This window comes from Saccostrea echinata, unplaced genomic scaffold, assembly GCF_033153115.1.
Source record: "Saccostrea echinata isolate AGI-Se365-2 ecotype Australia unplaced genomic scaffold, CSIRO_AGI_Sech_v1 ptg000002l, whole genome shotgun sequence".
NCBI lineage: Eukaryota > Metazoa > Mollusca > Bivalvia > Ostreida > Ostreidae > Saccostrea > Saccostrea echinata.
Genome location: NW_026889751.1, coordinates 31,104,154 through 31,248,332, shown reverse-complemented (window position 1 = coordinate 31,248,332; position 144,179 = coordinate 31,104,154). Strand labels below are relative to the sequence as shown.

The 144,179-nt window shown below is 33.4% G+C and overlaps 6 protein-coding genes and 2 long non-coding RNA genes across 9 annotated transcripts; 5 read left to right on the top strand and 3 right to left on the bottom strand.

The window, feature by feature from the left end:
* The first annotated feature begins 19,507 nt into the window (after positions 1-19,507).
* LOC133202698 (uncharacterized) lies at positions 19,508-27,127 on the top strand. Its single transcript, XR_009723281.1, has 3 exons — positions 19,508-20,164; positions 26,257-26,356; positions 26,829-27,127. It is a non-coding gene; the product is annotated as an uncharacterized LOC133202698 (long non-coding RNA).
* LOC133202693 (uncharacterized) lies at positions 21,016-22,260 on the top strand. Its single transcript, XR_009723278.1, has 3 exons — positions 21,016-21,195; positions 21,852-21,948; positions 22,050-22,260. It is a non-coding gene; the product is annotated as an uncharacterized LOC133202693 (long non-coding RNA).
* Positions 27,128-42,482: 15,355 nt separating the features above from the next.
* Positions 42,483-44,082, top strand: LOC133202685 (transcription factor JunB-like). The gene is made up of 4 exons (XM_061338543.1): positions 42,483-42,546; positions 43,091-43,323; positions 43,557-43,664; positions 43,906-44,082. The coding sequence occupies exons 1-4, from the start codon at positions 42,543-42,545 to the stop codon at positions 44,047-44,049; spliced, it is 489 nt and encodes a 162-aa protein (XP_061194527.1). The 5' UTR covers positions 42,483-42,542; the 3' UTR covers positions 44,050-44,082.
* Positions 44,083-49,171: 5,089 nt separating this feature from the next.
* On the top strand, positions 49,172-81,738 carry LOC133177537 (calpain-9-like). 2 transcript variants are annotated; one of them, XM_061312509.1, is made up of 17 exons: positions 49,172-49,648; positions 60,649-60,730; positions 60,899-61,160; positions 61,525-61,705; positions 62,640-62,723; positions 63,536-63,636; positions 64,315-64,392; positions 64,837-64,994; positions 65,577-65,737; positions 66,077-66,288; positions 66,547-66,649; positions 67,389-67,446; positions 67,895-67,953; positions 69,695-69,763; positions 69,876-70,071; positions 71,769-71,821; positions 72,502-73,249. In XM_061312509.1, the coding sequence occupies exons 1-17, from the start codon at positions 49,265-49,267 to the stop codon at positions 72,523-72,525; spliced, it is 2,265 nt and encodes a 754-aa protein (XP_061168493.1). In that variant the 5' UTR covers positions 49,172-49,264; the 3' UTR covers positions 72,526-73,249. The 2 variants fall into 2 exon arrangements, with proteins under 2 accessions (XP_061168493.1, XP_061168501.1); XM_061312517.1 differs by lacking the exons at positions 71,769-71,821; positions 72,502-73,249 and adding an exon at positions 81,691-81,738.
* LOC133202673 (tripartite motif-containing protein 55-like) lies at positions 74,498-76,377 on the bottom strand. The gene has a single exon (XM_061338533.1). It carries the CDS (start codon positions 76,351-76,353, stop codon positions 74,662-74,664), a length of 1,692 nt encoding a protein of 563 aa, XP_061194517.1. The 5' UTR covers positions 76,354-76,377; the 3' UTR covers positions 74,498-74,661.
* A 10,299-nt stretch (positions 81,739-92,037) lies between the features above and the next one.
* On the bottom strand, positions 92,038-92,964 carry LOC133178262 (uncharacterized). The gene has a single exon (XM_061313004.1). The coding sequence runs from the start codon at positions 92,962-92,964 to the stop codon at positions 92,038-92,040; it is 927 nt and encodes a 308-aa protein (XP_061168988.1).
* A 22,181-nt stretch (positions 92,965-115,145) lies between these two features.
* On the top strand, positions 115,146-119,030 carry LOC133202662 (uncharacterized). The gene is made up of 2 exons (XM_061338522.1): positions 115,146-115,644; positions 118,350-119,030. The coding sequence occupies exons 1-2, from the start codon at positions 115,196-115,198 to the stop codon at positions 118,396-118,398; spliced, it is 498 nt and encodes a 165-aa protein (XP_061194506.1). The 5' UTR covers positions 115,146-115,195; the 3' UTR covers positions 118,399-119,030.
* Positions 119,031-120,525: 1,495 nt separating this feature from the next.
* On the bottom strand, positions 120,526-121,363 carry LOC133202654 (transmembrane emp24 domain-containing protein 3-like). Its single transcript, XM_061338511.1, has one exon. It carries the CDS (start codon positions 121,280-121,282, stop codon positions 120,617-120,619), a length of 666 nt encoding a protein of 221 aa, XP_061194495.1. The 5' UTR covers positions 121,283-121,363; the 3' UTR covers positions 120,526-120,616.
* Between the last annotated feature and the right edge of the window lie 22,816 nt (positions 121,364-144,179).

Sequence of the window (144,179 nt, the reverse complement as noted above, 5' to 3'; positions counted from 1 at the left end):
CATTTTCAATAGTAAAAAGTTCTGATGGAAAAAAGTGGGCAGCCCCCCCCCCCCCCATGCTACGTGCCTGCAAATGCCTTTTGTACCCAAAAGAAAGCTTGGCGGAAACGGATTACTATCCGAGTTCTTCCCAGGGTAGTTTAATGGACGCCGCTCTCGTTGCCTTGGATACAGTTGAGATGACACCACTGGTCAAGGAAGAGCTTACACTGACCATACAGTCGCGCCGTCTAGCGGCCGGTATGGGGGAATCAACAGTCAATTTGGAATCTCCAACACAATCAGAGCAAAAAAAAAAAAAACTAAATTATTTATTAAGAAGAATAACCGGTTTTTCTTCCTTCTTGTAATACTTATATTGTTTTTATGTGATATGCTCTGAATTAAGCAATTAAATGCCGGAATTTAATTTGCATGTAATTTTTCATTATCAAAGATAGCATAATTAAAGTATACATCATTTGAAATCTTGTTAAATTTACTATTTAATTGTCCTAATTTAAACTTCAATTGAATACTTATTAAAATGTTATTTTAAATTTGATCTAAATTTTAGTGCATAAATATTTTATAAAGCAACTTCTTTGTATTTCACCCCTCAAAGTTTGTCATTGTGCATGAAGGTTGCCTTGAGAAGCAACCTAGCAAGTTTTCAGAGAAATTTAGCCGCAATAATGTAGCCCTCTCCGATATTTTTGGGAGAGGGCTACAACACCTTAGGATCTCCGTAATGGTGTAAGTGCGGGAGTGATTCACTCTGGCACATATTTCGACTCAAATTATCAGTAAGTTGCAATTTTATTAACATTTTTTACCTGAATTCATAAAATGTAGTCATGCAAGACCTGAGGCCTGTTCAACAGCGCGAACGTTCGCGAGCGCTCGCGAACATTTCTGTTAGAGGGATAAGGGACGCGAACGTTCGCTATATTGAACAGGCTTCTGAATTGATTAAAAAATATACAGAACTATTATACATCGGCTATTTTTCGTGGTTGTCAACATCCCCATATTTTAAATATAAATATCGCTGTTTATTAAAAAATATCATATGAAATGCTTCAAATTATCGCTGTTTAGTGATTCCATGCAACAAAATCATTTACCAACAACCGACTTCTAGTTTATCAAGTTATTCTATTTTCTAGCGCAAGTCTCAGTGCGTCACCCGAGAACTGCAATGGCTGCTGAAGAGAACGACTGGTAAACACGCAGATTTATTTTTCATGTGTTTCGCGTATAAAGGGCTATTTTGTTGATAGTGAATAAAAATCCCATCTTATTGGAAGTAAGTTGAATGCATAAGCAATTCGTTTTGCCGACCGTATGTAAAAATATTTTTGCACCATTTAATAGGAAGATGCTGTGGAATTGTAGCCCTCTTCAGAAAAAAAATCAGATCAAAAATATATAGGAGAGGGCTACATTATTGCAGGTAGAGAAAATGGTCTATTAATAAGGGAGCTGAATCCATGAAATAAAACCATCAACTGTCAGATTTAATCTTACAGTTGAGGGCAAAAACTCTTTTCACAACAAAATCTGCCAAAACTCGAAATGTATGGCACCTTGGAGATTCAGCTTTGTATACCTGTCACTAAGCCATATTTCCTATGCATATTCAAACGAATGGGAGGTTCTTTCTGTATTATGAAGCTTTAGAAGCTTTTAATTAAGTAAAACTGATTCAATTTTGAATCAGAAATATTTCCCCGCAAAATAGCAAGACCTAAACCCCACCTCCAAACTCAGACAGAAGCTGGAGCTCATTTTCGTAGTTAAAACAATCGCGTTAAACATGTAAAACGAGAAAGAAAGGACAAGGTATGGTAACAACCGAATCTGGCCACTTATTTGATGTAAAAATCAAAACACAGTTAAAGGCCCTTTCATAATTTGCGCACGAGCACTTTACAACACTTTGCAATCGGAATGTTTTAGCTTCGCACGAGCTCTCGCATACGTTGCACGATGTCTCGCATTCATTGCGTGCGTTTTAGTGGTCGCGTAAAGTCTCCTCAAAATAGTGGACATTCACACTATTCAGATGCGACCGAATGCCATCCAAATTGTCGCAATGCAGCGCACGAACATTAGTACGAACGTCTTACAACGTTTTGTGTACTCGCAAGAGTGATGCACGATTTTTAAAGGTCGTAAGATGAATCACAGCTGTCTATGCGTGTGTTGTGCGAATATGAGACTGTTGCTCAACGTGTCTCATGTAATCTTGCAACGTTTTACTATGATGGCATAATTTATCAGCCTCATTTTGCCATGCTTTGCCACTAGTATATATACCCTGTGTAAGCATCTTCTCTCACATTCAACTATATCAGCTGAAGAGCGCCGGAAACGGGCGGTATATATACCCCCTATGACTCGCACGAGCATTCGTACCATAGAACGCATGAGCGCACGAGCGCTGCAGGTACAATCGCATTGGCGTTCGTTCAACCGTCCGATAACCTGATCACTCGCACGATCCTATCGCATTATCTTACAACATTCGCTTTTATTGTACACCAGTTGCATATAGACGCAAGATATATCGCAAGATTTAATGCACAACGGTCGCTTTAGTTTGTGCGAATTTCGTACGAATACTTTTTCATATGCGATTATTTCGGAAACAGTTTACGATCCAAATTAAAATTTTTCAGTCGCACGAATATTTTGTCGCTTCTGCTCGTGCGCCAAATGTGAAAGGGCCTTAAAATTGTGATAGTTTGTAGCTAAGAACTTAAAATGATGCTTGTTTTAAAACCAACACTAATTTTGATTCAAAGCTTACACAGAGGCCACAGGAGGGTGGAGAAGTATGACATTTTCCCGAATTTCCTCAATTCTGGTGGAATTTCGTCCAATTTTAGATACTGAAACATAGAGCACAAGCTTGCCTATCTGAGATTTTTATACATAAGATGCATCTGATACTAGTGTATGAAATATGTAAATTTGGCAGATAGGCAAGTTTGTGCTCTAGGTTTTCTGAAACCAAATGTGCTGTAAAATCGATGAAATGAATCAGGAAATTGACATATTTTCTGACCTTCCTGTGACCTCTGTGTATCCCATAACTTAGAATTAATGCTCATTTTATGGCAGGGGTAACAAAAAGTTTTTATTGATAAACTGTTGCATCATTCTAAAAGACACCCAAACCAGGGGCCAAAAGGGGTCTTAGCCTATCTTGTCTTTTTTTTAACCTATGAAAATTAGCTCAATGGGCTTTCGTATTTTCATACCCAACAAGCAATCAAAAGAGAGTAAAGAAATATATGTTGTACTCTGATTGGAGTTTGTGAATTGTGTAGGTCGGGGGAAAGTCGACATTTTCTGTTCATTTGGTGTTGTGAGCTAGGTCGACTTATTCATAGTGATCCATATATGAGGAATTATAACAATTGTAACAACGTCCTAAATATAACAAAGAAGTAGAGTTAAGCTCGTGTAGACGTCCTATCTATAGGTACTTTTCATTGAAATATGTTCTTACCGCATCCGGATATACGTCCAGTTATGGTCATCGCTGTGTCGTTGTGAGGAATTTTTACGGGATTGATACTCTCGCTAGATTGTAGATATGGTGATTTCATAAATACGTGCATCAGACTGTGTTCCACTGATGGCTATGGCTGTAGTATGTATAAAATAAAGTTACATACATTTAAGCTAAAATCCCAGTATAATATTTTTAATGTTGCAGAAAAAGATGACAAATTGCTTGAAACATGAGAAAAGTGTGTATTTGAGATAACAAACGCTCTTGTTCATCATTTGAGTTTTTATATTTAAAGATAGCTTGTTGACCATATTGGTTTATATTGTGATAATCCTAGAGATATCTGACGCCATGTTGTTGCTATTTATACTTATTATACTGCGTGTACTTTGTAATTACATAAGGCCAAAATAAAAAATACCTTTGTATCCCCTAACGCGACCGACCCAATTAAATCCCGCCGACTGAATTTTTCTTTAAAGAAGACTATTCAAATACTTTTTTTCATGTTTATCAACTTTTATAAAATACATTTTCATCACAACCCGTTTTATCAGAAAATCATAATGTATTTTCAAAGCTGCTGTCAGAAAAAAATAAATATATACCTACCTGCCTACCCAACTTCAGATTTTAGGGTCGGGTTAGGGGAAACAAAGATATTTTTAATGATGGCCTAATAAAGAATCGGAAACTCTTATTACAATATTCATAGTCATTCTACACCTACTATGAATAAATATCACGAATTCTTTTTGACAATTTCTTAGTTTTGGGAAAAATGTTTATGATGCAGTTTTTTTCTGATTTACTATTTACAGAAAGAAATTTCCAAAATAGTCTTTTACTAAATATAGATCTTGGTGTAACAATTTCCTGAAGGTCTTTAATCGGAATTTGTATGTAAACAATATAAATTACTACATAAAAGTCTCATAATAATTTACACACATTTTCCATCGGTTTACCCTCTGTCAAATTGATAAACGCTTAGACCTCTCTCAAAACGCACATGAAACGCTTTGATACCCTCATAAACAAAATGCTTTTTGAAATATGTTTGTAAAGGGTTCATGAATTTTTAGCAGTTGAAAGACAGTTATGAAAATATCAAATATAGATAAGAAGAAAAATGGATCGGGACTGTGTAAAATAGGAGCAAAATAACATCAGAAAAGCTAAGAAAGATTGGAACATGTGGAAATTATGTGTGAAAAATGTGCATTTTTAGTTCAAGATATGTATGCATGCTTTAATACATATGGCAACTATGAGGTGCATGTCTCTGTCTTGTTACTATTTTTAGCCATGACGTTGAGCTTTAGTTACTCCACATAAAAAGAATCGAAAATATTGATTACAGCTTTCACATTCATTCCGCTTTCACTATGATTTAATATATTATTTTCGTACATTCTAATGAGTTTTATTTTTGGAATGTTTGATATCACGTGTCAAAGTATAGAAACTTTTTCTTTATATTTTAACAATCTTTCTTTTAAAACATATTGAAAGGAATGAAGCTTTGTAGAAAATAATATAAGAAATGTAGGCCTGTCATTAGGTCAATCCATATATATATGATCTACATTTAGTAACATCAATAATCTGGGAGATTTCTGTCTATAAATAGTAAATTTGAAAATATTAGGTCATAAATATCTTTGGAAATTAAGAATTAATAGTGATTATCAAGTAAATTGTGATATTATATAAATATAGCCCTTTCATGAGGTCGATTCATAAATATATCGACTTGATAGAAAAGCATATCGACCGAGCATGAAGTGTGAGGTTAATATGCTTTTCTGTCAAGTCGATATATATAAGGAAAAAGTTAGTCAGCATTTGACTCAATGATAAATTGTATTTGCTGATAAGGTCATTGTATCGACCATAGAACTTACGAAATGATGAGTTTGAACGAGACAGCTGATATTCTTGTTTCATCAACTTGTTTGTCAATAATTTACCTCGTTTTAGAAATTGTACATACGTAGAGCATGCTCTTGCGTATCAAATCAACTGAGAGATATATCCCGTATGCAGGTGATGAAGGTATATTGCTGCATAAGTAAGGGAAGCTGACGATTGAAAAGTTAAAGTCATCACAAACAGTATTAAATCTCAAATATAGTGCAAAAATGTCATTTGAAAGGGGTGTTGCTAAAACGCGGAACGGAAAACGGAACAGAACGGAAAACGTAATATATTATTTTAGATTAAATCACTTAAAATACACAAATTTTATCATAAATGATATATCTTATACATTTTCAATACCCCATTACTAAATAAAAGTTGATTTAGTCATGTTCAGTCTCTTATTCACGAAAATCGCTGACATAGCAGTGACGTAGAATCGAATTTGAAAGTGGGGGGGGGGATTAAATTTACCTGAAAAGAATTTGAAAAGCGAAAAAAGAAGACAATTGTTTGATTCGGGAGGGGGGAGGGGGGATAAGTACCAACTCCAGCTCCAACATTTTTCAGTGCTACTTTTTTACACTAACTTACTACATTAAATACATTAACAAAAAGTGTGGGGGTTTCAATAATCATTTCTATAGTAAAAAGGTTATATCTGGAAAAAAAAGGGGGGGGGGGCAAATATTTGATATCTAGATGAACCATGGTAAGAGAAATAAAATGTAAAAAATTCTTAAGATTACGATTAGAGCAAACCTTTCCGGCATGAACACCTCTAATGTAACACTGGTTGTTAAAATTTTATACAAAATAGAGTCGCTTCCTACTTTTTTTTTTTTTATTGAACTTTCACACATTTTACACAAATACACACAAACGTATAAAAATAAATGTACAAGACCATATGAAATAAAGAGAAAAGGGAGACTACTATGTATAAAACTAGTTTGAAAGTTTAAAGAGAGAGAGAGAGAGGGGGGGATTGAAAGGAGAGAGAGAGAAAGATGAAAGAGGGGGCACATACTTCATGTAATAATTTGTGGTGAGGAAATTTTAGAGTTTTTCAACTATTTCCTCCCAGTGTCTTTCAAATTCATCATATTTGAGTCGCTTCCTATTTATTAAAATTCTGGATAGATAAAGTTGGAAAACTTTTCTGTGGTAAATTTAATGTAGCATCTTTACATTCAATGAAGTTAAAGTTTGTTTGTATGTGGTACATGTGTGTGGGTGGGAGGGGGGTATATGAATGACCCCGTACAACAATTGAGTTTGTTTTCCGCTCATCGGAAAGGTCTGAGAAGTTGCAAAAGGTCCGCCCCCTCCCCTTTTGTGTCCAAAATATACATAAAATTTAATAAATCAAATTTTTGGTGTGGCGGTGGGCCCCTACCCCGACCCCAAACTGCCTCCCCCCTTTCAAGATTCCTGGATTCGCCACTGCTTGCATAATCTGAATGTCACAACTAGTTATTTTTGTCTTTACAGATATATGTATGTACATACTAGTAATCTTTTTTTCCTTCTGCCTATTTCAAGACAATATAATTTTTTATGAATGAGCTTTCTTTTTAAAAAAAAAAATGTACGAAACGTTCAGATGGATACTCAGGACTTGAGTATATTTATAGTATGTATTTTATAGACCATCGCATTTACACGCGCCTGTTCTGAGGGTGTGCATGATTCATGAATATATCATAGTTTACGATAAATTTCTATTAGATATGACTTTTATATCAAGAATATTGCTTTTATATCTGATTTATATCGAATCTAGGTTATTTGTTTGACCTTAATTTTGTGTTTTCCGTTCCGTTCCGCTTTCCATTTGAAAGTAACTACGTCAGTCTACCGTCTCTTGAATTAGAACTCTTTCACACGCATGTTTCATGAAACGCATTCCCTCATTAACAAATAAAGTACCTCTAAGTCATGAAATATTACATGCCTATTTATACCCCCATGAACTGGTCAAAAGTTGCAGGACTTATACTGAAAAAAGTTAAAAGATATTACTTAAAATGATTAACTTTTACGTTCAAATACCTGGAAGAACACGTGACAACCTGGAAGAACACGTGACAACCTGTTCAGTGATATGTCGTGTGCTCAACGGGTAACGCATAAAAAAAATAAATCCTCATATTCGCCTGGAAGGTTACATATAGTTGAATATAACGAGTATTTTTTCTAACATTGTTCAGCCGCGAATCCAGGATTTTTTTCTAGGGAGGGGGGTGTCCACCGAGTCAAATAATTTCCTACCCCTAAAATCCCCTAACGTGAAAAAACCTATTTTGTGGTGGTGATGGTGGGGTCTACGTTTTATGGGGGGGGGATCCAAAGTCATTTTTTCATTGCTTCAGTATATCCTTTTAATAACTCTGCAAATTCCAGGGAGGGTCCATACCCCCCGACCCCCGACCCCTCTACATCCACGCATGTTGTTTGATCTCAGCTAATCAAATTCAATCATGTAATAATAAGTTTCCGCTTGTAGGAAGGGCCCAAGAAGTTGCGATTGGTCTCAACCATCAGATAGTGATAAAATACTAGTAATCGAAAATAAACTTACATCGTGGAACTCGTAAATTTACTTACCTTGTCATTGGACATTTGCAAAATTATTTTGTTAAAAACATTCTGATTGTACACACAAGTACTCTGAAGTTGACATTAAAAAGATGCTTGAGTTTCTGATTGCCAATATCTATGTGGTTTTTGGAGACCAGGTCTTCCAACAATCTATTGGAATTCCCATCGGTACCAATTGCGCCCCTTTATTAGCAGACCTTTTTTGTATTCATATGAAGCAGAAATTGTCCAAAATCTTATACGTGAAAAGAAGAAAACACTTGTTGTGGCCTTCAACTCGACATTTAGATATATCGACGACGTTTTGTCAATTAAAGTACTTATTGCATGATTTTTCAAAAATCTTAATTTTATGAAAAATATTATCTACAACCTTGTTTATTAAAATTCTGAATACAATAAACGTTGTTGAAGGCGTATTTTAAGAGATATTGAGAGTTGAAATTCAAATACGGCAATATGCATATTTCAGTCGGATTTCTGTGAAATACTGCTTTGACGTCATAGGCGACAATTCAGTGATAGAGAAATGATAAGTTGCACACTATTTATGGAGTTATCAACGACAAATGCAATTTAATTATGAAAAATCCTGAAAAAAGTAATTCCTAACGTGATTTTCAATTACTATAGAAACATTAACTAGTTCTAACGTATAAGAATTTTGAGATATTTTCGTTTTTTGTTCCAAACATTTAGAATCTGTAGCTTTGATTACGGCAATGTTTCGTGATCTGAAAATTATTTTTCAAGACCGTCATAATTACATAACATATGAAGACATACTTGCAAAAATTAATATTGTGTTTAGAACGAAGAATAACAAAGTTATCTAATATTAAATTTGTGAATCAAATAAGTTAATACATGTGATAAAATGACAAATCAAATTGTATTGTGATGGCGAGTTTCTTCGTCTTCGCCGTGTCTCCCTCGCTATCGTCACTGCTATTTATACAATGTTAACGGATTTTTCAGATTATTTCTTACTGACAATTCTAAAATCGATGAAATTAGTGAATTGGCGGTTCAGAACGCAGAAAATTCAGGTTGTATTGCGTAACTATATTTTAGTAAGATTTACGTGAAGAGCTGATCAGCCATTGTCGCCTTTGACGTCACAGGGTCACGTGATCGCTATCTAATTAACTTCGATTTTTAATTCAGGGGTTTCCATTTGAGTCAATAATTGATTAATTACCGCAGTTTATCCGCAGTAAAAACACAAAATTTATAAACTGTGGTCATAAGGAACGTTTTACGCTTTTAATTTCAAATAATTTAGAAACATGCGATAAGTCCTTTAACAATGGTTATTTCCATTCTTATGTCGATACGATATATCCCGGTGAGCTTGAGATAAAAGATACCACAGAGTCTGACACATCTGTTTCATATTTGGATATTTTACTTGAAAAAGACGTTAATGGTAATCTAACAACCAGGCTTTATGATAAACGTGATGACTTTAACTTTTCAATCGTCAACTTCCCTTACTTATGCAGCAATATACCTTCATCACCTGCATACGGAGTTTATATCTCTCAGTTGATTCGATACGCAAGAGCATACTCTACGTATGTACAATTTCTAAAACGAGGTAAATTATTGACAAACAAGTTGGTGAAGCAGGGGATGCTCATTCCTCCATGGCACCTGAGCCCACCTCTGATGTTTTGGAGGTCCGTGTTTGCTCTGCTCCTATTTTTTATTGTTAAATGGACTTTTGAGCATGAATACTGTTCGTTATCTCCATATATTTCATCGTGTAAAACACATTGATATAAATCAATGGCTCGTTATTCACTCTTTTGAAATACTAGTGTTTGTTGCCACTACACTAATCGAGACTTAGTGACCAAACTGCGGAGTCACACACCAAAGACCTATATGCTTCTAATATGAAAAGTCAATACAATTTCATTTCGTTTATTAATATTAATATAGCTAAGAGAAAATGCTATGTACCACACATCTAGAAATAATATTAAATGCATCATTAGGAAAAATTATATAAATACAGAAACTATGTGAATATATATCTAGAAATATAATATTAAATGCTTCATCAGGAAAACGTAATTAAATACAAAAACCGTCATTTCAAATGTTTTACAAAATCTAGCATATTATTTGCTGAGAGCTGCGTGCATTTCGCTCATTTTGTTGAGGTTTTCACATTTCTTCGCCAGTTTGTCAGCACTGTGGACTGTGATAGCAAGCATTGCAATCAAGACATGGGCATCTTCGGCAAATACAGAAGCAGTCTTGGAAACTATGGCTGCGATAGTTTTCATTCTTTTAAACCATGGCATGTCCTTTACAGCTAATTTAACAATTTTCATGAACATTCCTGTTGAATAAGTTGCTTTTACGAGATCGTAAATGGCCTTTGCTTTATTCTGAGCTCCTCCAGTCTTCCAAGTTGTTAGAAATTCTTCCACAATTCGTTGAAATGCGGGCTGACGCACTTCCGGCATCACATCTTCAATGAGCCTGTACAACAGACTATCGGTAATGGCGACTTTAAGTAACAGGACATCTAGGACGAAAAATACGGCTTCAATTACAAGACTGGCTATTTGGAAAATATTTGCATCTTTGAGGCCCTCTACCGTGTTCAGTTGGAATGCGGTACGAAATTGTTGGCCTCCACGGTGGACAGTTGCTTCGTCATTCGTAATCTCCATTGTATATGTCTCTTGATCAACATACCCAGATATTCTCTTATAATCTTCTTCCGAGAGAAGTTTTTTCATCTTCGCTACCAGTGCTGTATCGGACAGTTTGGGGGCATCATCCAGAGAATTCGCTAACTGGAGTGCATCTGAGATGTGTTTTCTCATAATCGAATCAATTTCATTGATCTGTTCCTTTGACATTTCTTTCCAAGAAGGGTCGAACTTTTCAAACATATCTTTGGCAGCTTTCATCACATCGCCAGCGTTTGCTACAAAGAGGCAACACAGTTTTTTTTATCTCTTTATTCAAGTATTAATTTGATTCTCCTCTCACTTAAAATAGTTAAGAAGTAAAAGCTTATAGTTGACCTAGAGGCGCCTTTCAATATGGTCCAAAAACATACCTTTATGTTTGTGAAATCTTTTTTATTTATTAAAATTCCTAAAGCGTATCCATTGCATAAAAAGAGTAGACATAGTTTCATTATTTGAACTTAAGAATGAATAACAAAAACAAACCTTTTTAAATAAGCATTAATATATCTAATAGAATTATGTTCATAAAGATAATCTGAAAACTGTTAGACAGAGTAAATGTGAAGATTTTGTAAGTTTTGCTAATAATGTCATAATCTTTGAGCAAAATTTTGTATATGTATTTGTATAGAAAACGGCACATATAGTCCCGTGCTTGAAGACTAAAGAAAATATATGAATTCTTTATATTTTACAAATTTGTTATTTATGTCAATTTCTATACTCAAAAAAGGATATAAATACTGAATTTTTTGGTTTTGTATTATTTATTCTTGAGTTCAATTTATACTCATATTCAGTTGGACTGTTTGTCAGAGAGAGAGAGAGAGAGAGAGAGAATGAGAGAGAGATGGAAATGTACATGTACATTGGAAACATACCTTTTAATTGTTCAGCCATTTTCTTATTTCGATACTTGGATCCTAAATTAAAAAAAAATAATAATGAAATAAAATGATTTTTTTTCACAAACAACCCAACAAAACGTATCAGGTTTATCAGGCCTATTTGATAGAAGAATATATGAAATATTTTTCAAAAACAAACACTTGATTTCTTTAGTAGAAAAGCTTTTATAATTTCTCTTATGATGTGATGTTCAAAATAAAGCCGCACGATTTCAGTTTTAAATTGTAAAACCTATCAAATATCAATATGAGTAATAAATATTGAATTCAGTGCAAATAAAATACCTTTTCAATGGAAGCGTGAAGGTTCCTCTCAGTAGCTCTGGAGTGACCGGGTGTTTCACGGTAACGGGTTTTTATACAGTGTTCGTGTGAGGTAACAAATAACAGCCGGATCAAGGATCTACACAGGCACGTATAATCAGGGGGGCCAGGGGAGACTTTTTTACAGACATAACTATTAACTATATAAAATGTTCATTGAAAATCCTGTTGCAACCCACCCCCAACTTTTTGTTGCAATATAGTGAAATAAATAAGGGTAATGTAATATGTTTGAGTAAAAAAAAATGGTACTGAAAAACGTTGGATTTTCGAGTTTGGACAGAATTTTATTTAATTTTTTTCTGGTCTATTTTTTTTTTCAGGTAAGTTAAAAATTTTAATCTCTGGCTGCCCCCCTCCCTCCCTCCCCCCCCCCCCGTTGCTTTACACACTTTTTTCGGGCACTTGTTTATGTAAGAACAGTTTACCCCATAGTCCAATGTTTGACGGTGGTATTTATCTACTATGTTGGAAATCAAAAACGATGCTTCGTCACTGCTACAGTTATGTACAGTAAGGATCCCGGTTATGACCGCATCCCTCTGCATTACACCGTCGCGGGTTTTGATTGCGATACTAACCACAGATGGGGATTAAACGGTTATGCTAATATCCTTGCAGTGAGAGAAAATTAACTGAGACGTCGCGCACGATACTGGTGTTTCTTGGAAAATTCATCTATATGATTGTGCAGAGATGATTTTGCAAAAAAAAAACAAAAACAAAAAAAAAAAAAAACAAGCACTCTGAGAGTATTGCATTAGCAATACTATTCCCCTACCGGCAAGTGTAATCTGGTTCCCGTTAAAAATTGAAAATGCCATAATTCCGTCAAAAATCAATGAAGCGGGACGAAATGCAAACTTGATCTATAAATAATCAAGGTAAAGTCACATACCAAAAATCAGCTGAATATCTGAAAGCGTTTAGAAGAAAATTGCGGAAAACCCTTAGAAATTGAAAAGGCCTTAATTCCGTCAAAAATCAATGAAGCGGAACGAAATGCAAACTTGATCTGCAACTCATCAAGATACACTTACATACCAAAAATCAGCTCAATATCTGCAAGCGTTTAGAAGAAAAGTGCGGAAAACCAAGTGGGACAGACTGACAGACAGACAGAGGGACAGACGGACAGACAGACAGACAGACGGACAGACTCAGAGGAAACCTATAGTCCCCTCCGGTTTTACCGGTAGGGGACTAATAATAAGTGACATATATCAATGGCAAGAAAAATATATAAATAATTACAATATCATACATATAATATATTTTTAAACATTTTTATCAGTAACAAGCATTCTGAGAGTATTGCATTAGCAATACTAGTCCCCTACCGGCAAGTGTAATCTGGTTCCCGTTAAGAATTGAAAATGCCATAAATCCGTCAAAAACCAATGAAGCGGGACGTAATGCAAACTTGATCTATAACTTATCAAGGTAAAGTCAATTACCAAAAATCAGCTCAATATCTGAAAGCGTTTAGAAGAAAATTGCGGAAAACCCTTAAAAATTGAAAAGGCCGTAATTCCGTCAAAAATCAATGAAGCGGAACGAAATGTAAACTTGATCTGTAACTCATCAAGATGCACTTACATACCAAAAATCAGCTCAATATCTACAAGCGTTTAGAAGAAAAGTGCGGAAAACCAAGTGGGACAGACTGACAGACAGACAGACAGACAGACGGACGGACAGACTCAGAGGAAACCTATAGTCCCCTCCGGTTTCACAGGTAGGGGACTAAAAATTTACCTAGGTACAATCATGTATTTGGCGATGACGTCATTTTCTGATGTCCCAGCGTTTAATTTCCATGTGTTTTATAACAAGATTGTGAAAATTGGTATTGTATTGTGTCATGTGTATCCAAAAAGGATGCCATAATAATTCAATTCAATTCAATTTATTCTCACATCGTGTAAAACAACATAGAGAAATTACAACAACGATATCAAACAAAATACATGATGCAAGAGTGTACAGTTTACATTAACCTGGAAGGGTAACTCTCTTATTAACGGATACCTTTTTACACGAAAACGAATTTGAAAATTTAAAAGCATTTGGTTAACATATGTGTTGATGGTATATACAATTTTCTACAGTCATTTAGAGCTGGACATGACATAATATAACGGAATTCGTCTCCATTATCATTATTTCATATAGTACAGAGTCTTTGATTTGAAAGTATATATTGCTCCATCGGCCTATTTCTGTTGGTAATTTATGATAACTAATTCTAAATCTTGCTAATGTAATTATAGTATTCATTGACACATTGGTGTAAAATATTATCTAAATGTAAAAGTACTATTTATATTATAAATTTTGTCTTTACTCGATGTATCACAACCTGAATTCCATTTTTGATGAAATTGACCAATCAGTGTTTGCTTAATTAATTCAACAACCAATTTTTTTTTCATTTTCAATATTTTGCGTCATCCAGACATAATTTGAAGCACATTCTTTCAAAATACTTCACGTACATTCAATCCATTTAAAACTACAATTAACAATGTTGTACTTTGATGCGCTGTATAAAAAAAAGTATATAAAATATGACACAGAATTTTACCCATAATTTTATCATTCTCATTTTAATATTTACACTCAATGCGTATCTACCAAGCTCACCATAAAGCATATAACTTGACGTAGATGTCAAAAGATGAAGTATACGTTTACAAAATTTAAATTGTTTTAAAAAGTTTCTCAATAATATTCACATTTTCAAATCCCCATATATCTCGCAACCATTAAGAAGGATATGGATAACCATTTTATCAAACATATCAATTTGACAATCGATAGACAAAATCAATTCTCTTGATTTCTAGCTCACCCGAACGAGGTTGGGGGAACTTATGTGATACCCTCGGCGTCGGTTTCAGCATCCCTGGTTAAGGTTTTTGGTGCAGTTTTCTTTTTGAGTACGTTTATGTCTTACATTAATCAGAGATGAATGGAATATGCTTCTATTGTCTTTCATTGTACCATTTAAGGTTTCAGATGCTGCAATTTCAGCTAAGGAATGACCAGGTAAATGTATTTGAAGTAGGTTAAAATTGTGGTGCAGGTCTCATTTCCAAGTAACCATGAGCCCTATGTTGACCAAATTTGCATGAAAGATACATATAAGGATGCACACTACCAGGATTACTTCTGATGCTGGAACTGACCTACATTTTCCGGAGGCGTGAACAGGTTAAAGTCTTTGATGCAGGTCTCATTTCCTAGTGAAAATGACCCTATGTTGACCGAACTTGCAAGAAAGATACATTTAGGGATGCACACTTCCAGGCGTATTTCGGATGCTGGATCTGACCTACATTTTCCGAATGAGTGAACAGGTTAAAGTTCTTGTGTAGGTCTCACTTCCAAGTAACTTTAAGCACTATGTTGACAAAACTTGCATGGATGATACATCTAAGGCTTGCTTCGGATGCTGGATCTGACCTACATTTTCTTGATGAATGAACAGGTTAAAGTTTGGTGAGCAGTTTATCTAAAGTAATGATAAGTCTTATGTTGACCAAACTTGCATGGATAATGCAAACTTATTGACTTGGTTCGGATGCTGGATCCGATAATATACATTTTACAGATAATGGACCAGGTTAAAGTTTTGGATGCAGGTCTATTACCAATAAACTATAACGCCTATCTGATCCAAATTTGCATTATATCACTGAATCAATATAATAACAAATATAGCACCAACTCGTATTGATCCCATCCGGAACACCTTGGGCCTTCCATGGAAAAAATACATCCGGAACATCTCGGGCCTTCACAGTGTTTTTCTGTGTTCCGGATGATATCGATCCTATACTTATAACAGATACCCTCGATTACCTTGAATCGGGAACGATCAATTAAAAAAACTAAAAGTGATCACAAAGCAGCTCATACTACATCAGGCCTGTAGCAATGTTTTTAAAAGGAGGGGGTCCAAAAAAGACGAGTCAAAATAAAACTAATAATAAAAAAGTAAACTGATTAAACTCGAAATTCCTATTTTGGGGTGGATGATCTTTATCTACTCGGTACATTGTCTTCTTTCTATATACTGGAATTTGCCGGTGTTCGATCATACACCAACCAAAAAGGAGTGGGGGCAACCGACATTTATCTATTAAAACCGTGTTTTACGGGCCTGTACGTATGCTGAAACTATGAACTAGATACAGCGATCCAAAATATGTATACATGTATTCATGTTCGAAAGATGTACCTACATGTATACATAAGAGAGAAAATTTCAAAATATGGGAAATTTAGAAAAATTATTTAAATAAAGAATTAAAGTTGATAATTAAAAAAGATTGAAAAGGAATATCTGATTAATTTTAATGAATCACTAACATTTAAAATACACAGACATAAAAACCTCCTATCAAATAAATCGCGGTTTATTGAAGGGTTCTACCCCCCCCCCCCCCACACACACACACGATCTGCTCCTCCGTTAAAGCAATTTAAGATATGTTTAAATACGCATTTACAGATGAAGAAAGTGAATTATAAATACTTTTTTCTGTAAAGTTTTTTCTCGACGATAACGGAGATAAAGACCTTTTCGAATTTGAAACCAAAAACAGACGGCAAAAAATTAAAAATGTTACTATAGACGAAAATGAAACTATTGAAATTATGGATCCCAAACCCCCAAACCCCCAGCTGGTCTTGGCATATTTAGCCATATTTTGATTTTTAAAAATGGCAATGAAATTGCAGTTCTGCTAAAAATTCTATTTAATAAAATTTTGGCGTATTGGCAAATTCCCGGTGTTTGGAAACATACACATGTGATATCTGTCTTTAAAACAAATCCATTAAGTTAATTATATACCAATATCCTTATTAAGCTGCATAGGAAAAATCTTTGAAAGAATATTGTTCAAGTGCATTTATTTAGTAAATTGTTATGGTCGAGGGTCCTATTGTCGTGCGTGCCAGTAGTCGTGCATCATTTTATTTGTTGTCATACGTGTATCACGTGCAAGATATTACGTCATAAACGACTGATTTTCAAAGATTAGAGAAGGAAGCGCCTACAGTATAACAAAGAGTTAAATATACGGAGGAAACATTTATGAATAAATGAAATGAACATAAGCATCGATAAAAGTCGCCATTTTGTTAATACTCATTTTATAGTTTCTAAATACTTTACTCGCGCAGAAGCGCCACCTATTGACATGACGAGCACATGGCTAATTAGCATAGTCATACGTGATGATCACTGGGTATTTCGTCAATAATTTTAAAAGATGACTTGATATACATTGCAAAGTCCTTATACTGAAATACGTAATTATTACTTAGGAATACTTGTAAGAAGAGTGCTGAAAAACTTGTGACTTATTTTAGAAAAAAAACATTCGTAATCCTAATTAAATCAAATAAATTCTAAAAAAAATGACTGGATTGATCCTTGAAGAATAAAGTCGTGATTTTGTTTTCATTTTTCTTGGCCCCATATTTGCTGCTACATCCGAGCGCATGACTACTGGTCTAAAACGAAAACTCGTTTAAACCCGACTTTTTTGTGCCTCGGTATTAACTTTAATAAAGCACTTCGAAATATTTTTAATAAGAAGAAAATTAGACAATTACACGGTAAGTTAAAATATCAGACAGATAACCAAAGTTTTCATTTAAATTGTACTTAGCACAGATACTCTCTTTTTTTAAGTGCACGACTACTGGGCACTCGAGGGTATAAAAACATTATGGATTTATGAGAAATTATTAAACAGTACCCAGTTAATATAAATTTATCATAATAAATGTTTTGAGTTAAACAATAAAGAATTCGAAGTAACTTGTTTTGCACTTAGTGATAACAGCAAGACATTCGATACGGTTTGTTTAAAAGATTTAAAATAACAAGAGACAACATATGGATTTGTGGCTAAAGTTCTTACCTAGTTAACTAATTATCTTTTCAATTCTGCTTCAATTCAGCATATGTAAAATGTCATTACTTTCAAATGATTTTATTGCTTGTGATGACTTTAACTTTTCAATCGTCAACTTCCCTTACGAATGCAGCAATATACCTTCATCACCTGCATACGGGGTTATATTTCTCAGTTGATTCGATACGCAAGATCATGCTCTACGTATGAACAATTTCTAAAACGAAGTTATTGACGAACAAGTTGATGATACAAGAATATCAGTAGTCTCGTTTAAAGTTTCTATGGTCGATGTAATGACATTGTCAGCAAATACAATTTATCAAGTCAAACGCTGACTGACGTTCTTCGTACTAATTGTTAGACCATTATTTACCCACTGAATTGTCTATGGAATTTTCCGTTATTTCCCGATCATGACAAGGAGCACACGGCAAGTGCGACCGGTCGCCAGGGGATGCTCAATCCTCCATGGCACCTGAACCCACCTCTGATGTTTTAGAGGTCCATGTTTGCGCTGCTCCAATTTGTATTGTTTAATGGCCTTCTGAGCTTGAATATTGTTCGTTATCTCGATATATTTCTTGTTAATTTTAAATGCCAGAAAAATTACATTTCTTAAGTGCAGAAAGGTCAAATAACTGACTATGCCAAATAATTTGAATTTTTCGTTGTCTTGAATTTTAATGTGACTATTCAAGATTAAAAAAACATGTTTGTTCCCATAGTTTATTTGGATAAAAAATATTAAAGGATTTATGTGTTAGACGTAATTACAGTGCAAAGAGGTCCTATAAAGGTTAGACACAGATTTGAAGTAAATATTTTCTAAAATTTTCATTATAATATCATGACTTATATGTTCCTATAGCATTTCACACAAAAAAATATTTTTGTAATCTCTGCACACATCACTGAACACGGACTGACAATACTAGTGAGTTGGTTTTGCTTTCTCACATTTCTTCTCTGAATTTTCTGGATTATAGTTTTAATATTTTTCATTAAAAGACAACAAATTTCTACTTTTATATTAAGGATAAAGTTTACTTGGGAAAGTGCAAGGATGTGTAAATCAAACGCGTCCCGAAATTCGTAGTTTCAATAATTTCCAGATAAAATATTGTTTTAATTATATTTTCGTGTGAATGCTATAGGAACATATAAGTCATGATATTATACAGAAAATTTGAGAAAATATTAACTTCAAATCTGTGTCTAAGTCCCTTTAAATGCTCCGTAGCGCCTAAAGAAGCGCATTGACATCCATTTTTTTTTTTTTTTTCAATTAAGGACGACGGACCTAATTCGAAATTTCGCGCCACTGCGCAGAAAACCGCGCATATGCCTTGAATCAGATTGACGTAACTATGTATCGCAAAAGATAAAAAAAAAATATACATTTCTAATTCTTTTGAAGAGTTTTAAACGTTTCCTCTCAATTCCAGAATATTGTAAACATTTCGATTTATATTCATTTGTTGATTCTATAAATAAATTATTTTTTACGTCATTTACCGAAAGCGCATATCAACAATAGCCTGGACTGGAGGTTATAAAACTTTCTGAGTATGTACTCAGTGCTCAAACTCAATCTCCTTACTCCAAAACCATACTCATGCTAAAAATTCCTCTCTAATTTGTATACAAGTTTTGAGTATGAGTAAGGTTTTAGAGAACGGAGTATGAGTTTGAGCACAGAGTAACCTCCAGGCCTGGTCCCCTGGCTCATCCTTGCAGCGACGCGGAGTACACGAAGCAAAACGGGGACAGGGAACCAGGCTAGGTGTACAAAAACACATATGTATGATGTTAATAAAAAAAGAAAGAAACGACGAGAGAACGGTTTGTGTATACTACGGCCTAAATGTACGATCCTCTCCCATTCTTGGTTCTATGCCTATGAGCGGACTCTGAATGGTAACCGTGGCTTGAGACGATGATCATGATGTTCAAGTTGATGTTTCTGACGAAGACGATTAACTGTGGTACCCGTATTATTTTTGAAGACGTTTTAAGACTCAGGGGTATGTCATCGATTTGAAAGAACGATCTTTTCTGAAGAATGTCTAAGATATATTGGCATCTCATTCTGGAGTTTAACTTAATTAACATAAAAAGTTTTTAAGTGCATGTTTGTAAACATGTAAATGAAGTAGAAAACACACCAAGAACCAGGAATGCCAGGACCTAAGCTAAAACTTTCTGATTGACCATGTTGACATCAACACTGAACATTTGGAACAGGTAACCGTATTTAAATATAGGCCTATATATTTTTTCAATGTTACATTTGGTATTATTTATTCATAAATATTAATACAGTTTTTCAATGCAGACAAATCTTATCAATAACTTTGTAAAAAGGATTTTGGATGCAACATAAATTGCATTAAGGACAATTCCTAATTAGGGTAGCCTAGTTTATAAGCATAGTTGCTTCTGATAGAATTTGACCGAGCTGAACTAAGCCAGATAAACCTGGCTACATGCTAATAGAATCAAATAACCCAGCTTATGTTGTGAGCAGTATAAATAGAAATATTGTAGTTCTATGGTAAAACATAACTAAGATAGAAAGGACTGCAAATATATAATAGTTCACTGTCTTCACCAGAGTATCTCCATCAAAAGCTTCTTGTCATAGAATAAACCACTTTCAATACAAATATCTCCAAGGACACAATGTCGAAGCCGCCTGACATGCCTGAGCCTTTCAATTTTTTTTTGCTCAGTCAGTCCTCCAGTCTTGATGCGAGTGCAATACCATCTCACAATATACATATATATTATTGACTGGGTTCAAAGGAAACGTGTTAATTAAGGATGGATTCTTGTCAGCATTTTACGTCGTCAATGGGTCTCCATAAATTATGCAAGTCGTAAAATGCAAAATTCATATTTAATTATACTGAAGGAAAAACTATTAGTTAATTTGTCAGTTTAAGTAATGTGGAATCTATTTCTTTTGAAATTAATAAATTTTTCGTAATATTTTCTTTGATTTGCGACAATCTCCATAATATTCGCAGTTCGGTAGCGAATGTCAACATGTCCAGATCATTTCCCGTAGAAAACCCCGAGAGGGTTGTTTTGTAAAAACATTATCGAAGCATTGCAGAAGCCCAGGGACAGTTATGACAAATTAAATCATAGTTATTTATGCCCGGGAAATTCCGATCAGCCAAAAGGGAAGCTTGAACTTGAAGGTCACAAACATGTGCAAGATTGCAGATCCACGTTGCCTCGTCTGAAGTCATGTCGTGTGCAGTGAGCATGTAAGTTAGTTATATATGTCTGAAGATTTTCATAATTTTGAAATTGAATTCAATTACATGCTGATTTGTATTGATTTATGGGAATTCGCACGGAAATTATAGTCCTGTTATCAATATTTCGTCTGCTTATTCCCGCGACTTGTCAAAATTTGAAGAGGATATATTTCGTGTGTTCGTCAGGTTTATGAATAATAATTCACAAAAATAGCATTTTTTGTATATGACTACAACAAATTTTATATTTTTAACTAGCCTACTTTGTTCAAGACACAACAATCATCAAGTTATTAGAAAAGTAAGGTGTCCCGCTTGGGTACAAATCAAACGGAAAAAAAACTTGATATTGTATGTGGAAATATCAATAACATTGAAACACACAATTATCGAATAAATAGAGCAAAATGAAACATTATTGTTAAAAAACTATTTATATTATTGTTTTTTTTTTTACTTTTCTGTACTTTTAGGATAAAAAATGTCTATTTATTTATATCCAATACATTATAAGACATTATGCATATGGTAGAATCTATTAAAATATCTTCATTCATTTAAATCAATAAATGAAATACAGATGAGATAAGTTGTTTAAACTTATAATCAATTTCCATTAATTTAAAAAAATAGTCTAAGGGATGTTCATGTTTAATTCTTAGGAGAAAATCAACCCTACTTTACCCTAGACTAGAAAAAAGACTGGAGGTCAGAATGCAGGATGATTGAGCAAGGAGTGCTGGCAGATGGACTATTGAGGTACATGTATAAGAAATATGGACACAACTTTATCTAACTATCATGTAATGCAGCATCTGTGTTGCTATGTAAAATATATTACTTTTTTTTTTAAATTATAGGTCAACAAAAAATTTGGACTTTCATCAGGTGGACACATGTTCAGCAAGAAATTCTCAAATCAAATGAATGATGGCTGTCTGTGGAAAAGAGATTTTCTCAGAATATATCACAGATTAGAAGCAGGAGTTACATATTTATCTGATCAAAGAAATGTTTTTGTGTGTAGAAATGTGGAAGTCAATGCATGTTATCATAGTTACTGCTGCTTGTTGCATGATTCCATTCTTGATTTTTTTCAGAAACTTTCAGTCAAAAATATTTTTATTTATAATTATATAATGTTAAATTATTTGATTCCCAAGTACCCGATACAGTGCACACTTTGTAGAATGTGATTACTTTACAAAATCTTTGATTCAGATTTGAAATCTTACTCCAAGAGTGAATTTTTCAAGCATTATCTTTCATTAGATTACAATGTGAAGATTTACATGTACTGGCATTACAACAACTTGTAAATGATATATACCTAGCTCTATGTATTCAGTTGCTTTACATTTTCAAATACAGTTAAAATCTTAAAATACAGTTCTGGAATACATAAAAATGTGCCTGCTTTAGATCATTTAGTTAAAGGGTGATTTTAAGCAAGAGCATGCTGAACAAAATTGCTGGTAGTGGCCGGGTTAAAATTTAGATTTTTACAAATGAACTACATACATGTACTTGCAGTAGAAACCCTCAAGAGGTAATTTTTAATTCATTTCAATATAAGTTATAGACACTGATCAATAAATGTTTGTGCTACAAATTCTTAAAAAGAAATTTCATCCTTGAATAAGTATTTTGCATCTAAATGTGAAATTAAGTTTGATAGCTGCATGCATATTATTGTTACAAAGTTCAAGGATGTCATTTTCAGGCAAAGATGTCAAAGGGCATTTGATTGTCATAGATGGCTTTTTTGTTATCTTAAAACTCCAGCAAATTTTACGCAATTTGTGATCACAATGAGGAGTTATATTTATTGGTGCTGAAAAAACTATATACTTATAAATGTGTGTAGGTATTTATTGTCCCTCGCTTTCGCGAAAGAGAGGGGACATTAAATCTCATTCATCTGTCGGGCTGTCTGTCACAAAAACTTTAACCTTGGCCATAACTTTTGAGTGAGAAGAGATTGGGCTTTTGTATTTCACATGTACATTACCTGTAACAAGACCTTTCCAAATATACTGTGAATTTTGACCCCGTGGCCTTGGCCTTGAAGTTTGATCTACTTTTCAAAAAAATTAACATTACCTTAAATTGGTCATAACTTTTGAATGAGAAAAGATAGGACTTTCATTTTATGCCTGTTTATTACCTGTGACAAGACCTTTCGAATTTATACTATGACTTTTGACCCCGTGACCTTGACCTTGAAGTTTGACCTACTTTTCAGAAAATTGACATTTCTTTAAATTGGTCATTAAATTTAAATGAGAAAAGATAGGGCTTTCATATTAAATATGAACATTACCTGTAGGAATACCTTTCCAAGTGTACTATGATTTTTGACCCCATGACCATTACCTTGAAGTTTGACCTACTTTTCAAAATTTTTATCTTTGCTTATAACTTTTGATTTAGAATAGTTAGGGCTTTCATATTTAATATGCGCATTAGTAGTGACAAAGTGTTTCAAAGCATGCTATAATTTTTGACCCCTTTACTTTGACCTTCATGTTTGACCTAAATTTCAAAAATTTTATATTTGGTGATTACTTTTGAATGACATATGATAGGGCGTTCATATTTGACAAGTGCATTACATGTGTCAAACTGTTTCTGAATATGCTATGATATTTGACCCCGTGACCTTGACCTTCCAGTTTGACCTAATTTTCAAACATTTCATCATTTTGCTAACTTTTGAATGAGCAAAGATAGAGCATTCATATTTGACAAGTGCATTACCTGTGACAAGCATTTCCAAATGTACTATGATTTTTAATCCCATGACCTTAACCTTGAAGTTTGACCTAATTTTTAAAAAGTTTATCATTGCTAATAGCATTTGATTGAGAGAAGAGATGGTATTTACATTTGACATGTGCATTACCTGTTTCAAGACCTTTCTGATTGTATACTCTGGTATCTGATATTTTTTTTTACATGTGCATCACTTGTGAGAAGATCTTTTGGATTTTATGATATTTGACCTCATGACCTTGATCTTGAAGTTTGATGTAGTTTTGAGAAGCTATAGTCTTTGCCATAACTGTTATTAATTCAATAATTTATGTTTTTTTGTATGAAGCACAGATAAGACAGGACAAACAAACAAGACTGTTAAAATATGCCATAAATAATGGCATTGGCATCCCATCCACTAAGACATCGAAAGCGGGGGACCACAATTCTTTGAATTTGCTTGTTGTTTTCAAAACTCAGTTTACAAATGTAAAATATCCAATAATAACATAATACCAGGGACCTATATGTATATAACTACATATACATGTATAGGCATATATATTAGTCCCTCTGATATTCATATATTAAGCTTTGAATGGCATGTTCACTATACATGTATATTGATTTCATGTTTATGTCATAAATAATGTATTGAAATCTTTTCTAGTCTATGGAAATTTTATGTATGATTTTTCTCATAACTTTTTGGAAGGTTTATTATTTATTCCTGGTTATATTAAAGGTTAAGTTGCTTTGAATTAGTCCTGTGCATGTGAAGAATGTATGTGATAATTTTTCTGTAATTGCCACTAGAAAATTGATGTATTTTATAAAATTGTCAAACATGCATAACATCCATAAGAATAAAATGACAGAGGAAATTCGAAATGAATATTTTGAATAGCACTAGTGTAAAATACCATAAAAATAGAATGTATAACTGGGAGAAATGAATGTATTTATGTCACAATTACACCAAATTAATATGTTTTTGGGGATTAAAAATCTTTTTTATAGACATTTAAAACACTCTGTAAAATGAAGATTTCAGAAAGTATAGAACAAATTCGGGCTAATTTTTTTCGATAATTTGCCTGATTACTATATCTTTTTTACCTTGTAAATTAATCTTGAACCTTTGAATATTCATCAGACAAAAATCTATATATTTGACATTATATGGTCAATTGTAAAAATTGAGATGAAATTTCATGTGAATTCATAAAAACTGAGAATTTTGAAAAAATATCGAGGAAATTCGGATTAAATATATTTATTGAATATAGAGGATTTCATGTTATCTTTTCACCAGCTCATTTCATATGAATTAGTCATCAAAAATAAGTAACAACTTTAATTTTATAGTGAAAGATATTTATTCAGTCAGCAAAATTTATTCATATGCATAAATTTCAAAACTTCTCTGTGTAAAAGTACTATTTTTAGGACTGACTTTCAAATGACCTTGACTGAAAATCAAGGCCGATGACACCAAAGTTTTTGGATGTTAAAAGAGTGTAAACAGTCTGAATATTGAGTATTCAGAAAGTAAAGATTCTGCCATTATAAGAAATATGAGAAGAATCCATCCTTAAGATGAAGGCAAACAGTTTGGTTTTAGAGTTCAACAAAACATTTTGCCTGAGAAAACAGTTACTCAATAAATGTTTTGTTACTGTACCTTTTATTTTTTAAAATACATGTATCTTGTGCTGGCTTCCTTAATCTAAATTTCCTTTACCAGCACTTTGATGAAACTCGTGATCGGTCAATTCCGTCACTGTCAAACACAAATGAATGCTAATGAGATTTAGCTGATCCTGTCCATTGTGTTATGTAACCGGTCCAATATCTCATCGGCAGGTCCAATATTTCACTCCGAGCTCAAACATTGATTTTTTTAATGAACACTCAGTAAAATATTGGAAATGTTAGACTTTTTAAGTGTAGATTTAAATAGGAACTGGTCATTCCCTGTTTTACCAAAGTGCTGAATCATCAGAATCAAGTATGCTATTATGTGCCATATTATATAAGTGAACCCTTGAATCATTTGTTTTAACTATGATAATTATATTTATCTGAATTATCTCACAAAACTGTTTCCTCCAAAATTATAAGTTGCCTTCATATCTTTTACAGTGCACAAAGCTTTGAAAAAATTAACATGATTAAACAGCTTTAAAAATGTGTATACTTGAATCACACTGATCATGCTAATTGGTCGTTATGATGCTATCTTGTACATCACAATATTCACATGTATTTTGAATTTCAAATTTAATAATTGATTTTTTTTTTCCACAGAAAACAATCTACAGAGATACATGTACTGAAGAAATACCTGCTGTTGAAAAAAAACCCTAGCTAAGACATGTTTGTTTTTATTTACAAACAACATGATCAGGTAAGTTGAGTGTGTTGATACTTTTGAAAAATGAAAACATCACTCTTGTTTAAAAAGGGGATAAATGTGAAATATGTTCTTATTTGCTGCTCCTGTTCTTTATACACTGCACATGCTCATTAATCATATGCTTTATTAGGGTTTGAATATGCATTTTGACTTTGAGTATATTCATGTATTTTTTACTATCTATTTATTCACCTAACTTTGAAATGTATGATTGTACTTAATTTTATATATTGTTTGTATCATGTAAATCCTAATTTGGTTCCCATATTGTGATTATATTTAAACTACAATATTTAATAATATGTTTTATATTTTTTCCCTCAGAAAAAATACATAAAAGTCAAAGTTTTGGACAATGAAAAAAATCATCATAACTAGTTACATGTGTAAACTGTATACTTGATAATGATTAAATATTTATTTATCTGAATATCACAATCATTTTTTGTGGATTTCTTTCCAGGTAGAAACAACAATATAACTCAAATTGCTGCATCTGTTGGAGCACCCATCTTTAGCAGAAATTTTACTTGAATTTACAGCATTTCCATCAAGGCATCAAAGCATGAATTGATCGTTGTAACTTACATGTAACATCCCTTGCAAGATTATTTAACCCTTATGAGAAATCACAAAATGCAGTGAATGACTTGAAATTTAGACCTTTGCTCAACACTAAGGCCCAGTGAGGAGTGAAGGTTCTTTAGCGTGCCAATGCCTGCTCTTACATGGGACCTCAACTTTTACTCTCTCATCCAAGACCTCCAACTTTCACTTTATTGTGCCAAGTGCTAGTGTTGCTGTTTGGGCTGGAACCCTCGACCCAAGAACCAGGAGGGAGCGTTCCACAAAATGGGTGATCACAACACCCATACAGTGAAGATTCTGAATTGTTCAAATCATGACCCCCAGGGGTAGGGTGTGGCCACAATTGGGAACCTCCAAGCATAATTAAGAGATGCAATTACATGTATTTTATAATGGCTCGTTGTGTACTTGTACATAGGAAGAACAATGAAGACAGAAAGGTGTATGTAACAAAAGTAAATGAAAACTTGGCTCAAGCAATGTTCGGGAAGAGTGATTTTGTTTTTTCAAATACATGAGCATGTCATAATGATTTAAAAAGCGTTAAAAGCTGCTTTTTTGTACATCTTCCACAAATGTATTGTTACAGCATCAGAATACATGATTAGCCACTGAGAAAACTATTCATATAAAACAAATTGCATATTGTTGTTGTACATTTACACAGCATGTACATTACTCATTACATTTACAGATGTGATGAAATATTTAGGTACTCTACATGTAGTTACTTGTACAGTTGGTGTGAACCGGTTTTACCAAACATGAAAACATTTTTGTTATTTCTCATCAGAAAAAAATAAAACTGTAATAAAATTTTGGTTAAAAAAATTAAAGTTTGTATACCTAATAGGTAAATGAAGTGAAATCATTATAAACAAACACAAAATATTTTTGAATATTTCAGCACATTTTGATACTGATTGGTACTTTTTCAATACTTCATAGTTACATCTTTTATACCTGTCATCATTTTTTCCTGAAGTGTGAAATACTTTATGAATAAAGTATTATATCTGTGTGTTAGCTCCTTATATTCTTTACAATGAGAGCAGCCTCAGGGTAAAATAACACAGGTGCATGATTGTAAAATGTTTTTTTTAAAGGTTGTAGAGTTTACTACCCATAGCATGCACGTCCTGTAAAAAGACACATGAATTCTCAATTGAAATAATATCTTTGTAAAGATTTTGGGTAGGAATTCCCAAATGACAAGCTGATGGATATTTTCTTCCCTATTTACATGTATCACTATCAAAAGTCTTGGAATTTGTAGATTATTATTAATTTATAAAGATAAGAAAAGAGGATACTCCTACAATTTAAATATTTATTCTACAGTTTATCATAGTTCATTAACATGATTAAGACATCAGTATTCAATCATAGATTTTATATTTTGTCTTTTAAGTTGACTATTAAAGCATATTTAGTGGAAAATGAGTCTATCAGAGTAATTAAGAATGATTTTGATTATGAATGCCAAATTTTGCCATATTTCAATTTAAAACTCTTAGTCCAAAAAATACAGAACCCTGTACAAAAAAGACTTATATAAGCTCTAGTTTATATAGATAGTAAAGACAGAGTAAAGTGTCAGAACAAGACAGAAACCAAAAAGTCCTATCTTGAAACAGTTCCTTAAAATTCACTTGGTCTTTTACCATCTATGCATATTTATAATTTGATAAACACTGTATCATATACATGTACATGTATTAGAGTTTAGTTTGCTCAGAAAACTTTAAACTTCTGAAATGAACAGGCTTGCAGATAATGATTTGTTACATCAGGGACCTATAGGACGCGGATCACGTAAATCATACTTTGAGACCATCTCTAGAGTATTATACGCGCATAAGTCACGTATATCATACTTGGACACCATCCTTAGAGTTTTTTTTAAATTGGCAAACCACTTTAAATTATTATCATTATTTAGTGTTAAAGTAAGTTAAAGAATAAGTACATGAAACATCAGAATTTATTTGGCCAAGGTATTTTCAATGATAATTTTTCCCCAAAATGTGCCCTACACCAGAGTTTGACATGCCCCCCTGAAAAATTAAGGCCGATGACCCATTTATTTTTTGGCATAATTTGCTAGTAGATTGTCTTTTTTACATAATCCTTTAATATGAATAAAAATTCTATTGCAGAATTTTTTTAATGATCACTTTTATATTGTACACTGGCAATTTCCCATTACTTTCTATAGTAATTATTGGTTTCCATCACCAACTTTTGAAATGCTCCCCATTAAAAATCTACATCGATGACCATATAATTTTTTTTATTGATTTTAACTCACCAAAAGTCACTTTACCTCATATCAAAATTTAAATAAAAACTCTATTGCAGAAATGAATTAGGTCCGTCGTCGTTAAGCTATGTATGTAGATTCTTAAAATATACTTGATAAAATATTCTCAATACTTTTGAAAACAGGATAAAACTTCCTTAACTTAACAATTTAAATCGATTGCTTTTCAAAGATATCAAAATTTTAAAACAATAACCGAATTATTTACCGACTCAACATTTAAATAACAAAGTTTGAAGTCAGTTTAACTATTGAAACCTAAATTATTCAAGTTCAAAATCGGTAAAAAATTTAATGTGAACGTAAATAACATACATCATGTATATCTACACTCAGTTTCACTATTTTTTTTTCCCCCGATACGCCATATATAACTTTAATGACAACTGAAAGGTAACGGTATGATTATTGAGTAGTCACTTGGTGCCGCTCTAAGCTTTACTAAAAGTTCATTTCTTTCTCTTGATTGAAATTCAAACATTGACGACTGTTAAAGTGTTTGTTTATTTATTGATATATGTTTCAAAAAGCAAATAATAATAATAATAATAATAATAAAGTTCATTTAATACATATGTCTATATATAAATAATATTATATTATGTACAAAAAAGGAAATAGAGTCCTTCACATAATCGTCTCTTAGCAATAATCTGCTCACTTCTTCAAGACAGACAGATTAAACACTTTCTTTCCAATGATGCCAGGTGCACTTTTCAATGACTTTGCTATTTTTGCTATCGTTTGGGCTGGATTTTTCAATGCATTGTCGTAAGCCACCTTAAATCGAGCAATCAAACGTATTTTTTCCCAAAATGACAAAGGGGAGACTAAAGCTTTGCCAATTTTCATCATAACTCCAGTATTATCTGTAGCTAAGGATTCCAGCAGATTAAAGACCAGTTTTCCCTTGGCCAATAAAGTAGTTGCTTTTGGCCAATCCTTTTTAAATTCCTCAATCTTTTGTCGAATGTGATCAGTAATCAATTGGATGACCTCGTTGATAACAGAATCCATTTGCTCGTCGGTATAGGAAATTTTTAAGCCAACGGAGGACATAACCAGAAGAATGATCTCCACGAGTATGCTTGCCATTTGCCTATCTATGGCTCTTACAATTCCATCAGATGTAGAAAGATCGATGTCTTCAAAGAGTTTCCTCCCTCCTCTTTTAAAACGTGCAATTTTCGGTGAAGCGGTGGGTTCAAGGGACATGGTGAAGGTTTCCAGATGTAATGCGTACTGCAAAAGGAGGTTCTCCTCAGGGGTCAGCTGTTTTTCCAGGGAACTGAGAACGACGTCATCAGAAGCAGATTCTACATTTTCAGGAATCCAAGAAAACTTTTTTATTTCTTCCGAGCCATCTTTGATGATTTGCTCCACCAGTTGATGCAAAAACTGCTTTTCTTTTTCGTCTAATTGTTGGAGATCTGCTACTTTTTCCAGTTCTTCCAACACTTCCTTCTTCACATCACCTAATAAATGATAAATATAAAATTTATAAACTAGCTGGATCTGCTTTGCATATCTTATGACAATTCTGCTCTATTCACATTCTGAAGTGTTAATACACTAATTCATCATTTTTTTTTTTTTTGGAAAATAAAGTTATTCAGATTTAAATATAAAAATGTAAATCAAATCAAAAATACAATCAGGCTGTCGAATTATCACTGACAAAACATGTAGAAGTATCAAACTCGTATTGTTTTAAAGCAAGAAAGAAAAAAAGGAATTGAAATGGTTGCCGAAGGGTGGACTATTTAATAAGAGAGAGAATTGTTATGAATCTCTAAGACTTTGAACTTACTTCTTGTTCATTATAATTTTTTTTATAGTGAACTGGGCATAACTTTTAATATACAGTACAGTGAATTAGAAAAAAATACATTATTAATTATTTACATTTATTAATCTGTATACAAGTATAAACCACACAAAATCTGAAGAAATGTAAAAAAAAAAAAAAAAAAAAAAAAAAAAAATGCGTTATGCTAGTAAAATAATGCAATAATCATCTGTATTAATGTGTTTCCAATTCATTTCTTGTAAACAATTGTTTTTTTTATTTTCAAGAATAAAAAAAAAGAAAAGCAGTTGCTAAAAGTAAACCAAAAACATTGATGAAAACCAAGTAGAATTTAAAAAATGGGAGAGAGAGGGGGTGGGTGGGATATGTACATGTACACTGGAAACATACCTATTTGTACAGCCATTTTCTTGTTTCGATGCTTGGATTCTAAATTTAAAAAAGAAAATGAAAAATTTTCAGAATTTGATTTTTTTAACAATCAAATGAATATACAATAAACGTCTATATACATGTACATGTTATCTAACGACATGCATGTATTAGGTTTCTAAAATTCTTTGCTTAAGACATTCTCTCTTCATTTTGTGATAGTGGCTTGTTTACCATACGTGAAAACATATACGGTTTATCAGGAATATATGAAATATTTTTCAAAAACAAACACTTGATTTCTTTAGTAGAAAAGCTTGTATAATTTCTCTTATGATGTGATGTTCAAAATAAAGCCGCACGATTTCAGTTTTAAATTGTAAAACCTATCAAATATCAATATGAGTAATAAATATTGAATTCAGTGCGAATGAAATACCTTTTCAATGGAAGTGTGAGGTTCCTCTCAGTTGCGCCGGAGTGTCGGGTGTTTCACGGGAACGGGTATTTATATGAGGTAGCAAACAACTGCCGGATCTACAGTTACGTACAGTACAGGATTCCGTGTTACATCGTCGCGGGTTTTGATCGCCGTATTAACCAGAGATGGGATAATGGCAATACGTACATGTAACCAAGAGGTAATATCCTTGCAGAGAGAGAAAACTTCGTTAAATATGTTGATGTTGTAATAAACCTCAAACTGTGAATATGTATTTTGGTTTAAGTTGTCCAAAAAGGTTGGTTGATGATTTACTATCAGATATATTGTTTGGAATTACGTATATACCCCCAGAAAACACTAGACACATCTCAGTTGATAGTTTTACTGACATTGATTGAGAACTGTTGAATTTTTCCAAAAATTCAGAAAACATTATAAATTTATTGACTGGGTTCGTGGGCAACATGCGTTTTGTCGGACCCAAGAACCAAACTGTTTGCCCGAGGCCGTTAGGCCGAAGGCAAACAGTTTGATTCGAGGGGTCGACAAAACATATGTTGCCCTCAAACCCAGTCAATAAATGTTTTGTTATACCTTTTACTTTTTATGTTGACATAACATGATGTAAATTTTGTTAACCGCACTGCGGTTTAAACTTGGTCAATTCCGTAAAGTTCTGTCGAACTCCAACGAATGCAAATAAGATACAGCTGACCCCGCCCACACTCCGACGTAAGCGGTCCAACATCTCATCGACCGGTCCAATATCTCGCTCTGCGGTCAAACATCGATTTTTTTTAACCGCTCAGTAAAACATTGGAAATGTTAGACTTTTTTTAATATAGAATTATATAGGAAACAATTTCTAAAGGTATAACAATAGGCATAATTTGCTTCTTGGGTGATTTTAATACAAAAATAATAAGAATTTTTAGCACCATTGAATGATTTATCATGTAAGATTCATAGAAATATATATATATATATATATATATATATATATATATATATATATATATATATATATATATATATATATATATATATATATATATATATATATATATATACATGTATATATATATATATATATATATAAAGTAAAAATTATATTAACAGGTATACGAGGGTGTAACGAATAAGTGCTGAAAAAAATTTAAAGCAGTTGTTTTTGCCTACATTACTCACATACCGCTTTTTAAGATTGTTTAGAGAATAAGTCCCTCTCCATCCATACTTTTGCTACCATCTAGAGAATGCCCAAGCTTCTCTTTTTTGTTTTATTTCAGCCTCGCTTTTTTGCCAGAAAATTTTGAGCCTCTTTTCCGTATTCCCGCTTTCCTGGTTTTGTAAATTGCATTGGGTTAAATGATTGTACTGTATTTCCTGTTCAGTTTATGATACACTGCATTAATTGTAGGTGGATGATTTGAAGTTTACTCTCTCAGAGAAAATTCAACTGTTACCCATTATGTCCCAAGCCTACGAGAAAAAATAACGGATCTGACTGCAGAACTAAAAAGAGATCCGAGGAAAGTTAGAGGCAGAGAAAATCAAAGCCGAGATGCCTCCAGAAGGACTTGTACAACTGCAGAATGAGATGAAGTGAAGGTACTTTTTGGAAATCTTAGATAATGCTTTAAAAAATAAAAGGGAGACCATTTTAATCACATATGTTTATTTTTTTGTGATAACTTTTTTGAGTTAACATTAAGGCTAGGAAATAGTACTGATACTGTTAAAATCTCGCATTAAACGATGGAGGGGCAATATGAGGACCATCTATTCTTCTATATTCAATAATCAAAAGTGAAAAAAACAATTAGATAGATTACACGATCACTACGTACTGGTCCCTGCTGACAAAGCAGGTAACAACATTGTCTTTGTTTGTAAGGCTCATTATATTAAATGTATTTTAGAGGAACTGGGATTTAATTCTTAGACTAGTTCTAAGCAACTTATACCAATAGCTCCCTTTCTAAGGAGGAAATTCTTCAAAATCATATGCCAGTTTAGAATATCTTTAATATTCTTAACAATATAAATGAATTTGAATCACCATATCTATATTGGATTCCGAAACTTTATAAAATTACTTACAAACAAAGATACATTGCGGGTTCTAGTAAATGTTCTACCAAGCCTTTCTTTACTACTCACTAAGATATTCACAGTAGTGAAGGAGAAACGTCAAGAGTACTGTGCAACAATATATTCGAGAAGTGGTGTAAATCAGGTGTGGATACTAAAAAATTCCAAGGAATTTAGGAACATTAAAAATCAGAAAATGTTACCAAAATCAACAACATAAAAACTTACGACTTTTCAACTTTATATACAACTATTCCCCACGATAAATTAAAGTCCAGACTTTCTGACATCGTTGACAGCTGTTTTTCAATAAAAATGGAACTCGTTAAGTTACTTACCTTGTCATTGATCATTTACAAAATTATTTTGTTAAAAAACAATCTGATTGTACACACAAGTGCTCTGAAGTTGACATTAAAAAGATGCTCGAGTTTCTGATTGACAGTAGCTATGTGGTTTCTGGAGACCAGATCTTCAAACAATCTATTGGAATTCCCATGGGTACCAATTGCGCCCCGTTATTAGCAGATCTATTTTTGTATTCATATGAAACAGAATTTGTTCAAAATCTTTTACGTGAAAAGAAGAAAACACTTAAATTGCTGTGGCCTTCAACTCGACATTTAGATATATCGACGACATATTGTCAATTTACAATGGTTATTTCCATTCTTATGTCGACACGATATATCTCGGTGAGCTTGAGATAAAAGATACCACAAAATCTGACACATCTTCATATTTGGATATTTTATTAGAAAAAGACGTTAATGGTAATCTAACAACAAAGCTTTATGATAAAAGTGATGACTTAACTTTTCAATCGTCAACTTCCCTTACCTATGCAGCAATATACCCTTATCATCTACATACGAGGTTTATATCTCTCAGTTGATTTGATACGAAAGAGCATGTTCTATGTATAAACAATTTCTAAGACGGGGTAAGTTATTAACAAACAAGTTGATGAAACAAGAATATCAGAAGTCTCGTTTAAAGTCATCATTTCGTAAGTTCTATGGTCGATACAATGACCTTGTCAGCAAATACAATCTATAATTAATTCAAATGCTGACTGACGTTTTTCATGCTAACTGTTAGGCCATTATTTACACACTGAATTCTTGACGGATACTTCCGTTATTTCCCGATCATGAGAAGGAGCACAGGACGGGTGTGACCGATCGGCAGGGGATGCTCACTCCTCCATGGCACCTGATCCTACCTCTGATGTCTTAGAGGTCCGTGTTTGCTCTGTTCCTATTTTGTAAAGTTTAATGGACTTCTGAGATCGTAAACTTTTCGTTATCTCCACATAATATTACATACTCCCGTAGTCTGTTGACAAAATATTATTGTATTGCGATATTTTTTCTGGTACCTATTTACTGGTAAAATGCTTGAACTCAGGATTTCTATAATAAAATATAAAGTTTATAATGTCAGAAAAGTTTGCTGTCGTGCCAAACAGAGAGGCAAAAGCTAAAAGGTACTCAAATTGTACAAACTCAGGGCTCAGAGAAAAATAAAACCTCAAAGATACTCAAAACTTACTCAGTGTACAAATTAGTGGTCATAGTGTGCTCAAAAATAAAACCTTAAAGGTACTCAAAACACACTTGCCTGTCCAAACTCAGACTCAAAGTGTGCTAAAAAATAACCCTATTGGTACCAAAAACATATTGAATGTAAAAACTCGGGTGTCATAGTGTGCTCAAAAATGAAGCTTCCTAAGTACTTATAGCATACTAGTACTCAGAGTACAAACGGGGGGCTCAAAGTATGCTCAAAAATAAAACCGCAAATCAAAGCATACTTGGAGTACAAACTTGGGGCTCAAAGTGTACTCAAAATAAAACCTCAAATGAACTCAAAGCATACACAGTGTAAAAATCCAGGACTCATAGTGTGCTCAAAAATAAAACCTCAAAGTTGAAACATCCTGAGTGAACAAATCAATACATGTACTACAGGTCTAACATATTTCATCATACTATTAACTTGATAATTTATAAGAAAATTAAAGAACAAGCAAATTAATGTGGAAAAAACCATGAATATTTTGACATTTGCTACATGATTTACAAAAAATAATGAGAAAAATAGAACTACTATAGATATGAAAGATTGTGATTGCTTTAAATATCTCCTGTTTTCGTGTTTATTGAGGGGGCGGGGGGTCATTATTGAGGGGGCGGGGGTCATTAAAACTTAAAAGACATCTCAGTATTATTATGCTATGTAATTTGAATTAAAGGAAAAATAAATCTCTGTTACAGGACACAGGGAACAGTAAGGAAATGGACATACTGAAATTTCAATTAAATGAACTCAGGGAGAGAATGAAATATCTACATATATATACAACATGAGGCTGAGCTAAGGAAAGAAAAGGCGAAACTAGAGACAGCTCACAAAACACTGGTGTCTGTATAGGAAAAACAAAAGGCAGAAATTCCCACTTAGAGGCCGAATATCAACATCAGAAAGTGAGTTAGAAGTAGAGATTCGGAAACAGCGCGAACGGACGATGTCTTTAATGGCCGAGAAAGATCGTGACATTGAGATGTTTACGATGAACGTTACTTTCTTCAAAATCCTCCTGACTCGGGGGCTTCGACAGAAGTCCCAGGAGACAAACCGGAGAAGGAGAGAGCAGTGTCAAGGTTACTGAATCTCCCCTGAATCAAGGGGATTCCAATCTGTTCTACCGACAAGAACTCTCCAGAAAGGAGGTAGAAATAAATGCATTACGTAAACGAAAGATGAACTTGAATCTGCTCTTAGAGAATTACAATTAATAGTAACAAGGTTAGCTTTTTTTTTTAAAAAAAAAGCTGAGAGTCAGCCACTGGAATACAGAAAGTTTCTTTCTTGTTTTGTGATGGTATTTGATTTGTTTAATCCATCATGTTGTGTTTCTTAAAAGTCACTGTAATCTAAGTTAAATTCGCCTAAGGCCATCTTTAAAAAAGTGTTTGGTTGTCCTGACTGACTGGCAAAATTGGCCCGACTAAAAACATTTTTTAACCTCCAGGAAACAATTATCTTTTTTATGCATTTCGGAAAATAAATTTTGCAAATTCAGCATTGATATTAAAAATTTTCTAGGAAAAAAATTATAACTATATATAACTATAAATGATATTTATTATGATGTACAAAACGAAGGTATAGACATTGGGTTAGATTGTTTTAAGTATTATTAATCGTGCAGGTTCGAGGCAATGCATGGTTTTTTTTTTTTTTTTGGGGGGGGGGGGGGGTGCATACTGCATACTTAAATCAATTTCTAAGTTTAAGCATCCATTTTAGTGTTATTAGGAAAGAAAATAATTGCAATGAAAGCCATGGAAAACAATTTAAACTGGAAATTCAAAATATGTTTATACATGCAGTACCTATACCCCTAAAATGTAACTGATGATTCATGACGTCTACCATCAAAGCAGAGCTAGATTAACATACTGGATTCCATCTCTCTCAGTGGGGGGGGGGGGGGGGGGGGTCTATAAAGTTTTTTCACAAATGATTTCATTTAAAGGTCAAGGCTACATACAATGTCTCTCATTCGTTATTACAGTTTTAGTACGAGCAAGTCCGCGTAATTTTTGAACGGCCCTCGTAATAAGGCCATGAAGTTAAATCATAATTATGTTAAGGTCAGACTATACGTTCCTCAAATATCTGTTTTGTATATAATAATAAAATATGAAAAAATATTCAAAATTACAATTTCCTTGTGTTTTCTAAACTGTTTTCTAATTGTCTTTAAAAAATCAACATATTAAAAACTTTAATATTGGCAAATTAAGTTATTTTCAAAAGGATAATATAAGAAACACCATCCTCTGGTATCTTTCACAAATGCCTGGTAAGGTACCTCAATTTTTTGTGAGTAAACATGTTAAAGTAGCAGTACTTCAATGACAAAATCTTGGAAAAAATTATATATTATTGAGGAACGTATCGTCTGTCCTTAAAATTTACATGTTTCAAGATGGAAGACTTCTTTTTTGTATTTAACGTATTTAATTAACCCAGAACTTCTTTTAAAATTTCTGGTAGAAACACAGACCTATGGTCCACGTATTACAGTCCTTTTTTAAAGGACAACGACTTGTCATGTGAATTATAAGATTTTACTGTCTTACAGTGGTCTTCTGATGTTTTCATAACTTTCATCATTAAAGTAAAAGATTTTTCACTGTTATTTTTCACTGTTCTGGGACCTTTGTAGCAAGTGGGTTATCAGTTGTGTGAATTCCGACCCGTACATGTCATATGCAAGATATTGATTGAGGGAGTCTTGCATCAGGCATCCAGAGGTCGGCGATTGAGGGTATATAAATATATCAAGTTTTGAATGTGCTCTACATATAAACTAAACTTCTTCTATAAGAAGCATTGAAATATTTTCAAAGTATCATATAAAACAGTACAAATTTCCCATTTAGGAAATCTATGTCTTTAATTTTTCGTCGAGACGAACGAAGATCAATGCAGGCTATAAATAGATCGAGGTAATGTCTTTATTCAGAGAGTGTGTGTGAAGAAGCAGGCCTTCTGATTGGAGCAAATAGTATTCATGAGTTTCTCTTCAGAACAAGTCGTGTAAATATTTTCCCCAGAATTCCAAATTACGCAAGCGCAGTTTCATCCCAATGTAACTAGTCAGCCCGTGGGCTGACTAAACAGTCATTATAAGGAGGAGTCACTACAGACTGAGATGTTGACAGAAGAAATCCGACGAAATGATAGGAGTAAGGCCAGAGAAGGTGCTAATCTTGAGTATCTTAAGAATGTGACGTATAAACTCCTGACGAGCTTCGATCCCAAGGTAAAAAAAAAAAACAGATGCTGAAGGCCATCATCACCATCTTACAGTTCAGTCCTCAAGAGAAATCAGTAGTCCACACACAGCTAAATTAAAGAGCTGGTGGGCGGGCACTATATTATGAGGACCGAACCACTGGGGGGGGGGGGGGTTACTGGTCAACACACAGCTAAACAACTAATGGGCAGGCACTATATCATGAGGACCAAACCACTGGGGGCGGGGGGGGGGGGGGCTGGTTACCAGTCCACACACTGCTAAAGAGCTGGTGGACGGGCACTAAATCGTGAGGACCAAACCACTGGGGTGGGTGGGGGCTGGTTACCAGTCCACACACTGCTAAAGAGCTGGTGGACGGGCACTAAATCGTGAGGACCAAACCACTGGGGTGGGTGGGGGCTGGTTACCAGTCCACACACTGCTAAAGAGCTGGTGGACGGGCACTTTATCATGAGGACCAAACCACTGGGGAGGAGAGGAGGGGATAGATTACTGTTTCAAACACAGTTAAAGAGCTAGTGAGTGGTCACCATATTCTGAGGACCAAATAATTTGGAGGGAAAAGGAAGGTCTCTCTGTGATCAGGACTTATTTGTGATCCTTCACTTTATTTCATTATCTGGGGGTGTGTGGGTTGGTTCAATCTGGCCCTTTCTTTATTTGTTATGTGCTTGATATCTATGGCAACTGAACTAAACTGATATGTTTTAATCTATGGCAATAATAAACTTTTAGTGATATGTATTTTTTTTTCATTTGTCAGATTTTCACTGAAGTTAAAATGAAATATGTTGACTTGGCTGCTGTTTTAAAGTATATTTTTTTCAGGATTAAAGTTTATTTTCTGGTTTTATATGTTTACATGTAGTACATGGGTCAACCGTCATTTTCCAATTCAGTCATAAATTGATGCTGCCAGTCATCCTATGAAGTAATTAAATTGCTTTATGATTAAGTTTCTATTTTGTCTTCTTGACAAAAGTAGGGAAGTGACAAAATATTTAATCTGAAGTTTAATGAAATTATAAACATCAATAAAGCTTTTACAATCATGACATGAAGAAAATTTGCTTTTTCTTTCTTTCTTTTTTTTCAGCCCTGCTTGAATAGGCAGTGATCTGTGTAGGTACAGGTCAATGAATGTACTCCTGTGTCAGCCCTAAAAATAAGTCATACACAGGGCATCAAATAACCACCCATAGGTAGTAAATGCAAGTAACCCAAAGGAAACACAAAATTTTATTTTTAAATGCCATATACACATGAAAAAGTGGAAAGGATCCAAGATTTTCATGCTTGTGTGTAATGGTGGTGGTGGGGTTAATTATTTGTTTTTATCTAGTGATGCCAGAATTGTAACTTCACCAAACACAATTAATTTGTGACTTATATAATCTTCATGGCCGTGGAACCGGGGGGGGGGGGGGGGCACGGGGGCCGTGCCCCCCTCCAATTATTTTGCCGATATATAGAATACTATAGAAAACATAGCTACTATATGCTTGTGCCCCCTCAATAAAAACGTCTGATGACCTTTTTTTTTTTTTTTTTTTTTTTTTTTTGCTTGTCAGGGAATTTTTGGTGGTTGATAGTGCCCCCCCCCCCCAACCTGAAAATGTATGGCTCCCCTCCAAACTGAAATTGCTTCCTACGGGCCTGATCTTGGAGTGAAAATTCGTAATTTTTTATCTCGATCTAAGTGCACCCCCCCCCCCCCATTTAATGTTAATTTGAAAGTTGGAGAGGGAGAACGAAGTATAAAAATGAATTTATTTATTCCAGTTATTCAACCTACCTATATACCCAAATCAGGAAGCACCCCCCCCCCCCCCCCAAAGTTACGCCTATACACACCTTGAAAACTTAATTCAAGTTGGCAAATTACTGGTCATTCCACTCTGAGTCATAAAGAGATACATGAAGGTAAGAAAGGAGAGACATTAGTCTGTTGTATAGATTGGGGAAGTTCATTTATTTATTTATTTTGTGTGTGTGTGTGTGTGTAAGAACAACTGTCCGACTCCATTGGAGTATGAATTTGTATTGCCCATAAGTACTTTCATTTTTCGTATAGGTTGAGTTCCAGGAATACAGTACTGTCGTATGATTGCGAAGTTGGTGATTTTCAAAAAAAAAAAAAAAAGGTCAGGAATAGGAGTGCCCAGCTTCTGAAAAATTTGGAAACATTTGACAGAGAATCACCATATATATATGTGTATCTAAATTATGTCTTTGTATATATATTTCATAGCGATAAAAAAAAATAATACACGTCAACTAAATATGCTGGATTAAAATATTTGTATTCATTAAATTAAAGGAGAAGGCTTCTCTTTCAGGAAGAGGAAGAGAAATCAGATTTAATAGCTTCCTGGTTAGTTTTATTTACATTGTTATCGAAAGTATTATATAGAGGATATTCAATGTTTTGTAGATGAATATGGAATTTATTTCACGAGTGGGACAGGATTTTTTGATATTTTCACGAGTGCGAAGCACGAGTGAAAATATCAAAAAATCCTGTCTCACGAGTGAAATAAATTCCATATTCATCTACAAAACATTGAATTTTCTGTTTATTACATTTTCTTTGATTTTCCCTTTGCCTCTGTCTTTTCTTAACACCATAGGCTTGACGTCATAGTTGAACGGTTGAGACGTCATAGCTTAGAAGTTGTGTGATTGAAAACATTACATAGTACAAGGATTTTAGCAACATATTTGGGAAGAAATTTGCAGTTTTAGCTCTATCAAGATGCTTAGTTACTATTTCTATCTTATGACAGGCCAGAAATTATTTTTTACTTACTTTGATATCCTTTCACATTGTGAGAGAATATCATTTTTGGTATCCTTTCACACTGTGAGAGAATACCACTTTTATTCAATAAATAAATCACAGTATTTCACTGTTGAAGATGTAATAAAGTTGTTTTCGTACACGTATATTTTATTATTTTTTTATTTAGAAAAAGAAAACGAAGAATATAAATACATTAAATTTACATGTAAATTGATTCCATACATGGTGTAGGTATTTTCCGACACAGTTTCGAACCCTAAAAAATTACAAATGCTTGTTTTAAATTGCTATATGCAGGAAAAAAGACATACGCAAATTATTTACACAAATTTTCTAAATAATTATAGAGTTGGGTCATTTTTAATCATTTTTTTATTCAATTCAAACGACAAGGAAATATTCACCTACATGTACATGTAAGTATTTTTTTTTATATATAAATAGTATGTTTTATAAAAGTCAGTCATAGAAAACTTGGTTTTTAGGTGCAAGTGTCCGAATTTTCGTGGAAACTGGAAATATTCAGTCACATGCTAGCTTAACTGAAAAGGCCTGTCCCTCATCTAAAAATAGCAATGGGAACTTCTTGTTTTGCGAACCGCATGAAAACTGAATTGAGCCGAACTACCGGTCAATATCTAAGTTGATTGATACTATCATACTGGTATATGTGTTTCTGTAAAATAGGTTTTATAAAGTTAGGAAAATTTCAGATACAATTTTTTTTTATAGACTGTTGATCAAATATTATACTGGTGCTCGGGAACCAGTCTAGATCTTTTTTTTTCCACATATTTTTACGTCATAGCTAAATATAGATTTGGATCAACGCCCGTGCAGGGCGTAAGATTGCACAACGGTTTAAAATATCGAGCAACGTGGAGGAGAACAGACGCTAAAATAGTATGTGTGAAATAATGCTGATTCACCTATGTAATTCTATGTATAATTCCGGGATATATGTTGTTTAATTTAATCGTATATACATTGTAAAGCTATTTATTTCATGAATTAAAGTGTTGAAAAATTACATATATATCATAAGATATAACACTGTATATTGTACTTATATTCTTGCTTGAATAAGATTGACAAATTAGAAAAAAAGATTGTTAGATGCGTACATGGAAAATTAAAAATATTTCTGTTAAGTAAATCTAATTGTGCAGATAGAATTATCTGATTCAGTTTTACAGTCATATACAAGATAATTTAAATTAAAAATACTTTTATTTCAATCCTTTAGAATAGATTTCAGTATTAAACTTGAACAAATTAAACGTACAACTAACGTTTAAGTATCATGTATTTATCCTCAAAAACTCAGAATTATTTTATGGACCTTGTTATGTTTAGTGAATAAATTTATAGTCAGATCCGCTAAAATTTTCAGTATGTTTTATACGTTATATATTTATCTCTATTTTATCGTATTTTTTTTTAAACAGATAAGTTGACATAATGCTAGACAAAGGCCTCCTGTACCCAATAGAAAACATGGCGAAAACGGATTACTATTCGAATTCTTCCCAGGATAGTCTAATGGACGCCGCTCTCGTTGCCTTGGATACAGGAGAGATGACACCACTGGTCAAGGAAGAGCTTAAACTGACCATACAGTCGCGCCGTCTAGCGGCCGGTATGGGGGAATTAACAGTCAATTTCGAACCTCCAACACAATCAGAGGTATATAAAGAAACTTACAATGTACATGTATTTATTTAGAAGAATTATCGACTTTTGTTCCTTCTTGTATACTACTTGTGTTGTTTTTATCTGACATGCTCTTAATTAAATCAGGGTACAATAAAATAATATTCTCATGTTATGGTAAAAATGGAAAATGACAAAAAAATGTTATTAATACAAGACCTATTGTACTAAATTTTAAGATGGTGTTCGTTTGAACTCTCTTGTAGCTAACAGAGGAGGAAAAAGAAAAGGTAGACCGGAGACGTGAACAAAACAGACTGGCGGCACAGCGGTTCCGGCTAAAGCAGAAAACGACCGGAGAACGAATCCAGAAGGTATGTCAAGTCCAATGTAACAGTTCACTTAACACCCCCTTCTTTTTATACAAAAATTATGAGTTTTGAAATCTAAATCGTCTTACAAAATTTCAGTGGAAATAATTAAATCATTTCCTTGTATTGTAAGAACTTATAGCGCTTATTGCAGCATTATGTAATACCGGTGTTTGGATGTAGTTTTGAAATCTATATTAAAATCGGTTGAAATATGTGATATGTATTGCTTTATGTTTTACAGAAGGTACGAGGTTTGGAGTCGGACAATACACGCCTGAGGGCGGAATTGAGGATTCTACAGACGGAGAGAGACGAACTCAGAAAGAGGCTAGAGGACCACATGAAGATCTGCCCCGGGAATGTCCTGTATGTGCTCAATAGGTGACGAATCAACGTTGTCCATCATCATTTTCATACCCCAAATATGAAGAAAAAAAACCGAACGAAAAAAGTGTGACTGATATGTTACTCTGCTTGGAGGCTAGCTGTGCATTGCTTATGTAGGTCGAAAAAATCAACATTTTATTATGTTGACCTCAACGTTTTGAGGTCGACTCATCAATAGTCCATAATAAATCCATGTGAGGAATTATAACATCAATTGTAAACCTCTGAATAACAGTGAAGTTTCGCGTAGCTCGTGTAGAGGTTCTGTCTATCGATATACGTATATCTATGAAATATGTTTTACGGTCTTTTACCGCATCTGGATATACATGAATACATCCAATCATGGTCATCGCTGTATGAAGTTGTGAGACATTTTCATGGGATCATTGTAGAAATTGTGATTTCACAAACACGTGCATGTGACTGTTAATCCACAGGTGGATATGACTATAATATCTAATGTAGCTACATGTAAGTTGAAATTACAGTACATTTCTATATAGTGATGCAGGAAAAATTGGTTGATACATATAAATATTGTGTATTTGATACATGTGTTTTAATAAAAGGATTTTGTTTACCATTTGAGTTTGAAATATATTTACATACTGTAATTGAACCGTATTATTTCGTATGACAACCCTTCTGAACATGACGCCATCTTGTTGCTATTTATAGTCATGATATTGTACTTTGTTACATAATACAAATTCTCAAATTTTTAAAACAATATTCATGGTCATTCCACACACACTGTGAATTAATGTTACAAACTCTGTGTGATATTTTCTCAGTTTAGAAAATAAAAATGTTTTTTTTTTTCGCAATATTATCGGATTTACTAATTTATAGACAGAAATTTCCGAAAACCATCATGCAAGCAGTACTCGTATTAATTATTTTCGATCGGTTTAAGGGACGGCCATTTGAATCTGGGAGAGGGACTGGCAATTATTTGCAAGTTGGATCATTTATTTTATGTCAGTGAATGAAAGATTATTCATTTTCAACATTATTGAGGACAGATTATCTCCCCCCACACAATCAAATGGTCGACGTTCCCTTATCATCCGTCGAATTGGAAGGCTTAGTCTTCTCACAAACGCAAACCCTCATGAACAAAATGCTTTATGAAATATGCCTGCAATATGCGTAAAAACTAAAAGTATAAGCTCGGCCGTACGCATTGATTGAAGACGTACATAACTGAAAACATCAAAGGGAGATGAAATAATCGGGACTGTATGATATCGTGAGATTTAGCGACTCAGAAATAGAAGGAATTCCTTGCAACACGTGCAAATTTTATTTGCTTTAATTCAACCATATTAATGGTTCATAAGACCACTGGGGTGCGTTCAAGAGTGTTTCGGCTACGTAGCCTGTACGTAAAGTTCGATCTTGAACCTTTAGCTAGGCCTATATAGCCGATATCATCAAAGGTAGATGAAATAACCGGACGTCCTGTGTGATATCGGGGCATTATAACCGTGATCGTCTTGAAAAAAACGAGGTACGTGTAAGTTATTGACGAACAAGTTGATGAAACAAGAATATCAGCAGTCTCGTTTAAAGTCACCATTTCGTAAGTTCTATGATCGATACAATGACCTAGTCAGCAAATACAATATATCATTAAGTCAAATGCTGACTGACTTTTTCATACTAATTGTTAGGCCATTATTTACACACTGAATTGTCGACAGATTTTTCCGTTATTTCCCGATCATGAGAAGGAGCACACGGCGGGTGTGACCAGTCGACAGGGTATGCTCACTCCTCCATGGCACCTGATCCCACCTCTGGTGTCTTAGAGGTCCGTGTTTGCTCTGTTCTCAATTTGTAATGTTTAATGGACTTTTGAGCTCGAATACTGTTCGTTATCTCCACTTTACATGCTTAAATTCAACCATATTTGTTCATATAACAACTGCACTCACTCGAAGACACGTTTCCACCTTGTTACTATTTATAGTCATGAAATTGAGCTTCATCGTACTTTACAGTGTATAGAGAAAATCATAAACTCTGAGTATTCATAGTCATTCCATATGAACTATCATTGAATATTAAAAACTTCTTTATATCTTAGCTTAAAAAATATTAATGTCGTGATATTCCGAATTTACTATTTATAGACAGAAATTTCCGAAATTAGTTTCTCAAATGCAAGTCAAAATCCAGGCCAAAAGATGAAAAATGTTGGTACCCTAGGAAAGGTTTTGTCTCGAGGAATATACCTGTGAAATTTGAAAGCCCTAGCTGCAACTGTTCAAAAGTTATGGCGAAGGTTAAAGTTTTTAAAAGTAAGTAAAACGTCAAGGTCAAGGTCAAAGTTGTTGATTACATATGTGAAGTATGAAAGCCCTAGCATCAACCATTCAAAAGTTTTGGCCAAGGTTAAAGTTTTTCGACAGTATGTCAAACTCCTATGTCAAAGACAAAGGGTCAAAGTGGTTGGTATCCAAAGGAAGGTCTTGTCACATGGAGTACATATGTGAAGTATGAAAGCCCTAGCACCAACCATTCAAAAGTTATGGCGAAGGTTAAAGTTTTTCAAAAGTAGGTCAAACTCCTATGTCAAGGTCAAAGGGGTTGGTATCCAAAGGAAGGTGATGTCACAAAGAATACACACGTGAAGTTTGAAACTCCAAGCATCAACCATTCAAAAGTTATGGCCAAGGTTAAAGTCTCATAAAATTTTGCAAAAGTGGGTCAAACTCCAAGGTCAAGGTCAAAAGGTCAAATATGATGGTACCCAAAGAAAGGACTTGTCACAAGGAATACACATGTGAAATATGAAAGTCGTAGCTGCGACCAATCAAAAGTTATGGGCAAGTTTAAAGTTGACAACAGACAGACAGACAAACAGACAGACAGGACAAAAACAATATACCCCCGGGATCATTCGATCCAGTAAAAACAAAAAACAAAAAAAAAAAAAACAAAAAAAAAAAAAAAACAAAAAAAAAAAAAACAAGAAAAACGTGTAACATCAACGTTACTTTACTCTTTGCATGGATGTGGTAAATAAAGGAACAGTGTTGTTGGATTGACCTAAAGATAAATATATGAAGATAAATCCAACATTGTAAGCCTCTTCTAAACAACCAGTTAATTGCAAGTTGTAATGTAGATCACCTGTGTGTGTATGACAACATGTTCTTTTCATTGAACTTTTTTTTACAGCACCAAGATACATAAAATCATATGGTTATCATTATGATATTGTGAGATTTTTTTACGGGTTTATATTCCTGTAGTTAAAAATGTATGATAACTCAAACATCGTGTATCGGACGCCATTTTGAAACCATTTAGACTTATCTAACATGTTACCATAACTTCATATCCTAACCCACATTCCTCCCTCCTAAGGGTCTTTGCTCCCCGAAGACACAACCCCAGGATCTTCCCTGGCAGATCTTTCACCTTTCACTTCCAGATCCTGGTCACGGCACCAATATGTGACAGGAAGGGAGAAATTGTATGGCTAGACCAGGAATTGAACCTGGGACAATTGCATCACTAGCCAGGCGACTGACCTATCTAGGCTGATATCTAGGGCCCAAGACATTACAGTATAAAAAAAAATTGTGTTCTTTTCATACTTTGAGAATTTATATGACGTAATTCAACCATAATGTTTCATAAGGAAATCTTTACTGTTCACATCGACATTTATAAGACGGTATTTTGTCATTATTTGTATGCATGAATTAATATTCACATTTTAAAATAGTCCCCCCTAGCTGTGATTTAACAGTTCTCTTGAATATATCTATAGTGTTACATCAGAATACATCAGAATACCGTACTTGACATCAAAACTATAGTGCAAACTGTTTTCATGAAATATGCGTTGTAGTTATGTTTTCATGAATTTTCAAAAATTAAATTAATTAATTCTTAAATATACTTTGCTAGCCTTGAGTTCACATAATTGATTAAGTTGTGATTAATTCTTAGTATCAGGAACAGTATTTATCCCATGTTTACCCCTTTATCCTGTGGATATGACTCATTGGATATTTTTTTCATATCCAACAGTTAAGTGCAGTTGTGACGTCACAATGGTTTTTGCGTTAGCGTGATGAAGTAAAATAAAGTGGAGTCCTATATAAAACAGTGTAAAACATTGGTTGTGAAGTATTAAACATGGGATAAAAAGAATTGCCCATGATTTGTAGTTGGATATGACTTTTATCCAACTCGTTGTGTGTTTTTATCCCCTCGCCAAGGCTCGGGGATAAAAAACACACAACTCGCGGATTATAAAGCGTAAACTGACCCAAACCAGGTTATACTCGAATAATTTGGACAAGAATTAGAGTCATTCCTAAAATAATATGTGTTCCTTTTTAGATGTTAACCAATCAGAGGCTAGAATACAAAGAAAATTAAATTATAAGGAAATATCGGTTATAGGTTTTTTCTGAATCCTATTAGTTTGAAAAATGGCAGATATATCTAAGTATGTTGATTTTGCATAGCAAAAAAAATTTTCAGTTATAGGGACTTTTCCTATTAAGAAAAAAAATAATGTTATTTTTAAACGGCGAAAGAATATCAATTTCACTGCAGAAATGTGGATGAAATTACAGCTTACTCGGCTTTTTAAATACAATAATCACTAAATGATCTGTTTTTCCCCCTAGCTGATCAAAAGCAAATTACTCCATAAATAATTAACTAAATTCTGCATTTCATAAATTTCTGGAGTGGGAGTAAATTTTTAATATTTATTTTTTACAAGCACAAGTTACAATGTGATACTCTGACAAAAAAAAAAAAAAAAAAAAAAAAAAAAAAAAAAAAAAAAGCAGCGCTTTACTATGTTTTGAACTTTTTCCATCTTTTTTGTTTTTGTTTTTTTTGTTTTTGTTTTTTTAATTTTTAAGTGCACTATTTCACTGCATGGGCAAATTAATAATGAGAGTTTTAAATCTGCATAAGAAACTTTTTTCATCAGTAAGCGCATTGATGAAGTTTGCCTTTCAATGCAGGTAAGAGTGGGACTGCTTTTGTCGCTAAAAAGACTTACGATCAATAAGCGCCTGGCGAGCTAAAACTACTAAAAATATGAGAACCAATCAAATTGCTCCTTTCAAACAGGTTGTTGTTTCTGACAGGAAGCGGTTTTGTGAATCGTAAACCATGTAAACACAACATTCTACAGGTGCAAAACCAGGTGAAAATAAGGTTTCTGTATGAATGGAATGGCCTTACACGCAGGAAATACTCGAATGAATCGAGGAGGTCCTAACATGGACGCTACAAGCGGACCGGGGTATGCAAACACGAGCACTTTGATACAAAACAACCCAAATGATCCTCCGTACGCGCTTCCCCACCAGTACCACAACGGCGTGTCCCTGGAGAAATTCCACAACATGGGTGTGTCCAGTCGTCCCCACGTGCGAGAGGCGGACTCCCACAGCCGACACCACCGCGGTAAGAGTAACTTTGACAACATTCGCTCGGAATGTCTCCGGCGCGGACGCCTGTACGAGGACCTAGAGTTTTTGGCGCATGAGACCTCGGTATATTACAGTAGAAGTCCGTCTTTCAGAATAGAATGGAAAAGACCAACAGTAAGATTGTGTTTAATAAGTTTTGTTTTTAAAAAGAATATCTTGATCCAGGCTTGTGGGAACCGGCCCGGGGATGGTGCCTCCCCCCCCCCCCCCCCTCCTAGATAGAACGTTCTATCGTCAAAATGATATTGTTCTACGGACCAGTGAGGGCTTTTCCCGAGACACAGTAAGATTATTCTAACTATCCCTCTCTCTCTCTCCCCCCCCCCAACACACACACAATTATTTTGCCAATATTGATGCAGAATTTGATTACAGAAAACATGGATTCTTTTTTGTATCTTGAGAAATTTCTGTTGTTTTTCTGTTCAGTTGTGCCCTCCAAGCTGAAATTGCATCCTATACATCATCGATGTCTTACTCCATAGGCGTCGAAAGCAAATTGAAAGTTGGGGGGGGGGCTAATTGAAAGGCCCCAATTTTCAATGCCTACATGTGTGTTATGTCTATCTTTGCAAAAAAAGTGGGGAGGGTCTAAGCCCCCCTAGCTGCCCCCCCCCCCCCCCCCCGGGTTCTGACTTCTACATGTATGTATTCAGAGCCTGATGTGAATTTATGAAATAAGTAAGGTGTATTATTTTATAAATGTTTGGTAGGGGCAATGTGTATGAAATGTTCTATTTATAATACTTTTGTCCTATTCTGTGCTATTAAAAAACTGTAAAAGCAGTTTTACCCAATTTTATCCATTTTTTTTTTAAATTATTGGAAGAAGCTGAGCAATTAATGCACAGTAATTAAAGCACATCAAAACTAAAATAGCATGTTAATGAGTCAGTCATACTGTCAGTTAGTTACAGGTATTGTTTATTTCATTGTCCTTTTATATGCAAGTTTCAAGTTCATAAAATTTATGGAACATGAAATTATAAACATATAAATGTACTGGTAGCTAGTATTTTATAAATATAGATGAATATTTTTATATTATTGTATATACATGATATATGAAGTATAATTAAATGCAACCTTCTGGAATGCATTACTTTTCAAATACACATGTACTTGTGAAAAGAAATTCCCTTAGTACATATGCATATATATACACTGTACATGTATGTCATTGTAAATCAAATGGGAAAAAAAGAATTACATTTGAACCAAAATCTTAAGTTTATTTTGAAACTACCCAATGAATTAAAAAAATCCCCAAGTCATTAAATTCCATAATTTCACTCCTATTATTTATTAAGGTCTTCCGCTCCAGCGGGAGACCTTCTACTGATTCTGATGGTTAAGATTATTCTTATTATTAAGGTCTTCCGTTTCCAACGGAAGACCTTCTACTGATTGTGATGATTAAGATTATTCTTATTATTCTTTTTTTTTTTTTTTCCTAGACGCCAACTTTGACGCTTCATATCTTCCTCATTTTTAAACAGATTTTGTTCAAATTTTCAGAGCTTTTAGACTTTACAAAACACTGTCAGAATACCGTAATACAATTCCGAAATTACCTTCTGTTCACGAGTTATTCCCCTTTGATTGAATTTAGCATGCCTCCGATTTCCAGACAAAGGCTCAGAAATGGTTATAATTGGAGCACAAAACGCTTTGAAATTGAAAAGAGGAAGCATTGAAGTTGTGCACATCGGTTTTTGTTTTTTGATTTTTGCATTAAAAATGGCGCTAGAGAGGGGTCAAAAGTTAGAACGCGGAAAACAGCAAAAAATTTGACATATTTTCCTTTATATCTTGAAAACTAGAAATATTTTGTTAAGACATGTAGAACAAAAGTTGTGCATAATTGCAAGGGCTTTCATATCATACTATTTAAAAGGGGCTGGTCCCTATGATTAGGGATCTTGGGCCCTTAAAAGTTTTTGCTTTATAACTCAAAAACGGTAAATATTTCGATCTGGATCTTGGGAACAAAATTGTTCTTTTACACCTTTTTGATCTAATGAAAATGTTGTTTTGTTCGAGTATACCATGGGTATTGCGTAATACGTATTAGAAAGCAGGCCAGGTAAACAGGTAACGTTTTTCATTCGGCAAGGAAATCAGACCTCTTCATGTGTATAACTTAAACAGACTTGCTATCAATAATATACCCTGCGGTATTTAATGTTAATTTTCTTTTTAATAAGGTTTAAAACGTGGTTTATGGTTCACTATTAAATTATTTATTACAACTAGTCTTTCTTTTCTTCTTTTTTAAATTAGATTAATAGTGTTCAAAAGCGGAGAATATTAAATCTATCTTTCTACGTTTATTATTACAACAAACTTTGTAAGTGATTTTAAACTGTATGCATTGAATAATTCACGATCATTAGCTGTATGCATATTACGGTCTCCATGTTCAGCTCGATGTTTAGTTATGTAACCCAACGCGCGAATCCCACGCTGTTGATCGAGGTCACCAGTGTGCTAGCCACCTGTGGCCATAAACAAAGCTAGTATTTGTGATCGCGTATAATGTCAATTTTGTACAAAGAGCTATTAATTAATGGAAAGGTATGTTTTTAATTATATCGAATCAGTAAGATTACTTTACCGATCTTTTATAATCTTAATTCCAAACACTGGTGCAAAAAATCATTTTGAATTTTAATCGCTGTTTTTGTCTGTTCACACATAATACATTTTAAAAAAAGTTGCTCTATCCCGTGTTGTTGTATTTTAATTCATCTGCAATTGTAATTGAATGGGGGCTTCGGTAAATAATTGTAATTACTACGCATGCTACGCACATATTATTTTTACCATCACTCTTGTGAATGTCCATTTATTATTTATAGAATTAAATAAACATTAACATAAATAAAAATTCCTTCAAATGTACTATAATTCAAGTCTTTGTAAGATAGCAAACAGTTTCATCCATCTCTGCCGCTTTGTGTCTTAAGTGTTGTAGTCCAGTCCTCGTTTACATACACGGTGCCACAGAGAGCCGCGGGCACCTCGATGTTGAAATACATTGTGTACTCTGATAGTTGCTCTACACCGCACAAACAACTAACGAGTACATGCAGTGTAGTAATTGGCAAAGATTGTTTGAAAAATATAAACTCGCATGTGTTCGCTATGAAGCATTCAGTTTAAAATTTTATTTACATGTAGATACCTTATAAGAACAAAATAAAGTAAATGTATAACACCTAGAACAATGTTTAAAAATTAAAATACAAATATCGTGTGCTCGGAAGGGAAGATGGCTTGAAAGGGTGTGTCTGTGAATGCTTGGATCTAGCAACACACTTCGCAAAAGTAAGCATACTTGTGTCCAAATTCTTTAAAAGTGGGGGCAATCCCCAATCCTCGCACCCTTCCTCTTTGAATCTAAAAATATATACCATACTGAGAGTTGTATATAGAGCGGGAATGTTATTTTATTAGTCCTTAAAGGCACAACTTAAGAAATGACTTATAAATTTTTTTTAGCTAAGATTGTTTCGCGATACAGCTGTGATAAATCTTAGGAACTTCTAAAGTTATAACTTAGGCATATCTTAAGATAACTTAGGAAACGTTTTTGAAACAGGCATGTCAAGCATTCAGTCAGATCTATTACGACGTCCATATTACCATATAAGAGAATGAAATTTTGTTTTGTATATAAAGTGGTTATTACAAATATGCGTGTTACAAAAATGTATGTTGAAATCTTCAAAAGCTATCGAATTATTTGCATACGTGTACTCGTACATATGAACATTGATCAACACTGATCAAGTGTATACCGGGACCCGGGATAGTCTTATTGTAGCTCTTGCTTTGTCAAATCATTACTTTCATACCCCTTGCATTTAAGAAAAACAATGTTATAAAAAAATAATAATCTGACATATAACAAGTATACATGTAGCGTGTGCAATTTATTTGGCTAGGGGCATGTACACACGTGGTTCGAAACTGTAGGGGGCTACAAATGCGGCCATAACTAGTATATTTTTGAGGTGTTATAAAAAACAAATAATACTCACAAAAGCTTATAAAATTGCCGTTCTATCGATACCTTATATGCCATGTTTCATCCACCAACAACGCCACGACATCGATGAGAAATACGTTTCTACACGGGCATTTTCTTCGAAAAGGATAGGAAGTTAATGAATTAAAATAATTAATTCTTTTAGTTAACGCATTATGTTTACCTCTTTATTTGTTGTATGCAATAAGTATAGACCTTACTAATAATGACTGTTTGGTTGTCACACCTGTGCATGTGTCGTGTGAGGTACAGCGGTAAGGTAAATTACCGAGAGTCGCGATGTGCGGGGTGATTCGGAATACCCTAAATGACTGTGGTCCATTGAATTTCTACTAGTAAATCAACCTGTCAAATCTAACATGGGCCCACATCACTGGCGGATTTAAGGGGGGGGGGGGGGCGTGGGGGGCGCACGCCCCCCCTAAAATTTTCAAAGTATGATATGACTAATATTAATAATGCCATACTGTGGTATATAACTAACCAATACCACTATTTTTGTGCCTGGTTTTACTCTTAAAATACACGAAAACCCAGGAGCTTCCGGGGGCTTCGCCCCCTGGGCCCCCTCTATTCAAAGTATGATATGACTAGTATTAATAATGCCAAACTTTGGTACAAATAAACTAACCAATACCACTATTATTGTGCCTGGTTTTACTCTTAAAATACACGAAAACCCAGGAGCTTCCGGGGGCTTCGCCCCCTGAGCCCCCACCAGGGCTTTGCCCTGGACCTACCCCCAGACCCCCTGCCTAAACGAAGTTATCCACGCCCCCCCCCCCCCCCCCCCCTAATCACAAATCCTGTATCCGCCCATGCACATAATACGACTAAATTCGTTTCATGAATGAACTGGTTCTTAACAAATATATGTACAGTATACACTATCTTTTCTTTAGACCTGTTTGTTTATTATTTTCAACCACAATCTGCAGTACATGTATAGTTACACGAAATCCATGCACAACGGCGCTACACCTGTCAATCAAAATCACTCGATATTGTGAACTCAGTCTGGTGTTACGGCAGCATTTCCGAAGTGATTCAAAATATTCTATCGGCTAATTCTAATTTTTCGCGTTGAATAATAATATTTTGGAACAAAGTTGGAATTAAGGCTGGAGCTGCATGCTGTGAATTTATCACACCTGCAGTCTGCAGTCTTCCCTTCTTACATGTATATGAAGCATCTGTTGAGTAATGAATCAGAGAGCATAATATGCGGAACAAGTTTGATTGAGATTTTTACTTTTCCTTTAAGATAAAATGATTAATAACATAATTTATGCATCTAATAGATACATATAAATGTACATGTATAGCTTTTTAAAAACAAGAATCTGTAATTGAAAATGTGAAAGTGAAGAGTTTAGGTAATAGTTCTTAGCCAAAATTTAATGACAGTTCATTCCTTCCTAGTCTCTATATAACTTTTAATTACGGCCGTGCCCTCTCCCCTTCAAAAGATGTCTAATACATGCTTTTAAATTCTGTTTATGTATCAAGAAATTTATACAGGTACTTGTGGACAGGATCCCCCCCCCCCCCCAAATTCAACCCCAATGTTTGTTGGACATTTTTTTCCACAAATTATATTTATTACACTTATTCATCATGTGTACCATAGGAAAAAATCGAGTACAAGTACCTGTGGAAATTTCTATTTGCCCCCCCCCCCTTCCCAAGAAAACTGAAATTGTTTTCTACGGGCTTGACAACAGGTACTTGTGGACAGACCCCCCCCCCCCCCCCCCCCGATATTCAACCCCGGGGCTTGTTGGACATTTTTTCCACAAATTATATTTATTGCACTTACTCATCATGTGTACCATATGAAAAAATCGTGAAAACCCCAAAATAATCGTTCCACACAAAAAATGCCTCACTATGTATAGTTAAAACATTAATTTTTCATATTTCTTGATGAAATTAACATTAATAAAATCAACACAAAATTAATACCGAATTACATATCACTTGAATTTATCATAAAGCAGAAAATCTGTTCTGCGGGCTTCAAGGCCAGCTCAGGAACTTAAAGATGTCCTCATTTAATTTCCAAGTCCAGTACAGAACGTAAATTAAATGAAATAAATCACACGATCACTGGGAAGAACTCAAAGAAAGAAGACTCTTGAGGAAAAGATATTTTGATTCGACTTATAGACTGAAATAAACCGATATTCTCTTTTTGCCACTCTTTCCTGGTGCCCTGGGACTCTGAATGTAGGATCAGTATTTTTCTCACAGGTCCGTTGTACGGATTGTACGGGGGGGGGGGCAGACCTTCTGAAAATAGTCTTTTGTTGTAGTTTTAATATGTAAATTTTGATTTAGTTGCTGCTTGCACCCTCCCCACTCTTTGTTTCTCTACGGTCATACATAGGCGAATCCCAGCAAAAATGTAATGACCCCCCCCCCCCTCCAACACACACTTTTTTTAAAATGTGTATTGCGATAGGACTTAAAATTGGAAAAATTTTCTGTATATCTCTACATCGAAAAATATAAAACAAATATTTTTTTTATATTTCCTTTTTAAAACAACATAGATAATTATGCATAGCTAATTAAATACTATATTAAATATTTATCTTTGCAGACAATATGCTCTGGGTTATAGAACATGATGTGAAAGCGTATCGTAATGCACCTTGTAATCCTTTGGATTTTCAGATTTAAGGCCAATGCGAAAACCCAAAGACGCCGATATTTTATTATGCTACTGTAATCGAAGATCCGGGGGGCATACAGTTTTTGTCCTGTCCACCTGTCTATTTGTCTGTTAGACTGTGTTAGCCTCTTTGTCCGCAAAAACTTTAACTATGCCCAAAAAATTGTTTGGTTGGAACTACTGCTTTCATATTTCTTATGTGTATTCCTAGTAACAAGGACTTCCTTCAGGTACCAACATATTTGACCTCTTGACCTTGAACTTGGAGTTTGATCCTCTTTCGCAAAATTTTACCAAACTATAACCTTGGCCAAAACTTTCGAACAGTTGGTGCTATGGCTTTTATACTTCACATCTGTATCCCTTGTGATAAGTCTCCTCCTTGGGTATAAATATGTTTGACCATTTGACCATGACCTTGGAGTTTGACCAACTTTTAAACAACTTTAGCCTTGACAATAACTTTTGAATGACTAGTACTAGGGCTTTTATATTACATAGGTAATTTTCTTGTGACAAGGCCTGTCAATGTATACCTTTAATTTTGACCATTTTACCTTGACCTTTGAGTATGTCCTACTTTTGAAAAACTTTAACCTTGGTTTTAACTTTTGAACAGTTGGTGCTAAGGCTTTTTTAATACCACATGTGTATTCCTTGTAACAATTAAGACCTTCCCTCAAGTACAAACAATTATGATCCCTTGACCTTGGAGTTTGACCTTTTAAAGAAATTAACCTTGGCCATAACTTTTAAACTGTTGCTGCTGTGGCTTTCATACTAGTATATATTTCACAGTATATTCTTTGTTCAAGACCTTTATTTGGGTAATAACATTTTTTTTTTATCTTTTGATCTTGACCATGGAGTTTGACTTGCATTTGAGAAACTTTTAACTTTTGCCATAAGATGCCATATGGGGCATCAGTGTTTCAAAAATCACACGTTGTTCAGTATCCAAATCGGGCATAAAACATTTACAATGATCCTTTAAAGCAGTGAGTTGAACCTAATAAATTACGACTATAGAAATTATGATAATTTATTTCGATGTATGGTCTTAAAAAACGTTTATTATACCTCTGTGAAAACTAGCTTACAAGTGAAAAATCACTAGTAAAATAGAATTTGATTGGCCGAGAAAGTCACGTGTCCATCATGTTTGCCCTGCAACAAAACGTCGTGTTTCACGATTGTGACATCACAATTAAACGAGTGAGGAGTTAGATTGTTTATAGCGACGCTGCTAACTTCGTTCGCGCGGTAACAACAACTAAAAATTCACCCCAAAAAATCACCTTAATTAATGGAATTGCATACAGATAGTAGATTAAACGTTCTTTGTTAAAATGTTTGCACTTTTCAAAATTCGTTTATGGAAATACAGCTAACATACGTCATGATACGTCACAGTCTAGACGTTCCAAATGTCTCGTGCTGTTTGAAGAGGCGGATCTTAAAATTAAGTGAACAATGCACTCGCCCAACGGTCGCACCGTCAACATATTATCGTTGATTGATTGTGTCGATTTAAATGTGTAAAAGTGTAATGGTGTTTGAATGTTACTGGTGTGATCACACAAACTTGTCACGTAGGAATTTTTTTTTTAATGAAGCGAGGCTATTGGTGTACCTGTAACTTACATCTCTTTCATATCGCTCTCATCAAATGCATGTTTGCTTTATTCATTGGATCTCCTTTGTAATTCCTGCATTTTGGTTAATTCGGTATTAAAAAAAATTTATTGCATAATAGTGAGGGAGACATAAGATTTCTTCGCAAATGAAAAATCATATTTCCCTCGGGCGTTGCCTCCGGGGAGTATGATTTTTCATGGTCGAAGAAATCTTCATGTTGCCCTCGGGGAATATGATTTTTTATGGGCGAAGAAATCTTCATGTCTCCCTCACTATCATGCAATAAATGCAAACTGTGAACTTGTCAATTCCGAAACACACAAAAGGGTATCGCTGATATCATACAGAGTGTATCATTGCCTTGATCAGGCCTATAGGAAGCAAATTCAGGGGGGGGGGGGGGGCAGCCATACATTTTCAGTCGACAGTTCAGGGGGCACTACTACCATAAATTTCCTGACAAGCAGAAAAAAAGGTCACCAACTACCAAAAATTCCTTGACAAGCAAAAAAAAAAGAAGGTTATCAGACGTTTTTATTGAGGTGGCACAAGCTATAGTATCTATGTCTACTATAGTAATCTATATATCGGCAAAATTATTGGGGGGCCCTCCCTCGGTTCCTACGGCCATGTTGATTAAATTTAGGGTCACTAAGGAAAGAATGTTTTGACTGGATGAATGGTCTGAAAGAACATGTGTTAACTTGTCGAGTCGGTAACACATAGATGGGGTTTGCTTATAACCAGAGTGTGTCATGGTTTGATGCAAGGTCATTTGAACGAGTTCAAGGTCATCAACGGAGAAACAACATTCCTTAACTGTCTTTCTACTGGTGAGACATTGCAAGTTGATACCCCTTACAAGATTGCTTATAACCTTAGAATGTGGCATGACCTTGACTCAAGGTCACTTCTTCCTGTTCGCAGCTCCAACGGAAGACCTACTCGTTGCTTCGCAACGAGCTCTGCTCTAGTTTTATTTATAATTATATAGGTATTTATTTTCAATTTGACTAATTAAATGCAGCATATCCTGATCTGTTACTGCCCAGTGTTCTGTCCAGTTTTTATGGAGTCATTCAGGCATGTCCACAACTTATCTGATTAGATTAAAAGGCCAACCGTCTTTACATAATCGCTCAAAGAAGATCTGTCGCGATACAAAAGAGCGCCCCAGGAATGCAACTGTTCCGTCAGGGAGCTTAAGAATATCCCACATACCTGAGTATTTAAATTACAAAAAAAAGTATTGTAAATAGAAAGAACTCAATGCACTGGGAATAGAGAGAAATAGATAGAGATGTTATAACCAGAATGAATTAAAAGAATTAGTTTTTAAGACACTTCTCTTCAAAACTTGAATGCAACAATGATTTAATATATTATTTGTTCTGTCTTTCTGTGTCAGATACAAAATGACAGAGTATATACTGATTATAAGGGAAATCAAAAAAAGAAAAGCAAAAACAGTCTTTGAAAACTGGATGAGGCTACATGGTAACCAAGTAGTTCACATGTCCGAAATTTGTGTAAGTTTATCATGATGATTATTTCTGTATTGTAACATATAATGAACATGGTTGCCATGTTGCACATAGATTTGTATGATCACTATGTGTGACTATAGATAGGAATCTGATATTGCTATCTCCAAGAAAAATCTATAATTATTATACCTATAATCAGACTGATGAATTGAATCAATGCTGAAGTATTCAAGATTATCTCTTAAATAATCCCCCCCCCCCCCCCCCCGAAAAAAGTATTTATTTTAAAAAAAAAATCACAAAAACATGTAAGATAAAAACATAGCTCATTGTTATAATCCTGGTCTTCATTTGATTTCCATATCCTTTATAGGCTTTAACCTTGACCTAGTGTATTAAAGCTTATACATTCAATGCTTGCAAGGGAAATTCCATCTATATACATGTGTATTGCACAATCAAGCTTACTTGGTATTTTTGAAATTTAAGAAGGGTTTGGTAATATTAGATATCGTGTATTATGAATTTGTTTTCAATCAATGTTTGTTAGGTTTATTTTCTATGGATAACATTTGAATCAAATCTCAGGTCTCAGGGTCCCAGTCAGTAAATAAGTAAATACCTGTGTATTGTTTTACATGAATCTGCAGGTATTACTTGTTTCACCTGATAGCCTGAGTGTGTTGTTTCAGGGCATGTAACCTGTCATCACTGATTACAATCAGACAGGTATTTACCTATATATATCACAGCTAAAATCACCAGGTGAATACACAGGAACACTCAGTATTGACTGGGCATGCTTCATTAAAAAAACAAAAACATATGGAATCTAAGGGTCAGAGGGGAAATATGTACACATACTTTCATATATTTTTTTTTAATTCAGATGAATCACTGTACATATGTATTGTGTTTACAGAAAAAGAAACATGTTTTGGATGGCTGAGAAATGACTTGATTCATTAGAATTTTTTTTTGGTATAAATATTACTGTGAGCACCCCCATCCCCCCTCCCCCCATTTTTTTTTAAAGAAGGGGGATCAGGATGTTTAGGGAAAGGATGGGGTAGGTGCTACACATGTAGTCTTCAAAGTCTACCACTGTTCACCTCATAGCTGGTATTGAGTCAGAACACTTTCTGTAGCGATCTTTTCATTTAATGATCCGTGTTAAATTCATGCAGCATTTTTGATCATGCTATCTTTGTCTAAGACTTTCTTTGTCTTTTTCTCATTTCTCTGTTGCCTTTTGTAGGAGATAGCCAGCCACTACAGATTAAAACCAGCTTTCTTTCTGGACAACGCCACGAAGTTTGATGTCATTCAGGGGGACCTAGGTAATAATGTGATTGTCAAGTCAACCTCCATTGCAGTCACTAAAAATAATTTTAATTTTTGATATGGGCATGATGGGTAATGATTTTCCCAACTGCAGAATCTTAAAAATCTGTAATGAGTGAAAAAAAAGTCATATTGATATTCTTAAGTTATCTATCTTTGACCAGGTGACTGCTGGGTTGTGTCTGCCATTGCCTGCTTAACAAGTCCAGATCACCGGGAATTATTTCGTCGTGTTGTACCAGCAGACCAAGGATTTCAGGATGGCTGGTATGCTGGAATCTTCCGATTTAATTTCTGGCATTTTGGAAAATGGGTGGAGGTGGTCGTGGATGACCGATTACCGACATATCGGGGACAGCTGATGTTTGTTCACTCTTTGCACAAAAATGAATTTTGGGCAGCATTAATGGAGAAAGCATATGCAAAGTAAGTAAAAGCAATCAATCAAAGTCCAAACAATCAAAGAAAGTCTATCTGTAAAAGTACATCCATTTTATCAAAGTGCTATGTAATACTCCCCCTCAACTTCTCTATGAAAGGCCTAGTAAAAGCAGTTCAGAAATTGACTATCAAAGTGGGGTCTGGTTTGTTTCTTCATTTAGTAAATTTCTGAACTGTTTTCATTAGGCCTTTCATAGAGAAGTTGAGGGGGAGTGTTAAAACGAGCCATCAACTTCTCAATAGAGAATAAAGTTTATGGCTCACAACTGCACTAGAATTTGAATGACATGAAAATATGTTTACATAATCTTTCACTATCAACAAACATGTTTATTTATTTCTTTGGCAGATTGTATGGCTCCTATGAAGCTTTAAAGGGGGGAAATGTAGCAGATGCCCTGACAGACTTCACTGGGGGGATATGTGAGGGGTATACACTAAGGGGAATCAATGCTAATGTTCCTAGGAATATTGTCAACATCTTGTTTAAAGCCCTGGACAGACAATCACTGATTGGTTGTGGCATCAATGTAAGTAAAATTGTCACTCATTGGCTGTGGTGTAAGTGTAAGTAAACTTGTCATTCATTGGCTCTGGTGTCGATGTAAGTAAAATTGTCACTGATTGGCTGTGGCATCAATGTAAGTAAAATTGTCACTCATTGGCTGCAGTGTCAGTGTAAGTAAAATTGACACTCATTGGCTGTGGTGTCAGTGTAAGTAAAATTGTCACTCGTTGGCTGTGCTGTCAGTGTAAGTTAAATTGTCACTCTTTGGCTGTGGTGTCAATGTAAGTAAAATTGTCACTTGTTGGCTGCAGTGTCAGTGTAAGTAAAATTGTCACTCATTGGCTGTGGTGTCAGTGTAAGTAAAATTGTCACTCATTGGCTGTGGTGTCAGTGTAAGTGCTTTCAATCATTTTGTAACATTAAAATTTGTTAGTTTGCATGTAAATTTTTGAAATAAGACAATCAAAATTAACTAAGTTTGTACTGTATCACGATACATACATGGTGATTCAATATGCGTAATCGTTAGCCCTTAAATTGCTATCAATGTGATTAATGTATCACTGGATTGTTACATCTCTAGTGATTGGCTATTGCAGCAAAGTACATGTAAATGAAATTTTCTCTGATTGGTCGAGGCTCTACATAAGTGAAACTGACAGTGAATGGATGTGGTATCAATTTGTCAGTGATATGATAGCTTTTTGGTTATATTGTCAACAGTTAATCGTAAGTCATGATGTAACTGTTGTGGTGTTTTGAGGTCAATTTGTTTGGCTATCCCAGTATTCTCTCACTAAAAAAAAAACAAAAAATAAATAAAATTTGAATTTTTACTGGAAGGTAAACTTAAAAAAAAAGTTTTTTTTTTTTACCTCCAAATTCCAATGATTTACACTGAATGTACTGGAAGGCTGATCTTTTTTTTTTTTTTATAAAATATTTTATTTTTATAGCCAGTAAAAGGTCACCAAGGGGAACAGAAATTGCCGAGTGGATTGGTGGCGGGACATGCTTACAGTGTCACAGATCTAAGGGAGGTAAGTGCTGATGTTGAATACATCTACAGTATTATTTACTGCAAAATAAACAATTAAACATACCTTCTGATGTTCACTTCCTTGTAAAAAGTTGTAAGATGTTAAAAGTGTAGTTTTTGTGGTGCCAATTTTTGTGGCTGTTTTATAAATATCACAAAAGGGAACAATTTCAACATATTCAAATCCAGTATCTTTGGTATAACAGTTTGTCTGGAAAAAAAGGAATGGCAAAGCAGAAATTAAAATGCTACCTTTGATTGTGTCCATACTAAAGAATTTCAAGCCACAAAAATTGTCCTTACACAGTCTGCTATTTTAGCATCATGGCAAAAACAGAACACAGCATTTAAAAATAAATAGTGGTAACTTCTAAAGTAAAATCAGTGCAGGATTTTCAAAAATAAAAGGCATTTTACTATCACAGTTAAACTTGGTTATAAAAAGTTCATTTATGAGGAAATGTAAGCTATGAGGAATATTTTTATGAACCCAGTAGAAGACTTTTCACTATAATCCTTGTACAGTGAAACTTGTCTAATCCGGATGTTATATATTCCAAAATCTTGCCTAATGCGATGTAAGCTTTAAGTCCCTTCTAGTTAATTCATTTGTTTGAAATGTTGTCTAATCTGGAATGTTGTCTAAACCGGCCAATTTCTTTGGAACCAGTGGTGTTTGGATTGGACAAGTTTTACGGTACATATATAAAGAATGTGGGTAATAAGGAATGAAAATTTGAGCATGTTGAGGTCCCAGTGAATTCTTTATATCTGAACACTATCTGTACACTAATTTACAATTTTTCTCTTCAGATTTTGTTGATGACTGATAACAGAGAGACACCCATCACTTTAATACGAGTCCGAAATCCCTGGGGGAACAAAGTGGAGTGGAGAGGAGCGTGGGGGGACAGGTAAGTAGGGATGGGGATTGTGTGGAAAATGGAGGGTGTGTCTATGGTCAGGGACAGGTGTGTGGGGACAGGGAGGGGATTGTGTGGAAAATGGAGGTTGTTTCCATGGTAAGGGACAGGTGTGTGGGGAGGAGGAGGAGGGGATTGTATATAAAATGGAGGGTGTTTGGGGTTAGGGACAGGTTTGTGGGGACAGAGAGGGGATTGTGTGGAAAATGGAGGGGGTGTCTGCAGTCACAAAAAGGGGAGAAGAAATGAAGATTTAAGGTTTCATTTTGCTTTGTCAGGTACTGAGGAATCAATCAGATTTTTTATGGATCATATTTTTATGGATTTTTGTAGATTATTGTGAGTTTGCATTATCAAGGAAATGTTACTGGGCAAACGTTACATTATAAAAGAAAAAGATTTTGTGTTTAAATTGACTTTACTTGAGATTTTAATTCAGATGGTTTATGGGGATAAACACAAATCTAGGAAATTTGAATGGACGAGAAGGATGCTAAAATTAACTGGTTTATTGTTACCATGGTTACAGTGTATGAAGTATGAGTATAGTGTTTAATAAAGGAATATCTTATCGAAAACTGAAAACAATCTCCAGAAATTGCACTAAAATTAACAAAACTATTTTTAATAGATATAAATAAATCTTTGAAGGAAAAATTGTGATTTCAGATCACGTGAGTGGAACAGTATCCCAGCAGACGACAGAGAAAAGATGGGGCTGATCTTCAGAGATGACGGCGAGTTCTGGTAAATAATTAATTAATGGCTGTACTTACAGATATCTTATTGTGTCAACGAATTAGGGCCATATTTCTATACAATCTTAAAGTGAGATATTAACAGAATTCATTGTAGAGATCATTTTTTTACACTTTCATATACACAGGTTTCTGTTTATATGATATTCAGGTACATTTGACTATCTCACTACTATACTATTTGTTTTACAGGATGGAGTTTACAGTCTTTATGCGTAACTTTGATTATCTATTTTACAGGATGGAGTTTACAGTCTTTATGCGTAACTTTGATTATTTATTTTACAGGATGGAGTTTACAGTCTTTATGCGTAACTTTGATTATTTATTTTACAGGATGGAGTTTACAGACTTTATGTGTAACTTTGATTATTTGTTTTTACAGGATGGAGTTTACAGTCTTTTTGCGTAACTTTGATTATTTGTTTTACAGGATGGAGTTTACAGACTTTATGCGTAACTTTGATTCGTTAGACATTTGTAACCTGACCCCTGATTCTCCGGTGGAGATGCCTAAACAGTGGCACACAGCAGAGTATCATGAACGATGGATGAGGGGGTATAATGCAGGGGGGAGACCTAAATACAGGGGTAAGTGCTCAGAATTACCTGGAGAGGGGGTTTAATGTGGAAGGGGGGCTTGGGCAAATACAGGGCAAAGTCTGAAGAATTCTTGGTGCAGGGGAAATGTTGGGTGGCAGAAATATGGGAGAAAGTCTTCCTGATTCCTGGCAATTGGGGTTCAGTGCTTGGGGGAAAACCTAAATACAGGACTGGGATAAGTGTAAAGAATTTCTGGCACAGAGATTCAGTATTTTTTGAAGAATGATTCAAATTCCAGGTTTAAATAAACAATATTCCGTTGCAGAGTTGTTGAATGGGAGAGGGGGAACACGGAGGAAGTAGGGGTACACAAAAGTGTGCAAAGTTCTTTTATTTAAAATTTTGATGATATGAAATATTTAGTTTTATTTACCCTATTTTGATTCCCAAGTAAATTGTTTGGAAGAAAAACCTGAATTTTTCATGTTTTTTTACTTGCTGTTTACATGTATGAATTGTTGATTATATAAACAAATTGATGTTTACATCAGAGAGGTACGAGTATACTCAGTCACTCAGTCTGTTTACTTGGTGTGTTTTCAAGTGAAGTATTTTTTTTATCTATTGTAGATTCTCATTGGACAAACCCCCACTTCAAGGTGACTTTGTCAGACACCGATGAGGACGGGGACAAAGTCTGTAGCTTTATTGTTCAGTTGATGCAGAAAGATCGACGGAAAATCAAACACAAGGGAGAGAAGCTCATCTACATAGGCTTCCTTGTGTATAGGGTAAACAGACTTTTATAATGATCTCTTCTTCCTGTTTATCTTTATCAGGAGGCTATAAGCTATGAAAGTCCACCCCTTATTTTATATGAGGGTACATGCATGGTCAAACTTCGTTATCTCAATCTCAATGGGACCAAGGAAAAACTTCGAGATAACCAAGAGTTCTAGAAATTGAGGGTAAAATACATAGAAAAAAAGTGGTTTGAACTTCCAAATGACTTTGACATATCCATGGTATTTGAGATATCAGTGTTAGAGATACTGAAGTTCAACTGTAGTTGAAAATACAGTCCCAGCAGGCAAACGTTGAAAATACAGTGTTAACTTTTTCTGTTGTAGTTATCACGTGACCATACTATTCCTCTAAAGAAAGATTTCTTTGATACCAATCAGAGTGTGGAATCTAGTGGTCACTTTATCAACATGCGTCAGAGAATCGCCCGCCTGTCCCTACCTCCCGGGGATTATATTGTGGTGCCCTGTACCTGGGATCAGAATGAGGAAGCCGATTTTTATCTTAGATTCTTTTTTGAGAACAGAAATGCTGTGGAGTAAGTAATGTTTTACCTCGCAAGCTCTTAATGATAATCACTTTCTGTGTCTTTGGTCAATATCACTTGACATGGGTCCTTATAACTACATACCGACCTACACTGAAGTCCATAATTGTATAGTAGTTTATATAAACTTATTTATGATCAATTAACAACATTCTCCATATTTATACCTGTTATTAGGAAATTTTTCAGGAAGTTCAAACTTTATGGTCAAGTAAGTTAAATGAAAAATAGAAATGATGTTTCTTCCAGAGAGGTAGATGAGGCCCCGGTGAGAGAAGAGGTGCCCCTCCCCTCGACTGATAAAGACAAGGAGGAGAACTTCAAACGTTTCTTTCACTCTGTTTCAGGGGAGGTAACTCTTACTTAGATTAGTTTACTTCCTTACAAGCTGTCTATAGACTGTAAATTCATGATAACCACAAGGCCCAAGATCATGAAACATCTTAAGCTTAAGTCAAAATCTTTATGATGTACTGATATATTGTAGAAGTTAAGCAGACCAAAATTAAAATATTTTTCAATTTTGCTTCACTAAAGTGTTGTTATCTGCAGCAAATTTAGCCATTAATTCAATAATTAATAAACATTTTACAGACTATTGAAAATCTGACTTAGGTATTAGTCTGTTTCATGATTCTGGGGCCAGGAGATATAATTATTTGTTTACCTGTATAGTTTGAGGATGAATACAGAGATAATTCATGTTTGTGCTAATAAATCATTGTGATATATATTATAAAATTTGACTGAAATTACTGAAATGAGTAATGTATTAATTTGCAGTAATGGGTACTGGTACGTTACACTTAATGTAAAGCAAAATACTGATCGGTTAGGTCAAAATCAAGATAAAGCATACATGATTTGTTTTTTTTTTGGTCATTATGCACTTGATCTACACTGTAAATTTAAATGATTATCCTGAATGCTAGAGATTTACATTGATACAATAAAAGTATGATATATTGAACATATATCTGAATATTTAAAATTTCTCAGCTTTCATATTTTATTGAATTAACTGTCTATCTGCCTTTGTAGAGCAGACAACTTGTAACTTTATAAGAAGTTGACTTAATCTCTTGTTTTAGGATATGGAAGTGAGTGCATTTGAATTACAGACAGCCTTAAATGAAGCTTTACAGAAGGGTAAGAAACTTAACTGGGGTACCCGGTATATTGTGATTTATTATTGCATGATACTTTTTGACATACAGAGACCGAGATATTGGTATATAGGTACATAAGTATAAATTCCAGAAAGATATTCATTTATTTGTTCAAACTTTTAAATTACAATTACAGGAAGTGTAAACAATATTAAAAATGGTAAAACGACGACATTTTAGAATCTAAACATGCTTTAAATTATATAAATAAAATGAAAAAAAGTTAAGTTTTTACAGCATATTTATAAGCCTTACAAAATTAAAAAAAAATTTATGGATGTTCATTTAAAGTCATAGTAAAAATTGTGGTTGAGAATATCATGATATTATTTTGATATTCTGAGAAAAAAATTATCTATTAGTAAGCTAGTAAGTTTTTTCTAAAGTGGCAGTTTTAATTTTAATGAATAGATAATGATTTATTGCAGAACCTTTGCATCATCACCTAGGAATACAGGCGTGTAAAGCCTTTGTAGCTTTAATGGACGTATCCTTTGTTCTTTTAAACATGAAGACATATAGCAAACAATTGTGTATATACAACCATTATACTCTCAACTAAAAGTAAAGATAAAAAGGAGCTATCTTCCCATCATTTTTTCTATTCTAGATGTTCACAATTTCAGAATCACATGATTATATGCTTTCAAAAAAAGGCTATTTAATAGAGAGATTTGTTACACATTGTAAATAATGTTTTATATGCATTTATAAAAATACGAGGGGCATTTGAAAAGTTCTGAGAACTGTTTGATAAAATATTAACCGTTCAATGAAAATTACTGAGTTTGATATCCTTGGACAGATTACAAAAATATACATGTGTATTGTGAGGTCACTTTGTAAACTTTATTACGTAATAATTAACTCCAAAAATGATGTCAGAATCTCGAATGTCTAGCATACTGACCATAAAAATGACGTAACAAGAGACACAATTTCAGTGAAGTAAAATTTTAATGTCAACTTTTGCTCATTTCTGGGATGCACGCTAACGGACACAACTACCAATTGGAGAATGTTTACATAGACTACAGTCTATCATATGGAGTTATATTCAGAAGCTCCTATAGTTCTAAGGGGGTTTAAGAGTGTGTCAAACATAGCATGTTATAATCGAATCTCGCGCAAAATTTTGGGCAAAAAAGACGCTGTTAGGAGAAAATCACAAAGTTTACAATCACAAAAAAAATAGTGGATGATGTTACAGAATTTGCTGGCATTAATTTGTCAGATGTTTTAACCAATTTTGCGGGAACGATTAAAGCTCAAGAGAGGTTAAGTTACTGGTGTCCTATATTTTCTCGTAAGAACCAAATTGCCCCAGTGTATTTCTAACCCCACCGTAACCTGATATGTAAGAAAATTTAAATCATGGAAAATAAATAAGATTATATATGGCAATGGAACTCAAATTTATTTTTTTGAGTCGAAAGTCAAAAGCAATAGTGAGTTTTGGATTGCCGAAGTTGAAATAATATGAAAAAATATGCACAGAAACAAGTCCAGGGGAAGACTTTTGCACATTTTATTTGTAAACGGTAAGAGTCCTGATACTCCAGATACATTTGTGGAAAACTGCATTGTTTAACTTCAGTTTTATATAGAATATCTTTTATTCATTATAGTGGAGAGCTATATAATAGACCTAAAATCAAGCTATATCGTATAAATAAAAATCTTTAATGAATGCCTAAGATAACATTGCCATGCTTATTAACCAAGCAAAAAAATAAAATATAGAATTGTTGGTTTACCGTACCGTTCTTACAGTCTTACTCTACCTCCATACAAATTTTCAGTGAAATATCTTTTGAAAGAAGCCTTTACAGCACTTTTTCGATATTTTCATATGGACAAAAAACGCCACTTTTCAGTATGCTAAACATTTGAGATTCTGACGTCATTTTTGAAGTTACTACGTCATAAGTATAAGAAAATGATGTTATTATAAGTGCAAATTTTTCAGCTCTTTTCAATGGTATTATACTTAATATTAACTTCTGTAAAAGGGTTAATATTTTAGCAAGCAGTACTCAGAACTTTTACAATGTCCCTCGTATTTAATTTATCTTATGACATTGCTTATTAGATTTATTATATTATGCTTTTCAAGCATATTCACATTTAATCATAAAACAAAAAGTATCAATTTCATAGAAGGTAACTACTCTATTTAGCACCTGAACAGATAAACATGGCTTATGTTTTCCTTAACAAGCTTTCAGGTTGATGGATCAGGTAAACTTGGTTTCACAGAATTCTTGTACCTCTGGAATTTACTCCGCAGTTGGAAGGTTAGTGTTGAATAATCATCAGGAAAAAAAATTATACAAATCTACTCAAAATCAGAATAAATTTCTGTGAAGATAAAATTGTTTGTTAAACTATTTGTATGTTCCGTTACAGAGGTTGTTTTATCAGTACGACGTAGATGGCTCAGGGCTGCTCAACTCGTTTGAGCTCAGACGAGTTCTGGGTGCAGCTGGATTCAAGGTAGATAACTCCACAATGAAGACACTTGTGTGGTGGTACGCAGATGAAAAATTCTGTGTCAGTCTGGACAACTACTTCATCTGTCTTGCTCGTCTGATGAAACGCTTTAGTGAGTATGATGTGCATGCAATATTTAATAATGGAACATAATTACCTACGGTGGAACATACATAGCTATATAATCTCTCAATTAAGGGTAATATAAAATTATGACTGATTAATTAAGTGATCATTTTCCTTGTGCATAAATTCAAATTTAACCAGTTTTAAGTTCACTTAAGCTGAAAGCTCAAGTAAGCTTTTCTGATCACCTGTTGTCCGTCATTCGTCCGTCTATCTTTCCATCCATCTGTAAACTTTCATATTTTCAACTTCTTATCAAGAACCACTGAGCCAATTTTAACCAAACTTGGTACAAAGTATCCTTGGGTGGAGGGGAGTATAAATTGTAAAAATAAAGGGTCAAACCCTATTACAAGGGGAGATAATCAAGAAAAGACAAAAATAGGGTGAGGTCATTGAATACGTGTGTGATTTTGGTTTTGAAAATTACCTAAACATGTTACCAAATGATCTTAGATTATATTTATGTAAATTTCGTTGTGTCAGTCATAACTTGCCAGTTGAAGCTGGTAGATTTTATAGTATTGATAGATCTGAGAGACATTGTAACCTCTGCAATAACAATGAACTTGGTGATGAGTTTCATTATTTATTTCAGTGTCCTTTTTTTAAGAATGAAAGAGAGAAATTTATACCTAGCAATATTTACACAAATCCAAACACAATATCTTTTTATAATTTGATGAATACTTCTGATATATATGAACTAATAGGTTTAGCTAAGTTTTGTAAAACTGTTCTTAAATTATTTCATGCCCGAACTTCCTACAATGTAAACATATAACAATTTTTTTTAAATTTATATACAACCTTCGGTACTGTCCATAACAAAGATCTTTTTGTGGTTCATTATGTTAACTGTTCACATGTTGATTTGTTCAATTGTTAAACTCTTATTGTACTAACATACCCCATGTGGGGGCTTTAGTGAAAATAAAAGTTTCAAAGTTTCAAAGAAAAATCTTCATCTCAAGAACCACTGGGCCAAAAAAGTTGAAACTTATATGGAAGCATCCTGGGATAGTGTAGATTCTAAATTATTAAAATCATGACCCCTGGGGGAAGGGCGGGGCCACAATAGGGAATCCAAGTTTTACATTGAAATATATAAGAAAAATCTTTAAAAATCTTCTTCTCAAGAACCACTGGACCAGAAAACCTTGAACTTAAGTGGAAGCATCCTGGGGTAGATTAGATTTTAATTTGTTCAAATTGTGACCCCTGGGGGTAGGGCAGGGCAGTAATAGGGTTCGAAGTTTTACATTGAAATATATAAGAAAAATCTTTAAAAATCTTCTTCTCAAGAACCACTGGACCAGAAAACCTTGAACTTAAGTGGAAGCATCCTGGGGTAGATTAGATTTTAATTTGTTCAAATTGTGACCCCTGGGGGTAGGGCGGGGCAGTAATAGGGTTCCAAGTTTTACATTGAAATATATAAGAAAAATCTTTAAAAATCTTCTTCTCAAGAACCACTGGACCAGAAAAACTGAAACTTATGTGGAAGCATCTTGGGGTAGTGTAGATTCTAAATTTTTCAAATCATGACCCCCGGGGGTAAGGCAGGGCCACAATAGGTATTACAAGGGGGGAAATCTGGTAAATCACATCATGGCCAAAGTTACTCAGGTGAGCGATGTGGCCCATGGGCCTCTTGTTTATGATATGTTTTCTCAATTTCAGATGAATTTAGCAAGCTGAAGAAAAATGATCAGATTTCCCTCTCTTTCTCACAGGTAAGTTCATATATGCTACATGTAACATTTCAATGACTGGCAGAATTCTCCCAATTTCACCAATCCTTACCAATTTTCTGAGTGAGATTTTTAGAAAAAATCCCTATTTTCCTTATTTCCTGACTGCCATACTGTTATGGGTACACCATCTAATTTAAGCTGTGTTCCTGACACTGCTTTAAATAATTGTTACTTACAATTCAAAATTTCAAGTATAGAAAATAAATAGAGTTATCATTAATATTGTTAATGCTTTAAATAAATGCCCACTTTAAGGATAAAATAGCTAAATTTGTCAGTCAGTAAAATAAACCCATTCTACAGTATGTTTTCAATTTGAATAATTAAGTTTTGACATTTTCCTATTTCCTGTTATTTTTCAGAATTGTTGTTTACATTAGTGGAATAGGATCTCAATTCATGTTGATATTCTTATTAAAACAATGATTGCATGGGAAATATTTTTGAACTTTTAGTATATTTAGTATATTTAGAGTTTTGTTTTTTACTACAGAGTTTAAGGGAAAGAAGATTTTAAAAACTTAAGAAATTTTACATCTGAACAAGCTCATCAATAAATGGAAACTTCTTTTATTTTCAGAAATGATCATGCCTGTATACTTGTAATGATATTAAATGTGAAAAAAAAATGTTTTTGATTTGTAAATTTTCTATTTCAGTGGTTGCAGAAAGGTGTTTCATGATTTTATCAGGCCACATCCTCTGGTTAAATGTCTATAATCAAGCTGACTGTGATAATTTTCCGGAATCCCACGATGCAATGAAGCAATGTCACATGACAACTTTAACTGATCCGGAATCCCACAATGCAATGAAGCAATGTCACATGACAACTTTAACTGATCCGGAATCCCACGATGCAATGCAGCAATGTCACATGACAACTTTATCTCATCAAGAATCCCATGATGCAATGCAGCAATGTCACTTGACCTACTTTTCTTTGTGAAAAGATAATGTGCTCAGTTTTATGTCTTATGTTTTCTGTTTTATGGAATAAACAGGGTTTACAATTGTATATCATCTCAAAAATCTCAGGGTTGTGTATTACACAAAAATTCAGACTATTCTAAAGGAGTATTCAGTGATCTTAACCTAGTTGGTTTGTTTTAGAATTTGTTTTTAAAACAATATATAACTTCAGATCATTCCAAATACTTAAGATTTCCTGCATTGATAACAGGCAGCTTAATCAATTTACAGTAAAATACTGGTAGATATCATTCAGACCATGAACCATTTGTTCTCGTTTGTTTCTTTTAAAGTTTAAAGCAGCTTTATTCTAATTTTTTCAGAATGAATATTAATTCCTGTACAATTCAGTTTACATGTGTTTGTTGATATTTTTATGTGATATTCTAATTATTCCATCTTTACATTTCATTGTTGTATTAATGTAACAGTGTTATGAAGGTTGATATTTTGTTGTTTTATGCTGTACATGTAAGTATTTATATCTATAGATCTTTTTGGTTTTGAGTAATATATGTATTTGTATCTAATTTTCTACAATACATGTGTATCTGTTTCTGCATTTTTAAAACTCAGTTTTTTGAGATCTGATATTGAACATTTTTGTTTTTAAAAACTGTTTTAAGTCTTATCTTCCTACTGTTAAGAACTTTTCATGGAATAATATGCATGTCAAAATATCATTTTTGATGTCATTAGAAATTTAATTCTATATAATTTTATTATAAATTTACTGTGAAATTTTTTAAAGTAATTATATATTGTATTACACATTTGATGTGAAAACATCTAAATGGCTGTTTCATTTAAAAAATAAAATATTTCATTTTGTTTTGATCCTTCTCTAATGTTTCAAAAGAATGCATTCGCTGAAAAGGAAAAATTAAAATAGATATAACCAAAGGTCAATTTTTAAGAAATTAAATGACTAATTGATTGATTTACTGTTAATTATTATGCAGCTTAAGTATTATACACTGTATCAGATAGTGAATTTGTAAGTCTTCTTCCTGAAGATCAGAGTAATTTTCTGAGGCTTATGGTTTTCCTATACAAAACACTCCTTCTCATGTCTTCATGTACAGTAAAGAGAAAATGACAAAAACTAATCAAAAGTTTTACTGTTCAAAGGGTGTTTCCTGAGTCTTTTATCTTAACATACTCCTTGTACGTTGTAAAATTGGAGCTTGAACAAGCTTTAATAAGATAATGTAATCACATATAGGCTTTAGTTTAATAATACTGATACATTGAGATACATGTAAGAATCCCATACACAGGCCATTCTTTTCCTTAAATATCTGCATGGGAGATAACTCTTTCATGTACTTAAGAAATATTTTGTTTTCATTCATCCTCAAAAACATTTGTATCTAAAAATAGATTTTAACACCCACAGATCTTGGCACTCCATATGTTTTCTTGAAGAATATTCCAGAGCTAAAACAAATTTCGTAATTTTCAGTTTATTGCAGATTATCCTAAGTTAGTACATAATGTTTGTTTGTTCAGGAAATTTTCTAAGTGGAATTAAGCTATGTGGGGTTAGAGGAAAACTCAAGTTATCTACCAAAAAAAATTAAAAAAAAAACAACAACACCAAAACTCATGGATATAATTATATGTTAAAAAGCTGCACTAATATGTTGTAAATAAGATACACTGTAACAATAGGATAAACATTGTCAGTCTCTGGGTTAAATATATTTAATTGCAGCTAATCTGTCACATTCATCATTTAATTCAGCTTGGATATTGTATCAAATATCAATATCTGTGATTAATATTGTGAATGCATTCTGCTATGAATTACCATTATAATACTAGACTAAGTACAGTAACAGAATTCATTTCAAATATATGATTTTCTTCACTTGTCTGTTTCTACATTGAGCAACAAACAGATTGTCATTTGTATCGATACACAGTCCGCAGGGTTTACTCAGTCCATAGTCTATGTAACAGAGGAACTGTCCATCCTGGTCTGTGATGTGGACACATTCATTGTCATAATCAGCTATAAGGATGTGACTCTGACTGTCTTTGGTGATTCCTACTGGATTGAATGTTTTGTTCTTTGGAGCAGGAGTATGTCCAGTGTACCTGAATCTCAGTTTCCCGGTCTGATTGACCACCACTACTGCTTTAGCTCCATAGTCAGACACACAGATATCCAGGTTCCTGTTCTCAGTAATATATCTGTCATAAAGACCAGATGAATAGAGAGGTTTACCTTTATCATCAAACTGAATGGTTTGTTTCTCTGTGGAGCCAGAGTAACAGACAACTTTTGTTTGTTTGTAATCATCACTGTCCATGATAACCAGGAGGTCATCAGAGGAGGTACTACAGACACTGAAAGGTCTCCAGTACTGTAGTCTGATCACCTCCTCTATCTCCTCATTCTTCACAATGTTCACAGTTCTATCCCAGTAATCAGTATAAACTAGATCTCCACTTTTTGTCACTGCTATGTCAGTTGGTAGGTTCCCTGACTTGGTTGTGATTGACTTGAGTAGTGATCCCTGATTGATGCTGTAGAGTTTCATGGTGTTGTCATTTCCTCTTGTCCAGATTTCTTCATCACTCAGACAGGCCACAGTGGTAAGGTATATATACTCAGTGTGTATGGTGGTGACAGTCTCTGGTTCATCAAGCAGCTGTTTGACTGGAGGAGAGGATCCAGCTTCTGGTGATTTCTGTGTTGTCTTTATCTTGTAGCCATGTTTATCTGAAGTTAAAGAACTTGATGCTGAAGTACCAAACAATTTACTTAGTTCTTCTCTTTGAATTTTTCCAGGAATGAATTTAGGTTTTGACGGCACAAGTTTTTGTGGAAGTTTTTTGTATCTGTCTACATTGAATTTAACGCTGAACAGTTTTGAGAAGTCATTAGAGTCTATAGTGACATGAACTGAATCTATTTCATCCTTGATGTAAGAAATTGTCTTGTTTATTTCATCCAGATGTTTCTGTAGAGTTTGTAACTGTGTATTTTTCATCTCATCAACTTCAGCTTTAAGTTTCTTGACAAGTTTGTCAACTTCTCTGTGCCAGTCCTCTCCATGTTTTGTTATGGCTGTTGAGAGATCTCCATATTCCTTTTCTAACTGACTCATTCTGTTTTGTACATCAGAGGCAATATCCTGGTAGGTTGGAAAAAATGTCTCTTTTAACTCAGTTTGTTTTTGAATTATCTTGTTCTTTTGTTTTTCCACAATTTGCAAAATTTTTAATAATTTATGACCTAGGTGTTGGTCAGATGTTAGGCAACTATTGCAAACAGGAATGTCACATTGATTACAGTACATTTCACACAGTTCTTTGTCATGAGTTGAACATCTAGGATAGAGAGGAGTAGATTTCCTGGACTGAAATTTGACAACCTTGTGATCCTTGGATTCATCAGATATCATGTGTTTCCCTACACAAGCTGTACACAGGTTGACAAGACATGTATCACAGTGCATCTGTACCACAGCGGTCTCACACAGGTCACATCGCATCACGTCCTGTGCACTGGTACGGGGGTCCATCATTAAATGCAGTATATCTTGAATATACAAAAAAAATCAACATTTATTTCTAAATAGTGCATGTCTTTACAAATGAAATACGAAGATTAGAAAAAATATTACCTACACTATTTTAGGCTTAAATTTACAATCAATTAACCCTAACAAAAATACTATAGTTTACTATAGTTAACTATATTAAATCAAAGTGTCAAAGTTATCACTATATTAAATCAAAGTGTCAAAGTTATCACTATATTAAATCAAAGTGTCAAAGTTATCACTATAGTAAATCAAAGTTTTCAAAGTGATCACTATAGTGTCATAGTTATCACTATAGTAAGTCAAAGTTTTCATAGTGATCGATCACTATAGTAAATCAAAGTTTTCATAGTGTCAAAGTTATCATTATAGTTAATTATAGCTAACTATAGTAAACTATAGTTAACTATAGTATTTTTTGTTAGGGAAGAGCTTTTTTCTCTGGTCAATTAACCCTTGTCAATTTTTAGCTCAAGATTATGGCCAGTCATCAGAAGTGCTAAGTTGATTCTATATTGTCAGTCCACAGTCAAACTGTTATGCTGTCTGTCTGTACATCTGTAATTTGTATACTACTCCTCCTAAGGTGTTGGTCTATTTCATTGAAAGCAGTATATGGATGTTGATGTAGATGTATGGTAAATTGCTATAATTATTACAAACAGAAATTTCTGTAAGTTTCAAAATAGTATCAATTGCTTAAATTACAATTTTGGTCTGCTTTTTACTAAAATGAAGTTAAGAAGTACACTACAAAATCATATATAATTCTTAATTTGTATAAAATTTTAATTTCAATGATTTTGGTTGTCTGATAACTAAAATTATATATTTCTTTTTTGCAGAACTTCTTCAAAAACGTCTTTCCTGCACCCTTCAGTTTAGGTCTGATTTCTATAAATTAGCTTTTTCACCAATTAGAATCAACATTTAGTTACTGTAATACTTTTATTTTCATGTTTAATTATAATTATTTGCTTTTTTCTGTTCAAGATTTTGACAGGTAAAGTAAATTTTTATCGTATAAATTTTTTAACAATTGAAAAGCCAAAAGGTAGCGGTGAACGTTTTTGTGAAAATCAAAGAAATAGTTATATAAAAAAAAAAACCTTAGTGGAGGTCATGTACTGTATACACTGACTAAAAAAGAGCTAGAAAGATGAAGTTTGAGTAGTGTGTTGTTTTCATTTTGAAAATAGAAATAAAGAAAGCTAAACTCCTGAGAATTTTCTTACCTTTTTTTAGGAAGCAATATGGCGACCGCCCACTTATTTACTCGATCAGATCACATAACTAGCTTGTATCATGTATGTACCTGTATATTTTACCTGTCAGGTGTTTTATGCTTCCTGGTTTATAATAGTTACCGGAATATTTTAACCCCATCTGGATTTTGCACCCCAATGTTACACAGATAAGTCCTCAGAATAATTTAATTCAGAAAGAAAATTCACCCCAAAAGACATGCATACAAAGTAATGTTACTGGACTGGTTAAAAGAGGTTTACGTTTTGGAGACTTGAATGTATGTCATCTAATACCCAAAATTGACGAAATCAAATTGTTGCTCCAAGACAAACATTCTCTTGATATTTTAGGGCCCTGTGAAACATTCTTAAATGATAATTTCTGTGACTCAGGTTAAGATATTAGTGGGTTTGCTTTTGAGAGAAAGGATAGACGTTTTAAGTCGGTTGGGGGAATTGTTGTGTATATTTCAAATGATATAACATAAACGTAGAACTGATTTTGAAGTAAGTAATATTGAAACAATTTGGCTAGAAATCAATCTTAAAAATTCTAAACCTATTTTGACTGCTCTGTCTACCGTCCACCATCTGCCCACTCCTGCTGGGTAGAGGATTTCGCAAGGTAGAAAAACCTCGACAGTGAAATTATTATTACAGGTGACTTAAACATTGATTTACTCAAAGACCCCCCGCGATGCTGGACATCTGCTTTAGAGGAATTTGGACTAACACAAGTTATTAATGTACCCACTAGAGTTACTAACACCTCTTGTACTCTCATTGATCACTGTTATACTACCATATCAGATAACATATGTGAAGTAAGTGTTCCCCAATAGCCTTATCTGACCATTACCTTATTTGTGCAACCCGGAAATCTAATTGCATGCAACGTAGAAACAAACACATAGAAATTAAATATCGTGATTTCAAGAACTTTAACGAATCAAATTTCCTGTCTGACTTAAAATAATGAAAAGTTTGATAGTCTTGCAGAATTACACGATCCTAATGACATTCTTGATACTTTCTATAAAATGTTTAATAATGTCCTTGACAGGCATGCCAAAGTTAAATGTAAAAGAGTTAAAAGTGAAAGTAGACCAAAATGGCTATATAACGACGGAAATAAATGAAGCTAGACATTTAAAAGATTTTTACCACTATAAGGGGGATTTTGAAAAATTCCGAGTATGGAGAAATAAAGTTGTACTCTTGATTGACATTGCAAAAACTTTGTATTACAGATCAGCCATCGAAGAAAGTTCAAATCCTAGAGAAATGTGGGGATATCTTAATTAATTGGCATCAAATTCTAAAACTTTACTCCTACCCATATAATTCATAATGACTCAGAAATAAACAATTCACAAGAAATTGCTATTTTTAATGAACACTTTACAGGAATTTCAAGTTAACTTTTACTTAATCTTCCAAACTGCCGATTTAACCCAGAATTGTTAAGACATTCACAAAATCTAAACTTGGTAATGAAAACTTTTTTAGCCTTACACCAATTAGTGAAAATGAAGTAGTTAATTTGTTGAACGGGCTTGATGTCAATAAATCGACAGGCATTGACTTCATAGGACCTCGTCTCCTAAGACTATCAGCTAGTATCATTGATAAATCAGTCACTCATTTAAATTAATGCTAGTATCAGTAATGGTATTTTTCCATCAAAGTTGAAACAAGCAAAAGTCACCCCTGTATACAAAAAAGGCAACAAAGCAGACCCCGGTAACTACCGTCCCATTTCTATACTACCAACATTATCTAAACTAATTGAAAAGCACATAGCAAACCAAATGCGAGATTTCACCTCAACGTTTGATCTTATAACAAAATCTCAATCTTGATTCAGAGAATTTCACTCTTGTCAAACAGCACTTACTAAGTTAACTGATGCTTGGTTGCACGTTATGGATCAATGTAATCTCATAGGCATAACATATTTGGATTTCAGCAAAGCTTTTGATTTGGTGAGTCATGACATTCTTATAGATAAATTAAAGAATTACAACTTTGATGAATTGTCAATTAAGTGGTTTCACTCGCATCTGAATAACAGGACACAATGCGTTAAAATTGGTACATCTTCTTCTGATGTCTTACCTGTCACAGCAGAAGTGCCACAGGGATCAATATTAGGTCCCTTATTGTTTTTGTTGTATATTAATGACCTTCCATTACATGTATCTCATACAAAAATTGATATGTTTGCTGATGATGCAACTCTGCATGTTTATGAGAAAAATATATTGAGTATTGAAACAGCTCTAAATTCTGATTTAGTAAATATTGAAAATTGGTGTTTAGAAAATCAAATGGTTTTAAATGTTGATAAAACAAAATGTATGCTGATGGGAACTCAACAAAGAAAACTGAAATTAAATAATCCAAATCTCAGTTTACATGTCTCTGACAAACACCTTGACAATGTTGAAACAGAAAAACTACTTGGGGTACTTATAGATCAAACGCTAAATTTTCATAACCATGTAGACTCAGTCTGCAAATCTTTAAATAATTTATATATACCTTGCGAAAAATCAAGAATTTCTTCCTCTGAAAACTAGAAAACTGTTTTACAATGCCTTTATATTGCCTTCTATTAATTATTGTCTGACGGTCTGGGGTAATGCACCAGCTACATGTAGTTACTTGGAGAGAATTCATAAGCTTCAAAAACGGGCCGCTACAATTATTCTTGATGCTGCCCCTGATGCTCCATCTTAGGCATTATTTGAAAAATTAGGCTGGCTATCTGTTTTTGATTTAGTAACTTTACACAAATGTATCCTGTTGTACAAAATATTTAACAATCAGAGCCCTGCTTACCTGCAAGATTTATTTATTTTTCAAACTTCTAATGCTTACACTCTACGTTCAGAATCTAATTTTGACCTTCGCCTTCAAAAACACCGAACTAATTTGTTTAAAAATTCCCTCCAGTATTCTGGTGTTCATATTTGGAAAGTTTGCCTTTAGATTTAAGATGTGCACCAACTCTGTCAGTCTTTAAACGAAATGTAGAAAAGTATATCTTCAACAATAGAATTTCATTACTCTGATTTATATCTTTTGTATGTACATGTATATTGTGTCAAATGTATATTAATTTATTTGTCATCATAATATATTTATCATTATTATTATGATGATTATCATTATTATCATGTGACATTGTTTGTGTATTATATTTCAATTGCTAGTTGTCAATCTTTGCTACTCTGATGTAATATTGTTGTAATTAGAAGGCCCTGCAGAAGAATAGTGTGTCACACTAATCAGACTACCTTCTCTAAATAAAGTATTATTATTATTATAATTATTACTATTAAGCTTTCTTTTCCTCATTCAAATATTTCCAAGACCAAGAGCCATAACTTGAGAACCCATTGACATTATAATTAGAACTTCAATTTTAGAAAATTTTATGATGGGTTGTGTTTTCTCTATATTTTTAATTTTAACCAATTTCTTAAATGAAGTTCAATTAAAAAATTGAACTTTTGAAACATTAAAAATTAAAACTTGAATTTTGAACAAGAGATTGACTTTCTTTCTTCCATTTTTTTGACTTGTCTTACATCTGTTATCAATTTATCATGATATATTTCAGATCTGTAATCTGTATTTCAACTTCAAATATTTAATTTTTCCCTATTTTTTGCTTAATCATTTTACAATTTTGTTTAGGATCATGTTTCCTGAATTAACTCCGTAGCTGAAAAGTGTTATAAAATCATCAGATCAAAGAATGTGTACAAGTCTACCCAAACTCAGAATAAAATTCTGTGAGGATAAAATTGTCTGTTAAACTATTTTTTTATGTTATGATACAGAGGTTGTTCTACCAGTATGATGTAGATGGCTCAGGGACGCTCAACTTCTTTGCAGTCTGACGAGTTCTTGGAGCCGCAGGGTCAAGGTAAATAATTCCACAATAAAGTCACTGGTGTGCTGGTACGCAGACGATAATCATTTCCTTTGTAAATAAATTCACATCTAACCAGTGTTTTATGATGTTGTGGAACAGATCTATTTATTTTTTTTTAAATTTCAGATGAATTTAGCTAGTTGAAGAAAAATGATCGAATTACCCCCTCTCTGTAAGTGATAAATTCAGAGGTCCAAACATCTCATCTTTCCAGATTTTTGTGGAATTCTAAAAAATTTTACCATCCTGCCCAATTTCCTGATAAGATTTTTAAAATGAATCCCTTTGGGCCTAAGAAGAAATATTATACAATTATGGACTCTTTCGATGGTGAATATGGTTTGTTATTCACGAGAAAAATATCAATATTGATATTTTTCTGGTGAATAACAAACCATATTCACCACCGAAAGAGTCCATAATTGTTTTATTATATAGTCCGGATTTGAATCAATAAGATATTAAAGGCTGTATGATGATACCACTTCCATTTACGGACTTCTGTCGTAGAAAAATAAAAAAAATGTCCAGATTACGAATTATAACTTCCGAGTTTTCCTTTTGCTGTTTGTAAGACATCATAATGTTTAGAAATAATCCTGCGATAGGCTTGGCTTATGTTTTTCCTGCTCAGATACACAGCTGGCTCCGGCCGTTGCAACCATTGTTTACAACGTTGTTTGAGGTTTTGATTGTGACGCCACAAAGCCGCTGCACGTGCACCGACCCTCCGTCGAATACGGCTTCAAAACCAGTGAATATTATACACCTATATACTGGCTATGAGGACAATAGCAAGTTTATCGTCCCCCAAGACAGCAACTATTTCCCGAGGCGCAGAGGGAAACGGAATGCTGCCGGTGAATAGTTTGATGACTATTTCACCATGGGCTAATAGCACAAAAACTATTCCACGGTTTAAAAAAATAGCAGATTTATTCGTCATATATTTATATAGAAAAAATTCACAGAGGTATAATAAATGGTGTTATGAACTGTTTGCGTTTGTATAGATTATATAGAGACTATAAATAAACTATATAATAAAATTGTTTATTATTACATTCTCATAAAAATAGGTTCATTACGTAAGATTCAGCTTTTTTAAGCGCTAAGCGAAGCGCAAAGCGCTTACTGACATCTTAAACAACTTCCGTTCGCAATCCAGCACCACTAAGCAAGTTAGTTAACGCTACTGACATGATTGAGTTTTCTAAAAATATGCAACTGGAAATCCCCGTCCCTCTTTCGGCTATATAAGTGCACGACAGGGTAACGTGCAGTTCTGATAATAGGTGTCAATAAGTAAGGTACAGATTAAACCTTCATACGTGTTAGATGATAAGGCGGTTCATGTAGTTCATTAGAAAATAAGTTTCGACACACACCACCTGAGTGACACACTAGTGCTATGGATATATTATTCTTATCAGCATATTTTGGGTGGAAGTTAATATCATACCTTAAGAAGTTTACATTGATGCAGAGCATTAAATATCCGTACAAATTTCAGTTTGAAAAAATCTTCATTTACAGCTGTTGCATATTCAAAACAAAATGCAATAGTCTTATTTTCATCAATCACTAATTAATAACGGAAGCTTGTAATTATTGTGTGCATATCTTACATTCTCCCATTTTATAACATTATAAATTTATATATAGCTTATGAATGTTAAGAATATGAGGGGGGAAATATACCAAATCAATTAAGACATAATATTTAGCTATTTTTAAAATATTTTATTAGTGTTATCAATAAGGAACTATTTTTTGAAAGCTACATGTATAAAAAAAAAAGTAACGTCTTATTTCTCCATGTGCATATTCTAACACAACCTATAACAGCTGATAAATGGATAGGTCGCTCCTACGGCCGATAATAACAAATATATACATTTGTGGTATCTCTCTATTATATAAACATACAGAGAGCAAATATCTTCATACCTGTATGAAGTTTTTCGAAGGTCATAGGTCATTACGTGACCTAATCACACAGCGCAGTAATATCTACATAAAAAGACTTACTCTACTTAGCAATATAGCATGTTTTTCATGCATAAAAATATACAAAATACCCAGGTAAAATAATAATCATTTTATTTACAATGTAAACGAGTAATGAATACAGTTCTTGATCGATTTTACATAGAGAACAGAAAACTACGTGTTATAAATTTCATGTCTGAGCTGCATAATCTCAACGTTTACCCTTATATTTCTTGTAGACCTCTGAATGCTATATTTTTTTTCATTAAACTTTACCCACAATAAATTTGAAAATCTGATGGAAAATATCAATGTAATGCAATCACGCCACAAACAGCTGACAAGCACTGCACTTCGGAAGTTCGATAGGCACACCTCCAACATCGAGTTCGTTGTCTTAACAATGTAAGCTGTCGCCTGTGTCTCCGTGTCAACATCATAATAAATATGCCTTATTGAAATCGTAGATTTTACGTTTCTGATCAAATTTTAAACTTGATTCCAAGTTAACTGGTCAGAACAAGTGTCTCCATCCATCCCTTTCCGACCGAAATTCCTCCAACTTTTTATAATCAAACTTCGAACATGTTTCTTGTGTTTTTTTAACATCGAATATGGGTTCTCACGAATATGAAAATTCCCAGATACCAATATGCTCACTATAATTGATCACAAGTAGTCTTTCACAGAATATTCCCTTCAAAACAGAATCCTTTGCCAGATGAATTTGAAGCGTAACCGCTTTTCAAGCCGATTTACACCTTGCGTAATTTGTCAAAATCTTCGACGAACAGTTAGTGCAATATTTATATTTGATTATATTCGATTGTCCATCTCAAATGTATATATAAGTAATAAATAACAAGTTTAAAAACTTCACTGGGAAATGAAGTGGGTCGGTACGTGATCAAATCTTCTGAGAAGGCCTTCGGCCTTCACAGGATTTGATCACGTGACCGACCCACTTCATTTCCCAGAGAAGTTTTTAAACTTGTTATTCATTTCTTAAATAAAATCACAGTCACCAACACCCAATCTTAAATTTGAAAAACAAATTACACCCTGCTGTACACTCGGGAGTGTAGAATGAATAAATGCACTAGTATATTTTAGCAGTCAGTGTTGCACATCAATGAGGAGAATGTCAGCTACATTTTTTAGGTGTTCAGAATTTGTCACATTATGATTATTTTTTTTTTTTGGAGGGGGGGGGGGTGGGGGGGGTAGTATTGCTACAAGTATTATCTGAACTTCGTCGGAAAGATATCAATAAAAAAAGCATAATCTACAAAATCAAAGAGTAGAATTATAAGAAAGTGAAACCAGTACAACATTGTTGTTTTTTACAACATTGTTGTTCGTGTTCAGTGATATGTACATTCCAGCAAATTGAGTACACTTGGTTAAACGTAAACATAAATTTAAACAGAACCCAAGCCTATGTGTAGAGATACGATATTTTATTTTGAATACTGTTATCACGAAATATTGAGAATTTTATTTTTCGTTCAAATCATTGAACTTCAGTTTTTTTAAATAAATAGAGAACTCCAAAAACTGAAAACAAAATGCCAACACAATACTTGATTTCGTGCTTTATTTAATTAAGCGCATTCTTTCACGATGGAGATAGAAATGTCTTTCAGTCCTGGACATTGTGCATGTGATTACACCGCGATATCTATCACTGTATGTTTTTAAGGACACCCATAGAAAGAAGTACTGGTGAAATATTTTGCGTAAAACTTGGTGAACCACGTTTACAAACCTTTGTGTAGTATTTCATTACATTCTTATTGATACTAAGTATTGTGGCCAAGCTATTTTAAGCTGGAATTTAGAGCGCTGTTAATAACTGCAAACGCTTAAAGGAACGCCTCAGCGAACATATGGAGAAATGGTGGTCATTATGCTCATTTGCATGTCGACTGTATTGATTCTATTAGGTGGTAGATTCAATAAAGGTTTTTACAGACAAAACACAAAAAATCGCAAATTTTTATATACTAATCATATCGGATAAAATTTTTTCGCCTATGGTTTGTTTTTCCTTAACATTCTCTATCGAAAATGACAATGAAAAATTGGTGATACCAAAATGAAAGTTGTGACCGCATTTTTGATTTAAAAATTCGAAGCGGGGTATAATTAATGTACTGTCCTATTAAAGGTCAGAGCACAGAATAATGCTGATTAAAAAAAAAAAACCGGTATCATGAGTCGTCATCTGTCTATCACACAAAATTCTGCCTATATAACTATAACGAAGGCATGGCGAAAAAACAAAATGAATCGGGCTTGCAGTTTTTAAACCAATTTCTTAAGAAATGGAATTTCGAGTTTAGGCAGGATCTTATGAAAGTTAATGAGATGTAGACCATGTGGAAGCTAACTCATGAATAAATTGAACACCATTTCTACATATGAAGAAAATTTGGATTGTGCACTTTGATCCAAAGGACCTTTTTTCTATAATAGTAACTTCTGGACACAGAATGCAACACAAATAGACTGTTTTCCATAACTGCAATACTGCTCTTTGGTGCGATAAACAGAGAGACAAAATAGCTCACTTCCTTTAAGAAATTTGATGAGAGACTGGTTCATTAAACTCTCTTTGTAAAATATGTGCCTTTTAAAGACTTCGTTATGAAAATGCAACTTATATATGACATCATGTGAGGTCAACGTGTACAAAGTTCAAATGTCTCCTCGTGCAGATTGAAGAGGCAGATATTAGTTTTATTTTAAAGTAAATATGCATTTAACAACTACACTCGCCCCGACGGTCGCACATGCAACAAATTACCTATTCCAATGCAACAGGAAATTTAAATTTAAACAAATTCTGATTAATTTAAAATTGTAAACATTGCTTAGTGCTTTCCAGTACTTTCAGTAATTTGATTTTAACATAAAGTCATAACTTTGAAAATCATTTTTTTTTTTAAAAAAAGACAGTTTGAAGCTCTTTTTGACATCTACCCGACAGCTCTTTAAATTTCTCAGTACATTGGAAGTAAAACATACAGACACGCAATTTTTAGATTTTACAGAGAATAACGATTATTTAGGTGAGCACGTAAAATTGGGATCAGTTTGGTAGCTGTCTTAGGCTTTTACAGGTATAAGAGACCGTCTACTTTTAGCATGTTTAGCCAGAGTCTTGACAATGCTTTTTAAAAAAATAATTGTTTCTAACAATTCAGTTACAAATATTGTCAAAGAAAATGAATAGCAATATACCTAAATTAATTAAAAAAACTATCAACGCTAATGATAGATGCTCACTTTGAGAATAAAACAGTTGAATTTGCCGGTCACTGAGACAACTCGTTATACAGTATTTTGCTCAGTTGGTGGAGGAACTGCCTAGTGATTAACATGATTAAAAGGGCCTGCGTTCGAATTCTGGTCTGGTTCATCTCACTTTTCACCTTCCCTGTTCCACTTGGTGCCGTGAACATGCCCTGGAAGTGATAGGTGAAATACATGCCATGGAAGAGCCTGGGTTGGTGTCTTAAGTGGTGAAGACCTTTAAGGAGGGAGGATTGTTAGGTTAGGCAGGGACGATCGCCGGTGGCCAGATATCTCGGATGGTAGAACACCAGACTAGTGATTCAGGGGGCACAGGATGCTCATGTATATCATTGAAGATTATATCAAAACAGATAACATCATATTCCTGGCATGGTAAATAAATTTGAGTTCAAGTTTTCTCTTTATGCGAGGAACATGCTGAGATGATTGGAGTTCCGTTGTAGAAACCTTTTTTTAAAAAAAAAAAAAAAAAACTAGATATGTTCTACAAAACATGGTTTCCAGAAATTGATACGCCGTGTATGCCAAGTTGACTAAGCGGACTTGCACCACAGCGTCTCACAAATAGATTCTGGGCACTAGTGGGGAGGTCCGGGTATTTTTTTTTTTTTGCCTTTGCACTATAAGATTATAAATAATTTTCTTTTCATTTATACTTTAAAATAGATATGTATGCTTGTACATATATGTGGATTTGATCGACAGAAAACGCACCTCCGTAAAACAGATATTTATCAATACTAGTATTTAAATTATTATATCTTTATACAGATATGTTCAATGACATGAGTTTAATGTCCTATTGATTTACCAGGTACGTTTCTTGATTGTAGCGGTTCATTTTAAGTAATATGGTGCAAAGTTTTGTATTTTTTTTTCTTTGACAGTAAGACTGAAATGTTTCAATATTTCTCCAGAGCCAAATTTATAATATTTTCAACAAAACATATATTTTATTAGAAACCATCAACAGAATGTCTCGTGATTTTTCATAAGTTTATAAGATAGTACAGAAGAATCTCAGCTTGTTTTGTATTTTGAAAGATGATATCAAATAATTTCTTGAATGTTATTTACAATATCAATCTATTTAAGATTAGATGTTCCGAATCCGCTACCGTTTGAGAAGCGGTAGCGGATTCGGAACATCTAATTTTAATTAGATTGTGTACAATATTTGTTGATTTAGTTGAAAAAGTCGTCTAAAGACTACACCCTGAATAGCTTGTCAATATCTCAGATTCGGTGTTTTGAGTTTTCTTGCTTTAGATATGAACAGAGTATTACTTGCATAGCTTTACTGGAATTCACTGAGATATTTATAAATCAAATCACCAATAGTCCGCTTATTATCAATAGTATTTCCTGAGAGCACATTGAAATTATAGCTCTAATGAGGGGGTACAATAATCGATTACTTATTTTCTTGGGTAGCTTTCCTCTAAATAACGTATAGCTAAATTGCCCCATTGTGTTTGGCTTCCACAATAGTAACATTCTATATACATGGTTATGTCTTACGCCTACTTAATGTCATTGGACTCTCATTTAGATGTATTATATATTTATCTTTAGTCAGAAAAAAATCAAATTCAATATTTTACATCATTGATTAAGAGACAGACAAAAATAAAAAAAACGCATTTGACGGAATACATAAATGTCTAAAGGGTTTGTAATTAGTCTAAGACCGTTGATTGCTGATAAAATGACACAAAATTGCATACAATCTATCATTAAGTCATATGCTGACTCACTTCTTTCATACTAATTGTTAAGCCATTATTTACACACTGAATTGTCGACGAAATTTTCCGTTATTTACGATCATGACAAGGATCACACGGCGGGTGTGACCGGTCGGCAGGGGATGCTCACTCCTCCATGGCACCTGATCCCACTTCTGATGGCTTGGATGTCCGTGTTTGCTCTGCTTCTGATTTGTATTGTTTAAATGGACTTTGAGCTTGAATACTGTTCGTTATCTCCATATTTCATGTACCTAATGCAAACGTTTATTTTTAAAACTTATATATAAAAAGCTTTCTGTTTTGATGCTGTTTGTAAAAATTAAATCTCTTTATTTACTAGCATATGGACAGATTATATATTTTTGGATTGTAAAACGATATTGAAATAATAAAAAAATTCTATATAGCACAATTTGAAATCACATTATGAGGGTTAACAGGAAATTCCGAATTTTTTGTATTTCAGATTATTTCTTATTCTGTCTGATACATGTATTTAATATGAAGAATAGGGTTTTTAATTCTTTTAAAGGATGCTTTTTTCTCTCTTTATCAACTGCGTTTCATCTTTTCATCATTCCCGCGCATTTGTGTGTGTGTTCATAACAATTCAATTAGTGTATTGAACCATTTAAGGGTCCTAAAGGGGCAAAAAGAAAGTACATTGTAAATACTTTGTACATTGTAATACAGTTTACATATATCCAAGGGAGAAAAAGTTTCATGTTGTAAAGAAAAAACAGACATAAAATGGGGGAATAAACCAGATAGTATTATGATATTCATATACGTAAGTTCTGAACAAAAGTATTTGTTTATATGTACACTATCTATATACATACATACTTATATCGCACACATATGAAAGACCACACTTTAATATAATTCATAACATGTATGAAACACATAGGAAGATTCTGATTGTCTGCCCGTTTTTTTCAAATGGCGTCATAATTATATAAATATTATGAATTCTGTGGAAGATTACGCCAGGCGATGGGCCAAACACGAAAAAGAAGACCTTGACACTTTGTCAGAACGGATAAAGAGCATCAGATGGATGTTAAAATCTCGCATTAAGCGATTGAGGGGCTGTATGAACACTATTTATCCTTCTCTCTTTAATAATTCAGGAGTGAAAAAGGAATTATATAGAATACACGATCAGTATGTACCGGTCCCAGCTGACAAAGCTGGTAACAACATAGTCTTTGTTTGTAAGGCTCATTATTTGAATTGTATTTTAGAGGAACTGGGATTTAATTCTGCAAGTGGAAATCCAACTTACACCCATAGCTTCCTTCTTTTCATTGTTTTAGATATTTTTATAACAATCAAAATGAATTTGAATTACTATACCTTTACTGGATTTCTAAACTTCATAAAAATCCTTACACACGAAGATTCCTAGCGGGTTCCAGTAAATGTTCTACTAAGCTTCTTTCTTTACTCCTAACTAAAATATTTACTGTAATGAAGGAGAAACTTCAGGAGTACTTTACAAAAGTATATTGGAGAAGTGGTGTAAATCAGATCTGGATACTTAAAAACTCCAAAGAACTTTCAGAAAATTTGAAATCTCAAAATTTTACTAAATTTAATAACATCAAAACGTACGACTTTTCAACACTTTATACAACCATTCCCCATTGAAGTCCAGGCTTTTTGACATCAGAGACAGCTGCTTTTTCAATAGAAATGGAACTCATAAATATACTTACCTTGTCATTGCTCATTTGCAAAATTATTTTGTTAAAAAGCATTCTGATTGTACACACAAGTACTCTGAGGTTGGCATTAAAAAGATGCTTGAGTTTCTGATTGATAATATCTATGTAGTTTTTGAAGATCTGGTCTTCCAACAATCTGTTGGAATTCCCATGGCTACCAATTGCGCCCCTTTTTAGCAGACCTATTTTTGCATTCATACAAACCAGAATTTATTCAAAAACTTCTACTTGAGAAGAAGAAAACACTTGCTGGGCCTACAACTCAACATTTCTTTATATCGTATTATCAATTACCAATAGTTACTTTCATTCATATGTCGTCTCAATATATCCCAGTAAATTTGAAATAAAAGATACCTCAGATTCTAACACATCTGTTTCATATTTAGATATTTTACTTGAAAAAGACATTAATGGTAACCTAAGAACAAAGCTTAATGACAAACTGTTGATTTCAGCTTTTCAATCGTCAACCTCCCTTACTTATGTAGAAATATACCCTTATCACCTGCATATTGATTTTATGTCTCTCAGTTGATTCGATATGCAAGAGCATGCTATACGTATGACCAATTTCTAAAACGAGGCAAACTATTGACAAACAAGTTGATGAAACAAAGAAATCAACAGTTTCGTTTGAAGTCATCTTTTTGCAAGTTTTACGGTCGATACAATGACCTTGTCAGTACATACAACCTATCACTAAGTCAAATGCTGATTGATGTTTTTCGTACCAATTGTTAGGCCATTACTAATACACTGAACTGTCTAAGGATTTTTCCGGTTTTTTTTTTATCATGACAAAGAGCACACGGCGGGTGTGACCCGTCGGCAGGGGATGCTCACTCCTTCATGGCACCTGATCCCACCTCTAAATTTTTTGGTCCGTGTTTTTCTCTGCTCCAAATTTGTATCGTTTCATTGGACTTTCGAGATTGAATACTGTTCGTTATCTTCTTATTGCATCTGCTTATACCAACGACGATTCTAATTGGCTGCTTTTTTCTAAGTTCTATACTCAAGTTCATGCCTATGATGATATATTAAAATTCAGAAACAGAGTATGTTTGTAAACATCAACGATAATATTTTTTTGATCTTTTAACTTTTCTTTTGTATATTTTAATTTGATGGATTTCCTTTTTTCTATTTTCAAGAGTGTCTAGGCGAGCCTCATGCCTCTTGAAAATAAAAATAAAGAAATAAGAAAAGATATGTTTAGAAAAACTACTAAAGAGCAGTGATTATGGAATCTTTGTAAAACACCCCCTCTGACATCTGGACCAACAAATAAACAAGTCAAAAAGGCTTTTTGTATAGCTTTCTGTGGCTAGATCTTTAAAAAATATTCACCATGTCCTCCTCATTTTACAACTCAATTTCCTTTCTTAGACCCTTGAAAAGGAACATTATATTCTATGTGTGAAATAATACAAATATGAGATTATGTTAGCATTTAATTTCTTTAAAATGTATATGAATTAATTTTTAGGCTTACAGATGATTTTTTTTTACACAAAACAGCCTTAAGATTTTTTTTTTTGCTTACAAGTACATGTACCTGGTATTACATTCATTACGGGACATACACATGATACACAAGATCTCATAAATGTTGATCAGTATCCTCTTGTGATGTTTACCCGTTGACGTTCGATATATACTTGCTCGCATGGCTTTCACTGCATATAACTGATAATATCAACTTTTCTGTTTTCGTACTGAGCAACAAGAACCAAGTCATTTTCATCAGTACACAGTCCCCATGGAAAACTTAGGCCACATTCTATGTAATGGAGGAATTGTCCATTCTGGTCGATTATGTGAACACAATGATTTTCGATATCTGCTATAAGGATGTGACTCTGACTGTCCGTGGTGATTCCTCGTGGATCAAATGGTTTTGTCTTTAAAGCAGGTGTAAGTCCAGTGTATCTGAATTTTAGTTCTCCGGCCTGATTGACCACCACTACTGCTCCAGCTCCATGGTCTGATACGCAGATATCCAGGTTCCTGTTCTCAGTAATATATCTGTAAAAGTCTCCAGAGGAAAAAAGAGGAATACCCTTATAAGCAAAAATAGTTTGTTTCTCTTTGAAACCAACGTAACGGACAACTTTTGATTGTTTGTAGTCATTGCTGATCATTATTACAAGGAAATGACCCAAGGAAGAACTGCAGACACCGTGAGGTATCCAGTTTTCTAGTCTGATTACAAGGAACTTTTCTTCATCCTTCAGAATATTCACAGATCTTTCATGATAATCAGTATAAACCAAATGTCCAGTACTGATAATTGCTATGCTTTCTGGACGATGTCCGGACAATGTTCTGAATGACTGAAAAGGTGTTTTCTGATCAGAATGAAATAATTTTATATAGCAGTCATCTCCGCTTGTCCAGATTTGTCTTCCACTATAGCCTACTACGTTGTAAAGCTTAGAGGCATATTGTGTGTCTAGAGTGGCGATAACTCCAGGTTTTGGAAGAATCTGTTTGATATTTGTTGGTGTTTTATTCGTATCAAATGTTAGCGATCCAAACCACATAGAAACGAGCTCTTCTGGAACTCGAAGCGGGGAAAAGGTTGGTAAAAATATAGCCATTTGCGGAATTTTCTTCATTTCAAAGTCTGCTTGAAACTTTAGGGATTTAGAAATATTGTTTGACCCAAGGATGTCATTTATTGATCCATATTTTGTTGCACTTTTTGTAAATTCTGTTTTATTATGGCTTTGCATTTTTTCAATTCATCTTTGTATTTGTTTTCAACTTTGGTTATTTGAGATGTCAGGATATTGAAATGCCTTTCAATGGCTTTCTGCCACTCCATTTTTTGGTTAGAAATTTCTGTTTTGAGTTTCTTGTAATCCGCCTCAAATTCAGACTCTTGTTTTTCTATGTCGAATAAATGTTTTTCAATTTTTTCAGAAAAATCTTTCTTAAGTTTTTGCAAGTCTGATTTAAATCGTATTTGCTTTTCCTTAAAAATATCAAAAATATTTAAAAATATATGTTTATCATGTTGTTCTGAGACAACACACTCTGTACAAACTGGAACGTTGCATTTCTTGCAGTGAAGTTCACAAGTTCTCTTTTGGTGGGAAGGACAACGAGGGAAAATGGTAGCTTCACTTCGTAAATAAAACCCAACGAACGTGTGACACTTGGTTACATCTGATAGGACATGTGTCCCAATGCATGTTCTACAGAGGGGAACATTGCATAATGCACAGAGAACCTTTACCTCAAAAGAACTACAATTTTCACATTGCATAATTTCTTGGGCACTAGTACGTGGATCCATGGCTTTTTGCAAAATCTGAAACAGGAAAATTCTTTGAATATTTCATCTAATGCCAGTAGAACAACTCATATATACATGTGTAATGTTAAGGCTTCATAAAGATAATCAAAAGTCCAATAAAGATGAACAAAGTTATATCATTATTTAAAACAGGAAATATTTCTCATAAGCTTATAGGTATAGTTGTTTTTAAAAAATACCAAAATCTTCACTTATTGAAGTGTAATTAGTGAGTAAACTTTTAAACATATCTTAAAAATCATTCTGATTGTACAAACAAGTACTCTGATGTTGATACTAGAAAGATGTTTGAGTTTCTGATTGACAATATCTATAGGGTTTTTGGAGCCAGATCTTCCAACAATCAGTTGGAATACCCATGGGTACCAATTGCGCCACGTAATTAGCAGACTCATTTTTGAATTCATACGAAGTAGAATTTATTCAAAATCATATATATAAGAAGAAGAAAACAAAGACAACCCTATCCCTAACCCTGACCCTGTCGTCAAGATATATCCCAAGTGAGCTTAAAATAAAAGATACCACAGAGTCTGACCATCTTTTTCATATTTGGATATTTTACTAGGGAAAGACGTTAACGGTAACATAACAACAAAGCTTTATGATAAGCATGATGACTTTAAGTTTTCAATCGTATTCCCTTACTTATGCCGCAATATACACATGTACTTTTATCACCTGCATACGGGGTTTTTATCTCTCAGTTGATTCGATAAGCAAAAGCATGCTCTATGTACGATCAATTTCTAAAATGAGGTAAGTTATTGACAAACAAGTTGATGAAACAAGAATACCAACAGTTTCGTTTAAAGTTATCATTTCTTAAGTTCTATGGTCGATACAATGACTTTGTCTGCAAATACAATTTATCATCAAGTCAAACGCTGACTGATGTTTTTCATACTAATTTTTAGGCCATTATTTACACACTGAATTGTCTACAGATTTTTTCTGCTATTTCCCGATCATAACAAGGAGCACGCGACGGGTATGACCGGTCGGCAGGGGATGCTTACTCCTCCATGGCACCTGATCCCACCTCTGATGTTTTTGAGGTCCATATTTGCTCTGCTCCTGATTGGACTTGAATACTGTTTGTTATCTGCATATATTTCATCTTGCAATTCTTTAAGAAATACAACATAAATTTTTAGTTTCCATAATGTAGCACATGTATATGCCGATGCATTTTCGTATTCTATTTAATTGGCTTCCGAAGATATTAAGAGCAGTGTCTTTATTTCAAGTTCGGATAGACACATGTATAAGTCATATTAAAAAAATTATATTTACTTTACAAAAAACTATTCAGCACATCTACAGTTGCATGGAATCAGGCAATTAGATCATAGTTTGTCAAATTCGAACATTAGTGATAAGATGCTTTTGACTGGTTGTCTCCTAAGAGGCTTATTATAGATGAAAGGCTACGATAAAAAATGCAGGAAATCTTTACAATCAAACGTTTGCATAATTCCTTCACATTTAACAGAAATCGACATGTTGCATACTGAATTTGAGGCATGCTATTTTCAAAATGGTTGACTACGAGTTTTAAATAGTATGAAGCATAAATGTTTTACACAGTTTTTGTTTATCTGCTAAAGGCAGTGATAAACTCAGAAGCCGTTAGACTTTTAAAATGCTTTTTAAATAGATACAGAACTAACGGATTTTCTTATATCTTTTAAAGTCAGTCATTTATCGGGTTCCATGAATTAGCTCCCGATCTGTATTTTCTAAGTGGACTTTCAGATTAAATTTGGTTGCAATCTCCATATTTCATGCATATAATTCACACACAAAACATAAATAAATACAAAAAATAAATTTTGAAATTATATAAAAAGAACAAACAAACCAACCCCTCAAAATGCAAACCAAACATAAATAGTTTTTAATTTATTTTTTTTTTTAAAAATAAATAATATCTATTTAGTAATGTTTTAAATAGTTTGCTCAGGTCCTTTTGTTTTACCTGTTTTGTACAGGTGAATCTCTAATGTACATTGTACAGTGACATAAATGTTTGTTTTCTGATGTTCATATGACGATATTATCTGTTATCTGTTTCATTTTTTATCTATATTTATCAGAGTCCGGAGGATTTAATTGGTTTATACATAGGAGTATAAAAGACGATGAGGTTATTTGGACCACTTGAATCCTCAATAAGCTAACAAACCGTTATCATGCTCAAATTGAGAGCAGTGCAAAAACGAGGTCGCAGTATCGAACGTAGTATTTGCAAAATGGTGACGTCAAACAAATTAACGTAATCGATACAGAAATAAAAAAAAATACCGCTAAATAGGCTTACCAAATTTATTAATGATCGAAGAATACAATTCTTTAGCAGCGTCTAGATCTCTTAGTGTTTTGTGACTTTTTTCTTTAAATGTATTTAAGTTGAACTTTTATCAGATTTTAGTAATGAATAATGCAAATAAATCTTGGAGTTTTTAGTTTGAGTAATTTTCAGAATTACTGTAATGGGATGCTGCAGCAATGAATAAAAATTGAAAATATGGAAATTCAGTCCAATATGATGTACACCTCAGAAGTTGTGGACGGACGTTCCCACCTTGCCCCGGTTGACTTCATGACTGAGTCAACGACAAGAAGAAAGAGGAAAGGCGATAGTATGCAACCTTGCAGTGCTCCAGTCTTCTTCTTAAAATTATCTGTCAGCCGTCATTGTGGATTTTTTTTATATGCCATGTCTTTGTTTGTGTTAGAGAAATCAGCTTCTTGGGCACTCCGTTTTGTTTGTTTGTTTGTATGTTGTTTAACATCCCTCTTGAGAATTTTTCACTCATATGGAGACGCCACCACTTGCCGGTGGAGAGCTGCAAATTTTGTCCTATACTCGGTACTTACGGCCATTGAGCAGTGAGGGATCTTTTTCGTGCCAACACCTTCTGCGACACGGCCGGGACATCGGTTTATACGGTCTCATCCGAAGGACCGGTCTCCATGTCCCAAAGTGGGATTCGAACCCGCGACGTAAGGATCTACTCCTTACTCCGCGACTCTAGTGCAGACGCTCTAACCACTGCGCCACGCGGGCGACGGGCACTCCGTACTGTGCCAGCAGTTACCATAGTGTCTCACTGACTTTTCGTAGACTACAAAACTAAAGAGGAAAACCTGCCTCTAGGTCCTGTAATTGGACATAACTGCTTTTTCTTAGTCTACGAAATGGTTCTGTTCATGACTTTACTTGGTCCCCAGTAGGTGTTACATTACCCTAGGAAGGATCTATTAAATTCAGTGGATACTTCGAAATAATCTCGACTTTACTGACAACCTCTGGTGTTTTCCCCAAAACCGAAACCAAGTGGAAGACAAGACGTCCCTCTTCCCAATGAAATCTGCTAGGCCAGGGCTCAAGATCAACAAGAAGAAAACAAAAATGACGAAGATTCACGTCACTGACAGTACCTCAGTAACAGTAGCTAGATTGCCAGTAAAAACATAAAGTCGTTTGTTTAACTTGGAAATCTGATTGATGGAGGGGGGTGCTAAATTTGGTCAATGGGAAATGACTTTGAAAGAAAAGGTGGAGAAAATTTTTATCAATTCATTGGAGAGTTATCAACGAAGTTTCAATTTTTGGATTGCACTTTTACGATTTGGAAATGTTTTTGACGCCAGAATATTTTAAAACTTTATTTTAGTCTTTCACAGTTTACGTATTAACAGGGCAATCTCAGTGTATCTCTAACTGCTATTTTGACGTATAGTTCCATGGCTTCATATTGTCAAATTGTTTTGCAACTCTTCCTTATGTCTGTTTTCAAGTTATTCCAATATGTTTTAGCATCTAACATTTGTTATAACTGAATAGCTTACATGTCTTGATAATCTGGGAATAAAGTATTTTCCACTCTTATAAAAAATCTTCTTGCTTAGCCTTGAAAATGTCTATACAGTGAATAATTTTTTAAATCGGTGTGTCTTGTGTTTAGATGCAATACATTCAGTACAAACAGCGACGAAACAATCCTTGCAGAGAAGTTCACTTAACTTTTCTTTATGGACAAAGCACTTTTGGAACTTTTTAGTGGTCTTTCTCTGATCGACTCCTACAACTGTGTGTGGCTTAATCAGTTCTGATGTGACATGGGTCCTTATACATGATTTACAGAGATTGACTTGACAAATGTCACAGTACAGCTGTACTCTGGCAGTTTTACATAGGTCACATGACGTCATATGTCCAGAACCTTCCAGGGAGTCCAGAGCTGGTATTGGAATTTCCATCTGGGGGAAAAATATTCAAATATAGGATCAATTTATTTTTTTTTTAATTTAATTTGATGAACTGATAAATTATATATCCTGTGAATCCTTATAAATAGAATTAGCTAATTAAAAGTTAACTATAGTTAATCAACTTCAAAGTGCAGAGCGCATGGCACAATCTCAAATAGAATTTAACCAGGACCTCCCGACCACGAAGCGAGCGCCTAACCACTCAACCAGGTTTAATTGTAAATAATATTTATTTCCCAGCAGTAAAGGCAGTTATTAATATCAATGTATAGATATATTTTTTCCTTACAAAAACGATATGTGCTTCTTATTGACTATAACAAAATTCTGTCACACGTTCTTTAACTTTGTACATTCATGAATACACATGCATGTCTTTGATATGGACCACTTTCTAGGAGTAAATCTAAAACAAACACATCTAAACAGTTTGAAGAAACTATATTTTTGAATAACTAAATGTTGAATAAAATGTTGAATATTAACGATTACACAATAATTTTAGTCCTTAACCTGCACATTACACAAATAACTGCCTTGTAAATGCTAATTTGGGAAGTCACGCGATTGTGCTGTTGTTGCTCAATATCCTAGACATAATAAGTACTTGCTAGGCTTTCGAAAAAAGGGCTATAAATTTCTATATTTCGAAAAAGAAAAAAATATCATACTCATATGAAATCTGCGAATATGATTAAATATAATATGAAGTGTGTTTTATTGTCATTATAGGAGATGTGAGTATTGCCATCAATAAAGAAAATTTTGTTTTTCCAACAATGCTGGCAATCGTCATATAATGACTACACTTCAATGTTTAAATATTTTCTGATTTACAAGCTGAAATGACTTACCCGTATGCAGTTGTTGTGTAATGGCGTGAACCAGTGTGTTGATAAATTTCATTGGTCTTATATATTTATGTACCCGTGTGGTGTAAAGATTATATTCCTATCAGATGATCACAATTGTCTGCCTGTGTTTATCTTTTTACATGTACCAGAATCACAAATGGGAACAGTCCCTGAAGTAGGCAAATATCAGATAAGTGTAAAAAAAAGTCTTTGGTTATTTACCACATTTTATCGAAGATAGGTGTAAATATCAAACTTATCAATTTTAGTTTCAGCATAGGATCTCTGTCATTAACCCTTGGAATAACCTTCAAAGACCAAATATTGATGAGCAAACATCATTGTCGCTAATCCAAATGGGAAAAATACATACTGGTACGTAAGGTATTCAGTTAATTCATCTAATTCAAAGTACTTATCTTTAATGATTGCTTGACTTTAAATGTTGAGTGATACGGTGTCGATTTCTATTTCTAAGGGCAGATCACTCTACCTGCATAAGAATTATCAGTAAGTATATATTTTGATATTTGAAAAAGTCAATGAGGCATTATTTACTGTACAAGCAGAAAATGTTTTCGGTTCTTTTCCTTTTTTTTTTAGAATGCTAGGAAACTTATAATAATGTAGTTATTATTGAAAGTACTGGAGTACGTGTTGAGGAAGCCACTGACAGGTGGAGTTATGTACTGGGAATAATTGAAGTATCGAGTTTATTGAAATTGTTATTGAAAAATGCACATATTATCTGGAACGTACTTCCGTAATTTAATATAATAGTATTCAGTGTATTTGATACAAATATGATGATTCTCTCATCAATAACTGGTGTATTTGTAAATCACATCTATAATGAACGAATGACATGGATAAAAATATTTGCGAACAAAGTAACCATAAATACCACCACACGCTATATGAATTATTGAGTGAATATGCTGAATTGCAGTTAAGAGACAATTGAAGCTGCATCCTATTGATGGGTGCCATGAAATAAGATTCAAATAGGGTTTCCTAGAGTATGCAATATTAAAGATGTCCTATGACGTTACAAAAAAGGTAGAGAAGATATCATATGTCTTTCCTGAGATAAATAAAGTTAAATGCATGGATTCTTATTTCACAGTTGTTTTTCATTGGTTGGTTGCCGTCGCCTTATGATAAAAACAAAAACTAGATGCGTTTCTTGTTGCTAGGGCAACAAGTGATCTTATCCGACCGACTTCTCTCCAGAACAATATGCTACTTCATCTCATTATATACTTCACAGTAAATATTTTTTTCGTTTGCATTCATGTATTACAGTCTTTCATAGATCATGATTATTAATTTTTTTCTATAGATACATGTAAATCATGATGCATCTTACCTGAAAAAAATCTTTCAAACTAAACCACGCACAGCTGGGATATGGCCTGTACAATAAAAAAATTATAATAGAAAATAGACGGAAAACAATAAGGTCTAAAATGTATGACAAGTTAATTCAACAAATTGTTTGCTTTTGTTACCTGTAACAAAAATATTTACTAGAATAAACATGGCAACAATGTATTCTTCATCCTAGCGAAACAGCATTCAATTAGCAGTTGAAGATATCAGTTTATTTCAGGGACGTAGAGACCGGTCCTTCGAATGAGACCGTATAAACCGAGGTCCAGTGTCGCAGTAGGTGTTTGCACGAAAAAGATCCCTCTATGCTCAATGGCCTGAGTGTTGAGTAAAGGTATAGATTTGCAACCCTCTACTGGCAACTTGTGGTGTCTCCATATGAGTGACAAATTCTTGAGAGGAACGTTAAACAACAAACAAACAAACAAACAGTTTATTTCAAAAGTGCAGGCCCGTAGGAAGCAATTTCAGTTGGGGGGGGGGGGGGGCACAGCCATACATTTTCAGTTGAGGGGGCACTATGAACCAAAAATTCCTTGACAAGCAAAAAAAAAAAAAAAAAAGAAAAGAAAAAGAAAAAAAAAAAAGGTCATCAAACGTTTTATTGAGGGGGCACAAGCATATAGTAAATCTGTTTTCTATAGTAATCTATATATCGGCAAAATTATTGGGGGGGGGGCACGCCCCCCCCCCCCCCCCCCCCGTGCCCCCCCCCCCCGGTTCCTTCGGCCATGAAGTGTAATGAAAAGGGTAGACATATTAAGAATTGTATGATTTTTATACCCCCTGTAATCGAAGATTCAGGGATATATAGTTTTTCCTTGTCTGTCTGTTTGCCCGTTTGTCTAGATGTCTGTTTGTCTGCAAAAACTTTAACATTGTTCATACTTTTGAATGGTTGGTGCTTGGGCTTTTACATTTCACATGTGCATTCTTTGTGACATGACATTTCTTTAAATACCAACATAATATATTTGACCTCTTGACTTTGGAGTTTAATTGATCCACCTTTGCAGAAACATTACCAAACATTAACCTCTGGTATAACTTTTAAATAGTTGGTATTACGGCTTTCATACTTCACATGTGTATTCATTGTGACAAGACCTTTCCACGGGTATTAAGGTATTAAATTTAATGACTTTGACCTTACAGTTTGTCCAACTTTTAAAAATTTTAAACTTGCATGTAACTCTTGAATAGTAAGTACTAAAACTTTCAAATTTCATAGGTGTATTTCTTGTGTCAAGACATTTGGATAGATATCAGCAATTTTGACCTTCTTACCTTGACCTAGGAGATTGTCCTAATTTTGAAAAATTCAATCGTGGCCATAACTTTTGAACAGTTGGTGCTAGGGCTTTTATATTTCACATGTGTATTTCTTATGAAAAGGCCCTGAGTACCATTAACTTTGACCTTGACCTTTGAGTTTGACCCATTTTTAAAAAACTTGAACCTTGGCCATAACTTTTGAAGGGTTGGTGCTTGGGCTTTCATATTTCAAAAGTATATTCATTGAAATAAGTCCCTTCTTACGGTGACAATATTTTTTACCTTTTGACCCTGACCTTGGAGTTTGACTTCATTTGAAAAACTTAAACCTTAGCCATCAGCTGCTATACGGGGGCATCAGTGTTTAACAAACACAACTTGTTCACTTTGGCCATATCTTTTGCTCCAGAAGAGACATGGCTTTCATATTTTTTTTTTCACATGTGCATTACTTATGACAAGATCTTTCAGATTGTATTATGATATTTGACCTTATGACCTTGATTTAAAAGTTCTATGCAGCCTTGAGAAGCTTTAATCTTTGCCAAAACTTTTATTTATTTAATACGCCACGAATAATTGCATCTTAACCATTATGAAACTGAAAGCGGGGGATCATTTTTTTTTTATTTTGCTTGTTTGGATGATTATTTGCAATACATAATGACCAGTGTTAATGCCTTCCATCGATATGCAAGATCATATCCTTCGCAATTCTCACCCGAATCGAAACGAGCTATTGTTAAATATGTTGATGCTATAAGCTGACCTTGTTTGCAAATACAGCTACATGTATTCGCTAACAAGGTCATTTGATCAACAACAGAATCTGCGAAATGTTGACTTTTAAGTAGGTAGTAGGTGCCCCTCAGCTTATAGCAAAAATTATTTAATATAATAGCTTTTTTTGGTTTAGATAGTTGTTAGCACACATGATTACTGAATTTTTGAATACAAATTGTAAACAATTTGCAATCTGTTTTGTCAACAGACTAATACGTTTAACCAATTAAGGCAAGAGAACAGTAAAAGTCAAACTGAACAAAGTGAGAGCAGAACAAATACGGCCCTAAAAAAACACCTGGGACCAGGTGCCACAGAGGAGTGACCATCCTTTGTTAACCGTTTACACCTGTATCTCTTTACAAAATAAGCTCATTTTTAATATCACTATTTTGTGCAAGTTATAATTATATGGTCTTTTAAATAAACTTTAAAGATATTTAAACAATATAATCCTTACACGTCACACATGCACAAATGCGGCAGAAAAACGGAAATAAAAAACAACAACAAATAAATACACACAAATAAAACCCAAAAGACAGAATGTTGTACGTCAAGCTGTTTATTACTGATACAGGATAAGTGATGTGTTTATAGTTATCACAAGGTATAAGAAAAAATAGCAAAATTATATCCTATTTTTTATAATGAATGCCATGTATTAATATAAACAATAAAAGTCTGGTTCTCACAGTTCCTGGTTCAAACATCTACAATAACTATCTAGAAACTGTATTACGCTAGCACCAAATAATAATATATAGTCAAAGACAAAATAAAACTGACTAAAAACATGATAAAGCATAGTCTGTCAAAGGCTCTTCCAACATCTCTCCAAGTTACTTCCTCAGTTATGCAGAAACACTTTGCGAAACAGCGGTAACGCGAAAACAACCGAACTGTTTTTTCTGACCCATTATACATTCGTAGGCTTATAATGACGAGTACTGTTGAAATTGCTCCATTCGAAATGTAACTCATAAGAACGTAATAAAGAATGGATATGTTTGACTCTGAAGCTTCGGGTATCTGATTTTGTATTATTGTCATGTAGACAACGATTGATAACATTACGGTGGTCGAAAACCCTACCCTTTCAAGTGACTCCGGAGGCAAGAGAAATACAAATCCCATTAAAAATGCTAGAGAGAAAATTGGAATGAACAGACTCGCAAAATAATATGTTGTTCTTCTTTTCAGGTTTAATTCTATTTTTATTTTAACTTCAAATGCATCGGTTTCTTTTTTAACAGTGCTGTTCACAATTTCCCACAATCCATTTTCCTTGTATTTATGGAAAAATACACCCAAGGATTCTGTGTCAACCATGATGCTTAAAAAATCCAGGAGCATAAACTCGAGCGTGCAAAATTGGACATCAAATGGATACTTTGTGATGTCAGCATCACAAACAACGCCGAATGACTGCTTCCTTTCCAATAAACAGTGCCCATCATACGTCACAATAACTACTGGGAGTCCATTCCCTAATCCTACGACTTCTTGGTAGTGATTCGTATTTAACAAGTTTGGAAGCCAAAGTTTGTTCTGAGGAAATATTGTAAACTTGGTGTTATTGTAATCGCTAGGATTCCAAGTTAGTCTGTCATCTTTCCATGTTATTATATAACCGGCATTTACAGTGAATTTTCCAGTATGTTCCTCAAATTCTTTGATGTAGTAGAGGAAAAAGTTTATTCCAGTTATATCCACTTGGTCGTCTCTGTACTTTCCCGGTCTTAAATCCTGATTGTATTCTGTCATCAATGCCGTGTGTAATTTTTGTTCATCTTTTAGAGAAAACGTTTTAACTTTGTCAATTCCTGAAATTCCACATAAATAAATGAAAAATGGAAGATAGTTCATCGTGAACATTAGTTGTTCTTTAGTATAAGATTCCAGGATTTAATGTCCTGGCATCACAAGACTTCTGCTCTTCTACTAACATGTCGAGAGTGTTTTTAAAGCAGATTTGTTTAAATGCAAATTTTAGAAAACGCTATTGGATATTGTACCCTTTAAATGTTATTCTTATTTTAATTTATGTCATGTTATCGATCTTGATCCATTCCAAAGCTAAAGCATGTCTTGTAGTTCAAGGATCGCTTTGTCTATTTTCTGCCTAAGATTTATAGAAATAAATATTTTCAAAAATTTATATGTATCTTTACATGTTGTAGACCAGGCCAATAAAGTAACAAAGATTATCCAAGCTCAGGTGTCTTATATCTATTTTAGTAAAAACTGTTATTGTCTCCTCGCCTCTTGTAAAGTTTTGCCGGAACTTCAAGAACCCCAACAAAAACCTACTAAGGTAAACTACGTTAACTATAATTTGTTAATTACAGTAAATCAAAGTGTCAAAGGTATCATTGACTATAGTAAATAAAAGTTATGACTATAGTGTCATTGTGATCAAATCACAGTGTAAATGTTAACGCGATGGTAAATCAAAATTTTAAAGATGGAACTAGTAATTCAGAGAGTCACTGAAGTTTTTGCTAAAGTAGATCAATATACTATGGAATCATTCATATATTCCTGTGGGTAAATTTTTCGTGGATTGCTTAAATTTTTCAGGCTTGTGCACTGGGGATGTAACTTGGCAAATTCACTCATATCTACGTGGAGACCGGTCTTTCGGATGAGACCGTATAAACCGAGGTCCCGTTTCACATTAGGTGCTGGCACGATAAAGATCCCTCACTAGGACAAAATTTGCAGCTCGCCACCTGCAAGTGGTGGCGTCTCCAAATGAGTGAAAAATTCTCGAGAGGGACGTTAAACAACAAACAAACAAAACAAACACTCATATCTACAGAAGAAACTGACTCTGAAAAATTCATTTATTTATTCGTAGAGGAATTTTTTTTTTTTTTTGATCAGACGTACCAACGAATTCCAGGAATATTGCCATCACGAAATCTAATGATTCCAAATTATTGGGATTTAATTTCATGTTAGATATAATGCATTAATATTTTTGCAGGTTTGTCTTATTTTCCCAAAGATATTTCACAGGCACTTGGGGTATGGACCCCCCCTCCCTCTTTCCATTTTTTTTCTTTTAAATCTGGGGTCGAGTCACCTTTTTCCTATTTTTGTATTCTAATATGCACTGTATGTTATCAATAATGTAACTCTTTTGTCTCTATTAGCTGTTTTTAAATATATCGTTTTCGACTGATACATAAAAAGAGGGAAGGCTTGCAACTCTTTTCTCATCGTCTGCCTCACCTCGCTTAAACTTCGCCTGATTATTTATCGAAAGAATAAGAAAACATGGAATATGCATACATCAATAAATTCGTTATACATTCTTCTTCCTTTTCATATTTCCATTCAATTTTTATGTGCCCCCGATTTGTAAATATTTCGATTAAATCACATCTAGGGTAAATTTTGTTGATGTGCACCAGCTGGGACGGAAGTGCAATAACGGTAACTCTAACTTTATAAATGTTCTGCATTAAAAAAAAAATCCAGGCTTAACAATAACAATATTGTGAAATTTGGTTGTCTAGGTCGTCTTTTAAAAGTTAATATTCATCCATAAGAATTTGCTAGTTAAAGTTATCTTGTTATTCACAGAACTTACCGTTACATGTTATATGAAGAGAAAATTCGGGATTTATTCCTTCTCGCATTTAATGTTCCGAATGACATTACACGAAATGATGATACCCGAAAATACCGGGCACTTCCGTCCCAGCTGGTGCACATCAACAAAATTTACCCTAGATGCAGGTGATTTAATCGAAATATTTACAAATCGGGGGCACATAAAAATTAAATGGAAATATGAAAAGGAAGAAGAATGTATAACGAATTTATTGATGTATGCATATTCAATGTTTTCTTATTCTTTCGATAAATAATCAGGCGAAGTTTAAGGTCAAGATCTAGTAAATGAGTTTAGACTTTCTTCTTGGTGCTAGATTCATTATGACGTCATAATTGATTTAAACTTAATTTTTCCCGTACTTTACAGCTTCAATAGAATTATGTAGAAAATAAAGCACTTTCATGGAATTCAGTTTGAAATCATGTTAAATATAAATCCGAAACCCTTATTCCGTTTAATATCATTTTAAAGTAGAGAACAAGAAGATATGAAAAACCGTTTTCTGAGAGACTGTAGGCAATATTGATACATTTCCTTTGTCCAAGATGGAAAAAACTCCCATATTTATACCAGACTTTCTTCATTTTTCATTGAAAATGGGCAGTTTATAATATGTTTTCCGATGAGTTTACCCCAAAATTATGTCCGGATACACCTTATTTTACCAAGCTATATTCGTAAAGGATCATTAAAAGAATGTGTATCTCAAATTTGAGAAATCTGTGGGCACCTTTCATTCACTAGATCTTAACCTTAAGCGAGGTGAGGCAGACGATGAGAAAAGAGTTGCAAGCCTTCTCTCTTTTTATGTATCAGTCGAAAACGATATATTTAAAAACAGCTTATATAGAGACAAAAGAGTTACATTATTGATAACATACAGTGCATATTAGAATACAAAAATAGGAAAAAGGTGACTCGACCCCAGATTTAAAAGAAAAAAAATGGAAAGGGGGGGGGGGGGTCCATACATGTACCCCAAGTGCCTGTGAGATATTTATGATATCTTGTATTTACAATATGGAAATTTTGTACCCTCTGTGTGCAATACTTTTTATTTTAATTTATATTTTTTGTATGGGTTACTTTTGAATCATATATTTACATGTACGATTGCTAATGACAAGATATTTCTGAATGAATAAAAAGTTATCTCTAATTTCAGTTTGTGTTTTCATATACTCGGTGTTGATATAGGAAATGGAGGATCTACTGACAAAGTATTTTTTTTGTATGGCACAAGTTAATCAAAGTATACAAATGTCCTTGATATATTAAGTACTTTTAAGTGAAAACTACGTGTATTGAATCAAAGTTTTCAAAGTTTTCAAAGTTAGCTATTGTAAATTAAAGAGAAAGAGTTATCATTATAGTACATACAATAAATCAAAGAGTCAGACCGAATTATCACTAAATCAAAGAGTCAGACCGAGTTATTACTATAGTAAAGCAAAGTGTTAAAGTTATCATTTATCGCTTTAGTAAAACAATGTGCCAAATTAAGTTATCACTATATATAGTAAATCAAAGCGTCAAAGTTATCACTAAGTAAGTTTTAAAGGTTATTAAAGTCATTGACTATAGTGAATAATTTCCTTAGTGTCAATGTTATCACTATTGTTAACTATTACGTGTATAGTTTATTAGTGGTTTTTTTTTAATAATCGCTTTATCATGGAGAAGACTCGTGTAAGTAAATTAAAATTGTCTGATATAGCGGTGCACTAATCAATGATAAAGTGCACTCCGTATGTACATTGGAGGGGGTGTTAACAAAGTAACCATGGCGCGGTTGGTTGGAGCGGTGTCTATGGAACGCCATGGCTGCCTTATGTGGTTATTTCATGAGAAGATGGTGCTTTATGTTATGATGTGGTTATTTCATGTGAAGGTGGTGCTTTATTATGTTATGCTGTGGTTATTTCATGTGAAGGTGGTTTTTTTATGTGAAGGTGATTTTTCATGTGAAGGTGGTTTTTCATGTGATGGTGGTTTTTCATGTGAAGGTGGTTTTTCATGTGATGGTGTTTTTTTTATGTGAAGGTGTTTTTTTTATATTTAATGTGATGGTAGTCACTCGGAACTCTTAATACTTTTGAAGACTGAGTTTAACACTGAGTTTAACTGCAATTATCTTGAAATTTTGAAAGTGAAACAAATAGTCAATATAATTTAAATCATTTTAATACGCCATTGCTAGTTCCTCCTTTTTTTACATAGGCGCTTGGTTTCAGTATGGTGTATTTTGTGTATTATGTTTTTTCCTAGCTATGTCTGCATTAACTCGATAACCTAAGAATAAAAAAATCACTGAAATAAGCAAGTTTTAAAAATGTCATATTACTTTATATAAAAAAGAGTGAAGGTACCACAGTTGCAATCTTCGATTTTACGTCGTGCCCGGCTCGGTTCATACTTGATTTTAATTTATCAATATCTACACTTTTCCTACCAGTTTCGGGCAGGAATTCGGATGAAATCTACAATTAAAAAATGATTGAATAACGCCTTTCAATCGACTGCCAATTCGAACTTGCCGTATAAAATATGCAGTAAACAAAAACGTCCTGATACCTAGAATTGAAAGTGAAAGCAATGGAAGTGACGATTTTTAACCAAGTAAAATGTAGAGGCGTCCCGGAATAACGAGAACAAGTTTGGCGCGGTTTCTGACTTCCCTAGATTTTCCGAAGATGGCAACTGTTGTACCTACACTCTTACTATATAGACTAATATGGCACTTTTTAAACGTGCTAATTTCAGTGATTTTTTTTTTATTTTAATGTTTTTTAGTGTATTCAGACACACCTACAAAAGAATCATAATACACAAAATACAACATTTTGAACCCAAGTGCCTAGATGGAAGAGGAACTAGCAATGGTGTATTAGAATGATTTTAATTACATTGACTATTTGTTTCACTTTCAAAATTTCAAGATAATATCAGTTCAACTCAGTGTTAAACTCAGTCTTCAAAAATATTAAGAGTTCCAAGTGACCAACATCACATTAAATATAAAAAAAACCACCTTCACATAAAAAAAACCCACAAACACTTGAAAAACCACCTTCACATGAAAAACCACTATCACAACCACCTTCACATAAAAATTCACCATCACATGAAAAACCACCTTCACATAAAAAACCACCTTCACATGAAAAACCACCATCACATGAAAAACCACCTTCACATGAAAATTCACCATCATATGAAAAACCACCATCACATGAAAAACCACCATCACATGAAAAATCACCATCACATGAAAAACCACCATCACATGAAAAACCACCATCACATGAAATAACCACAGCATAACATAATAAAGCACCATCTTCACATGAAATAGCCACAGCATAACATAATAAAGCACCATCTTCACATGAAATAACCACAGCATAACATAATAAAGCACCACCTTCACATGAAATATCCACAGCATAACATAATAAAGCACCATCTTCACATAAAATAACCACAGCATAACATAATAAAGCACCATCTTCTCATGAAAAAACCACAAAAGGCAGTCATGGCGTTCCATAGGTGTCCGTTAGGTAATTGATAACGAATATTTGACTCAATGAAAAAAACTATTCATTTTATAGCAGTGTTTACTCTGATCACGGTTAGTAATTAGAGAAAGCTCAAATATGAAAAGAATTGACAAAGATTCTGGAAGAGAGGGGGAAAAACAGAACTGATGATATTGACCAATACAAGAGAAAAAATTAAAATCTGAAAAACCCAACTCCTCAAAAATGGAAAGAAGATGAGATTTGCCACTCCGAGTCTTTAGAAAAATCTCCCACTAAAATGAAAAAAAATAATAAGAAACAAAAACGTTAAAAAATAAAGCTCAACCATATGTATACCAACGACAAAGCATGGATTGGTAACTTGACAATCCAACCAAAAGAAAATCCTATTTGATTCCTACTTATATGTTTTGTATGTGGAAAATAACAAATAAATACAAATTGATTCGAATCCAAGTTTATAAATTCAATGTCGCCAATAGCACAAACAATTCCACAGCTAGGGTGGAATTTGCATAAATAGAAGAACAAATGCTTGCTTCCACAGCTTGTTTAGTTGTACTTCATTGCTTTCATTACAAATTCAGCTGGCCAGTTTAAATGAGGGGACTTCACGGCAATTACTTTCGAGTTACCTCAATACAACAGTAAAACAAAAATTTGGATTGCAGATTGTTAACTATTGTCAACCTTGTGTAATTCTGCTATATGGACATTACTGGCGAAGAACTGAAGAAGAATGGCAGCTCCTCGCAGACCGTTTGGTATTCAGCTTAGACAAAAAAAAATATTCCTTTCCCTGGAAGCAAAAACTAAACCTAACGAAAAGAAAGTGGTTTAATGGCACATTTAATGCTATTGACCAAATGTCTACAGTATACTGCCAAACTACGAGCAAGGAATGGTTGGGTGCGGTGCCAAAATATGTCGGTTGGCGTACAAGCAATTGCAGATCGCATATCGTCAGAAAAAGTGACAGTATGTGACAGCAGGTTTTTCCCAGTGTAACAGAAAAAATATATTTTAATGAAAATAAAGATAGTTATATGATTTTTTGCTAGCTGTACACAATTTTATCACATTAAATTGGACTTTTTTTTTTTTTTTTTTTTTTTTTTTATATAATTCTTTATTTTTGTTTTACACATTCTGCTATTTCATACAAGTTAAACATATATTTAAAAGATTATACAGAATGTGTATTTTTTTATTTCAGAGAGAGAGAGAGAGAGAGAGAGAGAGAGAGAGAGAGAGTTGGAGGAGGAGAGAAAAAGGGTTGCAAACATGCATTCATAAAATATAAACACATGTATATTTGTCAGAGTCATTGAAATAATTGATTCCAACAGTTCCAGCAGGTGTCAAACATATCCTTTTCACCTTTATTATAAGCAATATATTTTTGTGTTTAATAAAATGTATTCATAAGCGATATTGCAGCAGTTACATTAAGTGTCTTCCCTGTGCACCTCATTGTGTAGATATAATATTTAAGCCATAGAAAAAGATTATTTGGTATCTTTTTCTTTTCATCCAAGAACCCCAAAATAAAATTATTTTTTGTTATTGGTATTTGAAGATTAGTTTTATTTTCAAAGTAATCTTCAAATTCTCTTAAAAAATGTTGTACACTATCACACTCCCAAAGCAAATGTTCAATTGTCTCTTCTTCCACCTGACAGAATGTACAATTCTTATATTCTGTGATTTTTATTTTAAATAAATATGAGTTTGAAGCTAAAATTCTGTTCAAAATTCGATACTGAAACCATTGCAATTTACAATTATTTGTAACTTTAAAAGGCAATTTAAAAATCATTTTCCATTCTTTGTCGTTCAATTCAAATGTTTCATTCCACTTTCTTTTACCAGTAGGTTCTGTACTATTGTGATTGAGAAGATTATAAAATTGCCTTGATTTTTTGCATTCTAGAAGGATGTGTATATTTGACATAACCAGAGGGTTTTGTGATTTAGTAACATTTTCTTTAAAATTAACTTTTTTCATCCATGCCTTAAGAGCACTTATAACACTCATATATTCTAAAAAATTAATTTTCACTTGAGGATAAATATCACAAACAGATTCATAAGTCAGGAACAAACCTTCTTCATTAATAAGATCATTAAGGTATCTAATATTAGAGCGATACATGGATTTATTAAAAAATATTTTTCCTCCCACAAGAATGTCGGGATTGTAGAATAGTGGAGTGTTTGCTGTTACTATAGTTGGGTTTTGTTTATGATGTAGCTCAATCCATGAATCAAATACATCAACCCAGAATTTGTTTTTCAGTGATTTCTTTATATTTTTGATATATTCAATTCCGCACGTTGTAACTTTATTTAGATCTAGATTTGGTATAAAATCACGCAGACCTCTATATGACAATAAGAGTTTTCTCATCCAAAATAATTTTAAAGAAGATATAAAAGCCTTTACATTTATCATCTTTAATCCTCCATCTTCATATTTTTTAACAATTACATCCTTTTTATTCTATGTTGAGAGTGGTTCCACAAGAAGGAAAAGAACACTTTATCCAATTCTTTATAAAAGTTGTCATCTGGATTTGGAATCGCCATAAAAATATGATTTAAGAGAGGCAAAACCAAAGTTTTGATAACAGTAATTTTTCCTATTGGTGTTAAGTGTCTTTTCTCCCATTGATGCAAGATTGATTTTATTCTACTTAACTTCGGCTGATAATTCAGTTTGGACATATTTTGAAGTTCTACATCAAAATTAATTCCAAGTAATGTGAATTTGTTAGTCCCCCACTTCAGATTAAAATCTCTAGAAAGGATATCTTGACTATATTTTTTTGATCCAATCCATATGGTATTAGTTTTCGAAAAATTAACTCTTAGTCCAGACATTTCAGAGAAATGTTGTAATACTTTAATTGTTTCTGAAAGTGATTCCTTGCTACCCTCAAGGATAATTGAGGTATCATCAGCTAGTTGTGTAATTTTCTTTTCATTATTACATACAGTAATTCCTTTAATCCTTTTATTTTCTCTTATTTGTATAGCTAGAATTTCTGCACAAAGTAGAAAAATATACGGTGATAAGGGATCGCCTTGTCTACAGCCTCTATGGATATTGAAGGATGCTGAGAGATTGCCACCTTGATTAATAGCTGAAGTAATGTTATGATAAAAATTATTTTACCCATTTGTGAATGTCAGGTCCAAATTTAAAATAGGTTAATGTCTTTTGTATAAAATTCCATGAAACAGTATCAAAGGCTTTTTCAAAATCAATAAGTAGTAGAAGACCAGGAATTTCTTCCTCTTCAGTATACTGCATTATATCATAAATTAGCCGAGTGTTTTTCCCTATATACCTGTTCGAAATAAAACCAGTTTGATCAGGATTGATAAGTTTATCCAAATAAGTCTTTAATCTATTTGCAATGGTACCAGAGGCTATTTTATATACAGTATTTAAAAGTGTAATTGGGCGCCAGTTTTTAATATATTGTCTTGGTTTTTCTCCTTTAGGTAAAAGGGTAATAATTCCATGTCTCTGTGTGATTGACAGACTATCATTTTCATAAGGATAATTAATTGACCTGATAACAAAAATTCCAAGATATCGCCAAAGACCTTAAAAAATTCTGTTGAGAAGCCGTCAGAACCAGGTGATTTATTTGCCTTCATTTTGCTAAGTGTTTTAGAAGCTTCCTGTAATGTAATTTTACCTTCTAAAGACACACGTTCATCTAAAGATAACTTGGGAATATCTTTGAAATTTAGCTCAGAATTTAGGTCATATTCATTTAACTCATTGTTAGTTGTAGAGTATAAGTTTTCATAAAATTGCTTTGTTTCATCCAAAATTTCAAACTGGTCTTGAGTTAACTGCCCATTGTCTTTAACAAGTTTGGGAATTTTTTACTGGTAAAATTTCTTGATTCTAAACCACAAAAATAATGAGATGGTTTTTCCCCTTCTTCCACCCATTTTGCTCTACTTCTTATATACATTCCTTGAAGTTTATATTTTCTAAGTTTTTCCAATTTTTGCTTTTTTCCATTTAGTTCCTCTACATTGTGCTCAGAAATATTTTCTTCTAAACCTTAATTTCTTCTAATAATTCTTTTTCTTCATTGACTTGTTTCTTTTGCAGAGTATGAAATACTTTTCCCTCTTATTTCCATAAGTAGAGTTTCTAGAAATAACTGATCATCAATGGTAAAATATAAATTTTCATCTAGAATAATATCAAGATTATCAAGGTCATACACAGGAAGTGCATATTGCTTTTTCACATTTAAAATAACATCTCTTATACAATCTAGGTATTGCTTATCACCAAGTAAAGAATTGTTAAATTTCCATAAGCCCCTTCCCTTTTTAAAATCATTGAAAGTTAAAGTCATTGATATCATAGAATGATCGGACCTGTAACTTGGTTCGACTGTGCATGCATTAAGACAAGGTAACAATGACTCAGACATTATAAAGAAGTCTAACCTACTTTGTTTAAAAGAATTTTTTTTTCTCCATGTGTACCTTCGAAGTGTTTCATGGAGTTGTCTAAAGGGATCTACATAACCATATCCTTCCATTATTTCTAATACTTTTTCTCTATAGCCTTTGGGTTATTAATTGATTTATAATTATAGCAGTCCAACTGTGGATTTAACACTAAATTAAAATCTCCACACCATATGATACTGTTACAGTTTATTTCTTCAATGGATTGTTGAATATTTTCATAAAAATTTGGTGTATCAGTATTTGGGCCATATACTGTGCATAAAACAACCTCATGACCCTCTATACATATTTTTAGAATGTGATAGTTTCCATCTTTATCACCCTTTTCCCGGCATATTTTAAAATCAAAATTATTATTGAAAAGTATTGCCACCCCTCTTGAGTTCGAAGTATAGGAACTAAAATAACATTGATATCCCCACATGTTTCTGACCTCATTTTCTACATCATTGGAGAAATGTGTGTCTTGAAGACAATAAATATTATAATTTAGACTTCGTAAGTAGTTAAAACATCTCTTCGCTTTGCGATATCGCCTAAACCTTGACAATTAACAGATAATAATTTAACCCCCATCAAAATTTAAAGGCAAAAACTCTTGAGACCTGCTGGAAGATGATCCGAAATAGGTAATTTCATGCATGCATGTATATAGAGAGGAGAAAGAGATAGCAAAGAAGCACAGGATAGTATTAAATTGGACTTGATATTTAGATGAGAAATCCATGTTTCAAAGACTTTTAAATTACAATGTATTCAATACTCGAATGAAGGCTTTCTTATTTTTAAATAAAATTCAATTTTCAGTTCATACATTTTTGATTTACATCTACTCATCATTTCTATTGCATCTGTACAACATTTTCAAGAAATTTATTTGAACTTTGAACTTTATTTTTTTCATTACCCCCCCACCCCCCCCCCCTCCCAAACACACACAATTTTTGTTGCAGTACAGTCAAATCGCCCCCATACCTGATAATGTCTTATAAAATTTGTTTGTGGAAAACGTTGACCCCCCCCCCCCAATACACATACATAATTTTCAAGTTTTTGACAATTTATCAAAGATCCTACACTGTACACGTAGGTAGTAAAAGTGTAGGCCTAAATGCATAAAAAATAATCCGGAATGTTTATACTGTTATCGATGTAAATTTTAGTTTTTTAAAAGCGTGTGCGTAAATCGGATTAACATTGATCTTGTTGACAACAGGCTTGGTAACACGACGCTTTGAGATGACGGCCCTCAGTATGGGCGCCTTTGGCGCCTACAAACACGCTTACAGTAAGTATCTACAGGAAAGAGAGGCAGCGCTCGCGAGAAACCAGCCAACAGAAACTGTCTGGGTCACCAAACGCTACATCCCCACAGACCTCAGGTCCACGGCGCCCGTTCCACGACACAAGCTTCTGGCGCCAAAACAACTTCCGTCCGCAGAGCACCACTGGATTCCCGTCACAGATCCGCCCCTGAGAACTTTTGATCGTGGTCCAGGGAACGCTATATTTAAGTCTCATCCTAGCACACGGTGTGAGGAGTATTCCACTCTTAGACAGATGCTTCCCTCCAGGGGATACCTGGTGGCCTTTGAACCACAAAACTGGGGCACGGGGAGTGAAATGCCGATAGCGTATGCTGACCGACCCCCTAAAAGATTTCCCATTATTAACAGCCCGATGGGAAGGTAAGTTTACATACATTAGACCAACAAAATTATGATTAAAATATTCAACCCTACCTCCACACACAAAATAAATAATATATGTAGTGTGAATGGCTAAACCATCTCTTTATCTGTCAAACAATGATGACTGTGTTCACACACCTTTATAACATGTTATAAATGCTGTCAGTCTTTTGTGTCTGAATTTGTTAACCTGTTATACAAATCCTCTTAACTGTTTGTTCATTCACACAGACATTATATAGATCTTTTTCATTATAAAAGATGAAATAAGACATTTAAGTTAAAAAGGGTGTTTATATACCGACAATCGGTTTAAATACCTGACACACATCTTCACATGAAATAACCAATAGTAGATTATTGATTGTATGAAACTTGCTTAAATATCTTCAGATCTGTCATCTGTGAATTTTTCAGTAGGTAGCACTTAAATGAAACTTTTTATCAATAATTTAATATATTTTCTGAACACTAAGCTGTATTTGCATACATGTGATTCTTCCGGCGGGAGACAAAATCTCCCGATATTTCACCCCCCTTCCGCCCCTCCCGATTAATTTTTAAATCTTCCGTGTTTTAAAATTCTTCAAATTAAATATTATTTGCAATATTTTTTTGATCGTGTTTCATATAATTGCTCAGAATGAAAAGAAATTGAGATAACAACGCCAGTGCAATAAATTTTCACAGCGGTAGGCTTCGTATGAATCAACATGAGGTCGTATAATTATGTTGTAAAAATTAGTGATATATCAACTTGATCAAAGACCATTGATGTTTATTACTGAATGCAAAACATTGTAATTAGTTGCTAAAATACCCAGTTGCCATCTTCTAATGCTGCTTTGGTCATTAAAAGATAGTTATAATGTAGGTCACACTCTAGTTAAAAATAGATCACACTACAGGGTGTTGCTAAAATATACCTGACTCTAATTTGTTTATTTTTTTAGAGGGTACTTTTTTTCATCTGTACATATTCTATTTAAAAACAAATTACTGACATAGAATTTGTTACATAAAACCTAGCTATGTTTTACTTCACTTACTAGTTGATATATCAATACTAAATCAAAAATAAAATTTTATCCAATGTTTTAATGATACTGTTAACTCTTAATTAATTTACTAGGAAATGAGTTGATTTCATTTTGAATACTCAGTTTCACGTCATTTGAATAAAAACTTTATCATATTTTTCTTAAAACTATAGACAACAACTTTATAAAATAAAATTTGTAAAGTAATAAACTGGGAGAAGGTATTTTTTTCCTGAATTTTGGGGGTTGGATGGTCTTTTGCGATTTGAAAAAATGTCGATAAAAAATCTCCAGCTTTGAGACCCAAACTCCAGCTGAAAATTTTCAAATCTCCAGTTGTGATTTTCCAGTTCTGTCACATGTATGTATTTGGATTAGTGTTAGAATCTGACAGAGTGTGTTGGGGTGGCACAGAAAAAGGAATATTATTATAATAGAAATATGACATTAATGATTTTATTGTATCCGGCTTGTTGTAAAAAGAAAATCACAAGTCTAGTTAATTATTAGTTAGTGGGTATAGAAAACTATTAACATACTTGAGTAAAAAATTAATTTTGACAATTATAAAATGTAAAGTTTATGAACCAAAAATATGACACTGAGTCATAATTTAGCTTTTTCATATTGAAGTCTTGGCACATCTTTTCTATCTCAGCCCTGCATCAATCACAATAAAGGGACCCCCCTCTGACATAGTTCAGGAAATAGTAAACTTACATACTATGAGTACACACTGACCTACATTCACATTATACCAAAGTACAACACTTATCTCAGCTAACATAAAACATCAGAAAAATTTCTGAACTGTTTTTGTTCAGTAAGCTTCAGTGTCTGGTTTTTCTATCAGATTCAGAAAAAGTTAACAGATACAATGTAGATCACACTTGACATTACAGAACACACTGCCAGGAGCCTGAATTTTTCATTGAAAAGAAAAAGAAAACTCGAAAAAATTATTCCACGTACCCTCTACTAAAACTTTTTTAAGTAGACGGTGGATTTTTTTTTTAGTAGAGGGTGGAGTATTTTTGAATAGAGGGTGGAATATTTTTTTCTTGGAATTTTTTTTGTTACAATAAAATCTTCAGACTCCTGTGTACAGAGATAGATGGTAGGCAAGCCCTGATCAATAACAGATCTGCATGTTTAACTCTTAAGAGTTATCCTTCTTGTTGAATATCCTGCAAATGACCATACATTATACAAGTTGGATGGGAGATTATTTCATAGCCTCTCAGTTTTAGTCTTTTTGTGAAAATGTATTGATTAATAATGTATTTGTTTTCAAGAAATAAAGAGAATATTTTTTTTCATACTTTGAGCAAATTTTTTCAAACATTGGTGACTGTATTACTTAATACTGTTTTTACCAAATTATAAAAAAAAAAAAAAAAAAAAAAAAAAAAAAAAAAAAAAAAATGATAAAAAAATATTCAAATTTGAAAAATCTTTTGTATTCATCAATTAAAAGAATTCTGTAAAAACTTAAATGTAATCAAGAAAGCTAAATTAACCTGTGATCAAGCTACAACTATAGACTAATGCAGCATTAAATTTGTTACCAGAACTCAAAGAGGAAAAAAAAGAACTCCAGTCCAGTCCGGTTTTCAACTATATATTGTAAGAAAGCCATTAATTACCAATATTCTATTGTAGGTATGTTGATGATATGCACACCACCAACAAGCTATTCAAGTTACACTGATCACAGAAGAGTTATCTTTCCTGTCTTAGCCCCAGGAATTCCTGTCAATGAGTGATTACCAGTATTAAAACCAAAACAGTTTGTCATTCCCTATTTCTTCTTGATGTAAGTTTTTATTTTGTGTATGCCATTTAAGCATAATATGTGATATTGACATATTTTAGTGAAACACTTAACAGGAGAGTGGGACACTTTAATTAAAGTTATGATATATATTTGATCAGTATTAATTAAATTTAATAATTTAGAATTTGTACATTTGTGGAACACATTCATTCAGTGCACATAATTGTCTCATGGTGCTTTATGTTGTCATTTTGTGTGTTTTTACTTTTTAAAATATATTTTATACCTTTTTATCTTTGTAGATTTTAATCTATATTTGTTATTTGCTCAGATTTTGCAGTGGAATTTGTTTAGGTAGGGATTATATATAAAGTAGATTAGAGAGTAGAGAGAAGGCAGACAACGAATTGGTCAATATGTTGAAGTGTTAGTTATATCATAAGTATTATAATTATACATACATGTTGTTGTTTGAAGTGCAAATTGTTGTGTTTTTTTTTTGTTTATTGCTACATGTAGATCAATGTACCTGTTATTTCCCCTTGATTAAAACTTCAAAAACTCAAGTGTTTTATATACTTTATATCAGATTTAACATTGAGGTAAAATTCGTCGAACCTCCCCCCCCCCCCCCCCCCACTCCTTTTCCAAATGTTCCTGAGTAAAGAACAGTTCAGTATTGTAATATTTGCTCATTATTTACTTAAAAGTTAATGTTTTCAATCTTAGACTTTATTTTCTACTCAATGAAGGGATTACATTTAAATATCCATTCTTAAAAAGAATTAAAACAGCCGAAATTGAACTATTTGAGGTACTTTAAATATAATCTGACGAGTTAATTTTCATTTTTGTAAAGAATGGCTTAGTGACATAATTCTGGCAATAGTGACCACACATCTATTGATAGTTTACTCTGTAAGAACGGACAGTTTACAGTTTTTACCAATTCAGATGGCAAGGTCATCAAATTTTATTACATTTTTCATCTTAAGGGCAGATGATACAAACAGAAGAAATGGACTCCTGGATTGGTATATCTTTTTGGACCTTTTTCGTTGTAAATGATGCGGATAATAAATCTGTAAAATATTACAAAATTGTAAACTTTTTACTATGTTCCAGAATTCACCTTTCTGCAACCATCCTTATTAATCTGAAAACATTTTGTCACTTTTAATCACATTATTGTGAAAGTTTGTATGAAAAAATAAAAATCTATGCTGTTAAACTTATTCATTTTACTTATGTAAACATAACTTAAGTTGTTATTTTCAAGATTTTTGATAAAATTTTGTTTATTATATATATATCATCTGTCCTTAAATATAAAAGACCATTATAATGAATATATCCACTTGATAGCATATCCATCTTTTTTTTTTTTTTTTGGGGGGGGGGGGGGTTAAGGTGAGGGGTGATAAGAATCACACATCTTTTTTTGGGGGGGGAGGGGGGGTTAAGGTGAGGGGTGATAAGAATCACACACCGTACAGTGCCGACAAATAACTGAGGAATATAGCTAGCATTTCAAATTTTGCACTATTCTATAAACACTTCACTAGGGGACGACCATTTGATTCTGAAATGGGGAAGAGGGGGGTGCAAAATTTGTTGGGATCAGATTATTTATTTTCAAGATGATCAAGGACAGATATTTTTTCTTCTTCACTTGAACAAAATTTGACAAGCATAAAAAGTTAAAATGTCCAAACTCAACAACTCTATATTTCATGGAGGGAGTTGGGGCAGGAGTTAATAATACAGTGTCAGTGAAGGTCAGATTATTTATTTTCAACATTGATTTTATTTATATCCAAAATCTGCCAGACTCCCACCCCCCTCCTATCCCCGGAATGAAATTCCTCTTCATTATCGTCAGCATATTTATTTATATCAAATGTTATAGGATTTAAAAAAAAACATACCTCAAGTAATATATGCAATAGAAATGCTATTGGTATAAAGTATCAAGTGTGACATAGAATGTAAAATATCACACTATCTCAGTTATATAATATATAAATCAAATCACAATAAGACATTGATTTAATTGAATTATCATGATAATTAAGCAATAATGATGTACTGATGTAGTATAAAAATTTGAAATCAATTTAAGTAGTCATTACATAAGTACGTCTGTTTGTGATTAAGCGTCTTGTTTTATTGGTGATTTTTCTGTAAAGAAAGTCTTGAGCAGGAGAACTTGCCCCACGCCGGCTAGTAATATGAAAAACGTTTGTCCCACAGACCACCACGTGATGCCTTTATTAATATTTTCTGCTACATGGCGCCCCATGGCTTCCTTCAAACGATAGTCTCGTTGATAGTTGACTACAGACGACATCCGCTCGTGAATGACGTCACAAGAAGCTTCAGCCGAAGTTTTCACGGTGGGGATTTTGTCTCCAGCTTCTACAGCAAGGTTAGAAATCTCCAGGTTTCTCAACTCAAAGTACACAATTTTATGAGTAAAAGTTGAAAACTCGTTTCCAAAGCAGAATCTGAATTCTCCTCTTGACGCGTCAAAGATGAATTCCCCCTCATGATTCTTAGATTCTCGGAACAAAACTAATCCATTAGGGGAGATAACTTTAACATCCACGTCATTATTTCCTCCTCGTATAACTTTATATTGAAATTTAAACCGTTTTCCTACCGTTACTCCATCAAAGTCCTCAGAAAAACAATAGTTTTCTTTGTCAGGCAATTCGAATATCAACGATGCTCCGCTAGCACTCCTGTTGGAAATTATTGCGCAAATTATGAACAAGAAAACCAGAGAAACACTCCCGAGGTGTGCATAAGTTCCCATGATGTATTAACTGGTTCTCAATCATTTTCTTTAATGTACAATCAATGATTTATGTGTAAGATTTGAGGACCAGATCACTGGATGTTGCCTGCCACGTTACACTGCATATTGAGCGACCCATGCAACAGCTGTTTGGACACGCTCAATAACGTGTTTTTCGACCATAAGACTTATGGAAAAAGATAAAATAATTAAAATGTTTAGCCCATAACACGTTCTTTGTTGATGTTTGAATAAGACTGAACAGAAAAAAAAAACATCATTAATGGTGTGTAACTTCAACGATAGTGTATAATACAGGAATCTTTCTGAGCACAGGAGTCGGAAGTTTCTATCATGAAAAAAAAAATCCGGAAGAAAATATTCCACCCGAAACTTAAAAAACAAAAAAAAAAAAAAAAAAACATGAGCATCACTTTTTTGACTTTTTTTGTCGGGATTATCCTCCTGCCATCTTCTTTAGCCAATATGTCCGATCTACATATACTTCTCCCCTCTTTTACCCTAGAAGAGCAGATCTGAACCCTTGGTTAGGAAATGTGTTAGCCTGCATGGAGAAATGTGAAATACAATAATACAATAATACTTGTCAACCCCCACCCCATTTATGTGCTTTATCTTTAAAAATCATTCCATTGTTATTGTATCTAAATTGGAATTTTAATTAAAAGGCAAGATCGAATTTATGCAATAAAAAAAAAGATACTGTGAGTGAATGAAAAACAAAAGACCGACCCCTTCTTCGATCTTGGCTCTAGATTATTACCGTCTTCCTTCCAAGACGGTATACAGTGACGGTGTACAGAGTTGAAGTATTTTACAGTCTTCTGATTATATGCTTTCTCTCTTTTGTAATTGATTGAAATTGAATGGAGTGAAAAAGTTCAATTATTTCATTGGTTGATATCCTGTTTCAGGCAAGGGAGATAATTTTCTATTAATCCAATTTTCGAACGATTTAACTCCCCTCCCCTCCCCCCCCCCCTTTGAAGATTTCCGATTTTTAAACAAATTCGACAAAACGAACAGACGAAGAAAATTATTTCCCCTGCCTTGAACAGAAATAATTAAAAATCTTCACATCGTGCATTTTCTACCAATCACTGAAGATTGATTGATTGAATGTATGTTGTTTAACGTACGTCCCATTCGTTAATTTTTCACTCTTACAGAGACGTCACCGTATGCCGGTGAAGGGCTTCAAATTTAGATCTATATATATTGGGTACTCTGGGCCATTGAGCAGTGAGGGTTCTCTATCGTGCCAACGCCTACCGTGACCTCGGTTTTTAAGGTCCCATCCGAAAGACCCGTGACTTTCACTTCTAGTGCTTGACGAAGGAACAGTCACCACGGAGAAAGCGGCGCGGAGAACGAGAATCAAACCCGGGCCTCCCGATCAAGCGCCCTACCACTAGGGACAGGCTATCGTGACCGGTTCAATCACAGAGGAGAGAAGTGCAAAGTCCGAAGATTGTAAAATACTTCTATTCTGTATACTTCCATCCAAGGAAGACGGTAATCAGCTACAGTAAGCAATTGCAAATTTTTGATCTCGGGGTATGACGTATTCAATTAAAACAAGAAATGCTTTTGATTTTAAACTCCCTGGATTTCATTGTTTTCTATAAAGAGCTCATGTCAAAGTTTCAGAGTAAACCATTTGGTCATATTTCGACCAACTGTCAATTTACATTCTTTAATTTTAGTAATTGAGTGCAATTGCCTTATCCTTTTTCCTGAACCCTGGACGGATCTATAAAAGCAACAATATCATCATTATCATCATTACCAGCATCTCATGCCTCTTATCTCTGATTATAACCAGCCAGACAAAACACTTCTAAATTTCAGAGTTTTTTACAAACTCGATAGTCTAAAACACTACTCTTTAATTGACATGTCTTGTCCTATGTATTGGATTACAGATATAGAACATATAACGTCCAGACGGTTGTTTGCTGGTAAAGGGCAATGTTATGAGCGACCAAAAAAAAAATGTGTGTCCTCAAGGAAGCTCTAAACACTAAGAAAAAAAAAACGTTTTTTGGGGCTTTGACAAAATTGTATTATGTCATGTTGTGTATATTGAGTTTATGTAGTTAATTTTCAACATAAGGTACCAGCCATATTTCTCCAGAAAAATGTTTTCAGACATTGAAGCATTTAGTTACAGAAATATATACAAATAAAGTATTCAATTAATTTATCATGGTCTAACATGTTGATAGGAATATTTCAGTTTATTTCAAATTATGTCATTTACTGTAGATTCTCATTTATTCAATCTTACTTCAAAGGGCAAATAACTGCATAAAAATACCATGGAATTAGAACTCTCTAATGAGCAGTGTTTAGAGCTTCCTTAAAACTTGTTAAAAAAAAGATTGGAAAGGGAATATCATACACCTGATATAGACCTACATGCAATTACTTTCTATCAATTTGTATGCCCCCGTCCCCAACATTTTTATTTTATCTTAGCATATGCTGATAGAATGATAAAGAACCGGAAGTAAGTGGACTAGGCGGGGTAACCTTTTCATTATTGTTAGGCAACCCTACTCACTTTTGGGTGTTATGGCAGGTTACTGAAAAATCAAGTGCTGGCCACGTGTGGTAGAGGAATACTATAGACATTTGGAAAACTTGATATTACATACATGTATGCTGCTACTACGAAATTTTATTTGGAACCGTATTTTACTGACCACGCCCGGTTAACTAACCCTAAGCGGTCAATAATCGTAAGGAGTAGAAGAAAAATAAATGACAAATGACAAGTCCTCAGCCGATACCGTGTGTATGATCATCTGTTCATAAACTTTGTCCAAATAATTTACTTTAAGGAGGCTAGGGGTCAACAAATTAACCATCAGATATAACTTAATTTTTTAGATATGATATCTTTAGCTGTCAACTATCATTTGGCAAACAATAATTTCATACATTTTAGTTTTAGAATTTGATCATTTTGTGTATCTTTATTTGGAGCTCTTCTGCTAAAGGAGATCAATATAGTCTGAAAATGGCCACAACCAACCAGCCCTCTTAATGGCTGGTGAGTTATGTATAATAATCTATATTTTGGATCTATTTCAAATTTCGTCATTATTAGATTATTCCTGATCTTTAAAAATCATAATATGTCTCTCATAAAAAAGGATATTTAGGAATGACATATCCGTAAAAGTTCACTAGATCTAGAAATAAATTTATAAGAGGGTATAGTCACTATAGTGTTATTTTATTATCAAATTAGCCAATTGCAAACCATCTATTACTTTCCGCTGTTCGTGTGATGTGAAAGATGGTATCTTTTTTCTAGTTACTCTACAAAGCTAATCAAAGGTTATTGATTACATCCACGGAGGGGATACACAGAGGTAATCTTTATATCAATACAAGCTGACACGGTGAACCATCGTTTAATTGGGTAATAGTGAATTCAGAAAGCATAGGGTCGTTAGGGCCGTATTGTACGAATTAGACAATCTCACAGTGTAAGATAAGGAAAATATGGAGCGAACGAATGATGATTAATTGATTGTGTGTTGTTTAACGTTCCATTCGAGAATTTTTCACTCATATATGGAGACGTCACCTGCTTCAAGTGAAGTGCCACAAAGTTTAACTTACGGCTTACCGCTAATGATAAAACGCCGCTTAATGATAGAAATTAATATCATTAAGCGTTGCAATGCAACGTTTAAACCGCTTAATGATATAATTCTCTCATTAAGCAGCGATTTATCATTAACGGTTGAGAAAGTCAACTATTAATGTAACAATTTATGGCATTAAGCGTCGCAATTGCAACGCTTAATGATATTTCTATCATTACGAGGCGTTTTATCATTAGCGGTTGCAACACGGCTCTATCGTGACAGCGCCTACTGTGACATACGGAACCTCGGATTTCAGGATCTAATCTTATCACGAAGAAAACGCGCTATAACTAGGCTACAACGACCAATTCAAAATTTGTTAAATGTTGCTGTAGAAATTAAAAGTATTCTTTTTGTTTGTTTCTTTATTGTTTTTCCTAAAAAAAAATTAACTGAACTTTTCTTGGGTCTGAGGAATTTTGAATTATACATTGTATCCCTTTTTCAAATTTACATATTTTAGGATTAGAAAATAATGGTATAAGCATATAGAAAGAGCACGTTGATCTCAGAATGGTGAGGTAGGGAGTCTTAACATTACTTAAATCGTGCGCTTTCTTCACAATTTTTACCAAGGCTACACCGTCTTTTAGTCTATTATTAGTATCATAGAAAATACAGTACAACATGTTTATTACTAATCAACATTATATGGTAGTCATATACCCCTTCGATAGCTATTTTCATCCACTGAAATTCCGAAAAAGTTATTTTTGTCTTTAATTTTATAACTATGTAGGTTGTCACAGAAAGTGATAATGCACATTTCACTTAAAATAGCACCAAAGTCCAACACTCTAACGATTAAAATTCAGAAAAGACAATTTACATTAGATATTCCCTTATCCCCCACCTCGGTAATTGTAGTTGACAATTATTATTATTTTTTTTTTATAAATTATACTATTTCAAAGTACATGTATAAAGTTATGACCTTGAAATTTTGAGCATTCAATTGCTTTCTTATAATGCCATGCATCTTAACAACAACAGCAGCAGCTAGCAAAAAAAAAAAAAAAAAAAAAAAAAAAAAACCTTGGTTACAAGAGATAAATTCCTTTAGTTACCATGCTTGTATCACGAAGAATTATATACTCTTTCCCTTCGAATCAAATGTAACTCGGAGAATCCTTCATTTAAGGAAGAATTTCTGCGTTGCAGTTCTCAATATGGTTTGTTGCATTGCATAGTTTGTAATCTTCTTATAGAAAGTGATACAACGACCATTCTCTTTGACCTTCTCCGATATCACACATTGGTCCAGGACCTTGAGAGTCTTACTAGTCTCGCAGGCCGGTATCCTAATTAAGCAGCCTTTGTGTCAGACTGAGCTTTTAAGTTTTTCTTTTTGCAAAAGTATGGTTCATAGACAAAAAAAGATCTGACAGATAGATATCTGTACAAATAAATGACGAATAGGATTAGATTCCTTCAGGATTAGGTAGAATAAACTTATTAACCTGCTAATCAGTGAGATTAAGAAACCTTAAAAATTGTAATAAAATTGTGCTCTTTTTGAGCCATTTAGTTGTAAAGCCTGAGGTATGACTACCATACAGCAAACGTTTAGCAATCGATAAAAGAGGAATGCTCACAAGTACAATTAGCTATAGATATTTGTTTGGATAAACATATGCGATGGGAAGATATTTTGTTTCAGATAAAATAGTAATGTTTTAACATGTGTGTACGGTAGTTCATCACATGATTGGTCAGCAGGCGCTTAGCACGATAGAGAGTCAGGTCAATTAAATGGTTTTTAAAACATTCTAAGACACCTGAAGATATCCAGAATATCTGTATTGGTGGACGAGATTATTCGTATAAGCTTTATATTCATCAAATTTTACAGAACAAGATATTCTTGGGCGAAGCAAGAAAACTTCTTTGGAATCTGTGCTGATCAAGGTACATGTAACTTCAGTAGAAAGGACGGGAATTCAACAGAGACGAACCTTTACGAAACAATATCAGTAATGATGCAATGGAAGAGTGACCATCAATGATGACCATTTTGAATATATATTTCGTGCTTACTTGATAAAGGATAAAAGCATTCTGTGAAAAGTAACATTTCTGATTAAAAATAGCGAATTTTATATCATCGTCAGTGATAAATCGTGTGCACGTGATTGTTTCTAATTATAAAGGTGACGCCCCTGCCGTTTGATTAAGAGTTTTTGTTATAAAATTTCTATATTTCACAGTAGACTTCTGACACGAGGAACGGTAGATCTGCACATTTTAGGTAAGTCTGACCTAGATTTTATATGTTTATTACTTTGGGGGAAAAGTACTCGTCAATTTTCAAATATTCAGACTGCATGCCATTTTATTTAAATTGGATTTGTTTAAGTATTGCGCTTTTTGGGTTTATAATAATAACTCTGATGGATATTAAGTGGTCGTTCTATATCAAATTTTGTTTAAGAGACTTGAAAGAAGTTGAGAGAGAGAGAGAGAGAGAGAGAGAGAGAGAGAGAGAGAGAGAGAGAGAGAGAGAATATCAAATTGAAATAACTTGATAATCATATTTTTATGACTATCTCAATCTACAGCCACAAATTTTATCTCTTATTTATAGGAGATACTTTTAAGAACAAATTCATTAAAATTGACATATTGAATTGTGCAATTTGTATGAGTTTGCGTAAAAATGTATTACAAAAAAAAAAAAAAAAAAAAAAAAAAAAAAAAAAATAAAAAAAGGGTACCGGAGTAAAAGTAAAAATTTACTCTACAGAAAAGCTTAGACTGAATGATAAGCCGTTATTTTTCCTAAATGGTTTTTCTTGTATGGTATATCATATCATATATAATATACGTTCTTTATAAAAAATAAATCCGGTTTCAAACAATGATTTGGGATTAAGTGTTTGTGTTGATAAAACACCTGAAAAACATCGGTTGTTTACTTAAACATTAAAAAAGTCAATGCATCAAAATTTGCTGACAGGAGTTTTTTTATGATTGACTTAAAGTTATTATTTATTTAAACTTTTAAACAAAACATCTGCCGTCTATAAATTACTATTCACTGCTTATCCATCACAACCATTGCCTAGAGTAGAATAATTTTGTTGAAATTTTTTTTATTGAATTATTATAGTTTTGAAAGTGAACAACAGAAATGGGAAGAAGTGTTGTTTCAGCGAAATTAGTCTGGTTTACTGTCAATAGATGTTGTCTGGTGATGTTAATTTGATATTTTAAAATAAAATGCTGCTAAAAGCATTACGCCTAATATTCTTAGGCATTATTCTAAAATAACAGAAGAACAAAAGGTGACCTGGTAAATGGTTTATGTCATTTCCCCAAAGCATTTTTAAAAAAATACAACCCAAAAAAAGTTGATGTTGTTAAGACAATAATGGTGTTTAATGTTCCGGAAAATGTAGAGCAATCTAGAACGTCATGCATTACATGGAGTAGATTTCCTTTATAGATATTGGGCATTAAAACATGAAATTTCCAATATGTACGCTAGAGATTCAATAATAATTATAGAATTAAGACTGATATACTTACCACAACCTTTTATTTACTAAACTTAGATTACTTTATTTTCATGCTAAATATAACCGTAAAATGATACTTAGATACACAATGTAATGACAGCAAAACATCAGAGTGATAGAAAATTTTTTTTATTTAAAGTGAAACGTAAAGATAACGAATATTAATCATGCTTAAAAGTGCAATTAAACAAAACAAATTAAGAGAAAAACCAACACGCGGACCTCTGAAAACAGAGATGGAATCAGATGCCTTGGAGGAGAAAGCATCTCTTGTCAACCGGTCACACAAGCCTCGTGCCCCTTGTCATGATAGATATCGGAAAAGTCAGTAGACAATTCAGATTGAAAATAATGTCCTAGCAATTTAAATGAAAGATATCAGACAGCATTAGGCCTAACAACAGAGAGTATTTGCAAACAAGGTAAATGTATCGACCATTGATCATTTAAACTAGATTGTTGATATCCGTGTATCATAAACTTATTTGTCACTAGCCTGTCTCGTTTTAGAAATTGATCGTAGGAAGATGTTCTCACACATTGAATCAACTAGAAGACATGAACTCAATGTGCAGGTGATAATACAAAATTTTCACATAAGTAGGGGAAGTTGACAATGAAAGAATTTGCAAGCAACACGTTCATCATTAAGTTAAGTTGTAGTATACCATCAAAATCTTTCTCTAGTGAAATATTCAAATATGAAATAGATGTCTCAGACTCTGTGGTGTTTCTTATTTCGAATTCAATGCGATATATCGAATCTACGTAGACCAAATCCAAATATATATATAATGCAGGCTGAATTACAATATCTGTCGATTTTAGGAAACACCTTGCTTTTAAAATTAACCTAATAAACTGAATTGTCGTTTTATGTGGGTTGAACGAAGGAAATCGAAGTACTTAATGTTAGGACACTCTCTTCTCGGGCAATTAGATTGATTATACATATTGTGCATTAAACATCCGAGGGAAAAATATGCATCAATATTGTACTGCACTCAGATATAATTACATTTGGTTAAAACGACTCTCATAGAAATCAGTTTCAATTCTTTCACACAATACATACACTTTTCTTTTAAATAAAAAGGCCTCTTTAGATTTTAATTTCCTTTTGAAAAATGGATATTTTTGATTGTTTAATCATTTGTTACCTGTTCGTATAATCAAGTAGGATGAATTATCAGACAGGCAAAATGGCTAGCTAGTCCATCTTATATATGTGAAATTATTACTAGGTTAAAGAACTCAAAATGCTCAATTTACTCATTTCCCTTTTTTTCATTATTAGACAATATTTACATTTCCAAATATTTTTTTCCCTTAAGATTCTTTGCAAATGAGAGGTTCTTGTTCTCATGAACTATCGTGGGGTGAGTAAAAATATTTCCATTGTGATGTGACTGAAGTCAAAAAATAGTGCAAACTTTTTTTTCAAAAATGATCGCTGAATGACAAAAATATGTCACAATTCATCAGAAAAATAAAGTAAATATAAGATATGAATTTAATTTTTGAAAATTCATGAGGCATATGAACTACAACGCTTCACGCCTGCATATTTATCATGAAGCGCTAACGCGCTTCATGAAATATGCCGGCGTGAAGCCTCGTAGTTCATGTCCTCAATTCATCTCTTAATTTTAAGATAATCACATAATAAACAAGAGGCACAGGGACCACATCGCTCACCTGAGCACTTTGGCTACGAAAAACCAGAAATCAGTTCAGTATTGAAAAGTGTAAATATAAATTAAAGTGCTTAGGGGGTTTTGAACAAACTTGAATCTACACTTCCTAAAAATGCTTTTGAATTAATATGATACATAATGGCTTTGCTGTTCTTATAGGATGATTTTTTTTATTGATATATCCTTTATATTCCTTTGTATAACTATGATCCCCTATTATGACCCTCCTTTCTCCTGGAGAGTCATGATTTGAACAAATTTAAATCTACTTTACCTGATGATGCTTTTATATTTTTATGACCAATCACGACTTTGCAGTTCTTGTGAAGAATTTAAAAAATTTTTCCTTTGTTTTCCTATGTTAAAATTTGATCGCTCAGTGTGGCTCCACCCTAACCCCGGGGGTCATAATTTGAACAAACTTAAATCTACACTACCTGAGGATGCTTCCATATAAATATGACCAATCACAGCTTTGCTGTTCTTGAGAAGAAGATTTTTAAGGATTTTACTTATGTATTTCTATGTAAAACTTTGATCACCCATTGTGACCCCAACCTACCCTTAAGCTTGGGGGTCATGGTTTGAACAAAATTGAATATACACAACCTTGCTTCTAAATAAATAATTTTTTTAAAAAGATTTTCCCTATGGATTCCAATGTAAAACTTTGATCCCCCAATGTGGCCCCACTCTACCCCAGAGGGTCATGATTTGAACAAACTTGAATCTACACTACTTGAGGATGCTTCCATATAAATTTGATCAACCATGCCTTTGCTGTTCTCGAGAAGAAGGTTTATAAAGATTTTTCGTATGTATTCCTATGTAAAACTTTGATCCCCCATTGTGGCTCCACCCTACCCCCAGGGGTCATGATTTGAAAAAAAATAATGAATCTACACTACCTCACAATGATTCCACTTAAGTTTCATGTTTTCATGTACAGTGGTTCTTGAGAAGAAGATTTTAAAATGATGCCTTTAACTTTTCACGAAATCGTAATTATCTTCCCTTGGAAGAAGGTGTGGCCCTTCTTCTGAACAAACGTGAATTCCCTTTACCCCCCCCCCCAAAAAAAAAAAAAACTTGTGGCAAGTTTGGTTGAAATTGGCCCTGTGGTTCTTGAGAAGAAGATGAAAATGTAAAATGTTTACGACGACCACGACGACAGACAACGGACACATTTCGATCAAAAAAGATCACTTGAGCCTTCGGCTCGGTGTGCTAAAAATTAACATATAGATTATAACTGCTTTTGATATTTTACACACTAGTACATTTTCTTTTCAAATTCCAGTTTTAAAATATTTTATCATCAGTTTTTAGATGAGGTACGCGAAGGGTGGGACATCTGAAACGTCAGATACCTGTAGCGTTACTTCTAATCTTCGATACAAAAATGACAAAATATTACGATAGAAACGTATCACGAATATCACGAATAAGCTGTAAAACAGTAGTTGTGATGCGTTATTTTTACATCAATATCTTGCAATATTCTTGACAAAATGGCTGATAACTTTGCAATTACGCCACAAAAAGATTATCTCTGTGAATATATTATACGTTTTTGATTTATGGTACGGTCGTCTCCTAGAACGAGAAATTAAAGCGAATTCTGATGAAATGAATATGAAGATGTATATTTGTCTTTTTTCCGTTAAATTCACGTGTCTCCTTGACAACGAGATTACCCTCTCTCTTGATGTGGCATAAATTAATGTCTTTCTTCAATAAACAAGAAAATTCATCCTGTTGCTTGACAAGAAGCTAAACATCCTTCGGATATTACAAAATGTTAATAAAATTCTCTGTTTTGTATTGTTTCAGTGATGAATGAAATCAATGAAAATGATCGACAGAAAGCCATTCTGTTTTCATTTACAGTGCAAGGCAATCTTTTTTGTAGGTCTCTCAATTAATGCGCCTCATATAAAATCAGAGTAAAAATAAACGAAGTCACCTTTCAGCTGAATTTCTATTGGTGTTCTGTCTTATAGTGTCTTGTAGATACCCACATTTTTAAATACACAATTTGATCAGAAGACAAAGATATGCTTTCCACAATAAAAAGCAGTGTAATGATACAAATGAGAAAGTTTTAGAATAAGTTTCAAAGAGAAAATTCTCGTATGGATTAAAATACATTTCAAATACCTTATCTTCTTTTTTAACAGAATGATTATAACGGTCTGATTGACATTTTTGGTTCAATTGAGGCAGGCTGCTTACAAATAAGTTGATGTTACAAGTAATTCAACAATCTCGTTTAAAGTAAGCATTTCGTAAATTTTATGATCGTTATAATGACCTTATTAGCAAAATAACCTATCATTTGGTTGTATTTTGGCTGACTTGTTTCAAACCAATTGTTAGGCCTTGTTTTTTAATACTGAATTTAACTACGGAATGTTCCGTCTACCAGATCAATACATAGGGCTCACGGTGGGTTTGTCCGGTAACAGGGGTTGCATACTCCTCCTAGGCACCTGATCCCACCTCTGGAATTTCCAGGGGTCCGTGTTTTATGGCCTCTTCTAGATCTCAGAATTGCATTATTTATAGATTTTTTGAGGTCGATCACAGTTCGTTTTCTTCACCTTATTCATTCATAACATAAGATAAGTTATATTCTGGAGACTTTAACTTATCTTAAACATTAATTGTTCTTGTTTTAGCTATGAAACCTTTTTTTTTTACAAAATTCTTCTCGTCTTGATGTTATATAATCAATATCTTTCTTAAAAAAACTATTTACTTATTTATGTTGAGGAAAGGAAGCTAAATATCCTTCAGATGTAACAAAATTCTAAAATTCTTCAGGGCATCAATATTTTTTTATGCTGCAAGGTGCAGTTTTCTAGATTCTTTACGAAAATAAATCATAACTTTTGCAAATGGATTGACACTTCATCCTCTCTTTGTTTCTTTAATATCAGGAAAAAAAGAATGAAGTCTAAACACAAAGTAAAAAATGCCCATTTTTTACTTTTCTAGCATTACTTCTGACATATATCAAATGTTGTTATTACTGCGAATGCCAAGGCGTTTTAGTTGTCTAAACAAATTCTCCATGCCGTTCCTTGCTAACATAATTATCAAGTACATTAAAAGTTTTTATATCCATTATATAAGATTTGAGACTTAACAAAACACGCATTTTCAAGAAGGAAGATATAAATATATTGATGATTATGTACAGCATGGCAGATGTATGTCACATGTGGTGATTGTCACACATGGTTTTTTTTTCAATTTGAGTAGCAGAATGTTATGGTCATATCAGTTAAAAAGTGAACAATTGTTGCATCGTAAAGAGCAGTTTTTAAAAATAGTGAATTTAATTGTTTAAAGTTTAAATCAATACTTTACTATGTAACAATATATCAAGTAAAATACCATGACTTTGAATTAATGAAATATGATGATGAGAGATTTAAGATTGTGTTGTTTTACTGATGGACACATTGAAGAAATTTAAAAAAAAAAAATAGTTTAAAATTTTTGATTTCCTTATATCGGAATGTAAACATTATATATGAATATAAATGTTTTATTTATATAAATTTAATATTTAGTATATTTTTGCAAACAATGTATTTTATAGACCCTATTTGAATAGGATACATATATATTTATTTAGTTTTGAAATAAACGTGAGGAAAAAAAGAAAGATGTAAACCAGTGTTCTTATTTATTTGTAATCTTGCCAGACTATTAATCGAAACATGTTAATCATTAAGATAAGAAAGATACACAAAATAATAAAACATTTGGCTCTACCATACGAACACATCATCTTTTATTTTTATTATTTATCTTATCTATATATATGTTTGTGTAAAATCAAATTTCAATCAGTATTAGTTGTTCTGTTTGCATCAATATTTGACAAGCATAAGTAAAAATTATGTTGGAATGATTTTGGAAAATGTGCGTCAATATTAACACAATTGTGACTCGTCGTTAATTTAGTACCCATGGGACATATGTTGGTTAAGACTCATGGAATTAGGAATCATGTGGATTTTAGACCTGAGTTCAAAAAGGAAAATGATACAATTCAAACTTCAGCTGCTTGAAGTTGATGTCCCTTCCTTCTTTAACTTTGTTTAGGAAATTGATAATATAATGATCCCAATTTATATTTAATTCAACAGTGTTTTACCACCATTTAATGTAAATGTCTGCTACAACTGCATTTATCGTTTGTCAAAATTAAATTTTAACGATTAAACAAACCAAAATAAAAAAAAAAAATAAATGAATGAATAAATAAACAAATAAATAAATAAATAAATAAAATAAATAAATAAGATAAAATAGAATGTTGAATTTCAAATCTGTCTACAAGTATTTTTTGTGCATTTGTTTGTTTTTGGGATTGTTTGTTGTTTTTTTTTTTTTTTTTTATTTTAATCTTTTTTTTTTTGGGGGGGGGGTGTTTTTGTTTTGTTTTGTTTTTTGTTTTTGGTGAGTAAATGAAAATTAAAAGTAAATGAAATAATCAACAACATAACCAATTATTTTGGATGATGTAAGAAGTGTACAAGGTAGATTGCACAGTGTGCTAAATTAAAAACAAACAAATGACCATACTCAGTTCATAAGGTATTCATCATCGCCATATGGAGCTTTTTTACACTACAGTCAAGTATTGGTCCAATATTGTATTATGTTAGTTTGCTTTATCTCCTTGTCAGCCTTTGTAGGTGATGGGTTATCCTTTATAAACATATTAATTGTTGATTACTCTCAACATGTTTAATAGATTTCAGTGAAAATACTTTCTGGCATTTTTTTTTTTTGGCATTAGAACAATAGTGGAAAAATAAACCGGCTTGTACAAGAAATGTCGGGAAATACAGTGTAATCAGAAACCATAGTAAAGAATTATAAAACAAAGCTGATGAAAGCTTATGAATTGATTGATTGATAAAGTTTAATGCCGAGTTTGCAATATTTCAGCCATATCTCGGCGGGAGTTGAAGGTGATGAAGATACTTTGTGCTGTACTTTAAACATTGAAATCCTACTGAATACTGGTCCAAGCTTATCTATCAATATTTTTTAAAAGTGTTTTTAAGGCTTGCACATTTGATTACAAAAGTGAAACAACAACAAATCAGTTTTCAACTTTTACTCTCAAATAAATAATTATGCTTGAATAACGTAGATAGAATGAAAAAGTGAACGACATGGGGCAATACAAACACTCTAACGTTGAAATTATATTAGCAGGTATTCTTTTATTATCTTCAGCATTGTATCTGTGACTATAAGCTATTTAGCTTTATGGATTTGCTTCCCTTCAAACCCTTTAAAATACATCTTCATCAATCATTGTTTTCTTTCATGGTGATTCACAATTTTAAATTTTCTAAAGGTTCAAGGTAAATTTCGTTTTTTTAGGGCGCTTGCTGATCGGGAGGCCCGGGTTCGATTCTCCATCCCGGCGCGGCGTCAAACCTAAGACGTATTATATAGGTAGTGACTGTTCCTTCGCCAAGTGCCCGGCATTAAGAATGAAAGTCACTGGTCTTTCTGAAATACCTTAAAATCGAAGGTTCCGCATCACGGATAAAGATAAAAGAACACCCAATTTTCTTCAGATAATTAAGATAAAACCAAAATCCAGTGAATAAGTCATTTATACATTACAGTGTTTAAAACTGTGCTTGAATTTTGTAATGATGTATGTACATGTAGTTGTAAATATGCGACCTCATAAATAACATTTGTATATACTGTATTAGAATTTAACCTGAACTCATGTATCTTCATTTTGTCTGAGTTTTAGCAGATGGCAGAGGGATATCTCAATTATCTGAATACAATATCACTCACGGACTGGTTTATTCGGTATACAAAGGTTACCCCACATTTAACTTCTCTAAGACAAATGTGGATTCTACCAAAAGAACATCGGGAAAAAATAAAATAATAATAATAAATATCATTATAACTCAATTAAATTGAATTGATTACGTATAGTTTCTAGAATCAAATATTTATAAATCGTATTTCAAAAGGAGGATTGACAAAGAAAATCTAACTGCCATTCTAGCATTTGAATATATAACAAAATTTCATTAAAAAATATATAAGTACTGTTAAAGGACTTTTTGCCCATGAGTCAAAATTCCACGTAATCACAATATTTGCATATACATAGCGTTAATTAATACCACGTGGAAAAAAGCACTTCTGATGTATTAAATAAGATTGAATAAGAATGTCGTTTGCATGACGATGCTGAGAAAATAAAAGTTTCAGCGCGATACAATAAAACTATAGTAAAAATTAACAAATTAAAAACAAAATTATTGTCAAAAATTCCACCAACTAGAGTAAGCGGTTAATTGTTCCTGTCCTACTTGAAAATTCCGAGAACGTATTAACCCATTCAAACATTTCTCTGTATTACCGAACACCTATCTCTCTTTGATAATCAACAACTGCCTTTTGATGACCATCCATAGCTCTGTGTAAACAACATCTTCAAAACAATGTTGTAACCAAAAATTATGTCAATATCATTAGCCTTTGTTCTTCCAATTCCATCGCTGCATTTAATGAGAACAGCATGTGAAGAAATAGAATGAGAAAGAAAATTCATATCTTGAAGTTGGAAGATAAAGAGTTATTAGGTCACGTCGATTTTCAGAACTCCCATATGATTACTTTTTGGAGATGTGTAGTGTTGTATCACTATGACTCTTACACATTTCTGATTGAAGTGTGAAATGTACTTGTTAAAATAAATTAAAGGTAGTGATTTAATTATTTTCCAGCATTGTCTCAGCATGGGTTTTCTGTCAAATACATGTATTATATACAACCTGAATGCTGTGTTTATTATTCACTGTAGAAATTCACAAGCAAAACTTTCCTCCTTGTTACCTTCCTCGATGAACAAATTGCCTCTCCATTTCAGCATTATCTGAGCTTTTCCTGGGATAATGATCTGGTGAAGATGGATAAAACACGGTCTGTCCAGTGATTTGAAGAAATCAACTTTTCACTAATGTGTTGGCTGTAATGAATTGGTGATTACATCGAAAGACTTCGAGCTTTTTTTTTCTTTTTGAAAGGTAAGAGAAGCCCGTCTGTGTGAAGCATGCCATTTTTATGGGTTTTTTTTTTATTACCCTTTTAAATGAAAAGTAGAGTTACGTTTTGAAATATGGTCGCCTTCTTTATTTTACTAAGCTTCTTTCTTTTTAATCTGAATCAACATTCATATTCTACTTAATTTTTTTTTATAACGATCAACTGTCAAAACATTTTATCTGTAAGGAGATAGTTTGGCTTATCATGAGATGCCAGTTGCTATGTCTTTTAAATCAGGAGTGCGTGGACATTTTTTGTCTACAATTTTCCCCGTTAAACACGTAAAGATAACATATAGTCCAACAATCTCATAAATCATATAAAGAATACAAATGTAGAACAGGGAAAAAATAAATAAAATCCGAAATAAACAGGGCAAAAGAGAAACAAAATCCGAAATAAACATGGCAAAAATAAACAACATCCGACATAAACAGGGCAAAAAACAAACAACATCCGGCATAAAATATGGCAAAAAATAAATAAAATCCGAAATAGACAGGGCAAAAATAAATAAAATCCGAAATAAACATGGCAAAAATAAACAACATCCGACATAAACAGGGCAAAAAACAAACAACATCCGGCATATACAGGGCAAAACAAAATCCCAACATGTGGCATAAACAGGGCAAAAATAAACAACATACGGCATAAACAGGGCAAAAATAAACAACATGCGGCATAAACAAGAGCCCTTGAAAAATAGAGGAAGGATATGGTACCTAAGAGTTTTAAGCGCCCCTTTTGATAGCTTGCACTCGCTGGGAAGCATTTGATTTGTTTGATCGGGTAAGTGAATTAAATTCAAAATTAGTATGAAAAGAAATTCCAATAATCGATGTGAACTCAGCGATTAGATTCAATTTGAAAAAAAGGTCATTATAACCACCACAGAATTAAAAATAAAATGCTTACTATCAGTATTTTGGAAATTGATCTACTCAGAACATGCTCTCGCGTATGAACCAGTTGGGAGACATTGACATCATATGCGGGTGATAATGGAATATTTTTGTTTTGCATAAAAGGGAAAATAAATGTTTGCGGAAAAGCAGAAGTCATTTCCTTTGTCATTTTTTTTAATGTGAGGTTGCCATTAACGACTAAATTCAATAAAGTACTTACTAAAATATCTTCGATAGACCTAAACGAAGTCAAATGATTAAATCCTTCAATTTTTCGTCTCTGCAGACGTGCAAATTTAGTCCTATTCAATTGACTTTTAAACACTTCAATGTCCCTGTGTCTGGAATGTCATAACAGCTAAGTTTTTAATGGTTTCTACGATTTGATGCCGAACATGGGTCAACAGAATATAGCTTTGTTACAATCCAGTGTAGGGCAGCACGTCACGCACTTAGAGTGATGTGGATATTTTTAAAGGATAGACTGGACAACAACAACCGGTCGACAGGTGATGCTCACTTCTCCATGGCACCTGATCCCACCTCTGATGTTTTAGAGGTCCATGTTTGCGCTGCTCCAATTTGTATTGTTTAATGGACTTTTGAGCTTGAAAACTGTTCGTTATCTCCAGGTATTTCATACATTGATAGACTACTAGACAGAGTACATTCATAGAACTTCTATTCCATGACTCTCATCTCCCTAATTACAGGACTCCACTCCACTCCGCCCCACTTTATAAATAACCCCAAGCCCATTTAACTTGTGACCTGTCACTATCTAATCATTTTGAAAACCTGTAGATATCACATTATCTGAAGAAATGAATTCAATTAAGAACGTTTTAAAGAAATGAATCCGTAGTTATTTTAAGTAATAAAATTTGAATAACATATAATATATATTTAGTTTTATCCTTGTCAGCATCTGATTTCTCAGAAAAAGGAAACTAAAATCTTAAATATCAAAGCACGTTTTCCTTGTTCTTATGAAATATCTGATAAAATGGAAAGAGGAAGATGACTTGATTTCCTTATGCTTTATTTGATTCAATATGATTTATTAACAGCACATTACTTCTGACAGATCTATATATTTTTGTTTGGTTTGTGGTTTTTGTTTAAAGTCCGTCTCGAGAATTTTTCCTTATATGGAGACGCCACCACTTGCTGGTGGAGGGCTACAAATTTAGACCTATATTCGGCAAATAGAGCCATTGAGCAGTGAAGGATCTTTTTCGTGCCAACACCTACTGCGTCACAGGAACTGGGTTTATACAGTCTCATCCGAAGGACCGGCCTCCACGTCCCGTAATGGGATTCGAATCCTCGACGTAACGATTAACGTTCTTCTCCGCGACTCTAGAGCAAACGCTTTGACCACCGCGCCACACGGGCAACTTTTTTCTGTTTTTTTTTTTTTTTTTTTGTTTTGTTTTGTTTTTTTATTCCCCCGGATCGAAAGATCCCGGGGGTATATTGGTTTTTTTTTTTTTTGTTCGGTAAAAAACAATTGGGAAAAGAAGGGAGACACATTGGTATTAATATTTGCGATTGTAAGTGATTTGATCCACAATTTGTCTCTGATTTTATATAGCAATAAAAACATGGAACACATACGTATTTTCATTTTTGAACCAAAGTTATGATGACAATGAAAACCAACAACAGGTCTCGTGGGGAAAAAATGAATGAAGGTGCAGCTTGGATAATCAATAAACGATAGCTTAGTACTGTTTATGGAAATATATTTTCCCCAATATTTTTATAAATTTATGCACGTGTCGTAAAATAATGAAATCATGAATATAACGCCAACCAGAAGATATAAAATGCGTTTTTCATTTATTTTTTGAAATCAACTATAGTATTAAAATGAAAACTTTATAGGCAGAGATAGAGTTATTGAAGTTCAAGACTTTATTCTGGACTAAATACAGTTGTTGAACTTTAGCATGTCAAACAGTGAATACTTGGAATACCATGGATGTATCGAAGTGAACCAAAATTCCCAATCACATATTTCATGTATCACAGTGTCTTGTATATCTCGCTTTTTCTCTGTTCCATTGTGTTCCATACATATTATCGAGGTTCGACTGTATTTATAATATCTATGAAACAGTAAAGTGTATCTGGTTAAAGTGCACGACACCCTTATTTTGCAGAGATGGGTTCAGGTTAAGGTAATATACCACCCAGTTTCCACCACAGGGTTACAATAGCTAGGGTCATTTAGACCAGGGATTGTCACTTTTCATAACCATTTACTTCTAATTAATGCCTTTCTAAACCATTAATGGAATATTTCTGAATAGAGACAGAACATGAAACTAATGGACTCCTGAAAAGTTATTGAAATCCATCTAATTAAAAAAGAAAGGTCAAATTCATTTCATTGTAAATATCGTATTGAATTAGGTGTTTTTCCTTAAAAACCATTAAAAATTAACTGCCTTTAGAGTTAGATTTGCTCTCCCACTTAGTTGCATTTGAAAGATTTATGTTTAATTGAACATAGCAAGAAAGGGTTTGTCTTAAAATTAAAAGAAGATACATGTTTTCAACGGTTGAATTGAAGCATTATTATCTAGTATATTAAATAACCTCGTATTTTCTTTTTCAAATAAGAGACGGTATTCGTCACTGTGTATGTCTTTACCAAATTACTTAACAATACGAAATATTTGTATATGTTTTCATTTTTCATTTAATTATTTATATCAAAATAGATGCGTCTAATGCCAGATTGATTTGAGGCATTTTTACTTTATTGTGGTTATTTTACTGGGCTTAGGATTCAATACATGTAACACAGGGACAACCTGTGAAGTGATTGAAAAAAGAAAACAATATTGAAGAAATAAAACTTTATTTTAAAAAAAGGCCCGTTTGAAATATTCACTGAGAACATTTTCTATGTCAATATTATATCATAATTCTGAGCTATATCTCCAGCAATTTACAAAGTGTACATACATGTAAATATACAGTAAGGAATCATAATTCTGAGCTATATCTCCAGCAATTTACATAGTGTACCTACATGTAAATATACAGTAAGGAATCATAATTCTGAGCTATATCTCCAGCAATTTACATAGTGTACCTACATGTAAATGTACAATGAGGAATTTACATAGTGTACCTACATGTAAATGTACAGTGAGGAATTTACATAGTGTACCTACATGTAAATGTACAATGAGGAATTTACATAGTGTACCTACATGTAAATGTACAATGAGGAATTTACATAGTGTACCTACATGTAAATGTACAGTGAGGAATTTACATAGTGTACCTACATGTAAATGTACAGTGAGGAATTTACATAGTGTACCTACATGTAAATGTACAGTGAGGAATTTACATAGTGTACCTACATGTAAATGTACAATGAGGAATTTACATAGTGTACCTACATGTAAATGTACAATGAGGAATTTACATAGTGTACCTACATGTAAATGTACAATGAGGAATTTACATAGTGTACATACATGTAAATGTACAGTGAGGAATTTACATAGTGTACATACATGTAAATATACAGTGAGCAATTTACATAGTGTACATACAGGTAAATGTACAGTGAGCAATTTACATAGTGTACATACATGTAAATGTACAGTGAGCAATTTACATAGTGTACATACATGTAAATGTACAGTGAGCAATTTACATAGTGTACATACATGTAAATGTACAGTGAGCAATTTACATAGTGTACATACATGTAAATGTACAGTGAGCAATTTACATAGTGTACATACATGTAAATGTACAGTGAGCAATTTACATAGTGTACATACATGTAAATGTACAGTGAGCAATTTACATAGTGTACATACATGTAAATGTACAGTGAGCAATTTACATAGTGTACATACATGTAAATGTACAGTGAGCAATTTACATAGTGTACATACATGTAAATGTACAGTGAGGAATCATAATATTATGATACCTATCTGGACAATTGTATCTATATATTTACTGGACAGATTCTGTCTCGTCTGATGTTCAAAATGAACTTTCCACTAAGTGAAACATTAAGAGGAATTACAAATAAAAAAGTTCATAAGTATTTAAATAGAACTATCATAAACTACTATATTTTTGTTATTCCTCTTGACGATAATTATTATCTTGTATCATCTTTTTATGTTGCTTTTGAATGTTGTTCTGAACATCGCCCACGCTCAGTAAATCTTAAAACATACCAACAAAAATAGTTATGTCAATATCCTTGGCTTTGTTTCTTCTAATTACGCTGCGACTTTTAATTAAAACAGCATGGAAAGAACCAAAAAAACATCAATTAAGCTTTATGATGAGTTCATATATATACACTTCTCACTTCCAACTTTAATAATGATGGATGTTTATACAAGGCAAAATACGTTTTTTTTTCTTCATTTAACAAATCCTATACAAATACAAGTTTACAAAAGTCTATTTTATATAATACGAGTAAGAATAAGGACTGAAATCTTTCTCAAATAATTTTGTAACAAAAGTTTTGGTCAAATACAGATTACAATTTGATCATGGTATTATCAACTTCTCTTTCCAAAAAAAAAAAAAAAAAAAAAAAAAAAAAAAAATCCTGTTATTTCTTAAATCTATAAATTTATCTATAAATCACATTTCCCTTCTCAAACCCTTTTCGATAAACATGTGACCTTTCTATTGCATGGATATAAGAGTTGATCCTGAGATAATGGTGGTCCGATACACGAGGATCAACAGGGGCTGTCAAATGTGAAGAAGCAATCTCTGCTTTTGTCAGATTATTTCTAGAGAATTTTTGAAACTCAGTACTCCGAGTATGAAAGAGTACGAAGTTTCTACAAATTCATTTGTGGAAGAAATGAAAAGGATTTCCCCTACAACGTGGTTCTGAATTAAAAAAAAAAAGTTTAGAAATGTTATAATGCGTAAAGCAAATATTCTAGGATATATATTTATAATTCTATTCTGGATTGACCAAAGTTACTCTTGTTTAATCCATGCGACAGATCATTTATGAATTTATTTCAATTATTAGTATATCAGAGTCTTTTTTATCATGCCTTCGCATAAATTCACTATTCCTGCATTATAATTGCATCCTTGGGAGCCGACATCATATGAAAGTAGCGTGGTTGTTTCTGTGGAGAAATTGAATATATAAAAAATGTAGGAATATGCGTTCTTAATGAAATTATCGAAATAACTAATTCGCTCCTTTGGCGAAAAACACAGCTATTATGCGATATTTATATTTAAAGGAATACGATTTTCAATTATTTTTGAAGATGCGCTTTCTTACAGTATGAAAGAATTTTTATTCCTGAAGCCGGATACTGCTAAATGGTAGAGCGATATCATATGATCTGTACATGTAAAAGACGAGACATCAATGTCATGCAAAAAGGGAAATAAGTTATCATCAGGCTCGAAAGTTCACACAAAGGCTAACATAAAACCAGTTACAGGTTTTAAGATGTAAATGTCCAGTATTGCCTCTTGGAAATAATTCTTGTGCTCCATTAGAAAATGTAAATGTAATATCTTCATATTCGCGTGGAATCAAGCTACGCTTTGCTCCAAGTCAAATTCAATCCATTAGTAGACCTTAGATATTGTCTACTCTGTCGATAACTTTCCTTTGTAGAATGCATATTCAGGCATGGAATTATAGGTAAAATTATACAATTGCAGCCAGGATAATTAAGGGTTAAAATGTGAAGAAATTGCAAAAAGACCTATGCTCCTTTGATGCTGTATTGAAAATCCATTTCTGAATCCAAAATTCTTAATCATGTTTTACTTGTCGATACAGTATAATGCATCATTTCAGTCAAAGTAGATATAAATATCTTATTCATAAACTTTATTGAAAGCTATTATCTTTCTATAAAGTTTGATTTGCCCACAGATATTTTCAATTTATATTTCATCTTTCGTCGACCTGACAATATTAGTATATTATAAATTAATAT

Coding starts and splice junctions, on each gene's coding strand:
- LOC133178262 (XM_061313004.1), bottom strand. CDS start 92,964: ATGGCTATATTTTTACCAACCTTTTCCCCGCTTCGAGTTCCAGAAGAG.
- LOC133177537 (XM_061312509.1), top strand. CDS start 49,265: ATGAATGGAATGGCCTTACACGCAGGAAATACTCGAATGAATCGAGGA. Junction 64,995..65,576: donor GGGGAGACCTAAATACAGGG/GTAAGTGCTCAG, acceptor TATCTATTGTAG/ATTCTCATTGGACAAACCCC. Junction 65,738..66,076: donor TAGGCTTCCTTGTGTATAGG/GTAAACAGACTT, acceptor TTTCTGTTGTAG/TTATCACGTGACCATACTAT.
- LOC133202654 (XM_061338511.1), bottom strand. CDS start 121,282: ATGGGAACTTATGCACACCTCGGGAGTGTTTCTCTGGTTTTCTTGTTC.
- LOC133202685 (XM_061338543.1), top strand. Junction 43,324..43,556: donor AACCTCCAACACAATCAGAG/GTATATAAAGAA, acceptor ACTCTCTTGTAG/CTAACAGAGGAGGAAAAAGA. Junction 43,665..43,905: donor CCGGAGAACGAATCCAGAAG/GTATGTCAAGTC, acceptor TATGTTTTACAG/AAGGTACGAGGTTTGGAGTC.
- LOC133202673 (XM_061338533.1), bottom strand. CDS start 76,353: ATGATGGACCCCCGTACCAGTGCACAGGACGTGATGCGATGTGACCTG.
- LOC133202662 (XM_061338522.1), top strand. CDS start 115,196: ATGACGGCCCTCAGTATGGGCGCCTTTGGCGCCTACAAACACGCTTAC. Junction 115,645..118,349: donor ATTAACAGCCCGATGGGAAG/GTAAGTTTACAT, acceptor ATTCTATTGTAG/GTATGTTGATGATATGCACA.